Source organism: Harpia harpyja, chromosome 10, assembly GCF_026419915.1.
Source record: "Harpia harpyja isolate bHarHar1 chromosome 10, bHarHar1 primary haplotype, whole genome shotgun sequence".
Classification (NCBI taxonomy): domain Eukaryota; kingdom Metazoa; phylum Chordata; class Aves; order Accipitriformes; family Accipitridae; genus Harpia; species Harpia harpyja.
Window position 1 is genome coordinate 46351279 of NC_068949.1, and position 141596 is coordinate 46492874.

Below are 141596 nucleotides of genomic sequence, written 5' to 3' on the forward strand. Positions count from 1 at the left end.
GTGAGGCTGCTGGAAGGCTCGAGCAGGTGCTCGGAGGGTGCAGGTGCTTCTGTTTAGTCACTGAACAACGTGTGTTTACCTGTTTGGGCTTGGAGATGTTTCAGGGCCCTTTCGGGTAGCTTGAGGGTTTCCATTCCAGTCACCGCGAACGGAGGCCCTGCCCAGGCCAGCAGCTGCCCCGCGGTTCCCCATGTTCGGAGGCGGCGGGTCAGTCCGTCCCCGCCCCGGTTCTCCTCCCCGGACACCCCGCCGGCTGGGGGTACCGGGGGCCGCCCTCAGCTAGGCGCGGCAGCCCTGGAAACCCGCGCCGGGCGGCAGCCGTGCCCCGGGTGGGGGGGCGGGAGGCCGGGAGGCCGTCCGCCCGTTGCCGCGGAGACGCGGGCCCGGCCGAGCGGGCGCCTCCAACCGCCCGCGGCCCGGCCCGGCCCGCGGAGCCGATCGCGGGCTTCCTGCAGGCGGGGGGGCCGGGGCCGCGCCTGCGTGCGGGGCATCACGGAGCCGCGGAGAAGCCGCAGGCAGCGCGGCGGGAGCCGCCGCCGGGGCACCCCCGCGTCCCGGGGCGAGGGCCCGCGGCAGTTCCCGCCTCCCCTCTGGAGACCCGAGGCGCGGGCGAGGGTCACCGGAGCGGCGTGTGTCGGGCAGGCAGAGCCCTCTCGGGCCTGGAGGTAACGAGGAGTGTGGCTGAGCACCTCACTAGGACCCTAGCGCGGGCTAAAATCGGTAGAAAGACTGCAACCGAGAATGGTGTGGTTTTTGTTTTTTTTTTTTTTCCCTTGCGTTGGTTGGTTTGTGAGGTGGACAGAGCTGCACGCCGGGCCAGGGAGACCCTCCCGGGAGCACAGGCGGGTGCGGGTCGAGGAGCCGTAGGTTTGCTGGGCACTGGAGAACTGGGCGGCTGTCGTCCCTGTCAGCAAGTGCCACGAAGCCGCTGCCTGCCAGCGGCTCCGAGCCGAGCTCTGGGGAAAAGGAGGGCAGGGAAGGCCGCAGCGGCTGGGGAGGCCCGTGCTCCAAAGCAGCCGAGGCCCTTACGGCACCCGCGTCCTTCCCGAAGAGCTGGGAAGGCTCCCCAAAGCCTCGCTACGCCCCGTACCCCGACGAGGGACCGCGGTCAGTCACGAGTGCCCGTATCGGAGCTAGTAGAACGGGGGGAAGGAGGTGTTGATGAGGGGAGTCCGAGAGGGCAGGACAGTGTGCTGTCAGAAGGGAGGTTATTTAATGCACAGAGGTGCGTCAGTGTTTCTGCCGAGCGTATGTATGATGTGATGTGGGGGAAACGTAGCAGCAAGGGCCAGTCGGCAATTTTTCCTCTTTACTATGCCTTCAAATACGTATTGTGATAAATTGTATCGTTATTATAAGTGTGTATGTCTATAAAGAACACTCTGACTGTTTTGTGCCGTACAAAGAGTACATAGCACTGGGGATAACCTGCAAATTAATAATATAAAAAAAAAAGAAACTTGCATTACATATGCTCTTTCCAAAATACATTATTGTTTTTCTCAGCTCCTGACTTGCCTTCAGCTGATCGGTTTGAATTACTGAGCCGGTATTCCAGGCTTGCTGACAAATGGATGACAGCTGTTCTAAAGAGTTTAATGGCAGTGGCGATGATTTTGGAGCCAAACATCTCAAAAAGAGAAATTTGTCCAGTTCTAATTCATCAAAAGAGATCAGGAAAGCTGTTGAACAGTGTCTGTCGTCATCTTCAAGTACTCTTGATGTCAGCAGAAAAAATATTAAGCATCTTACTAAGGAAATAAATAGACTGCCCAGCATAAAGGTGAGTAACTTGTTATGAGTAGTTCTGATACCTTTGGCTTGAGTACAGCACAGAGCAGTTCAGGGCTCGTTGCTTTATCAGATGAGTGGAAAAGCTATGGATTCTTAGTTATGATCTTTAATCCCTGGTTTTGGGTTTGTTTGGGTTTTTTTTTTTTAAGAAAAAGTCTTTAAATAAATCACTTCCATGTGTAATTTACAGAGTTGTGTATCCTTTAATCCCCTTTAACAGTGTTCTTTCCATAAAAGCATAGAGCAGTTTACAGTTTACACAGTCAACATTTTGCATGCCAAGGAACAGCCCCTTTCTTTCTGGATTTAAAACATTTTTATGTTTTTCTCTGGTAGTACTTTCATCTGGAAGGAAATGTCATATCAACAATTCCTGAAGATTTATTTCAAAAGCTGCCACATCTTGTTTGGCTAGATCTCCGGTATAACAAGATTAAAGCTCTCCCCCCTGGAATCGGTTACCACAGGTAAGATCATTGGTCATACAGCTAATTTAATAACAATTGTATTTGTCTTCTATTTGCCTTTACTGTAATTTCATTGTAACAGCCAGACTTTTATATGCTTTTATTTGGCGTTGACCTCAGTGCAGGAGAGTGGTAAATAAGCTTAATTTTGTTTACCAAAACTCAGATGAACTGAAAGGTCCAATTAATATTACATAGTGAATTTCTAAACTCTTTTATCTTGAGAAATATAAGACCTGTTAGTCTTTTAATGAAAGTTTTGCAACACTTTCATTTTACGGACTGTAGGTGACTATTTTTACAGCGTGGTAGGGGAGGTGAAAACAGGGACCCACAGTTACAAACCTCGTGTCACTCCAGAGTGACAATCGAGGACAGTTTAGTCAAAGAACGTTACCCATTAATCTGGTTTTGATGGTTCTCTGACATGATATTAACTGTTGGAAGGATTAATTGGCTGTCACTGATTCAGATGGAGTGTGCGAGGAAGAAAGTCCACCATGTTGCTGTGACCCTGAAAAGTGCACTTGCTTCTACATTGCCATGATCACCAAAACTAACTTCTCGCCAGCGTTTTTTTTTTTATTGTCCTTGGACAATTCCTTGCTTCTCACTCCAGAAGCGGAAGACCACAAATCACAATATATGGTAATTAACAGGAACAAAGAAATTCTTTTGTTACTGGAAGGAAAAAAAAAAAAAGACCAACACAGGACAGTTTGCTTGCTGTTGTGGTTCTAAAAGAAACCTTTCTGTGAAGAGTGAGTAAGGAGGAAAAGGAGGCAACCCTTGAATAATATATGCTACAGAATTTAAAAAAAAAAAAAAATCATGGCATCTTGTGATTTGAAACAAGGTGCTTAAAGGTATTTTAACATCACTTGTTTGTGAATCATTATACATTCAACTTGTGATTAGAAAAATACAGTAAATGAAGGTTATGCCTCTAAAAGTAGCTGAAAAATGTCAAGTTTAATGATGTTTTCAAATCCTTTAAATACAGCTTTCATAAATTATTTTTAAATTGGACAGGACTTACAGTATTTTAACGTGGCTTGTGAATTTGTATGAGTGGTTGAAATCCTTTGAGACTAAGATGTTCTCTGTGTGCATCTTCCTTGAAAATAATGTCAGTCATTAGTCCCTACATGTATTATGCTTTATCTTGTTTGTATTTTTCCACTGACTTCAAACAGCAGCTTAGCTTTTAGAAAATGCCCGTCAGAAATATTCACTGAATATTACTTAGTTTCATTTTATCCTTATTACATGTTGAAGTGTAAGCTGTAGTTTAAGATGTTCTCTGGGTATCCTTTTCTAGAAGCAGCCAGAAGTGTAGTTTCCATTAAAAGCAGAGACTCGTTGAAACATTGTACTAGTTTGGGGCCTGATTGATTGACCATTCAAGTTGTTCGTGAATCTTTTCACTGATTTTAATAGATACTCTGATTAGAGTTTCTCAGGTCAAACAAAAACATTGCCTCAGTGGTGGAAATGGCATCTAGCCCGACATGCAGGGAGGGAAAGTACCACTCTAACACTTCTCTCTAGAAATCTCTGTGAGATCTGGATGTGCGGCTGGGCAGGGATCAGCCGAGGGCATGTTCCGCATCATCAGTGCCGCAGAGGTTGCATTCAGGCAAGAGCTGGCAAGAATGAGAGTTTGCTGTGCTGCAGGGCCTCAGCTCTCCCTGTGCAGGGCCATAAACTCTGAGGGGTTCTGAGGCAGCGGGATCACCCTAGCGTACTGTGGCACCTCAAACTGCAGCGGAATTCAGGTTTTGGAGTCTAGAAACTCCTGTGGCTTTCACTTAGTTCTTTGCTTTAAATGCAGTTGAATATTGCACTTCAAAAATGAGAACATTAAGACAGTGCTTTCATTTTCTGACTGAATTGGAATGTATTAAAATATTGCCACAAATGTTAATCTGGTGTTGAGCAGCTGCCAAAATGTTTGGTTTGTTTTTCTTTTCTTTACTAGAGGTAAAGAAATATTATGACAGAAACTACCAAGCTTTCTTCTTGTTTGTTTTGTTGAATTTTAACAGTAAACAAGTCAAATTGCAACACTAGTAAATAAAAACAGCACCTGGTCAATAGAATATCATTTGATCTGATATGTTGCTGGGTATTAAAAGCTATTTAAAAGAATGCTACCAAAATGGCAAAATGAAGCAGTCAAAAACTAGGAAATGGGTGAAGTATGGTTTCTGTATAGTCTCCATTTCACAGCTGCCTGGGGGTCAGCAGCTGCGTGCTACAAGGGGGAAAAAGGGACAACCTCCCCGCATTTGGTCAAAGTGTCCCTGTATCTTAAACATGCAGTACCCCAGAGGTTCCCATCAGAGCTGCTCCAAACAGCAGTGTACACAGCAACTCTGGGCATTTTACTTGCTAAGTGATACCAATTGCTTTCTGAACATGGGCATACTGACACTTTTCCAGAAGCATAGATTTGTCTAAATGTTAACAGATTTTCTGATTAAAAAAATATTATCTTGTGTGACATAAATGCCATAAATGTCGTATGTGACCCATGCCAAGCTTCTAGGCTGCTTCCAAGAATAGGAACACTAGAGCTTTTAAAAAAAAAAAAAAAGAAGTTGACAAAATTAAATACAAATAGGGCATCTTTTTTTCTAATCTCATTATCAAAAATGGCTGAGCAGTTTTAGCTCAAATTTAGCCTGAGGAACGCACTCGACAACCCAAACAGTTGAAGCTCAGCAAAATTATAAACAACTGAAAAGGATGTGTTTATAATTGGTACAGTCAGTATCAGACTTAAAAGCGATAAGCAGGCTTTGCAAAGAAAGATCAAATACTAAATAGTGAAGTAGTATATAATAAATGGGCATAAATGCAAAGTTCAGATTGTCATATGAGAAAGCTTTGGGGTGTGTTATTCTCCAGCATTGATGTTGGCAATGGAGAAGTGTGGATTTGCCTTGTGGAGTCCTTTCTGTAGTAGGAAACAACAGCAGGAAACAAAACTAAGGATGAAAAATATTCTTGTGTTTCTATTTAATTAAATGAGCTTTGCTCTTACAGTTGCTTCTGTTTTATTGAAAAGGCAATTGAAAACTCTGCTTTTAGAAGGGAATCCTATAAAACAGCTACCTGCAGAGCTTGGTAAGTATTCACTTCTTTTTTTAATATATCACAGACACTTTTTGGCTCTTAGTGTTTAATTCTGTGGTTAGACTTTAAAATACTTTGATATTTATCTAAAGAATGGTTTTAATTTACCACAAACACGTGCTATGAGAGGGGGAAAAGTTACTAATGTTATTTATAATGATTGCCTTCATTGAGAGGGGAAAATTTTATTAAAATGTCTCTAGTGTTCTGGTCAGAAGTGTTCAATACTGTTTCTCTGAGTAAGGCTGAAGTAAAAAACATGTCTTGGATCTCAGACATCTCGGATGTCTGCATAGTAAGACATAAATAACTAAATCTGATTACAGCTGAGAACTTCTATAGCAGTTTCTTACACTTAAGGATGTCTTTACAGTTTGTAACTTTATTTTACTGACTATTCTTGCATTAGCAGTTATTACTTGGGAATAACAAGTATTTCTAAACTAAGTGTCTGTAAGGAAAAGCGAGCAGGTTGCCTGGATTCCTGGGATGGTCTAGTTGGAACTCCTTGGGCTTTTGGAGTCCTCACAGCATAAGCTTTGGGGGGGGGGGGTTATCCCTATTTGATGTTGTCTGAGCTGGTAGCCCAGGCAGGGGAAAGATAGAAGGTGTCAGTTGTTCTATTCCTGCTTCACATGAGGCAGCCTGTTCCTGGAATAACTCTGCTCTTTCTACCCTGAGCTGAGCAGTGACTGAATGAAGAAGAAAAAAAAAAAAACAAAAAAAACCCCCACAAACCATTTCCTGATTTAAACATCCTTGTGTCTCTCAAAGTAGAATGGGCCACTGGTGTGCTGGCCTTTCTGTAGTAAAACTTGTTTCATATGATGCTGTTTTCTGGACAGATCCTAGATCAGGACTCTCTCTTCTGCTGCAGTACTTCAATCATTACAGGCTTCCCAGATTGGTATTGAGATGAGGGAATTCCTACCATATGCGACATTTATCCATTTCTCCTGGCTCTGTTGATGATAGGTACCTAAAAAAAGGATGCCAGCATTCCTGCTGTGTTGGAGGTTTTGCTGAGGCCACAGCAATTGGTAAAGAGCGCTGCAGGCTTTTCAGGGCAGGTTTTGTGCAGTGATGACAGATGGCTGGAGATATTTGTAGAGGCCGGCTGCAGCCAGGCTTCCCAAAGTCACGTATACGCTCATTAGCAAGTGGTGCAGTGACACCCTGACTGAGCAGGGGTGGCCCAAGCCAGGCTGGTCCACTCTGCCAGCTCTGCTAGCAGGACTTTCAGCATCATTTGTCTCAATCACTTGCACACATCCACTTCAGTATTTTTAAGTTGCAAGGATCCTGGATAAGGCTGGCAGGATTGTTGTGCTGGGGTGATGCTGTCCTACCACATGCCTTACTTTAGATGATCTGTTCCCTTGACAGAGCCTGTACATCCATGGCATTGCCACCTCGTAGTCATATATACCACAATTGCCACTGCGTAATACGTACAGATATATGTGTGTGTGCATGTATGTATACACACGTGATTTGCAGAATGATGCCTCCCTCTGCCCCACAGTAGCTGAGCTGCTTCAGACTTGACTCCTTATGTAGTGGACAATGTGAGACCTGGACCGGCACAGTGGTTTGAACACTAACTAGGTGATGGTAGTTACAATGCAAGGATTGCCTTAATCCAGGTTACTAAAGTCTTCTCATTTCCCTGTGGTGGAGCTGCGTGTGTCAGGACTCCAAGACCCTGCAGGTCCCAGGCAGTCTGCATTGCAGGCTTCTCCCGTCTTGGGGACCTGAGGAGATTACCAAGCAGTCCACCTGGTAAGCTGGGAGACAGCCTGGGAATTGTGCTGTGACATTGTGGGGGGTTGTCAAAAGCTAGTGTATTTTTACAAAACACTCATGTTTTGACAAGACAGCTTTTTCTGACAAAGTCATGTTTCATGAGCTAATTCCCAGCCCGCTCTTCCTCCTACCCTTCCCTATTGCTCTGCTGTCTGTACACTTGCCATCATATCCATCTATGTCAAGAAAGAGAGTAGGAGCTAATGCTGACAGCGTCAGTTACTGTCCTGCAGTGGCCCTTCTGTGATTCTTTGTATTCTCTTTTCATAGTAAGTAGAATACTAGTTTTATGATGCTGGTATCATCAATACCAAACAAAGTTTGTAATGTAAACTGAGATGAGTTTGGAGGATGATCTGTGATGATAACTGTATCTTGGCCATTAGTCTTCATTTTCTTGGGTGTGGTTTTCACTTAGATGTGGAATGAATTTGCAATGTTTGCCTTCATTCATTGAAAAATTTGTTTGGTTTGGTTTTTTGTTGGTTTTTTTTTTTTTTTTTGTTAAAAGCTACTTGTTCAGTGAATGAAAAATCTTTGGGAGGGGAGCAGAAGTCTGAATGGTAACAAAACAGTTTTGTTATTCACCTGTGGCTGTTCCTAGAGCATTTATACTGGTTCACCTGATTTGTGTAGAACTATCATGTGTTCTGAATTTAATTATCAAAGATGAAAAATTCATTGCCAGCCAACATGTTTCAAAAATGATCTCAAACTGCAGTGTACTGTGTGCTAGTTGGGCAGTATTGTGGGGCACTTGGGATGTGTGCCTTCTGTTTCCAGGACTGCCAGTGGCTTGCTGGAGAAGTCAGGAGAGTTACCTGGCTTTGGGTAAGTCACCAGACTGCCCATGCCTCAGTTTGCTGTAAAATGGGGATGACGATACTGTTACAAAGCTCTTCAAGCCTACTGAAGAAAGCATTGCGTAGGAGCTAGATAACTTTATTGCTGCATCTACCTAAGTGTTCTTTAGAATTATTTAGAAGCAATTCTAAAGCATGAAGAATCTCAGTAGGTGATGCAGTTTAAAACTTGAGTAAATGATTTTGAAAAGGATGCTGAAAGGTAGAGTACCAACTTGCCATCCTCCCAGGCGTGCAAGTGAAGTCAGTGCACCCTGCCACATCATGCAGCATGAGCTGTAGCTGCATGTCCTGTGTAACTCCCCCACTGCCTTCAGATCATGTTCAAACCTGAGTGGTTTTCAGCAAGATAAAAAAGAGATTTCATTTTTCCAATACTGAAGTAATTTGTGTGATTCATTTTGATCATTTCTGTTTAAAAATAGATTCAATTTCTTCATACTAAACTATTTTAAATCTAATTGTATTCCCAAATAATGCTTTAAAAGGTGCATTTTCAAAGCCATTTCTTCTTGTTAATAATGTAGCTCTTCCTTTGTGCGTTTATATTTTATGATTATTTGAAGTAATTTTCTAATTTGTGAATCATGACTGTATGAAAAAGCATTCTGGTAATTGTAGCTCACTGAGCAAACTTTTGGTTTTAGGTTGTTAGCATACAGTCAATTTGCTAAACTTCTGAACCTCAGTGTTCCTTATCATCAATGCCATATTGACAGCAAGTAATATGATTGTTTAGAGCATTAGGAATGCTTGCTTGTTTGACAGAGATACAGTCCTATGTGAACTCTATGGATATATTTCTTCACAAAGCCAACAGCAATAATTACACAACAGCATATTCAGTCTCTGTGCAATAAACATGGATTTTCAATTTTATGCACTTATGTGACTCTAACATAACTACGTATACAGCACTGCTGGTCTGTTGTGGTTTTAGTTTGTAGTCAAGTAATTCTTCCTTTGTGCTTGGTGGTTTTGGGTGTTTTTGGGGTGGTTTGGGGTTTTTGGGGGGCCAGTTTGTCTGCCTGGAGTATTTCCATTGATCTGTGGTACCCCATAATTCCTCTTTTCTGACCTCTCCTCAGAACTCTTGTCCTTTCGTGAGACATTGGCAGGCTGATTCTGCATTGTTCGCTCAAACTTAACTTACACTAAAACAACATGTCTGTTTTGCAGTCAGCATGTGGTACACATGCAGTGCAGTTCAATTTTCATCTAAATGTTTCCCCAGGGATCTCAACAAATAACTTTCAGTCCCATTCCTGTTCAATTTCTCTACATCACCTCAGTTGCAATTTGAGTGCAATTTCAGAATAATGATTCAGACAGTTGTGGTTTTCGTTGGTTTTCCATTTGAGTTCAACTTCAAAGTAATAATTCCAATTAAAATTTGAGAGTTCTAGCTATGGGGGGGGGGGAGTAAGTTTTAAACAGTTTTGAGATTTGAGCTGAGTGTTCCTTAAGTCTCAAGTAAGTAACTTTGTTGGTGTTGGGATGGCAAAGCTCCATTTTGCTTACGCTACTGATAAGTTACCAGTCAGCTCTTAACCCTTTGCTTATTAAAAAAACAGATAAGCAATGAAAAATTGGAAGGTAGTTGGAAAGAAATACATTTTAAGTGCATATGTTTGCCATTTCAGTGAAATTGGAAAAAATCTGCATTCCATGGCAGTAATAGGATGTCACAGTAAATTCTCTGCGTAGCTGTGGTATAGTTTTACATGTAGCAGGTTGTACATACTGTCTCCTTGATGTGAAGAATCCATTTGCCCTGGGATCTCGAGTCTCTTTTCCAAGAGAACGCACCCAGAAGGATGCAGCAGTTGTCCCCATTGTGATGCTTGGTAAACTCCTTTGCACTCCCCAGCTTCCCAGAGAACCCCAGTACCTACTTCAGCTGCTCATTGCCTTCAGTTGCTTTCATGCTGGTTTTTATTTTTTCTTTTTAAGTGTACTTTGTCAATGTTGCTGTAGTTGACATTTCTAGAGAAGTAACGTCAAATGGATTTGTTAATCACATTGTAAAATTTGTTTTGTAACATTCCTTTCAGCTTTAATTACCGGTAATTTAAAATCAAATAGCTGTGCCTTTAGTAATGTATTTGTCATTTCTGCAAGTAAGGTTTTACAAAAACATTTTAAAAGAGCAAATACACTATTTTATACTGTAATGAGTAAAGCAGATAGGCACAGTCAGAATTTTAAGCAGTCAACCTGTAGAAAATGAGGCAGATTTGACTGTACAGTCAAGCTGTGAATGGAGGTTTAAAGTGTGACTCCAGTAATACAGTATGAAAAATATATTCTGATTCACTAGATTGAGATTGTCGACGTGGCTTTCAGTGCTGCACTTCCTAAATACGTTATAAACCATAAATCAATCTAAAATATATGTCAGGACAAAGTATGATATTACCTTTCTTTTAGAGACTTGGTACATTTATCTTATGAAAGATTTAAGATTTCAGCTGTTGTGCTTTTGTTTGAATCAAAACTGACTGAAAGTATTATTTAATTTTGCAAATCTAGTTAGGAAAGGAAAATTGCTAATTTTATTTTAGTTCTATGAAACATAATTTATAAATAATCACCATAAATCTGATTTCTGAAATTGATTGTGCATATTCTGCACTTTGTTCCCATTTCACCAGACAGTAAGCAGAACATGACAGATGACTTCCACCCTGCTAGTCATCTTCTCTTTACGTGTGTAACCTGTGCGGCATATACTTTTGCTTATGAGATAAGTAGGAGGCTGCGGCAGGCCTGTGAAATGCATGAACTCATTAGTCCTTGGGAGGCTGAAGATTTATGTCCCTCTCTTGTTTGTCGTCAAGAGATGGTGGCCCTTTGTTTCCCTGGGCAAGAATAGCTAGCAGTGAGGCTGGGAGTGAGAAGCAATAGAGACCTAATGATTTCAGAAGTAGAAAATCAGAGTGATCAACTAGAAAGAAAAGAAGGAAAACTTGAATTAAAATCTTTATTTTCTGTCCTTTCATATGAAAAAATTTATGTAGGGTGAAAAACTGATTTATCAACACCACAAATTCCATTCGTTCATGAGTAAAAGCACAAGAACAGCAGCTGGGGGGTTGTACTGGTTAGCTAAGCTGTTGTGAGAAAGTTCATTTTGTCTAGACTAATCTTGAATGGGGTGAACAATTTGCTTAGAGAAAGAAATTAAATAGTTAAAAAATTTTTAAAAATAAAATTAAAAAAAACATTAAAAGATTGCAACGCTACTAAGCAACAGGAGAATATAAGGGGAAAAAAAAAAAAGGAAAAAAGAAAAAGCATGCAAACAATTACAACATGTCTGTTTTATACAAATTCATGTGAAATGCCTCAGAAACCACAATATAAAATGTCTGAAGTCATCAAGGGGCAGGGTACCTGCCAGCTGCATGCTACATCTCTGGCTCAGTTCAGAGAGGTGTTCCCATGCTGGGAAAAGGCAGAAGTGTTTGACAGAAGAGGTGATAGTTTTGAGTTTCAATTAAAAGTATGTGAAGTGATAAAATATGTGTGTGTTTGGTTCTTTATACATCTGCTGCAAACTCTGGAACTGGGTTTCAACTCTGACTTATTTTTCCACAGAAGCCTCAGTCTGAAGGTGGCCTTAGTTAAGCACAGCAAGTCAACAACTTTAATGTTCTGAGGAGTGACTTTCAAGGAGAAAGCAAACATTTCAATGTAATTCAGTCTAGTCTGTCCAGAATAGCCTGATATTTGAAAAGAGAAATAAAGCCCATCAGGAATTCGGTAATAATCTTAGGTATTACAGTATTAGTAATACTATGCATATATAAAAGTTATTTGTAGCTCTAAAAACAAAAAACTAAAAATCACTAGACTTGGCTAAATAAATAATTTAAGGTAGTATATAGTATCTGCATACGTAATAATGGTAACTATCACAGAAATCATAAACACAATAAATACCAGTCACTCACTTTGACTCAACTGCTATATATATCTGAAAACTTTCCCATCTTTCAAAACGTTGAAAGGTTGGGCCCAGTGATCTTTCATGGTTGCTTCCAGCCAGGGCTGTTCTATGATTCTGTGTTTGCAAATTATATTGTTTTCACAGGAGACTTAACTTCGTTGACAGCCTTGAATCTGAGACACTGTCCCCTTGAATTTCCACCTAAAGATATCATACAAAAGGGATTAAAATCCATCCTGTGCTTTCTTCAGGATTCTGGTAATGGAAAACTACTCTGTATGGAGCCAGCCGCTTTAGGTATGTTGGGGATATATTTGTGTGCATTTACTATAATTTGTTTTGAAAAAAGTGTGAAGCAAGGGATGCTTTCTTTATGGGCTCTTTCACTAATGGGTGTTGTCGAGCTTTGCATCTGAAAGGGATATTGCTGGCTAGGATAAATGAGTAAAAAGAAATGCTTCAATGCTGTGATAAAAAAATCAAACCGTGACTCTTAAGCCCCTAAGTGGAGAAGAGGAGGTTGTATTTGTATAAGAGGAAGTCTGGATTATGTGTGATGTGGTTAGAAAAACAGATGACAAAGTTTTCAGCAGAGGCTGTTCTTTAGAATTAGCAGAGAAGCATGAATGGAATGTTGGGCCATTTCATTAAGATGAAAAGTGGCTACTGTGCATGCCAGGCACTTCTTAAGAATAGTAGAGAGGATAAGTATACAGGTAGATGATATTTTACAGGGGATATAGGGGAAATTGAGGTATTAGGGAAATGAAAGAGGACACTTAATTAGCAGAAGACTGGGAAAAAATGGAAATATAGTACCTGGCTTAGAGAAAAAAGGTGGAGCCAAGAAAATTACAGATGGGTCAGTGTAGCTTCTGTTTCAGGACATGATCTGGTTCAGATACTTGGACTGCTGCAAATACTGAGGAGACTAGTGACAGCCTCCCGCGGATGTCAAACCCAAGAAGTCATGCTAATTGAATTGCCTCCAGTGACGCCGTCAGAGGCCTGGTGGGTAAAGGAGAAAGAGTTGATGCTGCTGCAGCGGGGCACAGAGGGCCATTGCAGGCGCTGGAGGCTGCTGAAGGCGCAGATAGTGGTCTCCTCTTAGTGTGTGTAGTGCCAATCTGTGTCTTCCTGTCATCTCCAGGTAGGAGGGCTGCAGTGATGAGGCACAGCTGGTCAGGCAGCTGCAGGCAGATTGCAGAACCAGCTTTCTGCTTATTCTGTGTCACCAGTCTGCTCGGCCTTTGGCACGAGGTTAAAGGAAAATAAAAATGCATGCAGAGGAAGTTCCTGCTGTCTGCCTGTGTGTCATAAGGAAGGTGGGGACGTAATTATCAAATCTGTATACAATCTGAAGCACAAACCTACTTCTTCTTGAAAATTTAGTGCACTATAAATACATCATAACTAATTTTTACAAGCTGCTTGATATTGTTCATCCACATACCAGAAGCCTGATAGTATTTTCTGTGTTTTCATATTGTGTTTGAGCTCACATTCTTCAAAGACAAGCACAATTTGCTCTTTATCGCACTTTCTCTTTTTTTTCCACAGAATTGCAGTTATAAATTTACATTAGGAGGGTAAAATTAAGAAGTTGTCAGCAGAGAAGAAAAGATGCAACATAATTTGCATTATTTATGGTCTGATAGATTCCAGAAGTCATTAATAATAGAAATAGTGGGCATATTCCCACAGAAGACCTCTTCTCATACTTCAGCTTTTCTGTAATGAAAGCTAATTGCTGTGGATACCATTAGTATCAGACTGGAATTAGGGGTGTTAAAATGTGATGTCATTAAAGGGAACGCAGTAAATTCAGGGTATGAATGAGCCACTTAAAATGCTAAGAAATATGGTGAAATATAAAAATATCAGCTCGAAATACCACAATACTGAAAATGAAGTCAAAATACTGATGTAAAGATAATGACTATATTTTTTTATTAATCTCAATTCCATGTATGGTGTTATTAAAGGAAACCATGCACATTTCCAGAACTTCACATGATGGTCTTTTGTGGTTTAAGACCTTGTCTCAAAACAAGAATTATAAACAAATTATATCGCAGTAGCATTGCTTAATTACCACTATTTACCTTCAATTGTCACCACATTTTAGCATGACTCGAGAGCAAGCAGTGCATTTTTCTATATAGCCCAGTTTTATCTGCATTACTGTGCTTAATGTTTCTATAATTTTTTCCGTATCAGTGGACATGTGTTTTAGCATACATAATATGTAAAAATTTGTTTACTTAACATTTTAAGTCATCAGGATCTCAAGTGATGTTATAGACTAAGATACCATCTGTATTATCCTCCTAGCTTGGCTTTTATACTTGTAAGAGAACTTCTTTCTATGCAATCTGCAGACAGATTCACATGACATATTAGAGAAGTTAAATAGCTCAGTGGGTTGGTAAGTTAAACTGTTTTCTCAGAAGACCTAAATCAAGGCTTGTTTCAGACCACAAATTCTGTTAGTTTCACACTGATTTTTGGTTCCCCCGCAAGCAAGGGTCATGCTAGGTGAGAACTATTGTAGGTCAAGAATGAAGTTAACTAGAAGTACTCAGAAGCAAGCCCAGCACCTGGCCGCACGAGGTATTCCTGATAGCTGCTTCAAGCCACATCATATCAGAATTAGTGTAAATTCATCATCTGGAAAAATTTATAGAGTCTTCCAGGAAGGAAACCAGTGGTATATTAAAATAGACCTTTTAAGATGAAAGATTGCTCTTTTAAATATATTTTACTGTTTTAGTAGTCCAGTCCTAGTTTAATTTTTAATGTAGTCATAATGATAGAGCTAGAACCCCAAAGTTCTGCATTTCACAGAATTGCCCATGCTACAGGAATCAGAACAGGCCATTGCTAAACATTCTGAAAAAAAATCGAGATGTCCTCTTCCTAGGAAGGTAATTAGTGGCCTGTGGAAGCAGGTGAGCTTCATAAAGTGTTTTGGGTTTGGGGTTGGCTTTTTTTGGTTTTGTTTTTTTTTTTTTGTTAAATACTAGCATTTTAATATAGGAACATAGACTAGTCATTTAACTTATTTTTTGCTGTACCTTCTGCAGAATCTGTCATGCTTACTGGTGCATTATGATACATTTGTTTACAAAGAGTACTACAATGAAAGGGAAAAAAACCTCTTAGTTTCATTTGTGCTTAATGTAGTGGAGGCTAATATTTGTTTTTCTAGACATGGGCCTAATGCCAAGTGTAGGTGTTTACTTGGTATTTCCATCAACAGCAGAATAATGTTTAGAAACGAAATAGGAAAACACTTGAGTGGGAATAAAATGCCTAACAATGACCATTAATTTTCAGTGAGAATAATGTGGCTCTTGGATATTCAAAATTATGCCTTTTATGGATTTTCAAAGTGTTTTAGTAACAAATCCTTATCATGGCTGAAGTACATTGGAATGCTTCAGTCCGATTAAACTAAGCTTTCTCTAGCATTCAAGTGGAGTTTTAGTAAGCAAATCATGCAAAACTTCAGCAAAACTTCTGTGAAGTAGAGTATACATTCTTACTGTACTTACTGATATGAATTCTCCCCTTTACAGTTAGGAAATTAATTTATCTTTGAGCATTTTTAATTGTTACCTAAAGTAAAAAATTCAGGGTAGTAGCAAAAGCGTGTCTCTTTTTTTTTTTTTTTTTTTATGTTAGACTAAAGAAGTAAAACCCCTGAACAGAAGAAAGTATTCATCTTGGGGACATCTGGCTAAGTGTATTTATGCACTGTACTCCTAACACTGGTGTAGTGTTGGGAGCTTCAGTCATGAGCTGAAAGAGGCTTTCTTGATTTTGTTTTTAAAGATGTGCTGACTGTGAAAACAGGCTGTCCACTATCTTTTTATCTATCTGTGTGAGGTGAACCAGTATTATTTTTCAGAGACTACTTTCTATACTCAGCAGTAACAATTTAGAATTAATTACAGCTGATCACTCTTCAAGTTACTATGCAAAGTGAGAGTTTTATGTGGAAATTAGCAGAGTAGTGCCTGACAGTAGTGTGGTGTTTGTATTGTAAAGTGAACTGTTGCAGCTGTTTTTCCAAGTTCCTTTACGCATTTGTTATACGCTTCCTTTCAAAATAAACATGTAATATACTTGAAACACTCCAGTTATTTTGGTTTTTAACTCCCCTTCAGTGGTACACAATCTTGAAAATTTTGAGGATTTGGTTAGTATTCTTCAAAATAGCAAATCAAAAGCATTTTTTCTGCTGATTTTTGTCTGCATAAGAATGTGGGATTGCATTCGGTTCTACTTGATTCAAACACAATAGATTAGAATGACAAAATTGTAAGTTATCCTCTGGAAGAGTGTTGTAACTTAATATGTTGTCATGTTTAATGTTAGTTTAGATAGTGGTATATTTAAAGAAAAATAATCCTATGGAGTTCAATATTTAGAATCTGTGGGCATGCCCATGAAGTTTGGGAACCTTCTGTAATATGCAAGAGTTTTTGCTCCCTCCCACGTGGCCCATCTGTTCATGTTGGATGAGAGCAGTGTGTAAGAAGTAGTATATACATACTTCATGCAGAGGATAACAGAATGTGCCTTGGAATAATGCTTTTTCTCTAAAATGGGAGAAGAAGAGGGAGATAAAATCTAGTGTGTTTCTTCTTTACGATTCAGGGAAACTCCTGAGTCTATAGTTTGTCCAGAACCAAACCTTTGTGTATCTTACGATCTCTCAACACTGCAGTCAAAGGTGACCTGTGATACATTTAGCTGTTCTGGTTATTGTTTGGGTGGCAGAAGGTCTAGGGTATGGACTTACCCAGAAAGGTGGATGAATTCTGTGGCAGTCAGCTATTGCTGAGCTTGGCACTTCTGGGGTACCCTGAGAACTTAAGGTAACTGTAGTTTGTGTACTTTGGAGTGCAGTGTAGACATACCCCAGAATTAGTCATTGTCATGTAAATATGAAAGTGCAGTTGTGTGTGAAGATTAATACCTATAAAGGTGTAATTTGAGATAATGCTAAATTTGTTTAACCTGAGATGCCAGGTGGGATGAAATGCAAGGTGTTCTAAAGCTTTCATCAGTACTTTGGTTTTTGTCATTACATTACATTACATACTTAAATTGATTATGTTAAAAGATCTTTCTTGTTTTGACTCACAGATTGCATTTGGGCACTTGTAGTATGTTAATGATTATTGTATCTGTTTGCTTTGCCTTTTTACTTCCTCTGATACATGGAATGTATTTTTAACTTCTATTCATCATGCAGAGAACTCTAGTTCAGTCATACGCAGTTCATGCAGTACTTATTTATACCTAAATCTACATTGGCGGGCTATAAATGCTGCAGAAAAATGAAGTGAGAGAAAAAGTTAGGGTTATATACAGCCTTACATATATATAAGTCAATCCTTATATGTACATGCATTATGTGAGTCTTAATTTCTACTCTTTTTTTCCTGAAAGGAGAGATCTCAGTACAAAGCTGGGATTTTCCACTTTTGTGTCCTACTCTGTTTCAGAATTGACTGTCGTTTATACAGTATATTTGACACAGCCATATTTAAACCTTGCCGCTGTCTGTGGTAGACTCTCTGTTCCATTGCATGGGTCTTGGGTCAGCAGTGGAGGAGGCAGGGGCTCCGGCGGTGATACGGAGCCATGCTCTTTGGGTCACACGTGTCCATGGTAAAGGCAACAATGGACCTTCAGGGAGTAAGGCTATGGATGCTACTCCGAGAACTTGATTTCTGCAGGGTGTCGAGGACATGTGGCTCTTAAACTTGGTGTAAGTCAGAATTATTCAGCACGTAACAAAAATGATTGGAAGTTGGATTGGCTTCTGCATGGTGGAATTGATAAAAAGCTGAGTGAAGAGTTTACCAAATCACAAGATACATAAATTATCAATCAAAAGGAAGCTACTCTTCTGCTCACATCCATCACTAGATTGTTGTTTTTTTTCCAGAACACAGGTTGCTTTAAACTTGTGAAAAATCTTGGAGAATAAAATATGTATTAAAAGAAAAAAAGACCAATGAATCCCACTTCTGTTAGTCATTGACTGACACTATCTAAATGCTGTGTTTTTCTTAAAAAACAATGAATTTAATTGATACATAGGATTACAGTAATCTCCCTTTAATTCCCATAGAAATGCCACCTGTTGAGAAGCTAAACTTAAGTGAACTGTTGCAGTCCAGTTTGGATTTGTCAGATGAGTGGCCTAATGAAGAGGAAAAGCTAAGACTTCAGAAGCTGAAAGAAGAAATTATAAAAGATGAAAAAGAAGAACTTCTTGCTGATGAACATGTAGGTGCAACTCATGATTTTACTGAAGCAGGGAAAAGCCACAGAAAGCAAGAACACCTCTACTCTGAGTCAGCTACTCTTTGCAGGTGACTAAGCTTCACGCAATGGTGTATGATAAGGATCTTGCAAGTGCTGGAAAACTCTGCATTTCTACTGGAAAACATAAAAGCAGTTTAATATGTGTCATTGTACTCACTGTCAAATATGTATTCGATGAATAAATGATATTTCTGACAAGTATATAGAATACAAAACAACTCTTATATTTTCTATTTTAAACTATTTTTTCTCCAAAATTAAAAACTACTATCAATCTTTTATATTTTCTCATCTACTTCCTTTTTTGTTCCTATTTTGATAATTGTACTCTTGAATGTCCAGATTCATTCTACTGAAAAACAATAGAATTTTATAATACAGAATAACAAAGAACTGTAGAATCCTGCAGGTAGCTTAGATTTTCATTTCTAGTATATGCAATATGATAAATAACTATGTATAAATACAAGATAATACATTAAATTCCTTTACATTTGCATACAAAGCATTTAATAAATGCTTTATTTGTCATATTTCACAATATGCAAATAATGCAAACCCTATTTGGGAGAATTTGTTGGTGAATCCTTTCTGAAAAAGGAAAGTACCTTTTTGTGTATAGGATAGAATAAACACAGTGGAAGTGTTCTTAATTTTATTTTTTTGTCAATATTTACCATGATAGTGATGATTCCCCCCACCATGAACATTTTTATTGTTACTTAAAAATTATTTCTCAACACTAGTGTTTAATAAACTAGAGCTGACTGATTTTTTTTTTTTTAAATATTGACCATTTGAATAGGTTTCACATTTCAAAAAAAACAGGAAAGGGATTTTTATATTTACTGTGAATTTTCTTTCTTGCCTTCTTTCTTTCACTCCTCACCCTTTCGCGTTTGCCTCCCTCCATCTCTCTGATGTCGCTCCCAGAAAACGTAAAATACTGTAAGTCAATAGCAAAAATCCATGTGCTTAATTAGCGTGGAAGGGATAGAGGGAAATCTCCAATAATTGGCAATTTATTGATGTGGGAGATTGACAGACTTCCCCGTGCATTCTGTGTTCACTGTTAGGCCTACGGCTTTTCTTATGTGACAGGAACCTGGGGGTGGCCATCTGTCCTATGGTGTGCCTCAACGCCAGATCTCAAACCTTGCATTGCCCCACTTCTCACTATTCTCTGCGTTTTATGGTGTATATTTTACATACTGTTCGGTAGTGATACTCTCACGTTTTAGGGGGTTTTGTTTTTGAAGTATCAACGGTATGGAAAAAAATGTTGCAGAATTCACAGTTTATACTTACTTTTTTCCCTCACCATAAAAATCCCTGCAAGGCCAAGGTTGTATTAGGTAATTCATTTGGTGAATTACTTAAAAACATGTTTTTTACTTTAAATATTTTAATGGTTATATGGAAATAAAACAGACTGCTCATATGTAGGATTGCTAGCAGGTAAAAAACTGCATTTTGTGTATATCCCATCATTAAATGTGCTTAGTTTTCTATGTAGTATTTAGTTAACAATATCAAACTGTCCATTTTAAAAGGAGGATGTCCACACAGAGAAATACATTTATTGAGTTTCTATTCTATGATAGGACAATTCAAGCAAAGCAACCTGAAAAGTGCAGATTGGCAGCAGAAAAGGAGCTGAAAGAAGAACAAGCTTTATTTGAACAAAGGAAAAAGCAAGTATTACGTTATTGTCTTTTAAAAGTTGTTACTTAGCTTCTTAATAGATTGCTTTGTTGACTATTTAAAAGGAAAGAAGTAATTTCAAATATTTTGCATTACAAGTGGAAATATAGAGAGTGCTTTTTACAAAATATGGTCCTCCAAGGCAACAAGAAAAGTGACTTACCAAGCTTCTTACCAACTCAGCCATGGAACTCCATGAATTCCTATTCCAGTTGAGCAGAAACTAAATCCATTTTAGTTGATTCCTATGTTGCATTACATGTAAACTTAAAGTTAACTTTATCTTGGCTGTCAGAAGGCTACAGCTAGAGGGCAAACTCTGCATATGATAATGTGATACATCTAGGGTATAAAAAGTATATGTATTGAACAAATTTTGCTGAAAGAACTTGTTTATATTTCAGCATTTTTCCACTATATGCATACACTTGGACTGCTGTTCAGAAATCAATCCACTTACTACAGATTAGACCCAAGAAATGAGACAATGTTGGTCCTAATTTGTATCTTAAATACCTTTTTTTCTTTTACAACTGGAGTTATAAAAGTCATGTTACAGAACAAATGCATCTCCATGGCACTCCTGGAAGCACATGATGGTTGTGTTCTGACAGGGAAATGCCCTGGATTTGTGGGGTGCACACGGTGGAGCTCTGTGTTCCAGCGGTTTGGGTTACATCTGGTGTGCTTTGGTGCTCCCTGGGCCTCCCTGCACCAGGAGAGAGGGAAAAACCAGGAGGAGAGAAGTGGGGCCAGGGAATTCTTGTCTCCCCTTCCCTTCCTGTCAGGCAGGGAACGCTGTCGGTTGAGCAGGATTCCCCGCTCCTAAGAAACACGTATCTAGGTGCTCGTGATTTGGGCAGTGAGCAATCATTTGGGCCAGGGCCAGTAAAAGTGAGCCTGCTTCTATTGCGAGTTACTTAACCAGTTGTGTGCACAGCAGTAGTGTGACCACTGGGAACAAGGCTGAGCTCTCACGTGTCATGACCTGCCCTATCTTTGAATTGTGGTTGTCTTTTTTTTTCTTTTCTTTTCTTTTCTTTTTTTTCTTTTTTTTTCTGACCCCCATTCATTCTCAGGTGAGAAGCTGACACAAAGGAGGCATTTGCTTAGCTTCTTGTTGGACTTTGATGGGAGTGTTCCTTAGCTTTATGAATGGTTACAGATAGAATATAGAGGTCAAGAGGAAAACGCTGGGAAGGCTTCAGGAAAGCATCCGTAACAAGAGACTGGGGACAATGTCTTGTTTATTAAAGTATTAATTTATTAGGCATTATTATAGTTGACAAGTATTTTTTAAAGAAACAGAGGAAATGAAGAGGGTTACTCTGTTTATGTGCCAGGCAATGGCAGTACAAGAAGATGTAGCCTGAAACTTAGGACTGAAACAGAGAAGAGCTGGAGAATCACTGTGGACATTCAGAATCAGAGTAGGTAGCATGTTAATCAGACCTTTGTTGATGAACCTTAAAAACACGATGGGTCAGATTACGTTATCCGGTAGAACTTTTTGTGGTACAACTGTCTACTTCTTTATGTTTACTTAGATTTACTCAGTATCTAAACTTACCGAGTTTAACCTATAGTCCAGAGATGAACCATGTAGCTTGTTACCAGTTCTCTGAGCAGTTTCATTGCTCTGCTTGGCTTTTGTTTGAATCTACATCCTGCTCTTTGCTGCTATATTCCTCCACTAAACTGAGAAGTGCAGGTGGGTCTTTGCAGTTCTCATCTTCCTTTGGTAAGTTAACGTTTCATGAAGAGGCCCCTGGTATTTTGTTTATCTTTGTTAGGAATCGGTATGTCTAATAAATATCGTATGTTGTTCAGCTGTAAATGGCTAAGCATGCAAACAAAAGCAGTAACATTCACCTCTTAAATTATGGCTTTAAGAGTTTGACATAAATTAACTTTTTCAGCAATAAAGAAATGCTTCAGGAATGGCACAGCCGAGCGAAGTTGATGAAAGAAAAAAAAGAAACGTTTAGATTTTCACCTACAAGTGCAGCTATGGTATGTAACAGAAAATAGTAAGGTAGGACACTGGAAAAAACAATCCGTTAATGATACCCTTTGATTTATTTTCTTTACAGCCCATATATTTCAAAACTTAAAAAGAGAAAACCAGGACTTTAAATGCCAGCACTTTGGCAATGGCTTTGCAGACCCTTTCTCAAATACCCATGTGGACTATGGCTGCTGTGTGAAGTGCTGCAGCCCCATGTGCAGTGTAGGAGTTGCCAGATCCTTCAAACTGCTATTCAAAATCTGTAGTGGCTCCAATAATCAGGCTACTTGGAGGCGTTAAAACAGAAGTGCGTATGTTGAAATATGATTTTTTTAAATTATTGAACGCCTCCAATATGAGATGTTGCCTCTGCCAAACTGAATTTGAAGTCGGCTGGATTTTCTGGTTCCCCCAGGAATTTGTGAATGCTGGCATATGAAAGGAGGGGACCTCGCTTCTGGTTCCTTTCTGAGCATATTTCAAAGGCCTGAGAAGTTTTTTCCCCAAAGTAACAAACATTAAAACAAAAAATCTCAAAAAAAAATTATCCCGTTCATTTTGCCATTAGATTCTCATTCCTTAAAATACAGCACTGGAAAAGATGAGATGCTGAAAATGAATACACATGATTTTTTCCAGTGCTGTGGTGTGAAAATGAACTGTAACACAGACACTGAGTAAGGCAGTTAGAGATGATCACTGAAGGAACTTGAAATGCTGTGAGAGTTCTTCTCTTGCTGTGATGAATTCTTTCATCTCAGTTTCATGATTGCTGGGCATACTACTTCTAACCTTGGAAGTGTAGAAATATATCCAAATTTTTCTGACATGTCAGGCGGTTTTAAATTAAAATTACTTACATCCCTCAGTGATAAAAAAGGGGATTTGTACAGGTTTAGTGTTACATTTTATTGATACCTGCTTAGCAATACCTGGTGCTCAAACAATAAAAAAAGGACCCTTGTATAACAGATTACAACTTTTCTAGAAATGTAGGAAAACTTGCAACTCAACATCTGACACAACCAAACAATTTTTAATATATGTTTTAAAAGGAAAACCAAAGCAGCCCCATATCCAGCTTACAAGGTTTTTTATTGTTTTGTTTTGTTTTTTTTAAACTCATTTTTGAAACTAAGCCAAATTATGTTGCTAAATGCATTGGTGCTTGGAGAAATGTCTTTCTGAACTGCAGTTTATCAAATAGGAGATTACATAGGTTTACCATCTAACTATAGGTATCTAACATAGGTGCCAACTTTAGGAGCCTTGGCTCCCAGCGCGCAGGTAAAGGCAGGCACCTGACAGTAGTGAGCCTAGTCGTCTGCCATTTTCTCTGACTCTGCAGGAACCTGGGCTTCTGACTCAGGCAGTTTATTGATGTTAATACAACCCTTTTTCACCTTTCTACTCACCCATAGCGTGACATTTTCCACCAATTAAGCAGTATTTCTTAATCCTGGCAGCAGAACTTTACTTAACGTGCAGAGCCATGGGAATATACCAGAGGCAACCTGCTGGCAAGGCAGCAGTCTGTCGACAGTCCCCCTCGCTCTTGCCGAGCGGCAGTGCTAAAGATCATATTCGGTTACTTTAGCAAAACAGAAATTTTGATTTAAACAGATTTTTTTCTATAGGATACTATATACAATACAATGCTAAAACATTTTGCAACTGATGGCTGGAAAAGTGGTATGAGCAGGATTTTATTCCACTTCATCCATCTTCAACAAAGTTGTTACCAAGTTTCAGTTACCAGACTTTTTAACCTGATTTTCTTAGACTGTGATTATTCATTGCTGCCTTTTGTTGTCTGGAAGTTAAATAAATACATACATGTAATGCTCCTATCTCTGATAATGTCTTTGGCCAGCCTTACCACAGAAATAAAGCAAAAGCAAAGTAGGCTTGCTGTGGTGCCAAAACAGGTTTCCAGGACAGTTTCTGTGCGTGCAGGCGACGTGGGCTGCAGGGCAAGGATGGCCATGTGTTCTGAAGGGTCACTTGCAGCTGAGTCATCCCGAAGTAAGTAGCAGTACTTTAACTGTGACTTTACTGGCACCAGTAGCTCATTCCGATTACTGGGTGGGATTAATAATATTTACTTATGCTTAACTAATTTAACACAGGCCTTCCTGTGAAAAATTATCCTGCTTGTGTATATGGATCAAACTAATGGGGGTCACTTATTTCCTGCTTTATCTGTGCTTTAAGCTGATAACGTGAGTGCGACAGTTCTGGAAACTGGTTTGTTGTGTAGCAATATTCAACATAAAGGGTGATTTCACAATACTCAAAGCAGGAGCATGACCAGAAGCAGGTTATGTGAGAAAAATGCATCTTTCTGCTATGAACAGTAGGGGTCAGATCTGAACACGCAGATTGTTTTTTGCTGAAAACTTCCTCGCTGAATTCCTGCTGAAGCCCTGAGAACTTTACTGATGGATAACAGCTCCCAGGGGTTCCGCTTACCTTGTTGAAGCTGTGTGGTCTGCTTTCTCTGGTACGAAGGTCTTGGTTCTGGCCAAACTGACAGCTGGTTTTAGGACTACAGAAATTTGGTTAGCATAGAATGGAATTGAATTTTGAAGGACACGAGAAGGAATAAGTATATTGTTACATGATACATTTAAATATTCCTCATTTTTTCTCTTCCATGTTCCTACATAAATAAATGGGGAGAGTAATGTGTTCACTCACAGAAAACAGTTCTTGAATTTCTCCTGTAAAAGCTTTTTCTTCTTTTAAAAAAACCAAACCAAAACAAACCTATTTAGGTACTTACAATGATACAAGTGATACAGATACACAGGGAGAACAAAGGATGGGTTTAAAATGGCATAAGCGATATAGGACATAAAGGCTGTATGTATGAGTTGAAGCATTCTGGAAGGTGGGTACCTGCCTGTGCACGCACTGAACACGGGATGGCACCACAGGACCACACACAAACCGGTGTACCTACCCTGGCTGTAGTTTACATCAACACCTAATAAATACTGAAATTAATGAGAGCTTTGCAACACGTTCGCATATTTTTATGTTAACAATCCCTAATTTTTGCTCGCAAGTTTAATGTATTTTTGTTCTCTGATCATCTTGTTAGAAGCAGTTTTCATATTCCTTGCATGTTACAGAGAATATTCTTTACCTAATGGGGTGGGGGGGGGAACACAAGGCAGCTACCCTTACTTAATAAAATGTAAAATATTTTTCCTAAGATCATGGGATCATCTTGGATTTAGAATCCTAGTTTTCAGTAATTATGATGAAGGCACGGATAGCTGAGTAATGGTTGCTTGTGGCTGCCATTGCATACCTTGACTTTCCCAAAAGTAAGTACTTGTTTTGTGCGTATGTGTCAGATCAGCATGAGCATGCTGTGTTATTTCTGCTCTGTCTTCACCTTAATTGATAATGTCATAAGGGACAGTTCTGGAAACAGATTTGTTCTGTAGCATTCTCCTATTAGCTGATTGACTTTCTTTGCAGCAGCCTGGTTACAGAAGCATAGTCATAGGCAATACTATTAAAATATAACTGGCAGTTTTATTGTAAGCCAGTTTGGAGGTAAGCTTTTGCACTGAGAAAAACGAAGTGCCTATAAAATATTTCAAATCCACCTCAGTAATTTTTCTCAGTGCAAAACCTTGGGAATTTATTAACTTGGAAGTATAGGTAAGGTGGTTTGTCTGGGAATAATTTGGCTTCACAGAATAGTTTCGAGTTTTTAAAGGTGTTCAACCTGGCAGAACGAAACCAAAATTTTTTTGTAGCTTTATTTGGAAAATCCTAAAGGAAGGGCCTAACCCTACAACCAAGTGCTAAGGACCAGGTTTCAGGGAATGTGAGAAGTTGAATGTGGAGGTAGGGCATTGACTTAGCTCTTCCACAAGTGACTCCACAAGGCTATTGAGTCAGTATCTGTCAGTATTTCCCATTAGAGCTGCATTTATAAATAACTGAATATTCTCTGATATGAAGAGAGAGACTGTGCAGCCCAGTGTTCAGAACATCTGGCAGAAGGCTGTAAGGGCAGGGTGCCAGCTGCTTCTTCACTGGGGCAGAGGAGGACATTGAAGCTGCCCTTCTTTTGTATCCCAAGCGCAAGATGTCGGCTCTTCTGAACCTCTTCCCACCCTCTCTCCTGGAACTACTGTTTTCTTACCAAATGGCCCTATTGTCTTACCTACTTTTGCTCCCCAGATTTGGCTAACAATTAGAAAACAGGCAGTTGCCCTCCCTGTTCCCAGGCTCTGGTGATCTGTTACTTGCGTTGCAGACAAGGGTTGGACTTGCAGGGTGTTGCCACCATACACAGCCAGTACATTAAGTATGCTTTCTCGGTAATGTGTTTTTAAGACTGATACTTTTCCACAAAATTGACTTTATATTTTAGTTAAATGGAAGACATATTGCTGAAACATCTTCAGTTGTTTCTAGTTATCAGTTCAGGTAATCCCCAAGGGCCATGCTGCCATGTTGGTGAAGGTTTTGGGTTAACAGTCCCAGAATGGGATGATGGCAGTTTTATGAACTTGCCCACCACAAGCTACTTCTTAACTTCTTTGATAACTCAGGCGGCAATTCTGTGCCATTGAGCTGTGTTCCTGAAGCTCAGGTATCATTATGAAGTACAGCTGTGCCATTAGGATAGCTGTCTCTAGTGGGCTACTAAACATGTAGCTACTGAACATGGCTACTGAAGTTACGGGTGAAAGTCCTTTTCCTGTTCTTCAGTAATAAGAGGTCAAGCAAATACCTCTTTCAGCTATAATTAAAGGTAAATGCATATCTACCTGGAAAAAAGTAAGATCTTATTGAAAAAACAAACCACGCAGACCGAAGTTGAGAGTTTCTGAAAGACCGTCAGTGCAGCAAGTTTTACAAGATCTGAGGAGCATAAGATGTAACTGGCACAGTTACTGACCCCTCGCAGGAGGGTGGAAGCCACTTTGGTCTGCATGGTTTGTTCTGAAGTCATTAAATAGTATTTTTAAGTTTTTCAGTTTATGGTAGGAGGTTATGTAAAGCATCAGCATTAATCTGAATTTAAATACTTTAAATGGATTTGGTTTGTCTGTTTTTTTTCCCTCCAGATCTTGGGGAAATAAGACTCTTGTAAGTAAATACAAAATAAATATTGCATTTCATCTGTGAATTTTACCACTTAATTGAAGGCAATAAAAACATAAGAGTACAAAATGCAGAATTCAATTATAGGACTCTGACTTCAGCTGTTGTAGCCATAGCAGAACTCCTGAGCATAGTCATTATGCAACTCCCATTGGCCTCCACAGCATCATTATTATTTCACTTAAAAACAAACAAACAAAAAAAAGGTGTTCAAGCCTTCTTACAGCTTTGATTTTTGACTTACTGGACTCTGTGTTAAGCCCCCTTACAGAAATGGAAGCATGTTCATGCTGTGTGGCAAGTGGGGAAAACATATGGAAAGTGTCTCCCAAAGAGGGTGTCCCCAGTGGGTTTTACAGCCTGCTGTGGTGCTCACTGGTGCCTGCCCCAGCCACCCTGGCCGTGGGTGCTGCCTGGGAGGCTCAGCCACCCACCACCAGCCTCAGCATTTCCCCAGCAGTCCATGGGCACTAGCCATGGCTTCGAAGAACTACAGCCTTTACATTTTTAATTTCAGTATGAAACCAGTCTTTAATAGCTATTATTTCCATACAATGCGTTAGCATTCTGTTTTGCTGTAGATACCAAAACATGCATCGTACGCTACTGATAACATCAGTTACTACACCATGAAAGAGGGAGCTGAGAAACAGGACCATACACCTGAAATAATAGAAGAGAGATTGCAGAAAGCAAAAGATGAAGCTACAAGGCGAGTGCTAAAAAGATAAGATTATAAACACTTCCTACGTAACGCTACTGATGACTTACCTTTCATTTTGTTAGTATGAAAGTATTAATTTCTTTTTTGCTGTCCTGTGAAGTAAAAAAATCTTGCACCCTAATCAAAAACTGTGACTAAAAGAGAAATAAATAATCAAGTTAATTCTAGGCTTACTTTAGAAAGAAATAAAAATTTAATAGATAATCACTAGCGCTTCGAGACTTGCACCTGAGCTATATGCATTTTCTCCTTCATGTACAATGCAATACCAAGACAAGAAGCATGCTGTTAAAGCAATTCCTATTTTATTATAGTAATAATTTATTTTAATAATAAACCAACTATTTTATAGTATCTCTATATCATCTTAATACAGTGAGTGTGAGCCAGAGGGCTGAACAGAAATTGAGTATCTCTGGTCCTTTTTGCAAAATGAACTAAACAAATCTCAACTGATTGATGGCCTCACTTTGACAGGCTTGTCCTGGAGTATAAATTTACATGCTTGTCTTGGTTGTTCTAGTCTGTCAGCTGGGCTGGAAAATACTTGAAATCATTCTTCTTTTTGAGGGTTTAAAAAAAAAAAAAAGAAGAAAAGAGAGGGGAGAAGTATGAACATGTCCCAAATTCTTAAGAGCCTGTAAAATGTTTGATGCTATTTTTAGAAAGTATTCAAATTAAGTTTCAGGGTTGTTTTTTTTTTTCTATGTGGTTTTAACATATATGGGGAAAGCTTGAAATGTTCTGTTTGTTTTTCTGATTACAGAATGTGTTGGTTTGCTCCATTTTGCACTTCTAAAAATTAGTGTACCTTTATATGGGGCTGTAACTTGACTAACTGTACAAGCATGTTCTAGTTGATAATCTCAGGACATAACTACTAAACAGATGTCTGTAAATCAAGGAAAATTTTAATCAGCTTTAAGGAAAAATACATTATATTTATTGTAATATGGAAGAGAGGTGGTTACAGATACCATGGCTATGGCCAGACAGGTCTGATGAGCACATAAAGTACAGTAAATACATCTGTTTAGCAGTCATTGATATTTCCTGTTCTTGTACTGACTTTTGTACCTGCATGAATATCGCTAGTGCATTGGGAAGGGCTGTTCTGTAGTATAGAATCATAGATTCATTTCGGTTGGAAAAGACCTTCAAGATCATCGAGTCCAACCATTAACCATGCCCCCTAAACCATGCCCTGGAGTACCCTGTCCACTCGCTTTTTGAATACCTCCAGGGATGGTGACTCAACCACTTCCCTGGGCAGCCCATTCCAATGTTTGACAATCCTCTCAGTAAAAAAATTTTTCCTAATATCTAACCTAAATCTCCCTTGCCTCAACTTGAGGCCATTTCCTCTTGTCCTATCTCCAGACACCCGACAGAAGAGACCAACCCCCACCTCACTACAACCCCCTTCCAGGTAGTTGTAGAGAGCGATAAGGTCTCCCCTCAGCCTCCTCTTTTCTAGACTGAACAACCCCAGTTCCCTCAGCCGCTCCTCATAAGACTTGTGCTCAAGGCCCCTCACCAACTTGGTTGCCCTTCTCTGGACACGCTCAAGCAGCTCAATGTCTTTCCTATAGTGAGGGGCCCAAAACTGAACACAGGACTCGAGGTGCGGCCTCACCAGTGCCGAGTACAGGGGAACAACCACCTCCCTGCTCCTGCTGGCCACACTGTTTCTGATACTCTTTTTTGTATGTCTGCTGCCCAACATGATTTTAAATTTACAGGCAAGACAGTTGGGAAGTGGTTGGCAAGTGCTGTAGGTGGCTCAGCCGCTTGCGCTGGGTCCCTTCAAATTCTTGTTTTGTTAGCCACCTTCTACAGCGTTTTGTTTAGTTTCACCTGCTGCTTGTGCTGAACTCCCCATTGGTGTTTCCTGCCTTGAATTACAGGATCTCATTCAGCTTCCCTGACCGTACGCCTCTCCTTTTTTTTTTTTTTTTTTTTTTTTTTTATTCCACTGCCTTGTTCACTGAAAGTCTTCCAGCTTCTACAGCAGCCATGCAAAGGACTCGCCAAAACCACTCTGCATCACTGCCAAACTCGGACCTATCCCCAGAACACCATCGAGCTTATGCACTGAGCGAGGCCAGGGGTTGATTTACGTAACTAACTAACTAAATAAATCCCTGCAAGTGTAAAAGCCAATGTAAGATACAGCAGTGCAAGGCCACCACGTGGTGCATACACCACAAAGTGCTTATTAACAAAGGCAAAGCCACAGCATTTGTTTGTTTTGCTCCCTGTGTCTGTATTTATGTTTTTGGCACAAATGTGTTAAAATATGTGAAACTGAAAACAGAAAGGTCAATGAATATAAAACAACTGAAATAATAGTTTTACCATGTTTACTTAGATCCCTCAGAGATAAGAAACTGGAACAGCACATCAAACAGCACACACAAATGATGAAAGCAAGAGGAGAAAAATTAAAAGGAACATCCCAAGTGGAAATGAAGAAAGCAAAACAAGATTTTGAGACAGTAAGTATCTTCTCTTTTTCTGGAAGTACAGTGAACACAGTGCTCTGTGCTGATGAACAGTTGCTAATTTGACACTTCGTTAATTTCACAAAAAACTGAGGTACCAAATATTTTAAAATTAAAATTGTTAAAAATTAAACAATGTATTTTTGCTCATGCTAAAACTCTCTGTATGTATGTGTACATGTACACAAAATGCACATATATAAACAGACTTAAACATCTGTACCGCTTTGAGTCTTTCAAAAGCAAAGCCAAAATTCTAAGATAGAAGACAAAAACCAAGAAAAGCATAAGAGATGGCAAAAGATTACTGTAAAACTCAGTAGACATAGATGATGATTTTTATCACGTGCTGTACAAGCCATTCAATGCAAGTGGTTAATACGGCAAAAAGTTGAAATTCAAAATTATCCATTTACAATTGGAAAGAGGACTCATAAATCTATACCTTGAGACATCAGTAAGTGTCCCGATTGGGAAGAGAAAATTGAGAGCTGTTATTAAAGTTGGTGTAGCTGTAAAGTTTATTTGCGTATTGCAACATTATTAGGAATTACTTTGTCTTGACTGAAAGTATTACTTCAGTTTTCCAAACTGCATAGCTAGTCACAATTAAGTTATATATCTTTCAATAAAATGAGTCAGTGCTTTGCATTTAGTTTGTTTGCTGTGCATAATCCAGACACTCAGCTCAATCCGTTTTGCCTCAAGAGCCCGGGCTGATGTTTGATTCCCGTGGATAGGAGGTTACTACTGATACTGACTGGCTTCCGCAGGGCTGGGTGGTGATTGCGGGGCAGCTCCCCAGGGACCAGCCAGCCCGCAGCGGGGCCGCTCGCTCCGCTGGCCCCTCTCCTTTCTCTTCTGCCTGCCAGGGCCGTTCCCTCCATGTCATGCACCCAACTGATGGTTTTGTCAGATTCAAAAAAGCAAACTGTCTTAGAAATATGTTTCCTGAGGGCAGAGCAAGTACAAATGCTCTATGTGATTCTTTGAATGCCATGGCACATTGTGTACATATCATGCATTCTAATCAAGCAAGAAATCACTTTCATTAATATGTAGAGGTAGTATCGGTGGTACTAAATTTGGCAAAGCCTTTTCCCAGTAAAGAATTACATTGTAGGAATAAATAAAACTCTTTTATAATGCAGAAGGAATATGAAGTGGCTCCAAAACTGTTTACTTACTCCAAAGATGAGCAGGAGTCCATCAAAAGACCATCCCATTGCAGCTCCTTCTCACACAATAGTGAGAACTTGTGCCTGCTGGGAGCCACCTATGTTTGAACCTTTCACTTAACGTGCAGGCTTCCAGGTCCTGGGGAGTCCCAGCAGTCACCGAGTAGAAATACTGGAAATGCACATGTGGCTGTAGCTCTGTGAACTGATCGCGAAAAGGCCATGGATTTCATAGCCTCATTTTTGCAGTGACTTTACGGTACGTGTACTTTTGGAAAAAAGAAACTCTGATTTTATTCAAAGCATCTTTCGGCCTTAAAACCAAAGCTATCTAATGTGCTGAAAGCACAGCCTCCCTGCTATACATAACAGGGCAAACAAGTCATACATAGTGCAAAGCGTCTGTCCCTATGCCAGGAAATCGTGACACTGTTCTAAAATTACCCTCGTCCCTCGCGTTGCACGACGTCACGCACAGCACAACGCAAGCTGCCCGCTCCCAAAATGGAACTCGTTCCTCGAGATAGGCATAAGAGTCACGTATGACAACATCACCCTGGCATTTAGGAGTGGACTCCGTAGAGGCTCTGCGTGACCTGTGCCGTGGGCTCCTGGTGCCCTGGGAGGGTCTCTCTGCTCTCACGGGGCAGCACGTGGCTGCAGCTCAGGATGGGCTTCATTGCCTTTGTGGCTTCCATTAGTAATCTGCCCTTTGGTTTCCCAAGTACACATTTGAGAGTCTTGGTGCTACTCAGGAGATCCCATTCCTTAACAATATCCCCAGGAGCTCAGCAGCGTGGTGGTTGGCTTGCAAAATGTCTTCTGCTTAGCTGCAGCGTCAAGTATGTCCACACAAACTACAAGCCTGGCAGAGCAGGGGAACTGCTCTGTCTGTAATGGCCTACTAGTATTTTAAAAGTGGTAATTACCACCCAAAAAGGAACGCATTATGATGGCAATTGGGGAACTGTGGGATTTGAGGAGCTTGAGTTCATTCACTTATTCTGAGTGACTTTCAGCTTCACAGCATGCCATTAATACCAGGTGCGTCATGCTGGCACAAAGGAGCATGTTTTATGGAGTGCATGCTTCAAACAGTGGAAAGATGTAATTGTATTAGCTTAATTGTTTTCATTTTTTTTAAAGTTCTTTTAAAAAAAGATATGTGGAATGGACCGTCGGGGGCCAAAGCCTGCAAAGATCTACTCATGGACTTCACTGTGAGCTTTTGTGTATGAAACGTGTGTAAACTTGGCATGATAATTTTAAAGTATTTTGGAACCCCCAAGGTTATGGTACTTTGAATATGACTGTACTGTATTCTATAGTACTCATAACATACAGAGTAGGAAAAGAAATAACATTTTAAAATCTGCAGTTGTATTTTTAAAAAGCAGAATATTTTCATGAAGACTTTTTTAAGAGCTTTACTGAATTTCCATCAACTTTCAAGTTTATTACAATTTTGTGAAATATCTAAGTGAATGAATATGAATCTTAATCTGGTAAAAAATATATTTACATACCAATATTGAGTTGAGACTATTCACAAATATATTTATTAGTAATAAGTTTAGTGGTACATGTAGTTACTGTTTATTACTTTCAAAATCTGTTGAGCTTTAATGCTTCCAGCTCTTTTATAATCGATAGCTTCTTTATTCCTACAAACTGACCTATGCATGTATTTGCACTAATGAGACTAAAACCCACTGTTGTCATTTCAGCTATTTTAAAACGTGCACATATTTGAATGTTAAATTTAAACGTGCATGGGACTGGAGATGTAAATCCTAGCACATTCTTATGCTTGCACAGTTAACACATGGTGTTGGACATAGTGGATGGACAAGGCAATTCAAGTGTGTACTCTAGTTATAGTTTGTGTACGGCTTCATGTGTATACAAATGGAGGCTGCAGAAGGAGCAGGTAAAAATCTGGCCCATTAGACATAAGCATTACTTTCTGTTCTTAATTACATATACTTCTATATCCATTCTTTATTTTTTGTTTGTTTGTTTGGTTTTAAATCCAAGGTTGAAGATCTGCAGACCAAGCTAGCAAAAACAAAAGGGGGACTCCCTCTCCAGGAGTATTGTCTCACAGCCTTCCTGGGAGAGTTTCCACCTGACTCACCAAGAATGCAAACTCAAAAGATCTTTTCCAGTAGCAAATTCTGATCGCCTGGAATTGTTAAAGCGTGAAATGTTTACGTCACAAGAATGAGAATTACAAAAGCCTCCTCTTCTCACTTAGTCTTCCCGACTGCATTTGACAATGTTAAACCTATAATGATAATCAATCTGCTTTAACTGACTGTAAAATGTGTTTATTTTAGAAGATTTGTGGCACAGTGTTGTAGTGTTTTCTTCAGCCTCTCTGCGCATTCTTCTTAAGCACGCTTCTATAGGCTGTGGAAATCCTATGAAAATAAAAATTCCAAAGTTGTCTCTAAGATTTGAAGCAGCCATTTGTAATTTTGCTAAAACGACGAACTGTGTACTCTTAGTTAACTAATTTCATGAATAACACATCTCTGGCCTTGCACTGTATGTCCTAGTCAAATCAGACCAGTCTGTGTTTTCAACACAAACACTGTGTTTAATGTTAAATCGTAACATTAGTTTTAAAGGTAGTCTTCAAATATAGAATAACGTTGTTTGCATTTTACTGTCATGACAGCTGCATCCTCCTCCTGGACAAGAGGAAGCAGGCAGGAGCCCTTCTCAGGGTGTCTGTACTTTGGTTGGGAGCCCTGCTGACGTTTGGGAGCAGCAGAGCTGCCCCTTTGACACCTCGGTGCCTTTCCTGGGGCTCCTTGGATGCTGGCTGCAGGGAGAGCAGGGGATCAGAGAGCACAGGCAAACAAGATGTGATAACAACTGAGCCTGAATCCCAGCAGAGTTGCTCCTTTGAGGTACGTGGAGCTATGCAGCGCTGAGACTGCAGTTACCAGGATGAGGTATGAGGAGCTTTTACCTTCTACTCCCCCAAAAGAGCAGCAGTACTTTGGAGAGGGCTTTATTACAGAAAAGCATTACAGGAGCTGAACCAGCGCCAGTGGTTTTCCAGTACCACAAGAGCCCTGGGAAGGGGGTCATGGTACGGAATTTAAAAAATAGCAAAGGTATTCCTCCCTCCCACGCTTTCTGTGTTCTCCCTCCGTCCCCACTGTCTCTGTTGTCCCCTGCCATCATCCTGTCACTTATCCTCCTGGGATAGCAGAGGTACCTCAGGTGGGTCTTGCCTCCACTTTCTGCAAAGCGTACATGCCTTAAAATGTTGGAAATAAACAGTAACACCACCGAACTGCTCTGTAGGGACAAAAGTGGCAGTGGTTGGCTGCCATCAGACCTGTCCCAGGGCTTCCTGTAATCCATGCCCACCTCGCTGGCTCCGCCACCCAGAATTACACATCTTTGTGCTTCCTCGTCTCATATGGGTTATTAACGAGGCTCGCTCGGCCAGTTCTGCTGCCACACAGATGGAAAGCTCAGAGCAGCTCCTTTAGGTTTGGTGCGCTTTTTCTGAATGAATACTATTACAGTGATGTTACTTTGATCCACTTTTGACAGTTTCCTTTGAATGTCTGTAATACGTGTGTCCCCACTGTTTCCATACTGGTAATTGTGCATTGATTTATTCTGTGTATTCCGAAATGGTCTGCATCTGGCCCAAGTTACGTTCAGAGTCACTGGACTTAAAGAGTGCATGTGACAGTAGAAACTGCCTTAATTTCTGAACGGTTTTGGAGGTAGACTTTCTGTAAAAGTGTATCACCGTGTTTTGGAGGATGTTTCAGAAAAATCCTTTTCCTTCTGAAAATCAGTACAGATATCTCTGATGACATTAGAACTTTCCTCTCTGCTTGCATGTTGCTCTCAAAGTATTTTCAAGGTTTTGCGGAAAGTCAAGGCTGCCTCAGAAACTACAGCTTGTCCTGTCCTCTAGATACTGCAATTGCAACATTAAAAAGTTTCCGTAATAAATAATACCAATTCAGCTGAGGTTTTTTGGTTTTCTTATGCCTTTTAGATTAACAGAGAACATAATGCATAGTACTGTTCATGTGAGTAAACATTTATTAGCCCTTTTTGGCAAGTCTCTACTTGAAACCTACATTAAGCTTCAACGGTTCACGTTAGGGTCTCGGTCATTTGTGTACAATGACAATTCAGCTTTAGTCAACAGCAGAGACACTTTATTAATTCCATATGAATCTAGCGTAGTTGAGTCTGCAATTCAGATAAACTGGCTTCTTCCATAAAAGATTAGTAAAAATACATGTTATTTGTAAAGGATGGTTATAAAAGTAAGTTAGTGGATGCAGCTTACCAAAATGTTGAGTTTCAGAGATGCCTGGAGATGAGCGTGAGAGTTCTCAGGGAACTGAACCAAAGGCAGAGCTGGAGAGGCATGGGTTCACATGCGCGGGAAACAGGGTAAGGGTGAGGACGTAGAACGTGTCTTGCTCCTGGTTCCAGCTCGTACTCTCTGTAGTTATCAGTAAAAGCATTAATGTATGTACAGCAATCCTGTTTGGCCTGTGTATAAACCCTAAGGCAACCCTGAAGGAAATACTACTAGCAGGTGTTACAGAGCTACATTGTTTAAATAATTAGCAAATGCAAGGTTACAAAAAGGATTTTTTTCTACTTTTTTTTTTTTTTTCCAAAAAGTCACATATAAGAAGGACTTGACTTTTGTTTTTCATGGTTTTGACTTTCATGTCTCTGAAGTCCTAAGTGGAAATCATCCATTAAGGCTGAACTGGTGGATCCCAGGGGATCGGTTTCTTGCATTTGTAGGTTTGTGGCCATTCCTTAAGCATCTGTCTTGCATTCTCTGTGAGGTGTTGTTGAATACACTTCCAAATATATGAGAGATTTGTCTTGCATATGTCTGGATCAACAACTGATTAATGAGAGGCAATGACTGAACAGGGTGTTTCAATTAGTTTTGTACAAATATGGTGATTGATTTCTGTGGTGGTTTTATTGGTACTTGCTCATGGAAAATTGGGAACGGACACTTCCAGTCCAACAGGAGGGCTGAAATTAAACCATACTCATTTGTTCCATTTTCAGAAGTGCCAGGCCTCTGAGAGGAGAGGAGAAGAGGAAGGGTCACCAAACACAAAACCTAATTGCTTTATCCTTTTGTTTTGGCATGCTTTACAGGCAGAGCACAGCAGGTCTGTCAGTGACAGTGCCCAGCATGGTGCAGTTTGACTGTACCAATAACCCCTCTGGTTCTCGAGTCAGTCCCACAAGTAATGCGAATTTGTGCAGGTATCAGCGAGTATTTAACAAGCCAGGTAACGCTTACATCTGCAACCAAATGTTGCTTTGAGACTGCAGGTGAATCGGCTGCTCCTGGGTGTTTGTTAAGGCTCATGGCTTGGAGCTTTTCCCAACCAGTTTCGGTTCTGTGGCGACATGCAGGCAGCTGCTGGTGGCCAGGATCGTGGCGTGGTGGTGACACCCAGGCAGTGGGAAGGCCTGGCTGCGGTTGCTCCGTCGGAGTCCCACGAGGAGCGGCAGAGGCCGGGCGCAGCCGGCCTGGCGGGTCAGTCCGGGGGCTCCAGGCTGGCAGAGGGGCGAGTGCGGGGGCTGCGCCTGGGTCAGCGTCGTGGCTGGAGGTCCATGGGTTTGCTGCGCCTGTGGCTGCACCAATGAGTGGTCCTGGCACCGCATGCTCTGCAGGGAGCAACGCGGGCATCCCCGGCGGGCTGTCGGGGAACAGCCTGGGTCCCCATGTTCGTTAGCCCAGCGCCAGCCCAGCTGAGTTCAGGCTGCTGCGCGCAGCCCCCACCCTGGGAGACGTTTCTCCCCCGCTGCCAGTGACACGGGGGGCACGCACGCAACCCCCAGCGCTCGCGGCTGCGCCGGCTTGGGCTCTGCGGCACCCGCGAGATGCTTGGCCCTTCCCAAACGCCATGTGGTCCTGGAAGCTGTGCGGCAGGGCTGGCTCAGCACCGCGCCTGCACCGATGCACTGGACCTGCATCCCTGGCCTGCTTCATCTACGACCCGGACAAACCAATCCCAGACAGCGAGTACGACCGTACCGCTCCTCCCGCAGGAGCATTACTACTTCTGGATCCCCAAGTCCAGATTTCTCCGTGTCTCTTCCATACTGTGAACGGCTGAAGCTTTCATTTAACGCTCACTCGCCAAAGTCCACATGGGAAACCCAGCGTTTTGGTTTCAAAGAAACCAGTTTCTGTGATGCTACCAAGACAGTGAGAGGCTTGATAGGTGTGTCTCTGCTAGGAAGGGATAATATTATCCCCATTTGGCAAATGGTTAACTGAGGCAGAGAGGGGGTTAAGCCATGGCTAATGAAATCGTTTATTTTCAGGGATGTCTAACCAATGCAGCCAAGACCAATGGCCTTGAAGCAAACACCCAGAAAGAAAAAACTTGGCGCAAACCATTATGTTTGGCAAAGTTAACAGAAAGAAGGCTTACACTGGAAAGTGTTGGGTGACCCTAATTTTGAAGGATTTCAAAGCCACAAAACAAGGTAGGAAAACGCTACTACATTTTGTATACAAAGGAATAGAGACATCATCTGAACCTGCTGTGCAGCCTCACAAAACACGCTTAATAACATTTCCTTTATAAAGGGGGGAAAAAAATGCAAAACTTAAGCGTTAGCAGAAATGTTTTCTCGACTCCCTTATATTTCAAAAGCAATGAAAATGGCATTTCACTGCTTGAGTCTTGAGTATTTGTCAGAGGATGTGCAAGCTTGTTGCAGGGTCATTGCAGTGAATAAGAGCAGAAAATCTAACCAGAAGCAAAAGTGGAATTAGTTGAATTACTTCACAGTGGTGAAGTGACAGAAGTAAACGTCGGAGACAGGTAAAGCAAATTAAGATTTAAATTGCTATCTATCCTTAAAATCTGAAGTATGTTTTAGCAACTTGGGAGAAGTGATGTTACAGATGTAATCTGACTCTGTTGAAGTCACCTGAAGTTTTCTCAATGATTTTAAGTGGCCAAAATTTCTCTCCACGTTTCCATAATCCATAGAATAATCGTGTCTTAGAGCCATCGTTACGCTTCTGCTGTGTGCAAAGCAGATGGGGAAAGATACCGTGGGTTGGCACAGAAGATCACCAAAGAGTATTTTGTATGTTGCCGACATACTTGCGATACGCCTATTTCTTGCTTTGGGCTCGTGGCACAGCTGGCACAAAGGCCGGTACAGGATTTCCAGTGAGTCTGTCTGCAGACCAGTTTCCGAGGTCGGTCTATTGCTGACGAAACTCCGAGCTGGTACTGACAGAGGAACAACTGGGAGCTATCTACCTCTAGGGTGAGAGCGTGGGAGTGGCTCTGAGCAGTTGTTGCCGCTCCATCGTTTGGATCCAAAACATACCGCAGCCGAGTCAGACCCGAGGATTTCGGCTTTCGTTCGTACCGTAGCACATCTCAGAAAGCAAAAAGGATGTTTCAGAGGTACCTGGGTTTGGCAGAGGAGGCCCTTCGGGGGGCTTTGGTAGTGCTGGGCGAGCACTCGTGTAAATTGGCGTTTGAGTAGCCGAGGGGCGAATCGTGGGAGCAGGGGCAGGCAGGCTCCGCTTCTGGGGCGTCTGGCCGCAGGGCAGGTGGGTTCCCACTGGTACCAGTGGCCGTGTGCTGGGGTCCTCAGGCAGCCGCAGGGCCCACGACCGAGTTGTCCGCGCGCCCTGTAGCTCGCTTTCCTACGCACACGCTGTCATTGTGACCCCCCGGGTGGGTCTAGCGGCTGTGTTTTGATCGCTGTGCTAAAACACAAAAATGCAATGGCACACAGCTGGATGCGCAGTCCATTTCACCTTGACAGAGGCTGCTTGTTTTCCTAACTGCAGCGTCGGCACAAGGCTCCTGGAGTCACGCTCCCAAACAGTAAAAATCCACCTCGGAGGTGCCTTAACACGTACGTTTTAGATTTTTCGGACTTTCTACAAGCCTCGAAATTCACATACAGGCGTTTCCTTAGAGGCGTGAAAAGCCGCAGAGCAGCTGGCCTTCCGCCGTGCCTCCCACCCGCCATCACGCTGTCCTCCAAAGACGGACATGCCCGGGCGAGCCCTTCGGGGTTCCCAAGGGGGGTGGCGGAAGCCGCCTCCGGACCCCGACTCTCAGCCCCTCTGCTCGCCCTCGCGGTCTCTCCGCCGTGCCCCGCGTGGGGTCACCCGCTGCTGCCTTCCCAAATCTGGCGTTTCTTGCGCCGGCGGTGGGGCGTCGCGAGTCTTGCCACCGAAGCGTTGCCAGCGTGTTTCCCCCCCCCGGGCCGCGGACCACCGGGCTGCCCGGCGCCGGCTCGTCCCTCCGCGGTGCGGGGGCTGCGGGCCACGACCCCCGCCCTGCACCCCGCGGCCTTGTGTCCCGCCAGCCCGCCCCGCCCTGTGCGATGACGTAGCCTGTCACGACGGTATCGCGTCATTCTGATGACAAACGACCCGAGCGGGTTCTCCCTGCCTCGGGGGACGACGACGGGACGCCGGTCCACCGAAGGGCAGACCGGGGGCGGGCGCGAAAGCCGCCGTTGGGGCCCGGCCGGACGGCAAAGGCGGAGGGTCCGCCCCGCTCCCCGCGGCCGCCAGGGGGCGGGCGGGGCCGGCCCGCTGCGCCCGGCCCCGCCCCTCCCGGGCCGGCCCCGCCCCTCCCGGGCCGGCACACGTGCGCGGCGGCCCCGCCCCGCGGCGCGGCAGGGCCCCGTCCGTCCGGCGGAGCGGGGGGGACGGGGGGGGGCGCTGGGCCGCCCGCAGGCGCGGGGGCGGCGCCCTGACGTCACGCACCTACGGCAGCGGCGGCCGCGGGGCGCCCGCACCGTGAGGTCATCGCGCGGCGCGGCCCGGCCCGGCCCGGCCCGGCCCCAGCGGCCGCCGCCGGCGGGGGAGGGGAGCGGCAGCGGCAGCAGCATGGCCGAGGCGGCGGCGGTGGAGGAGGAGGCGGCGGCGGAGGCGCCGCCGTCGCCGCGGGTGGGCGCGTGGCTGCCGGTGCTGGTGGAGCAGATGGTGAACGACACGCTGGTGGTCACGCTGAGCTGCGGGGAGCGCCGCTTCACCGGCGTCCTGCTCGACTGCACCAAGAAGTACGGGCGGGGGGCGGGCGGGGGGGGTGGCTGACGCCGGTCCGGGACTGCGGGGGAGCGGGGCCTGCACCGGGCCGGGCCGGGGGGAGCGGGGCTGGCCCGGGGCGCGGCGGCCCGGCCGGGGTCGGAGGCCCCGCGCTGCCCCCGCCGCCGGCGGCGCTCGCCCTTTGTTCGCCCGGGGCGGCCCGGTACGGCGGGAACAAAGCGGCCCGGAGCGGGGCCCGGAGCGGCGGGGGGGGGGGGGGGGGCGGCGAGACCGAGACCGGGACCGGGACCGGGACCGTCTCGCCGGCGGGGCCCACGGCGAGGGCCGGTGCGCGGTGCGGGCGGCCCCGGAGCCCCGCGTGGGTAGCTGGGCCGCCCGTCGCCGGCGGGCCCTTCCGCGGCGAGCGGCGAGGCTTCGCTACGGCCCCCGCCGGCTCTCCGAGGGGCCGCTGTCCTCGCCCACGGCCTGGGGGGAGCGCGTCCCTGTCCCCGGCCCCGCTCCCGCTCCCCCGCAGCGCCGCGTCCCGGCCGGTACCGGGGTGACCGCTCCCCCCCCCCCCCCCCCCGGCGCTGCGGGAACCCGCCGACCTGGCGCTGCGACCGCCCCCGCGCCGCCCGGTCGCCCTCGGGAGGAGGCTGCAGCCCGGCGGCTTTCGTCCGCTTTCTTCCCCGAGCTCCCCTCCTCCGGGCCGGCACGGCGGGCCCAGCCCTGCCCGCGGCTCCCCGGTGGCCGGTGGCCGCCGTCCTGCCCTCCATTAGAGCTAACCCGACGGCTCTGCCGCTCCGGTTGGCCGCGGCGATGATGGTTTTCCGGGGGGAACCTGGGGGTATGTCCCCTTCCTCCGGTTCTCGCTTTGGTCTGCCGCAGACCCCGCGGCCCCCGTTCTCTGCGGCGGCCGGGCTGCGGGGCCGTGTCGCAGCGGCTCCGGAGAGGTCGAGGTCCCCTCTGGCACGGAGAGGGGCATCGCTCGAAACGAGGCGCGCGAGAGGCCCGTTCTTCCGAAGGACGGGAACCGTCGCGCGGCGGAGGCTTTATTTCGAAACGGTGCTAACTTTTAGGGCGTTTTTAAACGCACTGATGGTAGGTACAGCCGTCCCAAGGACTGGCGTGCCAAAGGCGGCCAGCTTTTCTCTGTGCTGTGCTGGAGTTGAGAAGAGGGGTTTGGTTTCTGTCTGCTCAATAAAGGAATTGTCAGGTTAGTGCTGGGTAGGAGTACAGCCAGCTTCACCTCTGCAGTTCTTCTTGGAAGATGTATGAAGCAAGACTTCTGAACTTAATTTTCATGGTTTATTTAGTTTCACATGGCTATCCCGGAAAATTGGAGCCAGATTTTCAAAAGTATTCAGGCATCTAACTCTATTAAGAGTCTATAAACCCTGCTTGGTGTCTAGTTCCAGCCAAAACAGTGAGCGGTAGGCATCTCTTCAGTCAGTTCAAAAAGCCGGCTGTCTCTGTCTTTTCACATTCCAGTTGTCTTCCTCCTCTGTGACAATGTGCACTTCTTTACCTATTTTGTTTTTCCCTAACCTTTCTCCGTGATTTTTTTCTCTTCTCCCTCTGTCCCCGGTGGATCCAAGAAAGAACCAGAGGGGTGTTTCTTCCCGGGCCTTAAGGTGCTACTGGAGCCCGTCGCTGGTAATGCTGATCTCTGCTGGGGTGGGAGGGTGGCAGGTGTCCCACGGTCCCCTCAGCAGTGGAGTTGTCTCTGAGGGCTGGTGCTCGTTCTGCTGCTGTCCCATCAACCGGGAGACCTGCGGCTCGGCCGGGGGCTGCCTGGACCTGCAGTGGGGATGCTGGAGCAGCATCCTCCTTTCTGACTTGAAGTAGAATGGGGAGGGCAGAAAGAAGGGGTTTTGTTGGTGTGTTTCATCTCATGAGTAGGATAGCTGCCCGCATCTCCTCCCACCCATGCCAGTAATTATCATCTCTAATGATCAGACTTGGTGAAAGGTGAGCTTTTGGATGGGCCCACCTGACCCCAAGATTACGGAGGGATGGGATTGCTGCTCCCCCTCGTCGCCTTAAAAGAAGCTAAAATCCTTGAGCGAACCAGTTTTGTAGCCCATCGGTACGGTAGTGCTGCTTCAGGTAGTGAGATGGGAGGAAAAGCAGTCTGGCTTCTGGGTGCCACTGGCACTGCGTTTTAACCATCGCTGCAGGGCTGCGATGGAGCGGGAGCTCATCCTGCCTGGCGCTCTGGGAGCCCTGGGTGGAGATCTTCTCAGCTTCCACGAGTCTCTTGCAGCGCTGGGAGGAGACCCTCTCCCCGTGGGGCCGGGGCCCAGGCAGCGGGCCGGGAGGTCCCCCCGCTTCGGGTGTTGCGCAGAACTTGACAGCAGAGCAGCTGCTGGGGCCGCATCCCATCCGCGGTGGTCCCTAGAGCTGGCTGGCCTGTGGTGGCAGCAGGAATCCCGTGACGTGTACTGGCCAACGCGTGGCTGGGGAGCCGTGGCCTCTGGTTGTGGCTGGTCAGCAGGAAGGAAGCGTCGTGTGCGAGGCGAGCGCCTGGCTCCTGGTGGACCTTAGTGACTTCGGGTGCACGTGGGGAGCAGGCTGAAAGCACCTTCTCCACTGCAGCGACCCTAAATTTGGGATGTGGAGGGAAGAAGAGATATTGCTCATCACGTTAACAGCAGAATACAGGAGTCGGTCTGCCGGTGGTTGGAAGGTAAAAATCGAGATGTGTCCCAAAGGCAGCAGGAATTTGTCAGCTTGGTGCTGAACTTCGAAGGCCCCCAAACAAGTCCAAAACAGAGACGTGGCAGAGATGTTTTCCCTCCTCTTGCCTGTTGCCCTGCTGATGGAGCAGTGTCTCTCACTGCCCTGCACGGGGGTTACCGCGTGCTCTGCCTGTACCTCCCGGGCAGCAGTCGATGCCGGGCGGGCAGTGCTGCTCCACCGGAGAGAGGGGGCTGTGCGGGCGGTGGGACAGGACTGGCAGGAGAGGAGCAACCGGAGTGGGTTGTACAAAAAGAGGGGAGAACCCCAAAAGAGAGGGAAAGCCTGTGTGGTGGCTCTTTGGCTTTCTTTTGTGCTTTAAACTGTTCTTAGCATTACAGAGGGGATGAGTCTGTTTTATTTCTCCTAAAATGTAGCGAGTGACATGGGGAGCTGAGCGGGAGGCAGGCCTGCAAGCCCGAGCGCCCAGACAGCCAGGAGATCCCTTTCCGTCCAGGTCCTGGCTGTCGGACTCCCGTTATTTTAGCCACAAAGAAGCAGGCGCAGGTTTGAACCCGCAACCGCCTGCCCGGGTGTGCGGGGGCTCGGCCTGCAGGCAGCTTGCGTGGGAAGCAGGAGCGGCTGTGGGCAGGAGCCTGCCTGCCTGCTTCCTGCCTGCCTGCAGCCTGCCTTCTCCCCTGTGCCTTTGGGAACAGTGGGATGTAGTTAAAAACGCATGCTTGACTTCTCCAATAGCTGTGGAACTGTTTGAAGAAAGAATGGTTATTGCCTTCCTACAGGCATCCCTTTTTGACCGCAGCCTAGATAGTGCGTGCAGCAAGCACCAGTGCTTATTATCGAGTGACTGGCCGTTACGCACTTCTAGTAAGCGCGCTCTTCTAGACAGTAAGCTACCTAGCATCTGTGCTCATGAGGAGGTTTAAATGCATTCTGACTGCAGTTAGAGTGGTTTTGATAACAAGACTTGGCAATTTTGTTGCAACTGAACTTACAATTAGTTTTTTTTTTTTAATTATGCATGCGTATAAATCGGAGGATGGTGTCCTCTGTTCCAAGCAGAGGTTGGATTGAGGTAACTTAGTTCGTTTGGCTACAACTGCCCCAGAAAGGGGGATTCCAAACAGGGTGAAGTCACATCCCGCAGTATTTCCTGCTGCTTGTAATACCTGCACGTGTACTCGTGCCCCTAGCCCACAAATTCAGGCACCTTCATCTTAGTTGGATGGGTTTAGATACGCAGAATCAATAGTGACAGTAAGTAGATAGAAGAGATACATTAACTACATCCAGATTTGTGCAGAAAAAGTCTGGGGGACGTAGGGAAAGCTAGTGAAATTGCTATTTTTCCTTGTGGTAAAAAGTGAGCTTCTCCTGGAGAGTGAGTGAAGTGTGTCAGATGAAACCTTTCTTGTTCTGCAGTGGGTGGAAAGGCACTGGAGCTAAATCCTCTTACAAGGATCTGTGCCCGCGTGGAAGGCGGCTTCAGGCTGGGTGCGGGGGGTGGCAGCGGGGGGAGCGCCGGAGGCTGCGGGCATGGCAGCTGGCTAACGCTCTCCAAGGGTAGGACTTGCTCGCTTTTAGTTGGACTTCCCACGGCGGAAGGAGCTGAGTCTTTCAGTGCATCCCCATCAGGAGCGCCTGGTGTGGAGGGATAGAGAAACCGAAAGCAGCCTTGGGTGATGGCGGTTGTTCGCTCGTGCTGAACAGGCACTGCTGGCGCCTGGCGATACGGTGACAAGATAAGAGATATCTGTGCATGGCTTCTCTGGAGCTGTTTTCCCTCCCCCTGTGCCTGAGAAGTAGGGCTGGGTTGCACGTAGTCTTGTGGGGAGGCGGGCAGGTGGGCGAGACGGCAGAACTTTTCTTACCCCTGCCCAGAGCTGGCACAGTAGGCAGGCTGGAAACGGGACAATTCCTCAGCAAAACTGCTTTCTTGGCCTTCGGAGACACTTCCAGTATGAAGGAAAAGAACTAGAGGCCCCTCGGGAGCAAGCGCATCCATCACCCGTGCGCCCTGGCTGTGGTGGCGTGCCGGGGCACCCGTGCGGTTACCTTGCGGCGGGGGGGCACACGCAGGTTGCTGGTGTCCTGGCTGGAGCCAGAGGTGCCGCTGGAGGAGCTGCAGGGGCTGTAATTGACCACGGCTGCCCTCGCTGTCTGCCTGTAAGAGCTCCCAGTCCAGGGAGCGTGGCTGTGGCGGGAGGTGCTGGGTGCCCTGCGGAAGGTCCCCGAGGTGGGGACCCTTGTGAGCGCTGGCAGGGGGAGGAGGGAGCCTGTGAGCTCCCTCCGTGCCGCCGGGTCCCAAGCCCAGAACCAGGTAGGAAGGACTTAAGCCACGAAGTGAGCACACCTGGCTGCGTTTCGTACAATGCCCGGCACCCCGTGGTATGGCCGTGCAAAGCGCGGCTGTCCCCGCTGCTGTTGGGAGCAGTCCTGCCGCACCAGCGTGCCGCAGCAGGATTTTCGTCTGCCCCTGGCCAGCCGCGGCCCTCCCTGACAGAGCCGATACCTGGCCGTGTGGAAGCCGCTGCCGTCGAAAACGAATCTTCAGCTGCCTTGCTGTTCAGCGTGGCAGTTTGTGCGATCCCTCGGACAAGGCAGGTGGTGTATTTTCTCTCAGACCGCTGGTGCTACTGCATCTTTGGACTGAAGAGCTGCTGAGCTGGTGCCCTGGGACAGGGTGACGACTGAGTCTGGGTGAGGAGTCCCTGCCCCGGGGGGCTCATCCTGATCGTCTGGGGCTTTTTCCTTGTATTTTTGTAGCAAGTCTAAAACGGCAGGATTCCAGCCCAAAAGGCTTCTGGTTAAAACGGCTTAACAGCCGCTGCGCTTCTCCGCAGCCCTGGTCACGAGCTGCCCCCGCGGTGCCGGCGCGCGCCCTGGCGTCCCCACCGGCCGGCGGCCCCTCGCCGGGCAGAGCGGGAGGGCTGCCGAGGGCCCGCGGCTGCTGCCGGCCCCGCGGCGGTTTGGGCTAGCCTTAGTCCGGGGCCGTGCGACGGCAGCGGGGCACGGGTACCCGAGCGCGGGCACGCTCGTTTCTTGCCCCGCTGCGCTCCCCAGGGAGGGCATCGACCCGCACGCTGCCGTGGGGCCGGGGTCTGCGGGAGCGCGTTCCTGTGGCCAGGTGGGCCGTTTCAAACCTAGCGGGGTTACGACTTGCTCCTACGTTAACTTTAGGAGCGTAAATCATCCCGTGAGGTTAACCTTTGAGTGCTTCGCTTCTGCCAAGCAAGAAGCTTCGTGCCACGCCAGATCCTCGGGAAGGAGGTGGATTTGGTGGACCTGCCTGCTCGTTTGCCTGCTCGGAGCCAGGCTGAGGAGAGCAGACAGGATCCGGGCTTGCCTGCAGGAGCAGAGGGAGCTGGGCTTGTGTCCATGCGAGGAACAGAAGACTTGTACAGTTTTCTGGTGTGACCAAATTGTACGATCTCATTGCACAAAACAACCAAAATTTATAGCCAAAGCTTCGGAAATGATATCACTTTCAATTGTTTTATGAGTGATGCTGACATCTTTGGCTGTACAAACTGTACTTGTGTTCTTGGTTATCATTTGAAAGACACCTACATTCTCAGTCGTCTCTGTTTAAAAAAAAACTCTTGGAACAAAAACACTGTGTTCCAAATTATGTGGTTTCAACAGCTTAATCCTCTTGACTTGCTAGCATTCGAACTAGGAGCTTCCCAGTTAAACTAAACTGTCGTCTAAACAGCAAGTTCTTGCACTCTTATTCTTTGAATAATAGGAAAGGACTTTTCAGAGTCCAGATAACTCCGTGGTTCTTTTTATTTCAGAGAAGGGTAGTGACTTGGTACTGGAATCAGATTAATTCCTGCTTGCTTGGTTTATGCAAGCTTTATTTTTAAACTTGGTGGGAGTCTTCATGGAAATCAGGTGAGAGAGAGAGAGACAGTCTGTAGTTGTCTGAGAGAAGGATAATGAAGCCAGTGAATTAGAGCCATATTAAATGGGATCCGTGTTCCCCATTCTCCTGTGATCTGCTTAAAAAGCCCTGCTCTTTTTTGTCTCTGATCTCGGATGGTTCATGGCCTTTGGTAACGCTGCTTTCTGCTGATGCTCCTGGGAAGGAGACACCTCCTTGCCTGTGCCTGCTGAGGGGAAGGGACGTTTTTAGGGTCCTTCCCGCAGCAAAGCAATGCAGCCCGAGGGCAGAGCTGGGGACGGTGCTGGGAGCCAGGGTGCCTGGGTGGAAGGAGGAGGCTCCTCTCCATCGGCAAACCCGCGGCGGTGACTTTGTGCTTCTCTTGATGAGGGGATGTGTGGCTGAGTGGGTGCCTTCAGCTTGTCTTCGGTGCCCTTCTGCATAATGGTTGCCAAAGTCCTTCTCCCTGTAACACCACTAAGAAACTCCTCCCTTGCTAGTGGTTGGAAGGAGAATGATGGCTAGCGAGGAGGAGAATGGGAAACGTAGCATCCTAAACTAAAACTAGTGTTTGGTCTGTAACTGTTCTCCATCTCTTTGTGGCTTCTTGGTGGCTCACCTATGCAGCATTTTGTTGTTGCTGTAACACTTCATTGATGGTGTACTCTCTACAGAAGTTCTCTGGAAAGCCGAGACAGTGACCATTGGCGGTTCTGAGTCAGTGTTTCAGGGCAAATATTTGTCCAAGTGCTGTGTTAGCATAATATTTCTAATATCAGGCCAAGGGCATAAATTCTGGTGCAGAAACCCAGTGATGTGAATCACATTTGTGAGTTTCAGTGTTTCAGAGGATTTGCATTTGCCAATATGCGTGCAAGATATTGTATCCAGACTTTGGTTGCCTGTAATGAGACTTGGCATTGAACAATAGTACATCATCATTCTTAATCTTGCTATTCTGAAGTAGTAGTGTATTCCGTATTATAACAAATAAAGTCATATATGGAAGAGAACGGGGGCAGAGGAACAGAGCTGTGTACTGGTGAACCTGTGGCTTGAAAGTGCAAGTTATCCATCCAAGTCAAGATGCTCAGATTTTGAAAGAGAAGCTGAAAAATCAGCTGTGCAAGTACTGTGTGAAGAAAGGAAGTTTAATAGCTCCCAGAAGGCTTGCATAATCTGTATCACAGTGCTCCTCGTGGCTTTACCAGCCTGCTGATAAAATAAACTGCTTTGCGTGATAAAACCTAAAACTTCTTAGAGTAAAACTTTTTGCAAAGAGTTCATGGAAATAGAGATTTTGATCTCGGTGCCTTTTCTGGCAGAAGAGTAGGACACCTTTCCTAAATTTTGAAATGCTGTTATTTTTTTCAGTGGCAGAATTGGCTGCCTTGTCTTAAAAGTCAAGGGGAAATTTTGTGTTCTTAGTATGTTGAAGCTGTGGGAGCAGTTGGCTTTTTTTTCGGTTGTGTTTTTTTGTTGTGGTTTTTTTTGTTTTTGTTTTTTTAAGAAACTAGCATGTTTGTTATGCGTAGTTTTCCCAGAGAAGCACCTTTCAAACATCCTGACTCTTTGTCTCTTTCCCTCCCTGTCCTTCTCACCCCATTTTAGGTCCGGATTGTTTTGTCTCCCATCCTCCTTTCCCAAGCATGAGGACCCTCCCACTGACGCTTGCGCTAACGGAGTTGCTGATGGCGGAGATGCCGTGCAGGGCGAGACAGAGCTGCAGTCTGCTGGTGAAAAGCCTCCCAAAGGAAACGGTGATGAGCAAGTACCCCCCCTCCTGCCTCCCCCACCGCCTGGCAGCCTTCCTCCTTACCCCCCCTACTTCGAGGGCGCTCCCTTTCCCCGTCCGCTATGGCTACGGCACACGTACAACCAGTGGGTTCCTCAGCCACCGCCACGGACTATAAAGAGGACGAGGAGGCGTTTATCACGGAATAGAGACCCGGGAAGGCTTATCATGAGCACTATCAGGCTACGGCCAAGACAGGTGCTCTGTGAGAAGTGTAAAAACACTCTGAACCCCGAGGATGCAAACACAGCTAGGCAGAATGCTAAAACCAGGAGGAAGCTGAGCATTCAGGACAAAGAGCAGAAAAAGCACAGTGAGTCCGACTACATGGAGAAAAGGAACAAAAGAGAAAAGAGAGAGGATGACAAGTTTTCTGGGGAGCTAGTACATCGAACGCCAGTTATAAAAATATCCTACAGTACTCCGCAAGGGAAAGGCGAAGTTGTAAAAATCCCTTCCCGGGTTCACGGCTCAGTCAAACCGTTTTGTCCAGAGCGAATATTGCAGAACGGAGGAGAGGACCAAGAGGAGACCAGAGACTCTGAACGGTGTCGAGAAACCAAATGTTTAATGGACAAGTCAGCAGGCAGCCAGCTTGCTTCCATTCCAAAACTGAAGCTTACGCGGCCGGTGCATTCCAGTGCGGATGTCCCACCCCCAAAGATACGGCTGAAGCCCCATCGCATAAATGATGGTCAGAGTGTTTCAATTTATAAGGCAGAACTTATTGACGAAATAAATGTCCTTCAGAGCAGCAGGGAGTCCAATCCTGGCGCATTTTACAATGATGAAGCCACAGACAGAAGTTTAGCTGAGATATCTTCAGGGAGTTCAGGTGAAGATGATGACTTTAAAAGATTTCCCCAGGGTAAAGATGGGCATGAAAACCTGGCTTTCCTTATGAATTATCGTAAAAGAAAAGCCGATTCTTCTAGTTTATCGGTGTGTAGTAATGACAGTCTAGACGAATCCAAGTCTTCTAGTTCAGAAGTAACATCACCAGAAATGTGTGACTTTTTGCCTGGTGATGATGCATCCGTCTCTTCATCTTCAAAAGATGAGCGTAAAATTGTGCCACCACTAACAGTTAGACTGCATACCCAAAGTGTGTCTAAATGTGTCACAGAAGATGGAAGAACTGTTTCAGTGGGGGATATTGTTTGGGGTAAAATTCATGGTTTTCCATGGTGGCCAGCACGTGTTCTTGACATAAACCTTAGTCAGAAGGAAAACGGAGAACCTTCGTGGCGAGAAGCTAAAGTATCATGGTTTGGTTCTCCAACGACTTCATTCTTATCTGTTTCAAAACTCTCTCCTTTCTCTGAATTTTTCAAACTGAGATTTAATCGCAAGAAGAAAGGGATGTATCGGAAAGCTATCACAGAAGCTGCAAAGGCAGTAGAGCATCTGACTCCAGAAATAAGAGATCTCTTAACACAGTTTGAGACATAACTTTGCCTCCAGTATCAGGTGAGTGCTTGCTGGACTAATGCTTCCTATGAAAAACCTCCTTGTGTTTTTTAATCTACATTCCACTGTTTGTTTGCATTTGTTTTCCCATAAAAACTGAGGTTGGCAATTGTTAAACCTAAGTGCTTGGCTGTTAGTTGGTGGTGGTAATTTCAGAGGTGATAAGAACCTTTAGTTCCAAACCTTTGGGGGGACCGTGGGAATTGGAGCCCCTACTCCCAGAGGGGAGTACAAAGCAGCTGACATCGTGAGGAAGCAAGCATCGCTTGTTCAAAGAGCTAATAAAATGGTAGTCATGTATTAGCACTGTTTACAGCTAGGATGTGGCAAGTATTGAGGATACTTCATTTGCGTCAAAACTCATCCTGTGTGGCTGGAGGGCTAATAGGTCTGAGACTTTACGTTTCTTTGAAATATCTTTTGGTTCAAAGAACTAAAACTCTTCTTGGAATTGAGATTATATTTATCATACCTAGGTACTGATGCCCAGCAGTTACCCATAACAATTAAGGGCCCTTGGAGGCCCTTTGCTGCCCTATGGTTTCTCCGACCCCTCTGGTATGGATTTCTTATGAAGGCACTTTCTTTATGGCTCTTCAAAATGATTGTACTAAAAGCTGTCTTTAACTGGGAAACAGTATTTCAATATTTCTCACAGCACTTGAGGTTTGGCTTCTGTCTGAAATGTCAATGCATTGCTGGGGAATGGCCTGGATCATCAGATTAAATCATTTTGGGCTGCACCTGCAACCTCTTTGTTTGAGGACATAATGTGGGAACATAAACGTGGGAGCTGATTCTTTGTAATGCCTCCACATTTTGCTTTTACTGGAGGGGGATAGTACTCCCTTTCTCATCAAACAGCCAAAACCTTGCCCAGGATCAAAATTTGGTACCTAAAAATACAGGATGCGGTATGACTGGGATTAGAAATACCATCTGTAATTCCAGTTGATGCTGCCTACTACACTGCCCTCAGTGAAGTCCATGGGAAAAATCCAGCAACTTGAATAAGATCTAGAATCATTTCACAACCTTCCAGTCGTCACTATCTGGACAAGACCTCATCTGTGATACTGTTAAACATGGGGAGGGATTAACTTTTTGTCTGAAAACCATGACTAATCATGAGGAAGAGTCTTGTAGTCAAAGCTCTTGCTTTATACAGTGTGGTTCATTATGTTGTCCCCTGAATTTTTCTGCTCTTTTTCATGCTAGAAGGACTGTGTGTATGCAGGCCGGTACTACTCCTGCTGTAGATTGTCTATTCTTCTCTAAGCTACTGTAATGCAGTGGGACTAGGATGGTCAGTGGTCATGTAATCCTGAGGGGGGAAGAAGGATTTTTTTTTTTTTTTCGTGCCCTCTGTCATGCTTGAGCATGATGAAGGACTTGCTTTGCTTGAGTTATTCCATCTCAGCAAGCCTGGCTGCAGTAAATAATCAGAGCGTGGCATATTCATCCTGTGTGCTCAAGGTGTCTGGATGACTGGACGCTCGAGCAAGTAAAGATGTATAACTGCAGCAGCAGCATTTAAGCTTCATCCTTGATCTTGCCCCTTCAAATGCTGCTCAACTCTGGCTAAAGACTTTATTATATCAAGAGCATTTGGATTGGACCCAAATTCCTATTAGCTAGATCTGGAGTATAAATAAATCTGATGCCCAGAATACACTGTCCTCGCCAGTGAAAGAACCATGGTCAAAATCCATCGCTCCTGTACGAATAGTGCTCTATTTAAAGGAGCAGGAAAGCTTCATCCTTCTTCTGAACTGTCTTCACTATGTTTGTATGTGCAGTTTCGGACAGCTTTAGCAGAATGTATGTCGTCACTGTTACTGACAGCTCTCGTTGCTGTTGTGAGCTCTGGGTGGGCTGGTATGCCATATCTGGTGGCTTCTGGGCAGGAGAAGGGGCAGGGTGAAGAAGAACCTAATGCTTCAGATCAGTCAGACTGGCCATGCCAGTCAGTCCATGTGGAGTAGGAAAGTGTGTGGCCAAGAGGAGCTCAAAGTCCAGACCTGGAAGTCAAAATGGGAGGATGTTTGCCCAATGACACGTTAGCCTAAGGAAAATGCTGCCTGTTCTTACCAGTAGGACCACTGCAGGTGTGGTGCTAATGGTAAGACCTGGCCACAAGATGCAGGGTGAAAGGCTGTAGGGCAAGGCGTCAAGAAGGAAAAGCAGCACTTGCTCCAGAGGAGACCTGGGTTATTGCAGACACGGTGGGTATCTGAGCTGTAGGTACGGAGCAGAAGGGGTGGAGCGGGTCTGTAAACTGGGGGAAAGAAGAACATGTTGAGAATGATAAGAAGAAAATGATGGGATGGGCTGGATTAGACCAGACCCTTCCCTCCCTCTGTATTCTTTGGCCAAACCTCTGCGTGTATATATGGGTATATAGATATATTTAACGCATATAGCCATTTCATTGGCCTCCTTCAGCTGGCTTTCCACAGATGATTTTCTATCTTACATGTGTCTTAAGCTGAGCTGCCAACACCATCTGCCAGTCTGGAGATGACATGATAGTTGGATAAACAACTGCAGTTGCTCAAAACTAGAAAAGCAGAACAAAACAACTTCCAGTGTTCTGCATGTCACGTTTACTTAGATTCCTGATTAGACCAGCATGTCTAGTGTTTTGATACATCACTTCTAAAACAACACCTTATTTCAGAGACTTGCTCTGCACCTAATTCTCTCCGTTCAGGAGGACTGCATTTTATTGTTTTCCTTGAATTTCCCTAAAGTAGAACTGAAATGTTTCCATCAGTTGCTCATCAACTGTTCTTTCCTGAAGGGTGTAACTTAAGTTTTCACTAATGTCTGCAATTCCTGAGTCTTGGGACCACAATGACGCTTGAGCTACAGTTAATATCTGAAAGCTTTGAGGACTTTTCAAGGCAGTACAACGTGGTATCTGTTGAAGTAGTTTCTAAGAGCAGGCATCTGACTGGTTACATTGCATGTTGCCACTGTACAATCCGTTGTGCTGACGCTTCACTGTCAGCTGCACGGGGGCTTGTTATCGTTAGCACCGAACAAGAACAAGAGTCCAGGAGGTGCCTTCAGCAGCAGCACTTAGCTAACGTCGCTTGTGCTAATCCTGGTCACAGCAGAAGTGTGTGACTGTTGATACTTTCTGTTGTGAAACTTCCCGTCTTCTGGCATGTGATGCCGTTCTGCAAAGCATGGAGGGTAATTACTGGAAAAAACGTACAAACAGTTCAGGTAATTTGTGGATGCATATGAAACTGGAAGCAATTGGATTTTTTTTTTTAAACTTGGTTTCCTTGTACTTTTTTTGCAAAGAATATACTTTATTAAAACCCTGTCATTAACTGACTAGTAAAACAAGGTTTCTGGGAAAACAACAGGCAGACTAGCAGCCCTTAGAACTCAAATTTGTAAGACACTCTGGGTTTAGAGTAGTGCCGGGAGAAAAGTGCCCACTCAGCATCTTCTCATGCTGCTTTGTAGCTTCTACTTGTGTGTCACCTACAGAGAGCCGCTGTGCACGCTGCCCGTGCCACGGAGATGTCTGCGCCGTAGCTGGGCGCTTGGCGAGTTATTCGTCTCTGGTTCTAAAGCACCAGGCGCCGGCTCACCGCCGCTCGTCGTGCTTCTGTGACCGCAGAGCTCTGTTGGCAGCAGGCGGCTGCGACCAGACCCAAGGCCCTGGTAGTGCCAGGGTGACGGACGGTGTTACTTCCCCGCCGAGCCTGACCGGCCGGTACGCCAGGTCCCCGCGCCGTCTCGGCAGCCTTATCCCGCAGGGTGGGAGCCGGGACGCGGCCCGATCCCTCGCCGTGGCTGCCCTGAGCGCAAAGCGTGAGGAAGGCAGTCGCCCCTATCCCAGAGCGAAGGATGTTTGCCTTTCTCTTAAGGAAGGCCCGTCCGAGGGCCGGCGCGTCGGAGCAGCGCTCGCTGGGGTTGCGCCGCCGCGTGTGCTGCTCCTTGGGATCGCCGCGGCTGCTGGCCGCCCTGCCCTGCTGCCCGTGGCTGAGAGCCGAAGAGGTGGCCCGCTGAAGAGGGGTCCTGGCGCGGCAGAGATGGGGCAGGGGGGCACGGCTCGGCACGCTGCCGCGTGCGCCGGGAGAAGGCCAGAAGAGCCTGATGTTCGGGGAGTGGCGACGGTGTCACCGGGGGTGGACGTCTCCGAGCCGTTTTCTGTTCCCGGTGGGAAGCGGTGGCTGCAGTGGCGGCTGCCCGCGCAGCTGAGCTCCCGGCGGGCGAGGGGCAGCCCTCCTTCCAGTCCGTCCTCGTGGAGGGGGCTTTGCTTCCCCCGCGTTCCTGCGGCTTCCCGCCCCGCTTCCCTGTGGAACTGCCCGTGAGGCTGTGCTGCGGGCCTGGTTGCGTGCTCATCATCCATCACCCGTTTCAGCTGCAGGACTCGTGTCTCCGGAGTTGTTTCAGACGGTCGGAAAGTCTTCTGAGAAATGGAGGTGTTGCCCGCGGCGTGCCGAGCACGTGTGTCTCAGCAGGGGCAGTAGGTCCCTGTGCGGGACCTGCTCCGAGAGCCAGTCCTGCGGGCTTCGGCACTCCGGCCTTGACTGTTTTCTTGGGAATAAGAAAATCTCTTGTGCTTTTGCATTTTGTTTGCTGTTGACTTCCATGATAATGTCATATTTAAACTTGCAGCTGCGTAAACTTCAAATTCCTTGAGCCAAAGGACTGTTCTTCCCTTGTCTTTCACAGTGATGAGCACCCCAGCTGATTTCTGGTTTTATAACAGTAGGTTTGCTGGCATACCCAGGGCGTTGCGTTCAGCCACCGGAGGAGAGATGCGATCGAAGGGCGTGCGATGCAGTGTGCCGAGCACGCTTCTGGTCTGGAGGGGAACCCCCGCACGGGGCAGGGACGGACCCTCGGGGCTGGTGTCACACGCGTGGCCTTGGGGACAAGCAGCGGATGGGGCCGCGGCTCCGGCTCTGCCGCGGGCTGGGGCACAGGAGGGAAGGAGCCCGTGTTTCCTAAGGCTGCCCTGTCCCTGCTCCAGGGAGCGCATCGTGTGGTGGGATTCAGGGGCTTTTCAAGGAGTGTGGGTTGCTCCAGCCCCGCTGGGTGGTAAGGGCATTGGTCCGTGCAGGTTCAGGGCGCTCGGCAGGCTGAGCAAGTCCTGCAGTGCGCCGAGGCTGGGTCTCTCCTTCTGCTCTGTGATCCTTCTGAATGGCTCCTCATGACAGATCTCCCCTCCCTGCCCACAGCCCTTTCATGCAGTAAAACCTTTTATAAAAAAAACCGCTTGTAGATTTTCGTATACATCTCTGCATGTAACAAGTTTACAGTATGTATATTCATTTGCTTTTTCAGTCTGGAAAATCCTTTATTCTTCCTCCCTCTCTTTCTCCCCTCTACCCCCAAGCTGTGGCTGCGGGACCATTAAACTTGAAAATACTGGCTTTTGAAGGTTTTAATTTTACTGCTATTAGCTTAATAGACCCTCAGTATCAGTATACTTGGCCATTCATCACAAAAAGCACACTGCTACTATGTGCAGCAAAATCAAAGCTTATTGCATACTTGCTATATATAGTAAGCTCTAACGTAAAATTTGGAACATTGGGTTATGACTTCACCTTCAAAGATGTTCAGGGCTTTGTATGTGCATGTAGCCAGTACTGCTTGCCAGCAGTTTATGAAGCAACATAAATCACTCTTCTTTTTCCTTTTACCTCTTCTCTTCTGCTCTACCAGTGGCACAAAAAGGTTATATAACTTTATATAAAAAGTCGTGGTGGTGATTGCTGCGATAGCTAAATTTTTAAAAACACCTGCCTGGTCACGTGAAATATTTCAGCCCAGAAGATGAATGCTTGAGATTTTTCTTGGCCTGGTTTCTAGATGGTTCAGTCAACTAAAACCAAGCATCCAACTTAATTACTGTTTCTCAGTCTTCCTTCAAACAGCTTGGAGTCAGCGTCTCTGCATACTAATATGAAGTAGGAGAACAAGTCTATTTTAGACTGCATTGCATGTTTGTGTGCCCCAGCGCTGGATGTCTGGAGCTGCGTGTCTGGTGGCATCCCACTGATTTCCCTGTTCCTGAAAGCGCTTGCACATTTGGCTTGTGACCACTGCGACTGCCTTTGGAGACATCTAGATCCGTGCTGCTTCTCCTTGTTTGTGCCATCTGTTGCCCCTCTTTCCCTCCACTCTCTGCTCCCAGGCGTATTTTTTGGAAATGCCAGCAGGCCATACATTGTGCTATTTCTAACTGCACACGAGCTGCACAGATGCCTAAGAATGCGATCTGCTTACGTGAGCTGTAACTTCAGCTGCCGAAGGAGATTTGTATCAACCGAAGGGCTTAACAACTCTCTTGGAAGCAGAGCAAGCTGCCCTCTGGACTGAGGGTCTCCAAGCCCCATCTGGAGCTTTAGGCATCTGCTAGTTGTGCTGCCCAAGCGTGCCCACGGTGAGCACAGAGGGGGGGTGTCCCTCTGGGGTGTCACTAGCCTGCTGTGGGCTCGGTGCTGGTTGGATCTGCGCAGGAGCAGGGTCTGTGCCGGGGGCTCGGGGCGACGGGTGCTTTCAGCGGAGTGTGCCGGGGGCCGGGCTCTGCAGAGCAGCCCCATCTGCACCGCTGCTTACTGGGGCGAGAGACCGGCTGCGTCTACGTGGTGAGGAGAGATGTCTGGACAAAGAGCCTGGAAACTTGTTTCCTTGAAAACTTTTACAAATAACGTAAAAATGAGATTTCTCTAGCTTTTTCTGGATTGCATTTATTTACTGGTTTGGTTTTTAAAGTCAAATGGAGGTGTCTAAAGCTGTGGCTACAATTCACCTTTTCACACCAAGCACAGTGAGTCTGGCAGGGTGGGACCTCAGGCAGAGGCTGACATGCGGTTTGGAGTGAGCAGCGCTGGTCAGCCGAAGGGGTAAAGCCCTTACTGAGGGAGTCCTCTTGCCTCTCTGGGTAAGGCTCAAAAGTTCATCCTACTTCTGTTCGGGTTGAGCAGATGTTTGCAAAGTATTGAGCACCTCCAAGTTGCATGTACAGAAGAGCTACTTTGGGCCAAGAAGGAATAGGGTTTTGGTTTTTTTTTTCAGAAACTTGGGGATAGCTCTCTGTAGAGAAGGGTGCTTGTTACTCTGAAGGAGAGGAATGAATAAGATCTTCATGGAATAGCCATGCATTGTTAATGCCACATGCAGCTGCTTGGCTTGTGAGGCCTGGTGACACAATAGGGTGAAACAGATATTTCCCATTTTAATGTTTAGGTGTGAAAGGTAGGACTTTGAACCCCCAAATCAATGTGAAGATTCTTGAATGTTGAAAAACCTGCAAACTGTTGTTTTTCAGCCTTGATACGTGTTTTGTTTTTTCCCTAAGTACCCATTGCTGACACTGGGATCAAGGTGAATAGGAGTGTGTGGGCTGAGTGACAAACTCTGACTTCTGCCTAATAAAAGACTCAAGGAAGCTACTGGCCTGTATCCTGCAAACTAGATGAGGATGAGCTGGTGCCTGGTTTATTTTTTTTTTTAAATCTGCTTGATGCATCTGTTTTGCACCCTATGTGTACCTTTACAGAATAAGTGGGCTTTGCATTAGCTGGTTTATGAACTGTCGCACATCCTGAGATTACGTACATCTGAAATAGGCTTCTCGTGTCTGGCAGTGATGACAGAGATGGGGCTTAATACCTTGACTTGTGGAGTGCTTGTGCTCTTCATACCTACAGTCCCTGCACCCCAAATCTCCAGCTCTTCAATCAGTTGGAAAGTGCTCTCTCGCTTCTCCTGGTGCCGCCTCTGCCCCGGAGCCGGAGCAGCGTGGGATCCTGCCGCGCACACCGACGGCGATGTCCATCTGGTGTGTGAGGGCGAGGGCTGCGCCGCCCGCCCGTCTTTGTGCTCCGGTCCCTACGGATGTAGCACGGAGCGAAGGTCCACCTGTGGCTCCTCTGCCTGTGGAAGCGAACGTGACTCATCTCATCTTAGCAAGAGGGTCACAAACGCTCTCTGGCGTGTTGTGCCTGAGCCTTTCCCACACAAACTCCATCAGCTGCCCTGCATTAATCGTATAATCATCTCTTGGTCACTGGGGATGCATGTCTCTCTGGAAGGGAGGAGCAGGGCATTTTTTTAATGAAGGCTTTTTTCATTAAGTTGATTAATTTCTGAAGGAGTGAATGCTTTTAACTGACATACCAGTTCCTGTTTAATCTGCACGAGGTTCTTGCTATTGTAGGATCAGACAGACTTGTTTTCTTTATAAAGCATATTTCCTGTGTGCTCTCTGCAGTTGAAGAAATGAATTGTAGCAAAATTACTGGCTTAACTTCCTTTATGAATGATGACTTGCTCTATTTTGATTCAAGCCAATAACTTAAGCCTTTTCTTCATGCAGAAAGCAACCTTTTCCAAAAGCAGAAAACCCCCGAACCCCATACAGGATTTTTCATAGAGATGCTTGGATGATAGAGTTTAATATTGGAGAACATAGCTGCCAGCCTGTTCACGTCAGCTGGATACTGATGCCTTGGGAGTTGGAGACGGTTCTAAAACCCTGTCCAGCAGGTCGGGGACGGGGCTCCCAGCTGCAACCCAGTAACCCCCACCAACCCCAGCCCTCGTCCCGCAGTAGGAAAGCATGGGAAAGAAGGACTTTTCCTGGACCGCTGCCAGCAGTGCCCTTTCTGCCCTTCCCCTCGCCTTCTGCTGGTGACTCTGGCTGTTAAGCAGGTACTGTCTTTAGAAACGAAGCCCTGTGGGAGCCACTTAGCTGCCCGTCAGAGGTCTTCTGGGTCCCCTGGCCCCCGTCCCTCCTCCTCAGGGCTGCGGGAAGATACGACCACTTGATCCTTCTGAGCTTGAGCCAGGGCTGCCTTGCTGCCCTTCCCCCAAGGGGACATGTCTGGAAGAAGACTGACTGGCGATGCTTAATTACGGCCTGCTGTTAATTGCATTATGATTAGAAAATATTCCTCAGAATAAGCTGCTTGGGTGGAGAACACGAGCAGGCTTCTTGCTGCCGTTGCTTCCCAACCCGCCAGGATGAGCAGGGTAACGGGGGCTTGTGCCGCTCGCAGGGCTGCGACAGCAGAGGGTTTCAGCGCTGCAGCACGCTGGGGCTTTCCAGAGAAACCGTCTGGAGGAGATGGTTCCGAACTCCAGCTCGGGCACGCACGCGTGTCTCTTGGTCTTCCCCCGGAGCCAGTCTGTGAGTGTCTGCTGGGGGTGGCGGTGCAGCCCCGGACGGACGGCAGCACGCCCGTACACGCAGGAACCCCTTGGGTGCCGCTCCTGGTACTCTCGCGAAGGCAAAAGGTGCGGGGCCCGGGGTGCTCCCCGTGCCGCAGAGGGGGTGCTAGGGGTATCCAGTACTTGTCTCACCTGAAGGGTCAAGGCACGAGTCCCCTGAGCGGGGCTGTGGGCAGAGCTGGCGTGAGCAGGGTCCCCACGCACCGGCACACTCGAGACGCGGTGTTCTCGGAAGGTAAACCAGCTTTCCGCACTCTGCGGCAACAGTTAAATCTGAATTTGTGAATGGCTTTATTTGATCCAAAACTTCATTATTTTTGTAATGAATAAGCACTTGGCTTCAGGAGAGCTTTGTTGGCTTTCCTTTTGACATGCAGCTTAGCATGCAGGCTGCTAGATCGTGCCGTTGTCCTGACTCAGTCAGTCTGTTATGTATTCATTACTCATACGTGTATCAAGGCTACAGCAATGTCCAGAATGTAGCGTTTAAGCTGGTGCTCCATCTCGAAGGTTGTTTTTTTTAACAGAAATCTGAAGTTTTCCAGCGACAGAGCGAGAAAGTATGAGTGACTGTTGCTGTGTTGCTCCTCCTGAACGCATGTTGAAAACTCCTGGGTCAGCTCAGGAGGTTGCTTAAAACAGACACCTGAGCTCTCATGGGGGGTGGCCTCTGCCCCCTTGCCGAGCCTGGGCTGCGGAGCTCTGTGTTTCCAGGCCGGGGACAAGCGCCCATCTGTCTGCAGGCACTCGGAGCTGAGCAGGGTGGTGAGGTTTTGACATTTCACGACATGGAGCATCAGCTGTTTTAAAGCAGTTCGCTGTTTTGCTGGTAGCACCAACTTTCTGCTCCCAGAGGAGAGAATCCCTGATCTTTGCCCCCCAGGTAGTCTCAGTGAGCAGCTGCAGTTTGGCCTCATCCCTGTCCCTACGATGGGGCAGCCTCTGCCTTTGCACTGGCCTTCACTGGGAGGTTGTTTGACTTCGGGCTTCTGTTGTGATGCTTCCTTCCTCCAAGTGTGAAAATTGCAAAGAATAAAACCGGCCTGAGGGCTTGCTGTTACCTCCTCAACAAGGAAATGCATTTTTTTTCTGTTTAGACCAAATATTCTCAATCTGTAATCTGTCTCTAAAGGGTCAGGTTTTTGCAAAAACCATTTGAGGGATATTCTGCCAAGTCTGTAGACCTCACTAAGGCTCTGGTAGGTGTAAGATAGTAAGCCCGCAAGTGAGTTTGTCGTGTGCTTTTGAAAATCTCACCATACATCAGAAGGCAAATGAATAGATTCTCCTGCAAGATTAAGTATAAATGTATACTCTGTCGACTATAGGTAATAGAGCCTTGTTGTGAGACATCCAAGTTTCTTAGGAGCAGAACGATTCTGCTAAATGCTAAAGGAGTTTATGAAAGCTGATTGCAGTCCTCTGGAATATAGGGTTTAGGGCAGATGTTCGTGGTGTGTTGAATCAGCTCTTTGATGTCTCAATTGTATGGGCAATACAGAAGATCATTCTGGATGCTGAGTCTGGGCAAATCAGTGTCGCTTTTGGTTCCATGCCTGCAGAAGAGGTGCTGCTGCGTTTTTAGCAGCATTGGAAATGTGATAATCTTCCTGTGTTTGGTGTTGGTGTTCTCGGTTTATTGTGCTCTGTATTTGTAAGTCACGAACCTCAACTGTGAGGGGGTTTTTAAAGGTCTTTGATCTTTTGCTTCATAGCATTAATCCTGTTTGTCAGGAACACGGATTTGAGCCTGTGTGTCCTGCGGTTCTGACTCGGCCACGTTAGTTGATTTGGCACGGACGTGTGGTGGGGCTGGTCAGACTTTTGAACCGGCTCAAACTGAATTGCGTTTGAAGTGTGGTGCAGTGATGCTTTTGCAGTTGAAAAGTCTAAGTGCAGATCTCCATGCCATTTTTTCATTCATTTCTGTATCGCTGTTTCACGTGTCTTCGTTTCTTCACTTGATCTTGAAGACAAATCGATCCTCCGTCTGAACTCTTTCAAGGCCTCCACTCCATAAACCTGACTTACAGGGCCAGTGCAAGTACCTCTGGCATGCAGGGGTACAGATGAGGGCTTTTCTCTTCTGTAGTTTTTTGTTTTGATGGGCACATCCCTCTCCAGTAGATGCATCTTTTCAAGCCTGTCATCTTCCCTTAGTCTGGCTGGTATCTGTCAAGAAGGCCAGATGACAGCAGTCTAACACATCAGGCGTGGGCAGCTTCGTTACCTTTTGGTAGCTGCGATTTGGAGCGTGTGGTTTTGCACTTCCGAATTCAGAACAAGCGTCTCGCGTGCTCTTCTTGCCTGAAGGCTGGTCAGTCGTGCTCTGGCGTCTCGGCTGCGTCCGCCTTCGGACGGCTGCGTGGGAGGGGAGCCGCGCGCGGTCCTTCGAGAGACGCCGGCCGTCCCGAGGGCTCCGCAGCGCTGCCGCGGCACACACGTGCTTCTGCAGCATGAGACGAGCCGTGGGCCGGGGTGGGAAGGGGAGCCCGTGGAGGGTGGGGGGTCCGAGGGGAAGCGGGGCTGCCTTTTCCCTCTGGAGGCAGAGCGAGAAGGCGGCGTGGCTGGGGCACTGCGGCAGCAGTCGACGTCTTGAGCAGTTGCAGGTACTTAGAAGAGCTTCTGTACGGCTTGCTCTCGAGGGGAAAATAATCCTATTTTATAGATTGTGTTTGAAAAGTGGAGGCAGATGTTCTTCACGTGGCACTCTCTGTGGGGACTTGTGGCAGATTAACCTACAGTAACCCACCCTGAATGGGGACTTAGAAGTCTTTAAGCCAGAGACTGAAGATTTATTATCATCACTGATATTCATATCATGTCTATCTTGGAGAAAATTCCTGCTCTTACTTTGGGTTTGTTAACTTGATGAGTTTCTTCCAAAGCTGTAGCTGCTGCTGGTTTTGCCTGCCGGGCCAGCTGGGAGCAGGAGAATTCCTGGCTATATTTAGAGGACACCCGGAGCGTGTGCCTCGCCACTAATGCTGGTCCGTTCTGTGCTGCCTGCAGTAACCTCTCCCTCTTTCACTTTCTTCAAGGTAACAGAAGATAAGAGCACAGCTGTTCTCCTAGAGGGTCACGAAGTCTGTAAACATCCTGACACGCTCCCCAGGAGAATCTGGAGGTTGCCGTGCGCATGGCAGGAGGACGAGTTTCCTTGTCAGATTGCACTGCTTTTCATCTGGGACAGGTGACAGGCACCGGGACTTGGAGTTAGGTGGCTCTTCTGGTGTGAGGCTGGCAGGAAAGTGTTAAGGATATCTTACCCTAGAATGAAAATTTGACAAGTCATACGGCAATGAACTAGGAGAACAGCAAAAACCACAACTTGGAATGTATTTATTACTTAAAAGTTAGCTATTCTTGATAAAATCCCAAAAATTATTGCTGCTGCTTATTTTACTTACAGATTTCACACACTTGTTAATTTTAAAGCTACCAAACTTTTACTCAATACTGTACTCTGAGAAATGTAATTGGAGCAGGACATGCAATAGAATGAAATCATTGTAGTGTCTTAAGTACAATGGACTCACTTTTGTGTCTATTAAAACTTGGAAAATGTGCAACACGTAACTATGTGGCTGTCATTGCATATGGTAAAGCTTTTTCTTGTCATCTACTGCAGAGCTGAGAGAATCAATGTTTTGAAAAGCAGTCACCTGGTAACTTGGATGGGTTTGTGTCCTAAATGCGTGCTTTCTTAAGTCACCTGAAACAGCAGGCAGCACAGCCTTGGCTTGCTCATGCTGCATGCGTAGAGGTAGGTAGTTAGCCTGATGGCTCCAGCTGGAGAATGAGTTAACGTTTTGAACTAACTTTTGTGTTCTCACCTAGTCAACGAGTGTAATTTAAGGGCCCTTGAACACACCTTGTTGGATAGAAAGGATCTTCATCCTTACACATGACCGGGAATGATTAGCAGTCTTTAAAAAACAGAAAACAAACAGCCTATAACTTTTGTACCAAATTTAGAGTACAAATGGTTTACAAACTGAAGTGGCCTATAAACAAGCTTTTGAAACTGCATCGGTTATTTTTTTTGGTTTTGCATTAGTCTAGCTTTCTCTTGGATTCTGTCAGTCTAGAAACATTGATTTGTGGTAATCTGTTGCTTCTGATGCTGGAGAAAACGGTTCCCTCCTAGGTGAAATGTTGTCTGCATGTAGAAGATTGCCTTTGAGCTACTGGATCGTTGCACAGATTCTGCTTCCTGTTTGTTCTTAATCCGTTGCCGCAAACACTGTGATGAACTATTGTCGAATTAGAAGAACAAGCGGATTGGAAAACATACAAGCTCGTGTTTTCCTGGTTCATGCCAGTTCATATTGTGGTCTTTTGAATGTCAGCAAGAGAGGTCAGAGCTTCCCTCTTCTGTTTAACAACAGCAGAGTTTGACAAGAAGAGTTCAACACCAAAAAACCCCTTCTGCTGAGTCTCAGTAAGAGCATACAATGAGTCAAATATGTTTCCCTTAAAACAGTTGGAAGACTGCGGTATAAAACATGCAAACTAAAATGCAGTGCTGAAATAGGACATCTGTGTCCCAAGACCGATTTTGGCCACCTCTGCAAACAAATCAGTAAGCTTCCTGTTTTCCAAAAATAAGTGTAAAAAGGACAGCAGTATATAGCGAAGGAATGTGTTCCTGCACCTTGTGTAAAGCCTTTATGAAGCAGTTGTTTACCTGGGCATCCGCTTTGCCCATCTCCAGAGCAGACTACTTGGCTGGCAAAGATGCTCTTGTGCAGTGAGTACTCCCACTCATGGAGAAAACAGTTCTACCTTTCTTAGCCCCTGTCTGTCTGTCTTCAGGAGTTTCTTTGTGGGTTTTTTCTAGCAACTTCTCGAGCTAGGCCTAGGGTTAGCTGATGGCTATGTGAGATAGTTTTTGTGTTTTCTGCTCACACAGTTCTTTATTGTACGAAATCCCTGCCAAAAAGTGTTGCCAAGCCTTTTGGCTGTAGCATTACAGCAGTTAGCTGAAGGGAGTTACAAGCAGCCTTCTGTTCATTTAAAAAATAAAATTTAAAAAAAGGCAAAACAAAAATAACTAAGTCCCCACTCCCCCACGCTTTCAGGAAGAGCGCTTGTCTACTCCCATCTCTAGTGAAGGGCTGCTCCTGCCTGCGTGTGGAAAGGCTGCTCTGTGGTTGAAGGAGATGCCAAGAACAACAGGTAAGTCCCGGCCGCTTTCCTGAGAAGGCTCGCAGATGTCACTCAAGTCCCGTGAACAGGCAGAAATGTCCTTAAGACCAGGCATTCAGTCTCTGCTGGGTGTGAGAGAGAGTTACGATACCTCACACTTGGGGCCACTGATTTTCTCTAGGCTTAGGACATGAAACGGATTGAGAAAGTAAGCTCAAGTCCAGCGTCCGTCCTCTAATGCTGGATGTGGTCCCCGGGATGGAGTTGTTTAAGAGGGGATGTCTGAGAGTTTTTTTCCCCATGATAATTTTGCTCTGCAGGAAAACCCCTGGTGCACATAAGCGTCCTCTGCCAGATGTTTAACTGTACGGTGGAACCCTGTCTGCCTTCTGCTTCTGCCTTGGCAATCACTGTCGTCTCGTGCCCTCGGAGCAGCGGTTGTGCTCCTCACTGCTGATGGAGGAGTACCTGGTATCCCTGCAAGAAACCTTCCCGGTCTTCCCTTGCCGGTTGCTGTGTCCTGCTAGTCCCCTGTCACCAAGGGCGCAGCTCCTGCTGTCCTTACACCTGGATGCATGGTGACATTCCTGACATTGCTGGGCCCTTTAGAAAGCAAACAACGGGCTTTTACTGCCTGAAAGTCCTTGCCGATGCAGAGGTAAAGGAAAAAGTGTCAGCGTTACAATCTCGCCAGGTCCTGTGTCAGCAGCAGGAAGGTTAGAGAACAGGTTTGCTGCCATTTTCTGCCAGGAGGGCTGGGGAGGGACCCTCCTCCAAAAAGGACTGGAAGGTTGCATGTGCTGGGACTCCTTTTTTTTGTCTTTTACCCTTGTGATGCCAGGTGGCCTGACACACGCGTGTCTGCGTTAGCACCAGCTTAATGAAGCAGACGAGTGAAGCTTAAGCACTGCAGGTGAGTCACCGAATTTTTGCCACTTTTACTAAGAACTGCGACAGAGAGTTTCAGTAAAAACACGGTAACGGAGAAAATAGTGCTTAGGAGGCATGCAAGTGGATTGGACACCGGGGTCCTTCTCTGAATCAGTGGCTCAGTGCCAGAGGTGGGTTTAAACAGCAGCCTTAAACAGTATCCCAACAAAAAGCACAACTTTGGACCTGCATATGGGAGCTAAAGAAGTTGGCTCACTTCTTCAGTGAAAAGATGATTCTTCAGTTTTGGCAAGGCTTAAAGCAAAAATCTTGTAACAAATTGCTTTTTTTGCCTTGGCCATTATGCAGGTAAATGAAAATAATTTCTCAGCAAATGCAAAAGCATAAACCAAGAGCACGGTGACGTTTCATTTCTTAACTGATTTTAAAAAGCTAATGTTGAAGTTTCTAAATGTCATTTTTAATAATGTGAAGTTTGAATGGCTTACTTTAGTCTTCTATTATGTCAGAGGAAAAGCTCCATTGGGTTAAAACCTAAATGGGAATGTTCAGGAATAGTAAGTGGTCTTTAGTATTCTCTGTAATAGGTTCTGTGCTGCCCATTGAACATCATTAGCAGATCCCTATGTGCTGTGAAATTTCACTTTTTGTTCCATTTTTAAGGTTTTCCTCCTTATATTTTTAAAACTCGAGCATGGCTTTAGGAAATTGTGGGCTTTTTTCAGTTCATTTCAATTCTTGTTACACTAAAGGCCTATTATAGTCTCCGCTGCTCCGCACTGTGGTTTTGGGGGTTTCCTCCTGAACCCTACAGCTGTGCTTCAGCTCGCACAGCTGATTTCCTAAATGCAAGCCCTGCAGAATCTGAGTATGGTTTTCAGTGGAGGGGGGCTCAGTATTTTATTCTAACATTATTCAAACCAGTACTAAACCTGTCAGTACTTTTTGTAATAGGACTTTTGCTAATATTCTGAATCTATAGATTAAATTTTGTGTGCATAGTCCACATTCCTCTTACTTGGCCTCGTGTCTGACATGCCTTGAGCAGGTTTTCAGGTCCCGAAAGCCCCCTCAGCGTCCCGCTGTACCCGGGCTCTCCCTGTCCTGGGCGGGCGCTGCCTGCTGGCACTCCTACTCTCCCAAGAGAAATAGTATTTTCTGCAACTGGAGAGTGAGTCTGGTTATTTCTGTTCAACACCATGATTTCTTACCGAATTTTTGTATCCTCTCTTTTCTGACTTACTAAATTTATTTAAAGGAGCTAGCTGTGTAGGTGGCCTAACTTAATAGTTTCTGTTGCTTCGTGAGCTGTAGGCTGACTCAGAAGAGCTGTGGGTGAGGGCTGGTGACAGCACTACAATGCCCGTTTGGGAACCCGGCCAGAGTTTTGACAGTGGTGGTTTCTCCCGGGGCTGGGGGCCAGGCAGCACCGGGGAGAGGGCGAGCAGGGAGCCGCAGTCTCCCCGTGACTGGCGTGCTTAATTACCGTGGTTTTCCACTAGTCCCTTTGGTGGGTACAACTGTATGGTCGGGGCGGGTGCCCCTGCGCCTGGCGTCCTGCGAGAAGCATGACGTGGACAGAGGTGACCTGGCCACGCTGCGGAGCAGCAGTGGTGCATAGCATGCTGCCCCAGGGCAGGGTCCCTTGCAGGCTGGGTTAGCTGAGGGGAAGGGTATGTTGCTGGAATTGTGGCACTTAATGATGCGCTATTTAAAAAACCTTTTGTTCTATGATAATGAAGCCGTCCAAGTGACTTACAGAATAAAAACCCACACGGTTTTGATTCCATCAGGGATCCTAAGGCATAGATGAGATTTTTACCGGGTGCTTTATTGTGGCTTATAGTTAGCATACTGCCTATTTCACGCCGATAAGGGCTAGCAGAGCTGCCAGAGCTGTTGTACGGCTGCCCTGGCAGCGTCTCCAGCAGAACGGCTTTTGCCTGCGCCGGGCAGCCGGGGCTGTGCCATGCCGGCTGATGGCAGGAGCGGGGCCGCGTCCACTCTGTTTTCTGCTTTTCCCGGGTGCGTGGCGGTGGCGGGGCTGCCTTCCCGGCCCCGACTTGCCTCGGTACCTGTGCTCTTCAGGTCCTGCCACACTCGCCACGGCCCCGTCTAAACACAAATCCCCGTTGAGCACTTGTGCCTGGTACCGGTGGCAGCAGGGATAAAGGAGACTATCCTGGGATGATGGTGGCCAAACATCGCAGCACCTACTTCTGTCTAAATACCATCTGCAATGTTTTCCTAAAGCTTCTCCTTTAGTCTCCCTTCAAGTTTCACGCTTTTCTGTGCTCAGTTCTCTATTCGCGCACTTCCCAGGTGTCCTCCCCGCTCCGCCGGGCTGTCGGACCGGGCAGGGGAAGCCGAGCTCTGCTGAGGGGCTCCCGGCGAGGGGCTGCCGGTGCCCTGACACCCCTCCTCTCGCCCACCAAGGTGCCTCTTGCTGTAGCCTGGGAAGTCCCCGTGTCTCCCTAAAACGCCTTGTCCAGCAGAATGGCCTTAAAATTAAGAAAAAGTGGTCTTTGGAGGAGGGGGCTCTGGGTCTCCAGCTGTGCAGGCAGCGCTGCGGGTGGAACTGGGCACCCACCGGCTGCACAGTGCTGCCTGCAGGAAAAGTTCCTGCTGACCTTTGCTTTTGTGGTGTCAACTTAGGAGTTTCTCAAACTTTTCCACAGACCTGAAGTAAACGTTTCTGATAATTTGACTTTGTGAAATTTCAACTTTCTTCCTGATCTAGTGTTGAATAGGGGAAAAGGCATTTTAAAGTGAATGGAATGAAAATCCATTTCCCAAACAACTTTGCCTTTGTCATTCGTGATGGGCCCGTGAGACTGGGCTCAGGGAGAGCATTCTCAACAGCTGGTAGCAGTATCTTCAAGTTTGTAATTTTTGACTGTTTCTTCTCGTTTCTTCTTTCCTGATTAAGCTATAGCCAGTAAGAATATCAGCATCTCAACACATTTTAACCATATTGATGCTGGTGTGCTGGTTTTAGAGGCTGTGATAATGTTAATTGGAGCAGCAGCAGCACCGACTGAATAAACAAGCTCTCGGCAAGCACAGCTGTTGGGGGGAGCTGGAGGGAGGAGAAGACCAGACCCAGACCTGCCCCAAAGCACCAGCAGTGCTACTTGCCCAGATGGAAGGTGCAGGAGCGAGTGGCTGGAGAGCCAGCCGAACCCTGCAGGTCCTGTGTGTTGGCTGCCAAGTGTCAGAACAAGCTGGTGAAATATTAAGCTGAGAGCCTAATGAAAAACAGGGAGCATAGCTACTTTTTTTTTTTTTTTTTTCCTTCTTGAAATGAGTGTTTTGTTGGACTCTGAATTCTTTGGAGCCAGGCGGGATCCCATGGGGGCTGCAGTGAACATGCATGCCTTGTGGAGTAGTCACATCTCTCCGGCACAGCAGGGGCCATGCTGGGCCAGCGTGGCCACTGGTCCCCTTGTGCTCGGAGCCCGTGATAAGTGGGCGCGTGGGCTTTGCCAGCAGGTTCCGTGCCTCTGCTTTGTGAGAGGACTTCAGCCAGGAGAAGGGACCTGCCCTCAAACTGTGAACCTCAAAGTGCATCCTTTGCTGCTGGTGCAAGGACAGACTGGTTGTGTAAGGACGGGCGATGCCGAGCAAGTCCCTGCTGGGCAGGACGGCAGCCCTGGCGCTGGGGGACTGAAGAAAGGCAGAACAGCTCCGTTGGGTTGTCCCAGAGAATGCGAGTCGATCAAAGCTCCTTCTCCAGTCAGGCGCAGCCTGGGATGGCAGCATCACCATTTGTCACTCTTAATGCGTTTGAGTCACTGTTGGCACCAGTCTGGTTTTCATGGGGTTTTCAATCACTCCCTGTGGAAAAAAACTGTCCTTATGGCCGAACGTGCTGGATTTTAGCAATAGTTTTATGTTTATCTATCCTCCTGGCTTGGCTGCAACCTTACAACAGTAATCCTTCCTGGGGCTACAGTATCCCTTAATAGGTAGGAGAAAATGGGAAGTTGAACAGTTGCTTTTAAAGATGAAAGTAGCTTTATGCTGCCAAAAGAAATATCTACTATTCTGGTATGTAGTAATTTTCTTATTTTGCTAGATCTTAAGATTATTACTACTATCCTTTTTTTATTACTGCTTGTAGCAGAGGACTCCTAAGCAGCCTTGATGCGTGTTTTTCTGTGTCTATGGATTAATGGCTCTGCTGTGAGACCCCAGGCATCGGTAGCTGGCTGGGACCTGGGCTCCCCCTGCCCCACGCCTGCCCCATTGCTTGGCAGGGACCCCCAAGGCCGGGGCACCCCATGCATTGCTCTGACTGCCACCGCTCCTCGCAGCCCAGCGTGTCCGTCCCTGCCTGCATCCCAGCAGGGAGGTCGCAGCTGAAGGCTGCCGCGAGCCCCGGCCGGGGAGCAGCCCAGCTCTTGCTCCGTGTCGGTCCGAGTTTCCGTGCTTCCCGCCTGAGCTCCGGTTTGCGCAGGAGGGACCAGCCTGAGCGCAGGCAGTGGGGGTCATCTGAGCTGATGGGCATCACAGGGAATTAGACACAGGCGCCTGACTCTCCAGTGGTGCTCCAGCGAGCCTAATTAAAAGGGAAGCTTGCTTTAATCCAATCAAATGTCTGTCTTGTATGGAAAATATTTTCTTTCCCCTAAACTTGAATTTATTTTTTTTTAAGTGCATATTATAAAACACAAAGTTCGGCAAGTTGTTTTTAAAGCTAATTTCTCAGGAAAAACACATAAATTATAAGCTGTTTTCCATTAGACACCAAAACCTGAAGCATTTGGCTTTGATAACCAAAGCCTAATGTGGCTTGAAACAGAATATGGTTGAAATAGAGAATCTTAAGTGCAGCTGAACTGAGTACGGAGCAACCCCCACCGATGGGCTTGGGGGGGAGGGAAAGGGGTGTTTGTTTTCCTTTGCTGAAAGTCCTCGGTGTCAGTGGTGTCACACTAAGGGCGTGTGAGGATGAAGCGCTGGCCCCGAGGGGCGCAGGGGGTCCGGTTTTGGAGGAGGCGTGGGGCCCTGCCATGCCGGGCGCTGGGGCTGCTGCTTGGGGCTCGACCCCGCACCGCCGATCCCCCCCCCCCGTGCCGGGCAGCGGGATTCCCATTGCCCAGCCTGGCACGGGTAAACAATCTGGGGCCAAATCCCCCGAAACGCAGCATCTTTCCTGCATGCTTATGCCACCCGTTCGGAGGAGGAGGGTGCCCAAGGGGCTCCCACCACCCTCGCAGAAAGGAGCCAGGCACCCTGCTCTGCTCGTAAGAGCAAGCTGTTGTAAGGAACTGTACGCGGTCTGGCCCCGGCATGGCAGCTAATTAACCCTAAGGCGCTGATGAGCCCTCGACGGAGCTGCGCGGGGGTCTCTGGTGAGCGGTGCGGGAGGTGCGGCGGGCGCAGCCGCCGGCGGCAGCAGCCTCTCCCGGCGCACCGATGGACGTGGGGACGGCTGGGATGGGGCCGAGCTGTTGCTGGCAAACCCGGGCTGGGGACGGTAACGCCAGGTCGCTCGGCCCCCGTGGAATGGCTGCAGAAAGGTGAAGGTGGTTCTGGGGCCGGTGGAGAAGCTCGGGCTGGGCAGCGGCGGGGGCTCGTGGGGAGGAGAGCGGAGGGGCCGGGCAGGGGGACGCCGGCCACATGGGGGGCTGGGGGGTGGCGGGGGGTCCCAACGCCACGGGCGCACGCAGACGCGTGGGACCCGGGTCCGGAGCACGCGTTTACTCTGGGATTGAAATTTGGTCTTGTTTTGCATCTTGTTGCTGGTGTGGGGGTGGGGATCCTCTCTGCTTTGATTCTGTTTATGACTTTCCTCCACCCCATCAATTTGCTCAGCAACATCGTTTGCAGAAGCCTGTAATGATTCTGCATGGTTTTAATTTGCTTATGGGTGTGAGCTAATGAGTGGTTTGAAATCAGGCTTTGCTGGTTGGTGCCTTGTCACTGCGTGCTCCTGCTCGGCTGGACCCTCTCCCGCTCGGCACCGCAGGTTTGCCGCTCGGGAAGCCACGGCTTTGCCGCAGAAAGTCCCGGACGTGATCCTGCACTATTGCAAGTGATCAGTGATGTTACAAGGGCATCATAGGCACAAATATCTGTATCAATGAGTTTTAAATAAGGATCCTCATGTTACTGTAGCCTCTCCAAACCGTATTTATTTATAATTTCCACAGCTGAAGCTCTGTTGCTAAAGAAAAATTGAATTTTCCCAGCGGCACAGAGGCTTGGCTGATGAGTCACTGCACTTCGTTAGCTAATCTTAGATCTGCTGTGAATTACTCAGTGACTGCTGATACAAAGTGGGCTGAGAAAATGCTCGTTTTGAGAAGGTAATTTTAGAATTCGGGTCTCTTCCCTGGTACGGGAGGGTGCGAGCGTGCGGGGGTTGAGAGCCACTTGTGTAGGTGCGTGCCACTCTCCCGAGTGTATCTTAAAACATAAAGACAAACTTAAGAGCCTGTGCTACTTTCTCGAGTTAGATCCATGTGTAAATTTCAGTTATGTGAAGATGCTTTTAAATTCAGGAATAACTCAGTGTAAGTATGTATTGAATTAGACAGATTATGTAGTTGGGGTAATGGCCCTAGTGAGAGGGAGTTGGGGAGAACGGGGCTTATATTAGCAACGTTAAGTGTTGAAGTCTGTAATAGGGGAGCACAAAAGTGTTTTTTTGGAGAATTCAGTGGTTTTCAGCTTTTACTCCGCAGATGATGAGGTTGTTTTCTTCTGAAGTCCCTCGAAAGGTGACTGAGACTGCGAGATCATACGTGTTCTCTGTGAAATGTCTATGTTTCCGCTGGAAAACGCAAAGGGATCGCGAGCCCAAAAAACCTGAAAGCTCCCTGGCCAGGAACGCGTCCGTCCCCGCTGGGACCCCGGCGCGGCGCGGCAGCACCGCCGGCCTTCCATCGCCAGAGCTCCGGCTGCCGCGGGCGATGCCCGTCGGCGGCTGCCGCGCCGCAGGACCTCGCGCCGTGCCGCCGCGGAGCGCTCCGTGAAGGGCCCCGCCAGGCGCCGTGCCACCGCGCGCGCTGCCACGGGACGCCGCGTCACCGGCACCGTGCTGCCAGAAGTCATCCCGTGTCGGACTGAAGAGCTTTTTGGCTCGGCATCCGGCTCCTCCTGAAGGAGAATGCAGAGAATGTTCTTAAGGACTGTTACAGAGCGGCCTGGCTACCAAGGAGGTTGCCCAAACACTTCATGGCTAATTTACAGTCTGGAGTGCAAGGAGCGGTACGGTGTTTTGTGCGATGTTTGCTGGTTTTAGCCATGGGAGTGTTTGTTCTGTTTTCTGAAAGCTGACTCTTCAACATAGTATCTTGTGATTTGGAGTTCTGTGGCACTAAACCGATTTGAGAATCGTTTTATTGGCTGTTTCCTCTGATTTTCATATTTAAATAAGTATTGCACTTCCATTATTAACCTTTTTTCTGCATAAAAATGGAGTTACTTTAATTCTTTGTTGTCTCTTGGCTGGTTTCTAATCTTAGTTGCTCAGTAGGTTCATGTGAGGGACTTTGTAAGGAGATGTTGTTGCCATACAAATCGTGTCGGCAGGTCCTCCTTTACCCATGGTTTCACTGGTGTATCGGGGGCCTCCCAGGCTTCCCCCTAAACCCCCCTCCCCGGGAGCCCTGCCGGTTCCCCGCGGATGCGCCCGGAGCAGCAGCAGCAGCCGTGCCGTGGAGGGTCCCCGTCCCGCACCCACGGGTGTCTTGGGGAGGAGGGACAGGGGCCACTGGTGGCCGGTGCTGTGCCGGCGCTGTGCCACGGCGTGGGGGCTCCTCCTCGCGGGAGCTTTTGGGGCAGTGGGAAGCATTTCCTGGGGGAGCAGAGGCGTTCCTGGTTTTTATCTTCCTTTTTATTACAGCTTGTGTGCGCACCAAAAACTGCATCAGCAGTTTCCCAAGTGGCAGTTTCCACTGTGGCTTGAACTAGTGAAGTTTTTTGTAATATACAGGTAATTTTTTCTTCCTGGTGCTAGACGTTGTCAGCTGCTAATAAATGCTGCCTGGCTCAGCCCCAGTGGTTTGTCCCTGACATATGAAACACTTCTTGGTATGATAATTGCAGCAATTTCAAGAAATAGGAGTAGGGGTCTGGACAGGAATTGCCTTTGGAAACATCTGTTTCGCCACTCTATCTATGACCTCTTTCTGAAAAAATCTTTTAAATTAAAAAAAAGATTGTTCACTATAATACAGTCCCTGGAGTGACTGACAAATGCCTGTAAAAGCTACACTAATGCAACTTCACCCTTACAAATTGATACCCAGTGGGAAGAAAACTCCACGGCCTCCATCTGCAAACCTCTCCTCACAGAGAATCGAATTTGTAACGCCAGTTTTTCTGAGCTTCACCTTCTCCGATGCTGCCTTTCCCTCCAGTTCAGTTTGTCCCTCCTGTGACATACCCCGGGCATGGGCTGCAGGGGCGTGCGAGGGGGTTTGCAGGTCAGGCACACACGTGCCGAGCGAGGTCGGGGTACGCGGCGAGTGCCGTGTGCCGGCAGCTCTTCCGCACCTTAGACCAGGGCGATGCTGTAGACGACAGGAGGGGTGGCCCCAGAGGTCCACGCTAACCTGAAAGCCCTTCTGCGGGCAACGTCTGGTCTCGGATGACCCTGGCAGGACAAAGGGCTGTCGGACAAAGCGGAGCGTTTGCTCGCTGCCGGTCGGCGTGTCGGCATCCTGCGGGCAGAGCCTCCGGCAGCGCTGTGTGGATGGGGACCGGTGTGGGTATTGCCCCTCCGCTGACCGTCCCCTGTTCGGTGGCGCGGAGGTCACCGGAGGCTGGGATGGCGTGAGACGTGTCCCTCTCCACATCTGGCTGGGTGCAGGTGCCGCAGCTGCAGGGCGGCCGGGAGGGGATGGGGGGGGACGTGCTGACGGCTCCCACAGCCCCCCGAGGCGCCGAGATGGGGTTTTGGTGGGAGCACGTCCAGTGCTGGCGGGTGACGGCACAGCCACGGGTGGGTTGTGCCCGCCGGCCTTCGGGGGCTGGATGGGGCTGGGGACGGGGGGGCATTTGCAGGCAGGGTGGGCTGGAGAATAGGTTATCTGTCAGGTAGAGCACTGTGTGGTGAAGCTTCTTTCCTTCTAACAGCCTGGGGAGCAGGACAGGGGGGTGCCGTCCCCCGAGGGCAATCCGAGGGAGCGGTATGCCAAGCCAGCGCCGGGTCACCCGAGCCGCAGGTGGGAATGGGGACTCTCGCTGGGGGAGAACTGCGCAGCCGGGAAAAGTCTGGCTTTGGTGCCAGGCTGCACAAGCTTTGGTACGTTCAGAGACTTGAAAAATGCAACTTCCCACAAGAGAAGGCTGTTGCTGAATGGGAAAGGCCTCGGACCCTCTGCTCTGTCTGCGAACTTCAGCTGGCTCTGCATCAGACTGACATGCCAGGCAGAATCAGCACAGAATTTTCTAAAGGAGCTAAATTTGGCTGCGTAGCACAGTAGAGAGGGGCAGTGAGACACGGGAAGCCCCCTGCACCCCCTGTGCAGCCCCTGCGAGGGGACAGCCGTCCTGCCATGCGCAAGGCTCGGGCCACGGGCTGCAGAGCTGCTGCAGGAGCTGCCGGCTCCAGTGGCACGGCGTCTGCCCTGCGTGATGCTGAACACGTAAAGCACAGAAAACCAGCAGCTCGCTGACAGGCAAATTGTATCTCCTCCTCTGTACAGGCGGCAGAAGGCTTTGGAGGAAAGCTAACGCTTGCTTGCTTGGCTTAATTAAACCTGTTCGATAATGTTGTTATCTTTGCTGTTTGCTATGCCTGGTCCCAACCCCACCTTCTCGGAAGGGTCTGTGATAGGGTCCTGCTGCTGCTCTCGCCCGGGGCAGCTTTGCACCTAAACGTAATTCGTCCTTATTTCAAGGTTAAACCGTTCTTCCCATCACAGATATTAATTATGAGCTGTAATTAATGGTTTTTTCCCCCCTCCCTTTACAGATACCGGGGATTAGTTATGATCAGCCAGTTAGGATCAGTTGCTTGCACAACAGTGATGGATGCTCTTTTTGGGTAGTATCACTAGCGTTTCCCTTATTATGAACCACTGATGTCTCTCTGGGAAGCATGGAAAAGCATTCTGTTTAGAAAAGCATTTTTTGTGCAGGGCTTTGGGTTTTTCCCTTTACTACAAGTCAGCAAACAAAATTGTTGTTTACCAGTGCTGCCTGTACACATCATCTGTCACTGCAATGTGGGACCTGTAATTCTCTACATGAGGGAATGAGTGGCCATGGCCAGAAGTCAGGACTTCCATCCTTTGGGAATTTATGCGTACAATAATCATTCATTTTAGAAGTACTTTGCATCTGCTGCAGAAGAAAAAACCAGGCATGTTTCACCCTGAAATAGGTCACCCAGACTTCTGTTCCTGATGGTCTCGATTGAAGTTGGACCTGGAAGGCACTGCTGGGAAGTGCTCCCAGGCAGAGCTTGCCAGGGCAGCCCACATATGACCATATCCCCCTTCTCTAGCTCAGATAAACCTTACCAACCCTGCCACCCGCTATTCAGTGTTAAGGGGAAAAAAACGTAATGGCTGATGGATGGAGGAGAGCCCAGCGAGGAAGGGATGCAGCTTCGCAGGGACAAAGTACGGGCTGAAAAGTTAAGCAGCCGACTTTACCAGAAAGGGGAAGGGCTGTTGACCTACAGTAACCGAAGGTGCAGACTGGTCTGGAGAAACCAAAAATAAAGAGAAGTGAGGTCATGCAGTGGGAACAAAATAAGAAACACATTCCTGTCCAATTGTGTTGTTTTCCTGTCTAGAAAACATGTTCTTAATGCTCACATCCGCTATTCAGGCTGGAAGGAGCGTTGTCTCTGGTGCCAGCGAAGGTCCCGGCCGTGCCCTCCGTGCCCGTGCTGGCAGGACGCCTCGGCACGGCGCTCGCAGGGAGCGCTGGGGAGCTCGGCTCCGCGCCTCTGCTCCTCTTACCGGAGAGTCCAAAGCAGCTTCTTCGGTGGGGCTCTGTTGTGTTCACACCTACAGCAAAGCGCTGCCAAACTTTGTAAGGGATCTCTTAATAAATTACTTGTCCCGATGAGATTTGAAAGCAATTCTGCAGTCTCGCAAAAATTGTATTAGTGTCTCCTGTAGCAACTTACCACTCATCTCACTCAATTGACTTAAAATACAGCACTGAGTAATCCAATCACTAACGCACTGCTGCAGAAATGCTTAAAGAAGGAAGTGCCACTTATGTCAATAAATGTTTTTTTGCAGCAGAACTTAAAGGCCAGACAAACATAGGGAGCCTGTTATTCCAGTAATTCAGATCTGCTTAAAGGAGATACATGAATTGTTTATCTAGTAGAAATTTGGGATTTCAGGCATTTTGTGTTGGGTTTTTAATGCGTTTGTTAGGTCTTGCTAACTTAATTGCAAGCACTGGCAATAACTTTATCGCTGTTATTTGCAATTGTCTTGGGCAGAGCGTTCCAGACGGGGCTGGTTCGAACGCTCCAGCCGGGTCCAGCTGCGGAGGTGGCGCAGCCCCGGGCTGCGGGCAGACGCTCCCTGAGGAAGCCCCTGCACCACCGTGTTGCAGTGGAGTTCGGCATTTTCGGTTTGATACCTGTAACATAAAGGCAAAGCTGGCCGTGGTGACTTGCCTCGGGGCTTTGCTATGTGCCCTGTTCTCACTAGCCTTCCCAGGCGGCACACCGGGAATCGGTCTCGCTGTGCCCGGGCGAAGCCGCCCTTTTCTTGGCTTCGCTCGTTTGCTGCCGAAGCCTCAGCAGAGTAAGTCCGATGGCGGTGAGATTTAGGAGGTGGTGGAGGAGCAGATCAGACCTGTGCCCCCCGGGCACCTCTGCGGGGAAGAGCGCAGCAAGAGCTGACCCCGCCGCAGCAGGCGGCCGCGCGCTGGCAGGAGCCGGGCTGGCTTTGCAGGACCGGTGGGTTTGCAGCAGTCGCCGCTTCGCCTGGTGCATCCCTGCGGGTGCTGAGCATCCCAAGAGGAGATCCCAGCAGGTGAAGGGGAGGAAAAAGGGAGATGGAGGGGCTGGGTGGGGGTGGCGAGGGAAAGAGTCTGTGCTTCTCCGGGGAGGAAACTAAAAAGTGGAGTGTCCTCAAAGCCGCCACGGAAGAGTGCTCTCTGCTCCCGTTGTCACCTAGGGCTTTTGAAGCGCAGAGCCTGGCTCGCGCGCCGTGGGAGGCGGCGGCGGTGCGAGGAGGGTGGCAGGTCTCGGCAGGCCATCCAGCAGCACCGCGCGGCACCCTCGGGCAGAGGCTGGACGGGTTCATGCTTTTCATGGCGACGATCGGCTCCTGACCCCGTGAGACCGAAATTCAGTGTGCGGCTGGGGGAGAAGCTCCGTTTTGCCTTTTTCATTGAGCTTATGGATTTTTCTGTGCCTGACGCAATGCAGATGCAGCAGCCCAGGGATGGCGGGAGGCATCTTCGCTGCGTTTTTCTCAGCCTGGGTGACGGCAGTGTGATTTGGGGTGCCTTTCGCCTTGCTGCGTCTGACGTACCAGCCCAGGCCAGGATCCGCACTACTGTTGCTTGTTTGTTTGTTAGCTGCTGATAATTACATATATATATATATTTGTTGGGCAGCTATTTGTAATACATTCAAGGCTCCTTATGTAATAAAGACAGCAGACTTGACGTCAGAACAGCAAATTGATGCATTCTACTGAAGACCTTTCAATATAAATCAAGTTCTCAGGCCCAACCCTCTCAGAAGAGCCCTTCAGAAGCTGGTGGAAATTCACCCTCTCCGTGGGTGGGTGAGCCAGGCTGGCCATGTGAAGAGCTGCTTTGCTCACAAGGCAGGGGATGGTGCCTTTGCTTTTCTAGTTTGAATAAACATAAAGGCATTAGAGACGGAGGCCAAACCCAGAAATCGCTTGGGTTCTGTTCCTCCATACCTTTAATAACGTATAGCTTTGATTTGCAGTGCAGGCAGTGCTGCAGAGCGAGACCTGCGGATGAAAGCCCCCCAAGCCCTGCAGCCGTGCTCCTGGTTCCTTTCCAGCACCAACTCCAAGACGGTCCCGGCGGGACCCCTCTGGCAGGCCGTGGCCACCGTGCCCTGCGTCAAACCCCTCGCTCCAGGAGCCGCAGGTTTCTGCCGAAGGGCAAACCGAGCCCAGGCGGTGCGGGAGGAGACCCTGCAGAGCACCGACCCCCCCGGCTGCTGCAGACCCGGGATTTTAATGGGATGCCCATTTAGCCTCTCCTGTGGGAGAGCCCGTGCGTTTGGCCGGTCTTGGTCCCAGCAGGGTTGCTGACAAATTAAGCTCCTCGTCTCCTCTGCTGAGTTAATCTAGCAACCTCACCCCTCAGACAGCCCGACTGCTAGCTGTGATTCAGTTAGTCAAGATCACAGTAAAGGAAAAAGAAATTGTCTGTTACTCCCTACAAAGCAATGACCTCATTTATTCATGGTAGGAATAAATCACTCCTTGATCAACTCCTAATTACACCAGCCAGCGTAACCTTGTGCATATTTACAGCCAATATTCCAGAAGTGGGAGGGATGTAATCCGGCACTACACTGGTCACAGTAGTAAAGCCTTTGTGTGCCCTCTCCTCTTCTTGTAGTTCTGGGTCAGCCCTGCCCGGCTGAAATCCATGAGGATTTCTGTGTGGTCCTCGTGACTGGAAGCCGAGTGGCGTGCGGAGCCCTGCCTTTATGGATGCCCCAAATACTAGCGATGGGAGAGGCTCGGGTGGCACTTTCATTGCTACCTGCCACTCTGGGTGTGATTCAAGGTGCTTTTATTTTTTAAGTCCTCAGCGCGAGTAAGATCCGTGAAACGCCATTTGTGCCTCTGAGGGTGGCTGGCGTGGGGACGAGCGAGGGCTCCGGTGGCTGCCGCACACGGTGGCTAATTGGCCACAGAAGCAACAGCACAGCAAGCTCCGCTGCGTGCGAACTCCTCGACCGTCAGCGTTTTGTCTCCACGGGCACGCTGGCTGCGTGTTCACGGAGAGAGAAGAGCCCGAGGAGCGACGAAGGGACGGGGCAGGGAGGGACGTGGAGGCACCGTGGGCAGGAGGCGGCTGCGGGAGGTGGTGGCCAGCGCCGGCTGGTGTGGTGGGGGCAAACAGCCTGAAAGCAAAATTGTCTGTGCAGTGAAAGGATGGTGGAGAAAAAGTTAAAAGGAGAAAAACGTGGAGGGGGGAGAGAAACTGGAGCTAGTGAATGGAAATCGCCCCTCCAACCGGGCAGTCCGTGGGGGAGCTGCGCACAGGTCACCGCAGCAGCTCTCCGGGCTGAACGCTGCGTTGCCCAGGGCAAATGGCACAGAGGAGACCAGAAATGTCCCGAATGTGGGAAATGACTGCCGTAGGCACCGGTAAAGCCGCTCACTGCCTTCGTAGCAAGTGCTACGTCTATGCAGTTTGCTTGAGCTATAATGGAAATTTCCTAACTGCAGTGAAGCATGCTGCTTCCCTCCCAAAGCCTGACCCATCTCCTCCCGGTCCCTTCCTCCCTGAACAAACCGCCCCGACTGCCAAGACGTGCTCTTCCCATGGGATGCGGCTGTCGGCCCCGAGGAGCCAACCCGTGGGGCCTGCACGGCCAGAGCTCCCGAACTGCAGTGGTCTGCTCCCTGCAGAAACAGCCATCCCAGCGTTTTTTTTTTTTTCCAGCCAATTAGGAAGAAAAAGAACGTCACCAGGAAATTATTTACAATGCTTTCTCTGAAATTAAGTTTAAAGATTTGCCAATCCTCCTGCCGCGTGGTGAGTCAATGAAGTAACAGGGCTGACTTAGAGAAGAACCGGCAAATGCCAGGGGATGGTGGGGTGCTTTAGGTTTGTGCTTCCCTTCCTCTACACGGGAGACATGCTGCCAGGTATTGCCAGCTTTTTTTTTTTTTTTTTTAATTTAGCCACGCAGTTGGAGTGAGTACCGAATGGAGTTAATCTATTCTGAAATCATGAATTTTTTGAGTGACGTTTTATATAACGTAGTGCTAATGGGACACACGCTCCTGCGCAGCTGCACGGCAGCTCTGTCCTGCAGTACCCGGCCTGGGAACTGCTCCGCGGCCGAAACCCCCGGCACGGGGGGCTGACACTCATCCTTGCTCCTGAGGAGACAGCTGACGTCGGGGTACGGTTGCATGAGCTTTTTCAGACTTGCATCACCAAACCCCACTCTCAGCTTGCACTGTTTTAAAGGCACAGAAAATTAGTTTCCTTCAAGTAACTTAAAAATAAAAGCAAATAACCCTCGTCTCTTAAAACCTAACCCTAGCCTAAACAGTTACAGGACTCTCCTTAATTAAAACATTTGTTAAACAGTTTTGCGCGGAAGAAAATGTTCTAACTTTGACCACTGTGGAAAAACTAAGTGATTTTTTTTTTTTTACAGCAGTAAAAGGCCATTAGGAAGAGACAGGATCGCCAACCTCAAACATTTGCAAGGCACCGATGAGCCTCCCCAGAATTTAAAAATAAAAAAGTGGTTTTGCTTCTTTGTCATGTGGGCTTGGAGCCGTGACTCGTTTTAGATGTTGAGATTTTATTTCATACCTATGAGGGCTATAAAGCTTTCGTGAAGGCAGAGGTGCCTGGGAGCTGAGATAGCCCCATAGTCCTGAGAAATCTAAGAGGAAAACATTGGAGTGCAGAAAACCGGAGGTACCAGCGGTGGGACCAGCGACGAGCGGGCACACCTCGGTTATTTAAAGTTTCAGCAGCTGGAGGATCTGTCTTGCAGGGAGATCGTGCCCGTCCCCGGTGCCCGGGGCTCCTTCCCGCCCCGGCTGCCCCGCGCAGGGCTGCGAGAGGCTCTGCTGGGAGCCGGTGACCGGGGCTGCCCCGCGGTGAGCTGCTCCCCCGGCAGCCCCGCTCCCCAGACCTGCCTCCTGCGGTGGCTCGTGCTGGGGTCGGCAGCTCTGGCTCCACGGTCTGCTCTCGGGCAATGCCGGGCTGAGCAGGTTCGGGTAAAGCCGCGTCCTATGGGGATGCACCTGCAGACATTTTGGGATTCGCGGCGTTGCACGGAGAACTGCCGGCCTCATTATCTTGGGAAGCTAAAATGGGTTGAAGAGTGGATGCCCCAGCTGGGGCTGCCGTGGCTGCCCGCCTCGGCTCCGTGCCCGGCGGCGGGCGCTGGCGGCTCGGTCCCACCTCTTAACGAAACGTCCTCTCGCAGCGGCCGAGAGGTGAAGCGTTCTCCGGGGCTGCGACCCTGCCGTTTCAGCATGGCCGTCCTCAGCTGTGCTGCCGAAAGACGAGCGAGCCTAAAAACCACAAGCTTGTGGGATTCGTTGACTAAATAACGTGCGTTTGGCTTTTATGTGCCCTTTGAGTTTCTCTTTGATGGGCTTGAGTCTCTTTTCCTCCTCCTCAGATAGGAAGATTAGAAGTTAACAGCTCTTTTTGAGGCAGACATTTTTGCTAAGTGGTTTTGCTCTGGGTGCTGGGACTGGGGGGAAAAATAGGGCAAGATGTTGAAATTACAAGCGTTAGCAACAGCAATGCTGTTCTCCTGGCTGCGTTTTGGGAGGGGTGAGTAGAGAGGGAGCTCCCCCCATAGCACACGCAATACAAAAATAAGCTATGCTGCAGAAATCCCTGTCTGCGTTTTGCTGTTAAAGCTTCTCTGCAGGAAGAGCGTTTCTCAGTGCTCTGAGGTGGGCTCTCATTGCACCTCTGATTTTTTGGTGATATCTAAGCAACTGCACCAACAAACCCTTCTTACCAGAGGGCTGTAGATGGGACATGGCAAAACACGGAGTGCTTGTGCTGGGGGGGTCAGTTAATTGCGGTCAGTCACCGAGTGAGCAGTCAGCCCGCTGGCAACCTGCGGCCAGTGGAAAATTGACACTTCCTCCAAAGAGGGTATTAGATGGAGAACTAAATTTAGATGCTGTTGCTCAGCGAGCACGGTAAATGGACGGCTGTAAGCTGCTGCTCCACGTGCACGCCGGTCCCGGATCCTCCCTGGGGCAGCTCTCACACCGCCGGCAGCGTGCAGGCTCTTGTGCGGGGCTGGGGACGGCAGCCAGTGGCAGGGAAACCCTGCTGGAAGCCATCCGTGGGTAACAAGAGCAAGAGCACATATGGAGTTTTCATAAATCACAGGTTTTCAAGTCACGGTTCCTGAAAAGAACAGTCGTCTTCAATAAATCACTAGAAGAAATGAGCTGGAAGCCTTCTGCTTCCCGGTGCAGGGCAGCTGCCAAGCCATCCCAAATGTCAGGCTCGCACATGGTTATTGACGGTGATTCATGGGTGCCTCTGCGGGCAGCAGCTTCTGACCAGGGAGGGATGGCATGGCGACTTTGGGGTTTAGGGTGATTTTCCAGTAACCTGGAAAATACACTTGAACAATACATACAGGTGTAGTTTCAGGAGTTAAAAAATGAGGCTGTGGCAGCTGGCTGTCCACCAGGCCAGCCAGAAGCTTTACCTTAGTCTCAAAACTTTCAGACGTCCCAATCAGAAAACTTTGTTACCTCGAGCAAAATGTTCCCTGCCCTTCTTCTTGGGCTTCTATTTCTTTTGCCCCATCTGTTTCCTCTGCCCTTCCCCATCCCCTCCCTCCCACCACACGCAAGTGCACGCGTGCGTGCACACACGCTTCCTCGTCTGCGCAGGCAATGTGGTGCCTGGCACATCCCAAAACCCTGTCCCTGGCAGAGTAACGTCAGTGGAAGCCGATCCTGTAAATCTGCCTGTGCGTGCCATAGCTCTCAGCCGCTCTCTCCAGGACCGGCTGGTCTCCGCGCACCCCCGGACCGAGGATGCCTGGGAGATGAGCCGACTCGCAGGCTGTTGCTCACTGGAAAGGCTGATCTCAGCTGGACTGGGTTGGGGGTTTGTCAATCAAACAGTAAGTCAGCTGAAGCATATGCAAGATTTGTTTTCGTGACCAGGTCGTCTTTTATAGTTTGCTTTCTGGACGTGAGGGCCACACTGCAGCCGGCAGTGCTGGGGGTGCAGTGGTGTGGCTCTCCTGTAGTAATTTGTGTAATATCTCTAGCTGGAATGCCCCAAAATACTGTTGTAACTGCACTGTCTGTGATGGAGTCAGCAACTACAGGTGGTACAGGTTAATGCAAAGGTGTTGCATTTTAGCAGAAAAGAAAACGTCCTCTTCCAGCCCCAGCCCACCTCGGGATTGCCCTGATTGTAATTAGGTGGGGCATGCTGACGAGCTAGGCAGATTAGAGGCACATAAGCTGCTGGAAGGACATCCTTCATGATGGGCCTTGATTGGAAATCCTCTTGCTTCGGTATAATCTGGCTTTGCGACCTCCCAAGGGCTCCTCTGAGACCCGCTGAAGCAGCTCTGCAAACAAGCGATGGGGATGGCCTGGGAACTTGTACCTGGGACGGTCCCAGGTGTTACTCTGCCGTTTACTGGAGTTTGGTCTTTGCTTTACTTTAAAGATTTGTGTTGGTTTTACCTTGCTGTAAGTACTTTATGGCCCTGCTCTTGGCCATCAGTGGAAAACAACCACTGGGTAAACAGGCAGGCTCTGCAGGAGGCGGCTCGGTGGTTCAGAGCAGCAGCTTTCACCTGCGGCCGGCGGCAGCAGCAGCAGTAAATCCGCTGCCTGCGCCCGGCAGCGCTCCGGAGGGAGCGGGCAGGCAGAGCGCTTCTCGCCCACGTGTGTTTGCTGTGGGCAGCTCGCGGGGCGAGATCGCCGTCGCTCGTGGCACTGCCTGTGCCGACGCAGCGCGGAGGTGCCCGCCGCACGTCCCCCGCGCGCCTGCCCCGCTCCCGGGCTGCTGGTGGTCCGTGTGTGCTCCGTGTGCCCACGGCCTGCGCCCTGCTGTGCTGCGGGCAGCTGCGCCGTAAGGTTTTTCTCACGGTTTTGGTCTTGCTTTGGCACTGACAGACAATGCGAGGGGGCTGCCCTCGGGGCGGGTGACCGGTGCCGTTACCTGGCTGCTCTCAGCTGGAGCGGGCACAGCGTGGAGAGCTGGGAAGCAGAGCCGGGCAGGAAGCACAAGGGCAGTTCTTCCCCTGGGAATGCCCACGCTGGCTCCGTGGCTCCGTGGGGCGGATGCCCCCGCGCCCCTTATGCGGTGTCCAGGGATGCTCAGCACATCCCAGGACAGGTTAGCATCGCCCTGCAGCCATCCCTGCGACAGATTAGCATCGCCCTGCAGCCACGCGTGCTCTCTGTGCAGCAACCGGGGGCACGTGCGCTCCTTAATGAGCTCTGGTAGCAGTGTTTAATGAGCACATAGTTACTGGGCTGAATGTAGCTGAGAAATTAGCTATTCATGGGGTTTACAAACTGGCAGGGTGACAGAAGAGCGATTCCAAGCAGCTCAGCGTGGCTCATGGTACTGGCACTGCCGTGTGCTGGCTGCAGGGCCATCCCCCCAAGCAAGAGTGTGGTGGAGGGCCAGGGTTTCTGATACTGGCCTTGGTTTTCAGCCTGAATACTAATGAAATGAGTGTGGTTTCTCCTATCAGTTAGAGTTGCCCATCCATCGCATGTCTGCATGACACCACGGTAGCTGGCTCTTTGGGCACACTTCTTGTCTCTCGTCAATCCGAGCCCCTCGGGGCCGACAGTTGGTGGGCAACCCAGGACATCTGCGTGTTTTAAAACACCCCCTGCGGCATGTGGGGCTACACGTGAGGATGGAGCAGCCGTGCTCGTGCTCAGCCTGCGCGGCTGTGCTGCCTTGCAGCGATGCAGGGAGGCTCCGCTGAATCAGACGAGGTGCAGCACTGGGATCCGCCTGGGACCTCACCCCTCCCAAAGCAATCAAACCTCACCCTGATAGGGAGCAGAGTTCCTCTCCCTCTGGCTTTAACCTCTTCAAGTATTCCAAAAGTGCAGACAAGTCTTATCACCCTGATCTGAGTGAGGCTGAGTAAATTAAAGATGGGAAGGGGAAGGGGTGATCGGCTGGTGGAAGTCGAGTGGTGCCCGTGGGAGCGGCGGATTGGGGGTGCTTGCCTCAGTCTGGGTGGGAAGATGCATCCCGGGGGCTGTGGCAGAGATGCTCTGGCTGTGGGTCTGGGGCGCAGGTGGCCGCAGGACACCACGGGGCTGCGGGAGGTGTTGTACATAGCGGGGAGCCCCGGGAGCTCAGCCTGTGCTGCCCGCTTTGGGTTACTGCAGGTTTTGTGCAAAGACTGTGGATGTTGGGCTACAGTAGGCAGCGGTCCAGGAACCAGCGTGGTGGCACACCCTGCACCTTCATGTTGGTGGTGCTTGTTGGCCCCAGCCCCGAGCCATTGCAGTGACCATCCGAGTGGGGGACAAAGGTCTGCAGCAATTTTTAAATCACGGGAACTTTTCTCAAACTTTTCTTTGCCAGCACTTTCTGAGTTACCAAATATTTAGGTAGCGAGTTCCCAGAACGAATAGGAGTCAAAATTTACCGGAGATAGGTTCAGACGTGATCGTTCAGGCAGCCGCTGGCAATGCAGCGTTAGGAGGCAAGCCCTTGTCCCCCCAAGCTCTGGCCCGTGCTGCAGCCTGGGTGACCTGTGCCCATGCGCACAGAAAGGTTTCGTTCCAAAGCAAGGGCAGCCTACGGGATCCAGTTTGTGGCTGATGCTCTGGCCACATCCTCTTCTGCTGTCCAAACAGTGGGCGCACCGGGCTGAGAGGCAGTCTGCTCCGCAGCCGGTCTGCCTGCGGGTTACCTGTGTGTGAGGGTTTTGTAAATGCTTGGTTCGCGTTGCGGTTTTACTTGTGTGAGAATGTGAGGCAAGGGGACACACATGGGAGAGCCTGTCCTGCCTGCCCGGTGAAGGCTTTTTAAACATCCCCCACCCACCCCACCCCCCCGCTCTTGAATGTGCTATTTAGGCTTACCAGTTACAGGTGATTCGGATACTTCAGCACACTTAGTGCAAAAAAAAAGATAAAGATAAAAGGTTGCAGAGCTTTCTAGATATGCAAAGAGCATTTTTTTTATTAGCAGGGCTTGTGTTTTAAAAAGCCGCTTACACTTCCAGCAGAACAAAATCTCCTGACCACAGAGTTTTAAAAATGCATTTTAAACTCTGGACAGACCAAATAAACTCCTTCTCCAGCTTGCTTTTCTTAATTGTTTCATGTTTTATGTTCATACAGGATGATAAAGAAGAAAACGGACACCGTCTGAGTCAAGCCACTTCTCACACAAGCCTTGGCATGCATCAACCCAAAGTCTCTTATTCGGCTAAAGGAGCTGAGGTGCTTTATGGCTTGAGGTGAAGAGAGGGAGAGAGATGTTTCCTTACACAAACATTTGACATTTTAATAATGAATTGACCAGTGCAGAAGTTAGCCTCCAACAGAAACCCTTGTCCTTCCTCTGTAGTACAACTAACGTGAAACAAATGGAGCACAATCTGAGTCTGCTTGCAGCACTTGTGCTTAAACCATGAAAAGTTGATTATCATCTCCAAAGAGTAGGCGGTTTACTAGGCATTTGTTTGTAAACAAAGTGAACTAGCACAATTGAGTTAATACAGTATTCAGTAGAGATATACATCACATATAGAAAAGGAAATAATGTTTAAAAATATGATAGTTATTTATGGCTAACATTTAAAAACATAGATTGTGTTTGACGTGAAATTCAGTGATGAGTCAACTACGTTAAATGCTTCCTTAAAGCAGTAGTCAAGAACACGTTATCTACCAAGGTCTGTGCTTCTACTTTGGACTTGACCCTGGAAATCTGGAAGTCTTTGCCAGGATGTTTCCAAGGGGAGGAGTTACACTCTCTTTAGTTCTTTGAGTCAATAAAGGATAATTTCATAAAGTTTAGGACCGCATGTAAGGATTGGTCTCTACGGGAGCTGAATGTGATGGGTGATGCATGCCTGGCAATTAATGCATTGTATGTCTATGTTATCCTCCCTGTCAGCACTGATAAGCACATTTCTTAGGCTTAAAAAAAGGAACTGTGGAGAGGAAAAAAAAAAAAAAGACACATCTATGCATCAACAACCCAAAGATTTACTTTGAAAGTATCCAAGCAGTGGCTTATGGTCTGCTTTGAAAGGAAAGTACTCTTCTTCAGGCAAGCAATGGCTCACATAATGCCAACTGCCCTCCCCAAAGGCAGCACGCTGTTTCTGTGCTGGCTGGGGCTCTCGGCCGTCGCAGCAGCCGCCGGCATCGCCTGCTCGCCCCTCGCCATGGTGGCCGCACTGCTGTGCCCAGGCAGGGTCCCCACGTCCCCAGGATTTACCCTCTCACAAATGCAGTGGGCTGTTGGAACAGGAAGCCCTTCTCTGCTTTTATTTATTTGCCTGGTATTCTTATCTTGGGGCTGTCTCACGGCATTGTGTGTGCTTTGGGCTGACTCATTGTTGCATTTAAATAGACAAAGGAATTAAAAGACATAGGACAAGCTGGAGGTGGAAACCCATCGGGTGAGTGGCAGAGAGGAGAGCGTTGCTTGGACTTGAGCAATTCGCTGACAGGGCAGGGTGACTTGCCAGGGTGATGAAAATGGGCATACGCTTGTTTTGCTTCTCGATGATGCATCTCAAGAATTCAAGGATTTTTTTACTTTCCACTGCCTTTTTTCCCCCCCCTGCTTGTTTTTTTCCATTAGACGTTGATGTTTCATCTGTCCAGGAACTCAGTGTAGAAAAATATAAATAATTATGACAGGGGATGAAAGCTGAGCAATTGAAAGCAGAAGAGATTTACAGCCAGATTGTTTAAACACTTTGCTTTTTGTTAGCCTCTATTATACTGCAGTGCCTTAAAACCATTTGGGAGGAGCAAGCATTTTGTGCAAGATTTGACAGCTCTAAAAGTGCAGTCCAGAGAGAAAACAACCCGCCTGTATTCGAGGCTTGCTCAATCTCCACTCAGGAAAAGGTGGGTGACAACCCACCTTTCTCAATACTTTTATTCTAAAAATCAGAGGGCAGAAGTAGGCTTTGCCACCTCTTTTTTGCCCTTTGGCAACGAATAAACTTTTTCCATGTCCAGGCTGCTTCCTTCCAGTGGGAAGTACCGGAGTGGCAGCAGCGTGGCCGGGGCACTGGACAGACGGACGGCAGCAGCGTGGCCGGGGCGCCGCACAGACAGATGCTGCCCCCCCCGCTGTGGGTCCCCCTGTTTTTCGGCTTTGTCTGGGGGTCCTGCTCTGGCTCAGGCTCCTCTGCCAGCGCAGCCGCAGGAGTCTGCATTTCTCTGAGCCCGAGTGTTTGCCTGGTGCTTGACAAGCCATGAACCAAGCCCAGCCCTACCCTGGCGAGCTCGCTGCCTGCTGCAGGCAGGTCCTGCCTGTTTGGGAAGAGGATCGGCCGGCGCGAGCAGAGGGATGCTGACGGCACGTATCTCCTGGGATGGACGGGGAAAGAGGTGCACGGGGCTCTCTCTGTACACACGTCCTCTTGGTGCACACCTGGTGTTAGTGCGAGGAAAGGCTGCTTTCGGCCGTGTCAGACAGCTCTGCACGTGCACGTGTGCTCAGGCAGGACGCGGGGCCATCCCACGGCGTGATTCGGTTCCCAAGAACCTGTGCTTTGGGCAGGGCCTGTGTTCTGTGCTGCCTGAGTTTGTGCAGAGTCCGATGGAGGGAGCGTCCAAGCCAAAAATAGCTTCACCTTTGCACTGTCCAGTGTCCCTGAAAATGCAGAAAGCTGTCCTGCCAAGGACACTTCTCACTGCTCGCCTCCTCTAGCAGACGGAGTTCACACGTTCCCCAGCAGATTTCCTTGCTCTCTCTCCATGGTGGTGGAGCTCACCTGCAGCCCGATGTGCAGGGCTGTCCCCTCTCAGCTTGCAGCCCACCTTCATTTTACAGCGAACCCGAAAAGCAGCGAAAGCCCATTTGTACATGGGACGGTTTGCTCCCGTGAGATGCCTGCCAAATCCTGTAGCTGCTTTTCTGGTACGGAGAAGGCTCTGGAGAGTTTTCCAGATGCCTAAAAGCAGGGCAGGATTGGGGTGGGGGGAGGAGCTGTGAAGGGCTGGAGGCAGCGCAGAGGGGCTGGAGGAGGAGAAGGAGTGGATCTCCAGGGGCTGAGGGAGGGATGGAGGATGCTCTTTGCCAGCCGGAGGTCATTGCTCCACGGCAGCATTCCCTGGGGAAGCACCAGCTCCTCGGCGCACACAGCAGCTGCTGCGGCTGGCGTGCACCGCTCTTCCCCCAGATACTCGTCACAAGCCTGCCTATGATTAGGAGAGAGAAACTAGGACAGGGAAAGCGATTACTTCTTAGAAATTGTCTTTCTTCCAAAAACCAGCCCCCATCCATTCCCATATGCAGCAACTGAGTGTGTGTAATATACAAAAACAGGTATTAGGGTGGGTTATTTTCCTCGGATGCTTTACACATAGTGTGGCGTTTCACCTCCTTCCAGACGTGACCCGAGATCATCCGAGTGGAGCAGTTTGAGTGCTGCACAAAGTTGTGCTCCCTGTATTTTGAGAGCTACAACATAAAAGTTTGACAGCCGATGCCTGTACAAATCATTATCAGGCCTGGTCAACATTTTTCTTTCAAAACTTATTGTTCAGATCCCTGGCCTAAAAATGTTTTGCCCGGGGCCGCACAGCGGGGCACCACACATGCCCCGTGTCCAGCTCTGTGGGGTCCCAGGCAGAGGATGGTGGCTGAAGGACAGACCCGAGGTAGCTGGAGCATCTCGGGCTACTTGTCCTGACACCGGTCCCATCTGCTCCTCTGGGGAATCGCTTGCGCAGGCTGAGTGTTGATGCCCACCAAAGGGACGGTGATGACCACCCGTCCCACCCCGTGCAGAGCGAAAGGGGTGCTGGGGCTTTGGGTGCACGGCGTCCCCAGGGACGCCCACTGCAGAGTGCCTGGTTTCCTAAGGAGCTGAGACATCCTCCCTGCAGCCAGACTCTTCACTTCAAAACTCAGTCTTCAGAGACAAACCCACCGCTCTCCCTCCTGCAGTATTGGTCACCTGCGTGCTGGGAGCAACACCGTTCGTGACTCACGGCGTCCGGGGAAGGCAGACACTGGTGCCACCCCGCCGGCCCCACTGCCACCGCCGGGCATCGCAGCAAGGCAAACCTGGGCACAGCGTGGCGGGGGGCACGACACAGTCAGAGAAGCCTTTGCCCTGCAGGGAGTTAAAAACAGGTTTGGGGAGCACAGAAGGCTTTTTACTAAACCTCTCCTTTTGCGGGCTGCAGTGGCCTAATTCAGGTTACAAACATCACTGTGAGAAACACAGGCAAAAATCTTGCCGGACCAGCTCTGGGGAGCGAGGGAGTGCTCGGGATCTTGCAGCAGCGCCTGCTGGTTCGGGGTGAGTCAGGCTGCAGAGCCAGCCCCGTTGAGCAGAGCACTGGGGTACGGCTGGAGGGGAGCGCTGGGTCCCAGCGTGGGCCCGAGGGATCGAGCCCCTGCCCCGCTGCTGGGGTGATGGCACAGGGAGAGCCCCGAGCTCCCACGGCAGCAGAGAGCACCTGCAATGGCTGGGTGTGTGCACGTGTGTGTGCACATGTGTGTGCATGCTCCTGTGCAGATGTGTGCACACCCTTGCGGGGCTGCCGGCGGTGTTGCAGCAGCAGCAGCAGCGAGGCCAGAGGCAGGGGTCCCAGCTGCAGGTTCAGGGCGGGCTCTCACAGGGATGCTGGCGCCTGGGTTTGGTAAAACACCCTGATGGCAGAAGAAGAGCAAGGTGTGGGCTGTGAGACCCCCTGAATTTGTGCCTTGGGGTACGCCTGATGCTGTTAATGCCGCATAAGGAAGCTGAGCACAAAGCAGCAGCTCCTGCGAGAGCTGCAAGGTCCCGTCTGCCTCTGCAATTTAACATTTCTGTGCTTGTTAGAGGAGCACTTCAAAAAGAATTGGGAAAGACCTCCTTGATACAGCATATAGGTGACATATATGGCACAGAAGTGGCTTGAAAATTTACTCAGGGGAAAGTTTGCAGTGAAAAGGGCATTCAGAGCACTCGCCTATGCTTTACCATCGCTGGAGTCCTGAACTAACGCATAATAGCCCCTCTAAAAATACTGGCAGCATCTGACTGCCATCAGATGACTCCTTCGGCCGATTTGGAGGGAGGGTGATGGGGAAGCTTTCAGCCTCCAGAGACATGCACAGCTTTGTTTCCCAGGACCCTTTCTAGTTTTTTTCATTCATCTGAGGGTATTTCTGAAATGAGGATAGGCTGCGGGGGGGCACCAGGGGGGACAAGGAAACCTAAAGCTTGGCTGTGACTCTTTGCACAGCTGGTTTCTTCTTCCATGGATGTGAGCTGCCTGAGGTGGATGCTTGTTTGTGTGAAGTTTTGTGGTTATTTTGTGTGTGTGTATGTGTGCGTGCTTGTGTGCTATACTTGTGATATTTATATACCACATCCAGCTGGCAGAGCTTCCCACATGCCATTGCAAACCCTCCTAATGAGCACTAATGAAACAAGAGGAGATGGTTGGTTTGTTGGTGTAGGTTTTCTGGCTGGTGCTCAGAGCTCCAGGCAGGGACCAGGTGCTGCGATATTTGGTGACAGATACTCTGTAAGTGCCACCAACAGCTTTTAGCTTCTGATGCCGACGGTGTCTGAATGTCCCCGTGCCTCAACTGCCCCCTGCAAAATGGAGATGGGATCAGGTGAGCAAGGGTGCTGGGCTCCAAGCCCCTCCCACCACAGAGGAGATAGATAGATACTCAAAAACGCTGACTTTGAGCTTGCTGTGAATACTGTCCACAACAGGTGAGCTTAAAATAGGCTCCCCCATAACAGAAAATGCATGTCACCGATGAGCAAGACGTGCAGCAGCAGCTGGGCTCCGCGTGCCCCTGCTGCAGCGGGGTGCTGGGCGTGCGGCACACGGGGGGCCAGCGGCGACGTGAGCGGGGCTGCCAGCCCCCTCCCCGGACCTGGCTCGTGCCCTGCGCGGGGGAGGCCGAGCATCGCTCGTGATTGCTCAGAGACCCTCGAAGGCTGCTCCGTCAGCTGCTGGCAGGTGTTTCCCCCAGAGCAGGAGACTGAGGTTAGAAATTGCGTCTGTGCAGGCACGACTGCAAGCATAAATGTCAGCTCTGGCAACTGCTTCCAGCACCGGGAATGTTTCTGGTGCCTAATGCAGCCCAAGTTCAAAGGCTATCGCAGGAAAAATACTCCCACTGTAAGAGGGAGGAGCAAACTGTGGCTCTGCAGCAGTGAAGAAATTAGTTGCACTGTCTTTTTGTAAGAAGATAAACCCAGTTTTCAGCTCCAGACTAATGCTCAACATGTTGTTGTTACTGCTCACTCTCACTCAGACTCCTGCTCAGGAACCAGGTCCCAAAGGAAAAGCTTCCCCCAGCGTCCGTGGAGGTGGGTGCTGGTCCTGCCCCAGTGTCCCTGCTCCTGCCCTCGGCTGAGCAGAACGTCGTTACGCTCCCGGCCCCAAAATTGTATTATCTGACCGCAGCTGGCCGCATCGGTCAAGTGCTTGGCTGCTGCTCGGGGGCTGCGGCAGAGGTGGAAACTACGTTGAACTCCGAAGCTCTCAGGAAGACCTCCGCTTCTGGCCGATAAGGAGAAGAGCCCTCCACCCTCGCTCTGCTCCAGCTGCCCCGGCGTGGGTCTGCCGCCACGCAGCGAGCAAGAGGCACGGCTGGGCAGCTCCTAACCCGCGCCGGGCACCGGGGATGAGCCCCGCAGCTGGGACAAGGGGTCGGGCGTCTCTTCCCGCAGGGTCCCCAGCAGCGTGGCACCAGCGGTCCCCAACGCCCCGGCCGACGTCCTGCTACCGTGTCCTGGAGATCCCGGCCGGGGAGCGGGACGCCGGGGAGCACGGTGCACCAGCAACCGCGCGCCGGGTGCTGCGGGAACACGCGTGGCACCGGCCGGGTCTCTGCTCCCGCGGGCTCTCCAGCCCGCTGCGCGCACAGTGATTTATTTCCCCGAGCGAGACAGCGGCAGCGGGAGGGTGGCGGGGGCCCTGAGTGCCCGTGGGGCACATGGGGACCCCGGGGTCCTCCTCGTGCCCGGGCACGGCTCTCGAGGTTCGGGCCAGACAGCCGCCCCACGGTCCGCTTTCTACACCTTTGCTTTCCCTGCCAGCAAACCTGAAGTGATGGAGATGAGAGAAGCTGTGTGTGATGGTGAAGCATGGCTGGAGAGCTCGGACGTGGCTTACCCCTACCTCCATATAATAGGTGGCTAAAAATCTTTTTTATTTTCTCTGCAAATTCTGCAGTCACACACAGAAATGCCTATTTTGAAATAGTCTGTGGGAACTTGGAAAATGAAAGTGACTACTTTTTATTTACTTGTTTGTTTATTTATGGATAAGGTTTATTTGTCTCTTGGTTTTATCCCATGCCATAACCACCTTGTTTGTTGCTGTTTTCCATCAGGTGTTATATTTAGCCATGTGTATGTGATGGCCAAATACGCTGTGGGTTTTATTTTCGGTGGCAGCGACAACTATTTCTAAATATTGCAGATCTGCTGAGAGGTATGAGAGTATTGAAAGCTTCGGGGGAAAATTGCAGCTCTTGATTTTTACTAGATAGTTTCCAGGTATCTCTTGCTTAAAGGACATCAATTTGCAATGAAAGTTTCCCTTGCAGCCTGAAATTAAATCTCACATTTCTCAGCTGTTGGGAGTGTGATCCGACCAGTAGTGTTAGCGAAAATACTGTAGTTCAAAGGACATACTTTCAAAGGACATCAAAAGAAAGATTTTTCTAGCAATAAAAGCCAGAGTAACCATCACACTCAGCAGTGCGGGGAATGTGAGGCTGGAGTGTTTGCTTTCCTTATGATTAATTTTCTATACTGGTAATATGTGTAAACAAACCTAAAAGGCACCTGGTCCCATATGCTGCAGGTGTACGTGATCGTCCCCCCCCGCTCTGTTTAGCGCACGTGTGTTTGTACATGCTCAGCGTGGGAGCCTCTTAGTGCCAAGCTACAAATATACATAAAATTTAAGAATAATCCAAAATGAATGGAAAGTTGATACTTTTGAGCCTTGAACCCGCTCACCCACATGCGACACTCTGGCTGCGTCGCAGAGTTTGTGGATGGTGCTTGCCCGGTGGTGGACCCTCCTGCCTGGGCAGAGACCCTGTTCCTGCGGCAGGAGCAGCCCGCGGCAGCGCAGCCGCCCGTACCGCGTGGCTGTGCCAGCGCGGCCGCCCGTACCGCACGGCTGTGCCAGCGCGGCCGCCCGTACCGTGTGGCTGTGCCAGCGCGGCCGCCTGCCGTGCACCGCGATCGGCCGGTCCCGAGCCCTCAGCCGTGTCCAACCTTCCTCCCAGGCCGCCCAGGTGCAGGCGTGCAGAGCGCAGTGGACAGCAGCGATCTGGCCGAGTGATTGCCAAGGAGCTTCCATGTTGCTTCACCTCCCTCAGGGGCCATTACTTTTTCGGCTTTTTCTTTCCTCTTTTTGCTCTAGAGCGGCAGTGGAAGGTGCGGCATTGCGTCCCGGATCTCGAGGATCCTGGCAGAGGTCAGCTCTGGTCTCCTCTCAGGGAAGTCTCCAGGTCAGTTGTCTCCTTCCAGCTCTCCGGGTCTCAGGTCTTCACCTTGGCGCTGCTCCACCTGGGCTCCCGTTCGCCTCAAACTTCAACACCATCGGCCTCGCAATTTCAATACAAGACCCGCGCTCAAAGCCCGCCCCGGGCACCGCTGCTCTCACTTGTGGTCAGAGTAGTCAGCATGATTTGGGGAGGTTTTAGTGGGTTTTGTTTGGTTGGGTTTTTAGTGGTACCGAAAGTACCTGTGCTGTCAAACATTCCTTGATGATAGATCCCAAGGGCAGGTTTCATTATTGGGCTGTAAATGCAATATAGGCAAAGAATGTGGTTTGTGTCAGTGAAGTCAGCACACCATTGCTCTGCCGAGGGGGCAATTACACCAGCGGTGCCTTTGATAGTTCTCTTGCACATGATTCCACCACTGAAGAGGATTAAACATATCAGAGGTGAATTTCTCATATATCTGAATGTGTCTGATACTCCAGCTTTCACTGCAGAGATAAAATGAACAGAATTTTCCACCTGGCTGGTGGTCTTGGTAATTATTTTCATTCACAGATTCTGCATTAGAGGTGGAAAATACAACTGTGCTTTCTTTGTAGTGTATTGATTTCCAAGGACAAGCCAATTGAATGAAAAGATCAAAACAAGCTAAGAGAGTATGATGTGGTTTTAAGTAGATTTTTTGAATAAGTCTTGAAGAGTCACGCTAGAGATCCATGTAATTTTCCAAGGGCTTGAGTTACTCTTCTTTCTCAGTTAAATTTAATGGTTAGATTTCAAGACTTTTTCTATGATCCAATAATAATAATAATAATTAACAGCAGTATTTTTCAAGAGGCCAAGTACAAATGGAAAGGTCGGTACATTTAGAACCATTAGAAGAAATGTTCTCCTCGCAGAGTATTGTATCTCTCTGGAATTCACTTATGCAGAAGATTTAAACAAATAAGTTGGCTAGAATAAAAAGAAAAACTTTGGCTGGATCATTTTGTGTCCATTTATAACATCTGTGGCTATGCAAGCTCTGGCCAATTATATCTGAGTAATCAAATAGCCTGCGCCAGGACAGAAGAGGCTGCACAGCCAGCCAGCAGCATCGTGCCTTGTTTGCGGCCGGTCTCTGGAGTGCAGGGAACCGGAGCGGGTTTGCTCCTCCATAGCCACCGCGCTGCTGGTTTACGACAGGGAAATTCCTGCAAAGGAATGAAGGATTCCCAGGAGAACCTGGATATCAGTGCAAAATTTTCAGAAGCCCCCAGTCATAGTAGAATGAAATCTCAGTGCCCCGGCAGCGCCAGCGCGTCGGCAGCTCGCCGGGTGCCTGGAGGAGAAGTGCCGCTCCTCCCGAATGGAGTGGGAGACTTCATCCACCCTTACCTGTCCATCTGCATTCGAACGGGAATAACAGAGCAGCCGGGTGAGCATTCCCTTCAGCCAGAACAAGCACATTCACCCAGGCTGGCTTCTGCAATTTCCCCATTTTATCTTAATTGCTGGCCCCAGAGCTTGAGTGCTATCAGCTAGAGGGTGAGCTCAAGCATTGAGTTGTAACAGAAGGAATTATTATTATTATTATTATTAATACCAACTATTAACAAAGCTAAGAGTCTATTTGAAAATGCTAACAACCTTTTTCTTACTGCAAAGTGAAAACTAGAAGTTTTTTGTAATGAAGCTGAATTGGAGCTTACTGAAAATTTTTTCCTGTGAAAGATTAGGCTGGGCTTTTCGGAAAAATGCAGCTTCATTTAAATGCATTTTTGTGAATTTTTTTCTTTTAATTCATTGCAATGAATAGGATGGGAGCAGCATGGGCAGGGAATGGGAGCAGCACGGGCAGGGGAGCCGAGGAGGAACGGGTCGACTCCTCTCACTTGGGCAGCTCAGATCGCTGGCTCACTTGGAAAACGCAGCTGATCCTTTGTGAAGGCATAGGTTAAAGACCAGGGAAAATAGTTGGGATGCTGCTTTTGGATCTGAGTGAAATGAGAAAAAAGAAAAAAAAAAACTAACTTAGTTATTTCTGGTTGCTCACCTCCACGGTATTTACTGGCTGGGAACAGTTGTGCTGCCGAGCGCATCCCGGAGTAGCCTCTGCACCCATCCGGAGGAAACATCCTCCTCCCTCCCTCCTGAGCCTGCTCCTGTGCTGGGCACGGTTATTTTCGCTTACTTGGGAAGTAGCTGGAGTCTAAATGGTACTTTCCCAACTTTTAGTGAAGTCATTGTTTTTGTTACAAAAAAAGAATGAATTTGCTCTCTGTTTTTGTCTGCAGTGCATCCTATTCCCTACACAGCTATAGAAATTTCCAATTTGTATATAGGAAATTATAGCTTAGTATGTCCAAAACTCTGTGACACATCAAACCACCTTTTGGGACAGGAGGTTGAGGTGAAACCAAAGCAAATGTGCATTTCTGGTCCATGGTGCTGCTGCTGCTTTTCTTCTAATTAACCAAGTGTGGAGAAGGCCACCCCAGAGGAGAGGACTGTGCTCAGCGCAGGTGTGCACCGCAGCATCAGTGCAGGGCAGTGCTGGCGGGGGGTCACCCATGGGTGTGCTGGCAGAATACAGGGCAAAGCTATTGGAGCAAAATATTTCTGGGACTAAAGCAGAGACGTTAAGCTGCAGAACTGCTTTAGTGAGTGCTCTTACCCCAAGCAAACGAGGTTGCTAGCTTTGTATTGCCTCTTTGCAGTGTCCCCAGCTGTCGCCGCTCTTTTTCGCCCGCTTTTTTGAGGGCGGCATTGCCTTTCCCTTGGTGAATGACACTGATGCTCAGCCGTGGCTGGCCTGGTTGCTCCAACAACTTGAGGCTGTTCCTGATGCTGGGGCAGAGGTTTGGAGCCAGATAGTCGATCCTTAACGAACCAGCTTTCTGTTTCCCTAGGAAATGCCTTCCCAGCAGTCAGTTAATTGTGGCAGGGCTCGCTCAGAGCTCAGCCCGCGCAGGCACAAAGTCGAGCTGCAGCTGCAGGAGGGAAACCCATCCTCCTTGCAGCTCCTGGGGACGCAGCCGGGGCCGGGGCCCCGGCACAGCGCAGCGAGGGGCTGGGTGGGCTAGCGGGACCGGGAGCGGGGGCTGCTGCAGCCTGGCGGCTGTGACCCACCACCGCAGCCCGGCCCCGGTGCAAGACGACCACAGCTGCCCATGGATGGCAAACCCAGAGCTAATGATTTCCAGGCTTCTCTTGGATTCATGTGGGTTTTTTTTTTCTTTTTCTGCCTTTTGCCCGCTCTGCCCCTGCGCTTGCCCACGACCACCCTCCCATGCCCAGGGCAGAAGGGGCTGAAGACGAGGCAGCTTTGGAGGTCCCAGGCACACCATCAGACCCAGCAGGGAAGGGTTTGTTAGCACAGCCTCGTCACCTCGATGGAGACACTCGCTTTTAAAGCAGCAGTTTAAGAGGAGGGTGATTGAAGGGCATCTCAGAACCCTGTCAGGTCTTTGGCTTCTTGGGTTTTTTTAGCACTGTGCTGTTATTATCCGGTGTGACGGGTGAGAGACATCCAGGAGACACCAGGGAAGTTCCAGCGCACGTATCATTCGGAGAAATTTTGGTAAATAAAAGGGAGGCTTGGGAATTCAGCAACCTCCCCAGCATGGCTGGCAGCCATCTCAGCCCTGCCCTAACTGCCAGCCTAAAATAAACAGGACTAAACTCATGCTACCACCTGGACGCCTGGCTCCTTACACCTGGGTGACATCCCAAACACATTACCTAGGGCTGCAATTGCTGCAGATTAGGACGAGTGTCATGAAACTTCCTAAATTAAACATACTTTGGGCTTCAAACTGTGAAATGCTCCTTGTGCCTCCAGCCAGGAGCTCTGGCCGGCACTCAGCGACTGCGGAGGGGACGGAGCATGGAAGTCCCAGCAGGGTCCCTGGTGCCCTGCTCCTGCTGCTGCCTTTGCTCCATTGCATGGACAGACCCTGCACCCAGGGCCTGGCCCCGAGCCTGCTGCCACCCACCCTCAGCAAAAGCCTGGGGGTGCTGAGATTCTTTTTAGGCCTTCAGATTTATGCTGGGAGTGTCCTGCGATGTTTCCAATTTGCAGGATTTCTTGTGTAATTATTTTCTTAGCCACCCCTCACTGTTAACAGTTTTTCTTATGAGTCACTAAATAATGTGTAATTTATACAGCTGTATTTTGTGTTTGGAATAAGCATTCAGCTTAGCAAGGGTTGCAAAGAAAGTTTAGGATTTTTGTAGAAATCGGTCCTGAAGCCCATTGAAAGCAACAGAGATGATATTGCTGTAAAATAAGCAGAAATGAATGTCACCTTTTTGTAATTATCTACACAGCGCTATGCAGATGAATCTCCTGCTTTGGAAACATTTTCTTTGTCTATTAAATTCGATGCGACTTTCTGTAAGAATCGTCCCCTTGTCCTCCTGTGTTTTAGACTATAAGCAACTCCAGCATCCACTGAAGCAGCACTGCTGTCAGAGTGTGGTTAAACGAAAACGACCAGGCATCCCAACAGGCAGCTCAGTTGTTTCCAGCAGATCGTGGCAGCGTCTCCAAGCTCGCACCGTTTTTGGACTGCACTGCCAACAGCACCTTTCTACCCACTGATTTAAATTCGGTGGCCCTAATTTAATCTTTGAAAATTGACGTCATAAAAGAAGAGGTAAATTTTATGTCCTCACACCTCTGGCTGGAAATAATGGTGCTGCCATCAACTGCTGTGCAGTAGATGAATTAGCCTGGAGATTCACTGCCGTGCCTCAGGGATGCGGCTGCAGGAACGATTGCCATCCCCATGGTGGGTGGCTGTTGGCCAGCGCTGCGTCACGCCAGCGGCAGCGGTGGGGGCCAGCCTGCCCGTGTGCCCACCCCAGCGCAGTAGCACTGGGAGAGCCTGGGGCTGTGCAGAGCTGGGAGGAGGAGAGGCAGCGGCTGGTGCCGAGGATGTGGGTGAGAACCCGCGCAGAGGGAAAGGTGGAACCAAGCAGTGGGCACAGGGAAAGCAGCTCGAGATGACTTTTGGGAACAGTCAGGAGTGATGTACAGTCAGCGTTCACGCTGTGCTGGGGACCACCAGATCTCTCTTGGGCTGTGCATGGCCACCTCCCCCCAGTAAAAGCCGGCAGCCACCGGAGCTGGCTGGGCGGTCCTGGAAGGCACGGGTCCAGGGGAAAAGTCCAGTTTGTAGCTGTCGCAGGCATTTGTGCAAGGCTAAAATGTGCCCCAGCAGCTTTCAGACCGTGGCAGCTCCTGCAGCACCCAGAAGTCATTGACCACTGCTCCAAGGACCCTGCAACCTGCCAAAATACATACCAAGGGAAAAACTGCAGCTGGTGGAAGGGCTGGAGGCAGCAGCCTGGCACGCAGGGATGCCAGGTCTCGCCGGCTGACGAAGTGTTGGTGTCACGGCTTTTCCCCGGCCAGCGGCTGGCACGTCCACGTGCCGCTCCACGGAGCAGCCTCTGCCCGGCGGCTGGGGCAGGGGACCGGCATCCCCAGACGGCCACAGCCCTGTGCCTGTCAGTGCCCAAACGCACCGGGGCTGTCTCGTCAGCAGGCCAGCTTTTGAAGCAGCAGTGGCTTTTGAAATGGATAGGATAAAACCCGAGGATAGAAAACACTGCAGAAAACTGTGGAAAATGGGCTCGTTCTGACCTCTAGAAAATGGAACCAGATTTGATGTTTTTTACTGCTTTGTGCCATGACCAGCTGGGGAAGGAGTAATGGTAGTGCTGCTCCAGCATCCTCCTTGGCTCCTGTGCAGACTTAATATGGTAATGAGTCGCTTGGCCTCACTTCTTCTGTCCTCGGACAGGCCCCAAGGCTTTTTTTTGTCTTTACTGTGGCTATGATGAGAGCTTTAGTTGGTGCTAAAATTCAGGTTTTGGACTACATCTGAAATATTCTGGCAGTCCCTGGAGTTCAACAACAAGTAGCTGGACTACTATGTCCATAGCAAGAGGCAGATGTTTGTTAGCAGGGAAAGATTCTTGTAGACATCTACTATATACACTTTTTTATCATTGTTGATATAATTAAGTTGCCATTTCCACTGAAGACTTCTCTGTCCAACACTTTGCTGTGTACTGCAGGCTGGCTTTTGTGTACAATGATGGGATCCTGGGGGTCTAAACTTGGATTTCTTTGGAGTTAAGGAGTCCAAAATATGTTCACAGGCCATGTAGAAACTGCAGGACTGACTCAGTGCTCAGGAGATTTAATTTAAGGGTTGGCTTTCTCTCTTCACGAGCACTTTGTCTCTTCCTGGCTTCCTTTCTCCTCTTCCAATCAATAATGTAAAATATTTTGAAAAAGGAAAAGATGTTCCAGTTCACCTCATCTCATTGATGTTCTCATTTATAGGTACAGAGAACAAGACTACTACACGGAAGGGTCCCAAAGCTCTGTTTCTTTGCAATAAAAATAGATTTTAGGGGACTCGCTCTTTAAAGTTGTTTTTCATAGCTATAAAAAAATATGGAAATGTTTCCCTTTGGTATGTCTACATCCTTCCCACTAAATAAGTGATTTCCTTTTCTCTTTGCTGATTAGGAAGTTCTCCTCTGGAGGTTCTGCTTTGATGTCTCAGGAAAAGAAAAATCAAATTAGCAAATCTACAGGAAAGAATTAGCACAGCCCTCTTCCATGTGCCTGAAATTCAGGGATTAACCCTCTGACTTGATTCATGCTGGCTTCAAGCAGGCTAAGAAAATGGGAATGCAGTTGGCTTATTTTCAGCTAGAACCGTGTTCCCTGCCCGGAGCTCCTGATGAGCAGAACAAACCAGGCGACCAGGACAGATGTTGCAGGCGGTGTTTTGGGAAGTCTGGAGAGCATCACACACCGCGACGGCTGCGGCAGGACAGGCGCGGGACATCCCACCATCCCCACAGCTGGCCCCAACCCTGCACCGCCCTGGGCCCTGCTGGTGTGGGGTACCCCGGGGAGCCACGGTGGTGCCGTGCCGTGCCGTGCCATGCCATGGGGTTGCCTGGGGCTGCCCTCCCCACGGCCCCCGCTTGGCAGACCCTGCTCCACCACAGCAGCTGGGCCTCTGATGCAAAACTGGGGATAAAATAAAACCCCTGAACTCCAAAAGTCTGAGGGCACAGAAGCTGAGGGAAACCCCGGGCTGAGACCTATTTGCCGTGTATTCCATCTCCCTGGAAAACTCAGCTGGATTAGTTCTACTTAATGCATTTAGGGTTGTTCAAAGTTAATGCGACACAGATCTGTGCTCTGTGTGTTTTACTTCCTGAATAAATACCTTTGTTCCTGCTAGTCTGGCCAAACAGTGCCCCAAGCATCCTCCCTCTAGTCCCTGCCGAAAGCAGATGACAGCCCTTCTGTCCCTGTGAGTCACACAGTGGCAATCCTCTGCAGGCTGGGGCAGGACGTCGTTCTCTCCTCCCATCCATCTTTTAGGGCAGAAACAAAATCCCCACTCTGCATTTGTGTGAAACCAGAAATGCCCTCGAGACCCGAGGCCCTGGCTGGTGCCCAGCGGTGGCTAAAGCATCCGCGTCCCCATCCCTGTCCCCAGCCACGCTGCGAGGACCAGGTCCCCGTCCCCATCCCCAACCCTGTGGGCTGGCAGGGACAGCGGGAACCTGCCAGCCTTCCTGAGCCCAGGCAAGGGCAACGTGTTCAAGGTCTATGTCTGAGCACTATTTTTCCATTTCCTTTCGTTAAGCAAAACCTCTGCGTTGTTTATCTGCGCTATAAATAGTTTCCTCTGTGTCTGCGTTTGCTCTTGCTGTGGTCAATAACAGGCAGTGTTGGGGTTTGGGGATGGGGTTTTTTAAAACTAATTTTTTTTTTGCCTATCACTAGTGTCAGAACAGAGCCCAAAACCAGATTAAACAAGGAGAGATTAAAATGAGAGATATATAAATGGGTCTAAAAATAAACCCTGGGCTCCTTAAGCCAACACAGGTCTGTTGCACACAGTGCAGCTCAGTGCCTTTAAAAGTAATGAGTCCCTTGATTTCTGTTGATGATAACAGGAACATGTATAAATCCTCTGATGAAAGCAGAGTTCAGCTCTGTGTGTGTGTCTGTGTGTGTAGGGCTGGGGAAGGGGGTGAATAAGCTGTTCCAGTGGCTTTTACCAGTTCTGACTGAGCTCGTTTCCAGGCTGCTCACAGAGCACAGAACATTTTTTGGGACTACCTCTGAGTTCAGTTGCACTGACTTTGTTTATTTGTTCAAATGACCAGTAACACACAGACAGAAATGAATTTTTTTACCATCTCAGCGCACGTTTTCCCAGCACCACTCCTGCGCTCGAGCAGCGCCGGCCCTGCGCGTGGCCGGGAGCTTGCAGGAGGCGAGCGAGCCCTCGGTGCCGGCGTGCCTCAGCTGCCTGCCGAGCGGAGCAGGTCTGGCCTGTGCCCGCCAAAATCTGCTGCCAAACGCGGAGTGATGCTGTGCTCAGAAATTGCTTTACCGAGGAGCCTGCTCTGTCCCCCATCACACTGTGGCTTGGTGCCTTATCCGAGCTGCCAGCTCCTGGTGCTTTTCCAGCGATGGCTGCCTCAGCCCCCGGCACACCTCGTCTGAGCTAGGGGGTCAGTAAAGCAAGGACAGACACCGACTCTGTCACCCGTTTTGCAGCGGCTCGTCTCGGCTGGAGCAGGGAGAAACTGCCCCCTGCAATGCCATGTATAACCTTGGGCTCCAGACCATTCTGGAGACCTTGCTTAACACCCCTCCGAGACAGCCCCGTGGGGTGCCCTTTGGTCAGGAGGTGCGGGGAAACAACCGAGACCGGGATCGTGAACAGCAGCTGAGCAAAAGGTGGAGCAGGGCTCCCTGCTTTCCTCCCTGCCTGCTGCATGCTTCTTCTCTTAACAGAGAGCGAAAGGGTTGACACCTTTGCGTTTGCTTCTTTCCCCCTCTTAGCGTGCAAAAGTGCACCCAAACCCCTGGAAAAGTGCAAAGCATGCGAGTATAATATCCCTAATATTGCCATGCACAGCATCCCTCCGTGCGCAGCGCAGGCACGTGGGGAGGCGTGCAGATGTCTGGGGAACCCGCCGGTGCCCCCGGACGGGCGCCGGGTGAGCTCCCAGGCGCACGGAGGGCGGGGGCAGAACTGCCACCTTTGCCGAAAAGATTTCAACCCAGTGTCCGCTTCTTAAATCGCACTCGGTCTTTGTCACGGTGACACGAAACCTGGTTCCTTCAGAGCCGGGTGCTGCCCGGCTGTTGGGCACCATCTGGCACTGCAGCCTCCCGCAGCCACCGGCTTTCCCGGGAGGTCCCGGCCGGGCAGGGACCCTCGCACCGGCATGGGACTGGCTGGTCCGCCAGCTGCAGGGCTTGCTGTGCACCCCGACACACAGGTTTAGGGACAGCGCTGGTCACTGGCAATTGTGCAGTGCAAAATTCAAACCTGTTTTTAACTCCCCTCTCACGCAAGAGACGTAAGAGAGATGCCAAACCCCTATCAGCAGGGGCTTCGGCAGCTGGCGCCCGTAAGAGATCCAGGTGCCGTGGCTTTCATGGTTTCTGATCTGTTTTCTGCCTTCCTGGCCCAGGAGGCCGGGGCTGAGGCAGGACCTCGTGCTGGGGATGCCACCGCCGGTGTCCTGCCCTGCAGGAACGGCTCCGGTCCTGGGGACGCCGGCCGCCCCTGGCGCGGTGGGAGAGGATGCTCGGCTCCAAGGGCTGTCTGCGTTTGCCTCTGAGCACCTGGAAGGGCTTGGACGGTGCCAACGCCATCGCGAAGACAGAGCCGCTGCTGGGTCGTTGTGCAAGCTGCTCCGGGACGAAATGGAAAATCACAGATCGGGGGAGACTAAAGTTGATTTCTGAACAGGGAAGTCATGCCTGAATAACACAGAGGAATTTTCGCTGATGCTCTGCTGCTTATGCAGCCTGGCAGGGTGGGGGGAGCCGCGCAGACAGGCCCGGCGTGCCGTAATTAGAGTGTGTGTAATTTCCTATCGGAGGCATTAGCAATACGTAAGGTGTGGAGTAATGGAAAATGTGGAAAGCTGGCACACTGGCTTGAAAACTAGCTAAACAAGAAATAACCTTGTGCTTCTGTAGGTGTATAATTGAGAAGTGTCAATTATATACAGTTGGTGCATAAGAGGATTACTGCACTACAGAAAAGACTTCTTTGTCTGGAAAAATTACTAGTTGATAATGGAGATATTCCCCTCCCTTCTCTATTGTGTAAACAGTATTGGTGTATTTGCATTGCCTTGTCTCTCGTGAAAATAGAAATGCATTTGCTCGGCATGTGTGTCCCAGCACTGCCAGTACTTTAACTGCTTCGCTGCTGGCCCCTGGCTGCTTCTGCTTCTGGAATTCAAAAACTATTTTTGCAAATCCCAGCAGCAGAAGGAAGGAGAAAACCACAGAGCCCACATATCCATATATGTTTCATTTAACATGCAGCGTCAAGCATACTTACCATTAGTCACCGTGAAAAGCTTTCAATTCCCACTTTTATTTACAGAAAAAAAAAGGTGATTGGTTCAGCTATAGGCTTTGCAGAAATTTTTCACATAAAGGCTATTAGTATTTATAGACATTCAGGAGTTTGTTCAGGGACAAAATGTATGACATTTGGGAAAATGAAGACTTTTAAATATAGTGAGTCTTAGGAAAACTAAGAAAGTGTTTCCTGAATGAATTTTCAGATTGCTAAGCCCAAACCAGCATGTGTCAATTGAATCACTGCCCTTCGCTACAAGCTTTTACACAAATTAGAAATTCTGGTCAGAAGTCATCTGAACTGCAGAACACCAATGTACCTATATGCTGTACCTCTAGTACCAGCTATCAGCTCGGGTGAGTGGCCTAGAAGGGGAATTGCAGATTTTTGTGACAGAAATTGTGTCTAACTTGTAAAACCTAACTCTGTGTGAACTATAAGCTAAAAGAGTGAGGTGTTTTCCCTAACTCCGGTTTGAAACCCTCCCAGCATTCTCCATGATGTCTGTTTTTTTCACTGTAGATGGATTGACTTGGCTTTACGCTGTTATTAGTACCCTTTTGGGGTGATGCCATACATTACTTTAAGGAAAAAGCCAAGGGAAGACTATGTATTAATTCCCATTAAAAGCAAAACCAGCCGCCCCCTCTGTCGCCAAAATGAGGCCCCTTTGTTTACTGAATTTTGAGCAACTGGTTGGTGGACGGTGCCGGTGCAGCTCCGGGGGCTGCTGCCTGCCCGCTGCCTGCCCGCTGCCTGCCCGCTGCCTGCCCGCTGCCTGCCCGCTGCCTGCCCGCTGCCTGCCCGCTGCCTTCACCCGGGCATGGGGACTCGGGGGTGTTTTGCTCCCAGCTGGCAGAGCCACGGTGGTGAAGGCAGAACCGGGCGTATCAGAGAGATTCTGCCTCTGGCCCTGCAGTGTGCTCTCGGGCTGCTGCTGGCAAGGAGCACTGATGGGCGAGATTATTCGCTGCAGCACTTCTGAGAGCAGAGCGACTGCAGCAGAGAGGTGGTGGAGGTTCAACGTGGCCCTCAGGACAATTGGGGAAAGTCCTTACCAAATCTGAGGCTTTTCTGAGACCTTTGTTGTGAACTTGGCCGTGTGGGGGGCAGCTCAGGGCAGGGAGCCTGGGAGGGACGATGCTGGAACAGTGATTACTCTGGGGCTTGGGGCCGGGAGGTGTTATTCGTGAGCAGGTAGGCTTGGCTGGGTTGCATTAGCGGGGACAATCAGACCACCCCCCAGCAGGGACCCCCACCCCTCTCCTGAGCTGGGATACCCCAACTTCAGCAACTCCACGGATTGCAGCGCCGGCGGGAGCTCCCTGGGAAAAAGCAATGCTGCGAAAAGTGCTGCTCATCTGTGTGTCAGGGCTTGTCTCACCAGAAAAACATCCCTAAAACTTGCACCTCTCTGTTTGTGGCGTCATGCTGGCCAGGTCTCTAGCAGAGGTGGGGTGAGATGCTCTGGAGACACGGAGTCTCATGGCTGCCCCGGGGGACCGTCCCTCGCCCCAGGACGTGGCTGTACCTGATGGTGTAGGAGAAGAAAGAAAAAGAGGCAGAAAGCAAGCGTCACTGGACCCTGCGGGGACAGACTCCCTTACGGGGCCAGGGGTGCCGCTCACCCCAAGTGACGGCCGTTCACTGAAGCCCCATGTGAATGTTCTCAGCTCTCAAATTTTCCATTCTAGCACGTTTTTTATATGAGTCTATCTTTCCACATCAGATAACAGCTTAATAACAAAACCTAATTAGAAGTAGACTATGACTTCTCTCGTTTAAATAGTTAGGACTAAAATACTCCTCAAATTCTTTCTCCTCCACCGCATGTTGTGAGGGATTAGATCAAGCACTGCCACATGTGAGGCAGCTGGGTTTCCTCCCTGAAGAAGTCTTTGATGGCTGTTGCCCTCTGCCTGTACCTTGGGCCGTCTAACACTCACCTGCAAGGGCATTTGTCACATATGGTAGCACCATGGCCATATGATAACAGCCCCACAGACACCTTCACCTGCAAGTGTTGCATTTTAAATTCATTACTCTAATTTGGATCTTGGTGTCTGGTCTGGGGTGAATCTCTGACTCACATTGTCTGGTGACACCTTGAGTTTTTCTTTAATAATTGAATTTGTAACTTCAGATTTGCCAAATTTCTGCTCACAACCAACCAGGTTTTCTCAGATACCCTCTACTTCAAAGTGTGGATTATCTCTGGCATTGCTCCCTGTGTAGCCAAAGAACAGATTAGATCACTCTGAACACTGCAACTTTCCGTAAAGCACGCTGAATCGTAACGGCAGTGTCACATTTCTGCATGGCAAAGGAACATACGCCGGGCTTTTATGCCAGGGGTATTATTAGTGAAATGTCATTATCGGATATTAACCCTCTGAATACGACTGGGACTGGTGGGCATCAGGAGTGGCAGCCGGTGTTCCCGAGTGCTCGAATGCTGCTGCGGGGGTTGGCGAGCACCGACGTCTTCCCTGATTCCTGGTGTCCCTGGTGCTGACTGAGGGAATTGTGATGTGCATTTGCAAAATACTTACTCTTTAGTTTAAACGTCTTTGATGCATATTCTTTAGAACTTTATATTAAATCAAGCTGACTCTGAATGTTACCTTTTCTCTGATTTAATTTAATCCCAGCATTTACATTTGTGTTTTGTAGTGATCTTAAATGCAGTAAAAAGGCTGGGCGAGTGCAATGCCTGGAGGAAACATGCAACGTCCGGCAGCAGGAGCCACGTCTCTGCCCTGCCAGAGCGTCGCAGCAAGGGCCACAGTGCCTTGGGACAGATGAGAAAGTCACCCCCAAGTCTCAGGTTCTTCTGCTAGCTAAAACCAGATAGAGATTAACATCATCTTCTCTCTCTCCCTCTGAAAAAAAGGAGCTCCATAAGTCATATGTGTAATTAAGGGATGACGTTTCAAAGTCTGGATTTAGAAGTGAAAGCCAAAGGCTTTGAGAGGTTAATCTGTTGCTGAAACCATGCCGGTGACTAACTAAAAAGGTCTGCCCCAAAAATGCAAAACTCATGAATCATTCCTGAAAGTCAGAAAATGTGTCGTAACTTTCATGACTTCAGATAAACTCCCAGCATCCTGTTTGCTGCCGGCCTTTGTTCTAGGGCTTTGACTTACTCATCCATTAGGGAGGTTTACCCGGAAAGCATGTAGGCTTGAAAATTATCTTTGAAAAAACTGGATAGAGACACATGCAATTTTGACCAAAATGTATGTGTATATGTGTATTGATGCTTCTCTGCCACTCATCTGTGAGAAGGAGGAATGTCTATATTCACTTATGTCCCAGGGCCCCAGCACACGGCTGTTTATGTTTGCACAGCACCGGTGCGGAGCAGCAGATAGACCTGAACACGAGATGCCCGCTGCCGGTCGCTAACCCGCGGGGCCATGCCCGGAGCGGGACGCGCGGTGCCGCCGGCACATGGGCATCGCAGGCGGGGAAGGGACCGGTCCCTGCTGCTGGAGAGGACTCGTCCGCGGAGCCCTGCCTGCTCCCTGCGGTGGGGGCCGGACCCGCGGCTGCCCTGGGTGCTCTGCGGCTGCCGGGCACGCCGGGGGCTCTGCCCAGCCCGGCCCTGGCAAGCGGCGACTCGGCCAGGAGAGGATGCGGCGTGGCCGAATGGTGGTCCGAGAGGGAAAATAGCACCCAGGACGACTGCCTTTCCATCAGTCCACGTCCTGTGCATGAAGGACGTTTTGTGAAACGCTGACAGAGAGCACACACTGCACAATAGTAGCAGACATCATTTAAAAAAAAAGGGTTGTGTGTGTGTGTGCATATATCTATATATTTACACATATATAGCTTGCTGTGGTTTTACAGAGCAATATAGTATGAGAGTTTCAGGCCATGGTTAGTTTGCAGTTTTAAATATACCTATTCAGAGACTTGAGGAAATAACTTATGGCTAATTTGATGGCAGTAGAATGCAGGACTTCTGGTAGTTAGCCATTGCTCAGTGGATCTTTTCTACCTCCAGCTGTGGCCCACCTCAATGATTCAGACCTGGGAAAGAGAAATCACTAGTGGGAACTTCTGCACCAACCCCATTTCTCTCCCCTTCCCAAGGCAATGGTCTGCAGCATCAAATAACCCTTAAAGCAAAGGCACCACCTCTTGTGTTGGTTTTTAGTATTTCTTTCCTTGTGCAGATCCCTAGAAGTCAGAGTCAAGTGAATTCCAGGCTGCTGAGAACAGTCCTGCCTTTTTTGGTTGCATTTTGTGGACCCCTTGGACCTGCATGGGTCTGGGGAATCCCAGGCCAAAATCCAGTAGCTACTCATCTGTTGGGTAGAAACTCTTGTATTGTGCATGATCCCAGCTCGAGGGGAACCTTGGGCTGCTCTGGGTTCCCCATTTTCAGATGCCATTATTTTACAGATGCTGAAGAGCAAATACTAATTGTTGAATTATGCTTTAGGAGAGACATTAGGGGATGCAATTACTGTCTTGCCTTTCAGTCTGAGAAATAATTGCTTTACGTAATAGATCCTCCCCTGGGATTCCCTTATGCATTTCCATTTGCTGCAGTTGTAGGAAAATTACCGGCTTCACAGCAGGGCCATTTGTCTTGACGGTGTCGTACAGCCGCCGCACGTGTAAATCGACACGCGGGGAGCTCTTATTGCAGTGGCTGGCGTGCAGCCCTCAATGGCAGAGCATGCTGTGTTAATTTGCTTTCCTTGGCCCCAAAATGATCATTTCCTCCTGCTCCCCTCCAAGACCCTGCCTTGCCCAGTTTTCTTAGATAAAATCCATGGACCCCCTATCCTTCTCCTACGGGTGACTCAAGGGATCGGTTGGTATTGCTTATGTGATCACGCCTGCTAGTTCGGGGTGTAAGATGATAATAAAAGCCCCGGTGTGCGATGGGAGAACAGGTACAGAGCCCTTAAGTGCAAAGCTATATATGTGTATGTAAAATGCCCGATCCCCTGCACTGCTGCCTGCGCGGGGGCAGGGGCAGCCGCCCATGGAGGCAGCCACCACTGGGTACATGCCGTGTCCTGACGGGGGATGAGAGCCTTGTGCTATGATAAATATTAACAAAATTTATTATTATACAGCACTGCAGGGGGAAGTGTCTTTCTGGGGAATTAATTAGAGGAAATGTGGAGGCAGTGACCATGATATGCAAATCAGGATGAATCACGGTTACTGAAAAGAGATGAGTTTCTGTGCCGCTGTGGTGTGGGGAGAGGTGGGTCGGGGTGTTGGGGCCAGGAAACATGCTCGGGGCAGGACGGAGTGAGTCAGGGTCACAAAAAGTGTTGTTTTATCAGCCCCATAAACAGGCTCGGCCGCACAATCCAAAGCGTCCTTTGTGTCAGAAATGGGTGTTTCTTGCCTTCACATCAGGTTTTGTCACATGTTTTATTGTCATGCAAGGTGCCATTTCACAAAGTGGATTTCCACACCGAAAAATGCAAATTTCATTTCTTGTGGAAGACAGTTAATGAACGCTCTTCAATAGTTACCCTTGTTAATAGCTCTTTAATTCTCTAATGAATATTTATGAGTGGTTGCCTGAAAGTGGTGAACCTCAGACGGTATGGACCAATATTTCCTATTGATTGTGTTTGAAATTAAAAGAATGGTAATTTTTTTTTTTTTTTGGTGAAAAGCACAGTGAAACAACTGAACAAGATGAGGATAGCTACCAATTCAGGGAGTTTTTTTTAAATTTATGGCAGTTAATGAATTACTCAAAAATCCCTTTTCAGAAGAAGTACATTTGGGAGGGTAACCTGATGGCGTATCAGCAGTGTCTGCCCATTTCGGGGCTCCGGTTGTGTCCCTGCCCATCGCACTATGGGTCACCCCCATGCAGCCCTGCTCCCCCCCACCCCCGGACAGAAGCCCCTCTCATGTCAAAGCACCAGCCTTCTGCTGGGCTGCTCCACGGCTGCTGCCACCATTGCTTCCAGGTTATCTTGTGACAGGCAATAAAAAATGAGGGTTCAGGCACCTGCGCCCCATTTTTGGCTCATTGGTTGTGATTTCTTACACGGAGCTCTAGTATTCTCATAGCACTGTGTTTCTAGATGGGTTGTGTTCTTGTCGTACTGTATATCTACTGGACTGTGGAAATCTCCTTCTTAGTATTATAGTCGTATATCATAATAGTTTTAATTCCTGTCTGCTAGCCATTGTATGAGTGCAGACTGCAAAGACCATTTCTGACCCAAAGAACAAAAAACCTGCAGGGAAACGCCATCTCTCTGTGGAGACCAATGAGTAGCATTCCTCAGGGGTCGGCATTGAGACCAGTGGTGTTTTAACATCTTTGTCAGCGACATGGACAGTGGGATTGAGTGCACCCTCAGCAAGTTTGCCGATGACGCCAAGCGGTCGACACGCTGGAGGAAAGGGATGCCATCCAGAGGGACCTTGACAGGCTTGAGAGGTGGGCCTGTGTGAACCTCATGAAGTTCAACAAGGCCAAGCGCAAGGTCCTGCACCTGGGTCGGGCCAATCCCAAGCACAAATACAGGCTGGGCAGAGAATGGATTGAGAGCAGCTCTGTGGATAAAGACTTGGGGGTGTTGGTTGATGAGAAGCTCAACATGACCCGGCAATGTGCGTTTGCAGCCCAGAAAGCCAACCGTACCCTGGGCTGCATCCAAAGAAGCGTGACCAGCAGGTCGAGGGAGGGGATTCTCCCCCTCTACTCTGCTCTGGTGAGACCCCACCTGCAGTACTGCGTTCAGCTCTGGGCCCCCAACATAAGAAGGACATGGACCTGTTGGAGCGAGTCCAGAGGAGGGCCACCAAGATGATCGGAGGGCTGGAGCACCTCTCCTATGAAGTTAGGCTGAGAGAGTTGGGGTTGTTCAGCCTGGAGAAGAAAAGGCTCTGGGGAGACCCTATAGCAGCCTGCCAGTACTTAAAGGGGACCTACAGGAAAGCTGGGGAGGGACTTTTTACAAGGGCATGTAGTGATAGGACAAGGGGTAATGGCTTTAAACTGAAAGAGGATAGATTTAGATTAGATGTGAGGAAGTTCTTCACTGTGAGGGTGGTGAGGCACTGGAACGGGTTGCCCAGAGACGTTGTGGATGCCCCATCCCTGGAAGGGTTCAAGGCCAGGTTGGATGGGGCTTTGGGCAACCTGGTCTAGTGGAAGGTGTCCCTGCCCATGGCAGGGGGGTTGGAACGAGATGATCTTTAAGGTCCCTTCCAACCCAAACCATTCTATGATTCTATGATTCTGTGTCTTTTACATTTGTAGCGACATAATAAATGGCAATATAAAGCAGAGTATTATGCAGAAATTCCTTGTGTTCAATGACATTTTCGGTGTCTTCCCCCCTCCCCTCTGTTGCTCTGTGTACAGCAATAAAATGCCATTTAGTAGAGGTAGCTGCTTGTCTCTCCCTGCATGGAACCTTTTTTAATTTAAGGTGCTGCGGTCTGAGGGGTGAAGCTGGTGTCTGCACCGAGAGCTGCCAGATGCTTTGAACTGGGACATGTTTTGCTGTGCAGACTGTGTTCAGTCGCCTTAAAATCAAAGAGACAGTTTTTGCTAATTACCTCCCAGCTTCACTCCAGGGAGCTGCCTGGGACCTGCAGCCACCGCCAGACTGCCAGGGGTTGGGGACAGCATTGGGGTGGCGTTGGTGCCCTTCTGACCCTCTGGAGATGGACTCCAGCTCCCATCCAGCTTACCCTCCTGCCACCTCCATCGTAGGAACCTGCCCGGCAGGGTGGAAAGGTACCATTTAATGGAGCAAACAAGCAAGAAATAGATCAAAGGTTTCATGCTTAAAATGTAAAAAAATTGTATCTTTGTTAATTCTGCTTTAAATCTGCTGCTGATGATACTAACCTTACTATACCATTCTGCTTATTTTTACAATAGCTTTTGGTATATACATCATGAGAATGTGCATGTTTGTAGAATACGGGACACATTTATCCTCAGAAAAGTCCTGTTTCAGGGCAGTGCTTGGATATGCCCATCTCCATGAGTTACGCGTTCGCCCTTGCGCACGCGGGGGTTTGAACTCCCCCCGTTCCCGAGCCCGGTGAGCCTGAGGTCACCGCTCGGGTGACACGCTCAGGACAGTGCCAGCCTGGTTGAAGTGCCAGCTGATGACAACCTTTGCTCAGTGCCAAGGCTTTATCCACCCTTGGGATAACCATCCCAGCTTCACCACAGCGAAGGAGCGACTAATCCCCTTGTGGAGCAGAGGTTCGGTTTCTTTGGGAGGACATGCACTCAGAGGAGAAAAAGCCCCGAGATGCTGGGCGCAGCGCACGCAGTGAGAGCAGATGCTCCCCGGGGATGGCGGGGCGCGGACGTGGGCACGCTGTCTCCTCACTCCGCTCGAGTTGCCAGCGGAGCCTCTCGCTGGATCAAAGTTGTCTCTTCAGGCCTTTAATCTCTGTTTGACTCATATCTTCAGCAGGGAACCGAGCCCGTGGATGAGGTTTCCCACACTGGTAGGAAGGCTCCCAGAGGGGTTTTCCTGCCAGGGAATTTGCATCTGTGCTCCCCAGAGGGTTTCGGCAAACACCGAGGTACGCACAGCCCCTGCTGCCCTGGCACGCCGGCCCCCGCGTCGCACCTCCCCGCGGCACCCGGCGCAGCCCGTGGAGTCGGCCTCTGAACGCCCGTGTTTTGCGGGTCCTGTGCCTGCGACAGACGCTCCCGTGACGTTTCCCGCACACTCCCGAATCCCAAAGGTCCTTCTGCCTTCTGAGGAAGGGCCGGAGTGGGTCTCGAGCAAAGCTTCACCTTTTTCCTTTGGAAAGTCTCGCGCTGGTACTCAAGAGTAAGGGTAAGGGCAGCGTGCCAGGTAGTGACCGTGAGCCACAGGCATGGCAAATGTGACCTGTCTCCGTCAGAGCAGACAGCAGCGCTGCAGACGAATGTCCTTCCCCAGCCAGAGCTGTCCCTGGGGCCCCCCCTGCTCCCCCCGGCCGTCCCTCACCCCTGCCACGGCCCCCAACCTGCTGAGGAGCTGCCGGTGGCTGCGGCCGCAGGGCAAACGCTCCCAGTGCCAGATGGAGCTCACGGCCCCATCAATGGCAGCTCTGGGGGAAATGCGCTCCCTGTCTATGAGGTTTGCAGGGAGGTGGGTGTTCGTGGTATGAAGATGTTTAAATCCGCAGGTGCTTTTCAAGCAAGTAGAAGACAATTTGTCTTTTATTTGTCTAGAAATGATGCCTTCTTATCCGATGTATAGCCAGTAAGAAAAAGAGTGCAACATAAAGGCTTTCTGTTGAAAACCATGGAATGACTATTAACAGTTTTGTCAAACTTGGCCTCAAAAAAAAAAAGAAAATTGCAAAATGAGAAGGAAAAGTGATGAACAGCTCCATCCCCAGTGTGTCTAGGTCTGATCTAAAATGACCGTACTACTTTATCAACACCATCACACCCATCCGCAGGGTGATGGCTTCACTTTCACTGTATGAGGCAGCGCACCATACAAAGCAGTGCAGGGGAAACGTTGCCCCGTGCCCTGTTCTGGTAGATGTAAAACATCGCTGGTGGCCCTCACACCGGGGCATGCCTACGGCATGGGCTGTGCCTGCAGCCCAAATCCCTCAGCTGGGTGGTCGCACCAGCTGTAGGCAGCCCCACGCCAGGCGAGGAGCTGGCCTGACGCTGGCCGTGGGGCTGACAGAGGCGGCTTTCTGCCTCCTCCATCCCGCCGTGTTCCAGGTTTGAGACCTCGCTGCAAGCACAGGGCTGGAAGGACAGTGCTTCTGCTCAGGAAAAATGATTCAGTTCCAGCAACGTGTCCATGGATTGGGGTCTGGCAAAGGCTACTCCCCCTCCCCGAGATACCCCCTACAGAGAGACAGCTGAAGGCGATGGGCTCTGATCATCGCTATGAACACGGCACAGATTGTGGAGATTGGTTTGTCTGGGCACTTTTTTGCTCCAATTTTCTTGTTTCTTCTGGGTTTGAACATAAGGAAAGCAAATAATAGAGTATTTGGGAAGAGAAAACATCAAACACATTTAATACTGTTTATCCAAGGGACGCCAGATGACCTCATTTGGAGGAAGACTGTTAAGCAACTCGCCGTGCTGGTTGCAAACCAGTCGGGTGGGGAGAGCCAGGCCCCTGCTTGCCCGAGAGCGGCTGCAGCAGCTCGACGCTGCCGGGGGACGTGGGCACCCTGGGGGGCAGCAGTCCCCCCCCTCCCCGGGGCAGGGGCCAGCCTGCGCAGCCCCCCACAGCCCCGTGCCCTGCCGTGGGCATCACCCCAGACACTCGGCCGTCAGCCTGCCCGCCCCGGTGTGCTCCGGACGTTTCCAACACTCTCTTCTTCAGGGGTTATGTTATCTGCTGGATGTCCTCCGGCTGACATGGAGAAGATCCTAAGGCAGAGTTTTCTCACCAGAGTTTTTATAAAATGGTAGAAAAGCTTAGGCGAGGGGGTTATTGGCTTCCTTGCTGTATTAGCTTTAAAAAAATAGTAATTTAAAACACTAGTAAATGCCATTTTTGGTACTTGCTAGGAAAGCAAGCCAGGAGGGATGCAGGGAGGACAGGAATAGCGGGCAAGGGGGAGGAAAAACAAGTAGAAAACCTAAACTGGAAACCACAGAAAAGCTTACCTGAGCGTGAGCTGGGAGGAGAGAGTGTGGCCACAGCAGAGACCTCGCGCCGGGGGGGACACGCGTCCTGGCCACCCGCAGAGGTGGGTGCTTGGGTGTGCGAAACGCTGTTGCTTTAGCTGCAAACCCACCGCCCTCCTGCAATTTTGGCAGAAAAGTTTTAACGCTTGCAATAAACAGCTTATTAAAATGTCATGAAGGGTACGTGCATCCGAGCCCTTTGCTGAACGCTTCAGGCATGCCATCCCCTCCGCACGAGGCTGTCACTGCAGGCACACAAACCCTGTCTGACAGGCAGAGCCCCCCCAGCCTGCCATTCCTCCCACTGCTCTCCCTGCCCTTCTAACGAGCTGCATCATAAGCAAGCCAGAAACAGGCTACAGCCTATTTGCTCCAGTACTTTATTCCAGAATATTCTGGAATATCCCATATATCAGAATACTTTATTCCCAAATATTTTTTTACCCTTGAGGACATGAAAATCCACCAATTTGTAAGTGAAAAGCAGCTGTTTGCAAACAAGTTCAGCACAGTTTGTAGTCACTGGCTGATATTAATCTCCAGCTTTAGAAGTTCATGATCAATACAAATTAAGTTTGCAATAGGAGTTGATTAAAAAGGACATATTTGGTGTTTGTGAGCATTCATTTGAATTTCAGATTGGGTTTCTCTGGTAGCATCCATCCACATTTCTCTGCAATTTACTTATTCTACGCAGGACTTTATGGAAGAGAGATAAGAAATAGCTGCTCTTCAGATGCAGAACAGCACACTTGTGCATAGGCAAATTGGTTATTACATATTTAGCTCCTACACATTCAGTATTAAAGTTGGTTGAAACATTTCTCCCTGGAATTTTTTCAGCGGGAGGGTACAGCTTTCCCTAAATTGTGCTTCTAAAATGGTATTTTGAAATGAAAGATTTCAAATTAGAGTTTTTCGCTGAGATTTCAGAATGCTGGGACAGCTCATTTAGCTGTTGTCTGAGCTGAAATCTTGTGAAACTACTCAGTGTCTCCACTTCTCACCCTAATTTTGGATAAAATCAAATGTCAAAATGACAGCATTTCCCACAGCAAATTCCTCTTTCTGGCTGGCTGAATTAATTCCTTGCCATGCGTTAGCTGGTGCCGAAGGCAGGTCACCACATGCCAGCAGAGAAAATTACAGTAATTCTTCCCGCGCTGATGCAGCCGCAGAGGGGAAACCGAGGTGGGAACAGCGCAGCACTGTTAGGGCATCGTGCTGGCCGTGGCAGTGCCCACCCTCGCTCCACACCTCCAGCACCTCCAGGACCTTCAGTGCCTCCAACGTCTCCAGTGCCTCCAGCACCTCCAGCAATTCCAGTGCCTCCAATGCCTCCAGTGCCTCCAGCACTTCCAGTGCCTCCAGCACCTCCTGCACGGGGGCTGGCTCAATGACTTGCGAGGCGCTGAAGTCAGACGCACAGTCACCCTGCTCACCCTCCACCTGGGTTAGGGGAGGAGAAGCTTTTCTAGGAGCAAGTCAGGGCTTAGGTATGCTGAGCCTGGTTTTGAAAGCACCTTTCTGTTCAGTAAAGATGGAGAGAGCAAAGGGACTGGCCTGGGCTTGCAAGCAGCTAATCAGTCTGTGACCAGGGTCCTCTAACAGAAGGGGGGACGGGAGAGGCAGAAATACAGCACAGGTTCCTCCCCTCCCCGTGCCCATGCCGTGGGTCCAAAAGCATCTCCGTGATCTCAGCAGTGAGCTGATCCCAGGTGCTGCAAATGACAGCAGCAGCCAGCAAAGGGAGCTGGAAGGTGTGAAAGCTTCCCCTTGCCTGCCATTTTTCCTAAATATTGAATAATATACACCCATGGGACTGCTCTGCAGAATGACCCATGGAAAGGAGTTCATCTGCAGCTTGAATGATTTGCGATGCATAACCTGAGTAGCTCTGGGGCTGCTAAACTATCTCTGCAAGAAGAAACTTTTCCCTAGAATATTAGCAAACTTGTTAATGTTAGTGATGGAAATGGAAGATAATGATGGGATTTTAAATGGACTCAGCTTACCCTAGTGCTTTACACAGAGAAGAATGGCACCTGTGGTTGCAGTAGCTAAAGTAATGATTATTAACACATAATAACAACGGTGGATCTTCCTGATTTGGGCTGATACTGCTCACCAAGTCTGAGACAGCTTGACAAGGCACAGGTAAAGAACTTGTACAAAATACGATTTTTTATAAAGTGTTATAAACTTCATGCATAACCTTTAGCATTCAGACGTTGTTTTGCCAGCCTCTGATTTTGTGCCCGGAGCCGGGCAGGACACTCAGGGCTGCGCACTGCGGAGCTGCGGGCCTGGGCACACCGAGGAGATGGGATCGGGGCTCCGGTGAGCCCCTCGCCTGCCTTGCCCGTCAGCCCTTAGCTGCTGCAGCGTGCAGGAAACTCTCTCCCGCGGGCTGATTTATGCTGGGTGCGAAAGCTGCCGGGAATGGAAAGGTCTCTTCCCTGGAATCGGCCGGGCCGGACGCCGTTTTCCAGCCCGGGGAAGGATGGTTTATGGGTGTGCGGCTGCGAGGCGTGCGCGGGGCAGGGAGCAGGCAGGCCAGCAGCACGCCGGCCGCAGGAGGACGGACGGTGCGGAGCTGCGGCGCTGGTAACGTTATTGCTGCGGCGGTTGTTGGCCGCACCTTGCGATTTATGGAGGCCACGTTTCTAAGAATAACAGCTGATAATGTCAGCAACAATGCCTGGCACCATGTCGCCGGTGATGGAAATGCCAGACGGTGTCACGATGGCACGTGACAGCGGTTATCTGCCCGCCCGAGCGGGGACAGGCAGTGCCGCTGGGGTACAGCTGAGCACCTAGCTGCTCCTCCGAGGGAATGAACTTCTCCTCCAGCCCCAAACGCGCGGAGCAGGCAGCGGCGTGGTCAGAATAGTGATTAGTCCGCACGTTAATAACGGCCCAGCCGCACTCGTCATGCGGCTAACGCATTGCAGCGTGGCACAGCGGCTCTGGGGAAGCACGGGGGGTCGGTGCCAGCGGCTCCCAGCCCCCCCTCCAGCCGCTGCAGCAGGTAGATGAGCGCTCCTGAGAGTGGAAACCACCATCCTGTTCTGAAATCATCTTTGTCTGCATTTATTGTATTTGCTTGTTCCAGGGGAGGCCTGCTTCCTCTGCTGCCCGGTGGAGAGGATTTCCTTGTTGAAATGCCACCATAATAAACACCTGCATAGTATTTACTGTTGCCTTGCTGTGTTTTTAACCCTGTATGGCTTCTTTCGTTTCAAACAGGAACTGACCCACACTTCCCGTTCTTTATCCATCCCACAATATTCGAGTCAAAACTTAATGTGGAGACCTGACAGGGTGATGGCCATCTGTTACGCTTTTGTTTTCTAGTCCCAGCTATCGAGGCTTTGTCAGAAATGACAAGGTCTGTTCTCGCAAAAAAGTCTGAAATACTGTGACACTCAGAAGCATTTTCCCACGTGATCCCCAAAAGTGCGGGCTGAGATCATTTACATCGAGGAGGCACCTGCTCTAAATGCTTTGAGAGTTTTAGGTCAAACTGCTGACGTTCAGAGGCGTGTTTCTGACGGTGAGCTGCGCCTGCCGCGGGCTGGCTCCGCAGCGTGTGCCTGCTGCCGGCCACCGCTGCGGGACCGTGCGGGGACCGTGCCGGGCTCTTCTCCTCCCGCTCCTCGGCAGGACCGAGGGCACTCAGGCCAGGAGCGCGAGCGGCATCCGCTTGGCTATTTCTGCAGGTATGGGCATGCAGGCCACGCTGAAGGTGCTTTCAAAATCCTAGCTGTATGTGCATTCGTGTCACATCACTTGTCTTTTTGTGTATGCTCAGGGCTTGAGAAATAAGCTTTGACGTTCAGGAAAAAACCAAACCCAAAAAGAAATCAAAGAAGAGATTACGGATAAAAAGGAGCAAGCAGAGACAGAGGAGCAGCTGTCAGGATGGACAATGAATGCTGCACAAAAGAAAGGACAAATCTGCTGAAAATAATGCCCAGGAAGCTAAAGCTGCATTGCTAGTATGTGGGTAGAATTGGGTAGAGTTGTATTTTCTGAAGCAAATGTAGAAGCTGTTTGGAAATGTCCAATATTTAAAAACAGGAGAGGTAAATACTATTTCATCGAGCTCTTTGGACATGCTGCATTTACATTTTAGGTTTCCCACATAAAATGGGGACTTCTTCATGTGTTCTGCAGGACCGCACGTTTGTACCATTTATTTTCTCAGAAGAAGGTGCTGCTGTCCGTGAAGGTGCCAAGGTGTGCCATTCCCCCGGACTTGCTGTTTTGCAGAACGGTGCTTTCGCCCTCGGCCAGAAAGGAGCAATGCTTTGGAGAGAGCTGTGAAAATGGGGAAGCCCGGCGTGCCCACCTGATGAGGAGGAAGACCGAGAGGTCCCGCGCTGCAGCACAGAGCAGGGGAGCGAGGGGGCAGCGGGGCCGGGGGAGGCTGCACAGAGCACGACGCAGGGCACCCACGCAGGGCACCCACGCAGGGCACCCGCCCTGCCGCGCTCCCGGCCAGCCCCTCGCCGCTCTGCTTGTCGAGCGAGCGCGGCAGCAAGCGTGCGGCGCAGCAGAGCTCCCTTCGCCCCTTACCTGGGTGCGGGGAGGCCGGGGAGACCCCGGCAGCCCCCAGCCTCACCCGCATGGTTGCACTGACTTCAGTAGCCCTGTGCCAGCGCACATCGGCTGTGATAACTTCTGCTGTTACAACGTGTAGGAGAACCACGTTTCTCTATCCAGTTAGTACTAAGGCACAGCTCTCACTGAAAACTAACTTTACGAAAATAAATAGGAAGTAAAACAATCTATCACAGATGTCTGACTTTGGAAGCGTGCTTTGTCAGCACCTTGAGGGCACTGCTCAGCCCTAATGGCCCTGACCAGCCCCACCTGGACCCCCCCCCTCCGCCCATGCCCAGGACCCCATTTCAGCCCAGCCCAGGGCTGCTGCAGGATGCTGGCCTCCAGTCCTGCCTGATGCCCATGGGAGATGTGACTGAGCCAGCTCGGTAACCTCAGTTGTGGAGGGGTTTCTGCGAGGAGTTGTGTACATCTAGTTTTCATCTAGGTAAGTCGAACACGATGCTGCTGAACTGCAGGGTTTGTAGTCTGTGTCCTGCCATTCTCACGTGGGGATCTAAATGTTTCCAAGCTGGTTTGTCCTGTGCTATTGCAGTACGTGCTGTTATATGCGTAAAAGTCAGATTTTGCTGCTGGGAGAATGGCTACTTGCTTTAAAATGTAGGTCACCGCATGTTAGACCTACTGTACTCAGAGCGCTGTTGAATCCATGTGCTGTAGTTCTATAAATCTGGTTTTAAGTGCTTTCAGAAAATTGAACTGCAGAAGGCAATGCTCCTAGCAGATTCTCTTTTGCCTATTACTGAGTTAACTATACAACAATAATAATAAAAACAACAAATTGAAAATACAAAGTGTAGGAGTTGTGTGTTCTGCGAAACCTTACAAGGAAAATCTCCTTTTGCTTTCAGGACATGATGGAATCAAGTACCTTTTGTAAGGCCTTAAGATTATAAGGGAGACCTTATGCAGCATGTTTGTGCTTCAGAAATTGTGAAGGCTTTCCAGTGATGCATCTCAGGGGAATCCTAGTAATTGAGGCCACCTCTTAAAACAAGGCTCAGACTTAAATTATAAAGTGCATGTGTTCCATGATTTAGATGAAATGCTTTAACTTGTGAGCTCTACTGTAGATTAATTTATGACACGGAGAAGGCTTGTTACTGGGTTTCCTCTGTCTGGCTTATTTATTAACATCCTGAACCTTCATATGAATGGTCGTACTGATTTCTGAAAATTACTTAATAAAACTGAAGCTATTTCCTAAAAATAGGAGAGCAAATAGGCAGGATGCTGGGATCCGCATAGGCAGGCTTTGATATAGGTGCTAGGCAGCTTTTGCAAATGTGTTCATGACATTTTACTTTGTTTCTACGCTTGCTGCTTTCTGCTGGAAGACTGAATTTACCTAATAAATATTTTTCTTTTCTTAAGTTCCAACAAGGCAGTCTTAACAGTTTTCAGTATCACTGCTCAGTGTCAGCTCTTCCAAGGACAAGCTGGATCCCCTTTGCACCCTGTCTGTTCTGCGTTGGCTTTCCCTGCCTTGCAGAATTAACACCCCTGGGAGGTGTCGAAGAGCAGCCATGCTGCACCGGAGACTGGGCACAGGACTCTGCAGATGGAAACAGGGCTGGAGAGCTGATCTACCAGATGCAAGCTGCTGAGGAAGAGGTTAGTGATCTGCAAAGCTTGTCCCAGGCACTGTGCCACCCTTGCGTCAGTGGTGACGTACGGTCATGACTGTCCCCTAGAACAGATGAGCACAGCTCTACGGAGCATCCCTCGTCCTCATCTCCATCGAGTCAGAGTCCAAACTGCAAAGTCTCGGTGAGATTTGCCCCGTGGGGACGGATCCAGCCAGCTGAGACTGGCATGTTTTGCTCTGTTGGACTGGCCCTATTGCCTGGGGAGAGTAGCTCAGGGCATGGCTTGAAGCAGTACGCAGGCTGGCTTTAAAACTGAGTTTGTGGTCTAAAACTATCTGAAGCTGTCCTGTGCAGTGTCCCGGGCAGAGGAAGCCAGCTGCTGTTGCCTGTCCCTTAGCAATACCTTGTTTCTGTCACTGTGCGCGGCACACAGGAGTGGTGCGCGCCCCATCTGCATCCCCAGCGTCTCTACCGCAGCTGCACCGTCCGCAGCAGTCGGTGCTGGCACTGCTTCCTCTGCCCAACGTGCAGCTCGTGTTGCAGCAACGCTTTGGCTGAAGTGCTGCAGTCTGCACATCCTTCCTATCAGAGAAAAAAACAAAATGTGCTGATGAACTGGAAAGTACTGGATCAGATCTGGCCAGTTTCCCAGTGAGTGGCTATGTGCCTCTGTGTGACCCGTGGGACTCAGATGTCCCCTGCTCAGCTCCTACCTTGTGAACAGCAACACTGTCTCCCCTTTGCACGGGGATGACTCCGCTTTACTGCGAAATACTGACAATGACTGCCCATGGATAAAATGTTTCCTGGATTTCAGGGGTACCTTTCTGAAGCACATAGTGGTTTGGGCACGTAGCTCCTATTCTCACCAGTAGCCAACTGCATCTGCCTGTGCCCTGACCATGGATGGGGTCCTGGCATTTTAGCTCCCATCAGGGTATGGAGACACACTGGAGTGAGGAAAACAAAACAGCAAAAAACCAACACCCCAACCCCCCCAAATTTATCAGGAGCTGTTGGTAAATTAGTGCTAGTATTTTACCTGCTAGATTCTGTAAAGGGAATAAGGAAACTATACCAAGCTGTATTTCTATAGCAGTGTGAGGAATTCTGCCTCTTTACTATGTTTTCTGCTGGTATTCATCTTTTGAAGACATCTGAAATCATGTAACTAAGGAATGAGGCTAATACAGGACTTTCATCACTACCAAAAAAATCTGTAGACGGAGAAGTTGTCTTGCTAAATTCCCTGCACTATTTCTTGGGGGTAGGAAGGGTCAGACCTCAGGGTGAAAGCCTAGATCAAAATGTGCTCCATCTGCATTTTGGCTTAGTAAAATACTAAATATATAAACAGGCCCTTTATCATGAAATACATTACAGACTCCTTCAGTCCCATCAGTCACTCCATCGCTGTCACGATTTCCCAGAGCTGATTTGGGTCAGCAAGAGATTCCTGGTGCAGGAAAACATCCTGTTTTTCCTTGCAGCCTGATCATTAGAGGGTTTCCAGCCTGGGAGCTGGACGGGGTGTGAAAAGGTGGGTTTATGCAGCTTTGGCTCTTCCAAGGTGCTAGAGCCAGGGGGAGGCTGATCAGCTCCAGGTTTAATTCAGTATGTCCTGAAGGCTTAAATCAAAGCATTGCAGGTGCCTAGCTGCTGAAATGGCCCATCAGGCTTGCAGATAACCTGCCTGACTCCACTTTCCCCAGGGCTGAGTGAGAAGGGGTATAAAGCTGCCACAGAAGCATTGTAGTTCTTGCAGAGACTCTTCAGTGGTCCCTGAAATTTCAGCTTTGATTCCTCTGCAAGCACTGGGCATACGTTCCCTGTTGGGCTGGGGCTGCGTTGCACCCTGTAACAGCTGGTAAAACACTGTTCTGCTACGAAATCTTGTTAGACCATCAACTTCTTGCAGTTTGCTTCTGAAATTTTCTCTGTGCTCAAAAAATGTACTATGCTGAGAGTCACAGTTCCTCCCAGGGTGATTATAAAACACCTCAAATCCACACGCTGAAGTGACCCCAACAGTTAATGGGAATGACAAATATTTTGGCTTAAGGGCTGTTTCAGTTGCAATGGTTTCAGTGCCAGTGCAGCTGGAAGTGGATGCGGGAATAGCACAGACAGGACAAATAATCCTGCACTACAATGAGCCTGCGATCCTTAAAATGTCCTGGGATCTGTTCATGTGAACTCTGGGATAAGTGCTTTTGCACAGGAAGTGTTTTGGAACAACGTTAGCATGACCTTGTAGCAAGACAGCAGCTGTCCCAAGCACAAGCTGGCAGGGTCAAGGCACGGAGGCAAATCACAGTACCTAGTCTGCACACCGGGTTTCCCTCCCCAGCCCTACAAACCCTCGTTTTTGCCCAGCAAGAGGAGCCGTGCAGCCGGAGGGGCTCTGGCAGCATGGCTGTTGGGGTTAGCAAGCTGCAGGACAAATCTTCTGCTTTCACCCCCAAAACAGGTCCCCCTTCCCAACGTGTGCCGGGGCTGTGTCAGCAGAGCGGAGCCGGGGTGCAGCAGAGGAGAGGGGGGGCCGGCGGAGGGAGGTCTGCAAGGGGAACCGGGACCTGCTCTGCTGGATGGTGACTCCGCTGGGATGAGTCGGGGCTGCAGCTGCAGCCCAGGCTGCTGGGAGGAAACCATTGCATCTGGAAACATCTGTCACAGGGACGGGGGAGTTGGCGTGCTGTGCAACCTCCTCCTGGGCTGGGGGCTGCGGGGGTCGTGTAGCTCTGGGCCGGGGGCCAACCAGGGCTGGGTGAGCATGGAGTAAGTACTGGATGGTCAGCAGAGAAACTCCAGGCTCGGAATAAAGTGTCCAAGGCTTTGAGGCTGACTTCAGAGCCCAGGGCTGGGGGTGTGAAGGAGTTGTGGTGTGTTGGGGAAGACGGCTGGTTTCTGAGAGCGGGAGGGAGGGATGGTGATGCCTCTGCAAGGCTCAGCTCTGGCCTGGGGACCAGAGAGCTGTCCTCAGGGGTGGCACTTTAGATTAAAAAAAAAACCAACCAAACCCACCAGAAAGTCTCTGGGGATGTGACCCCAGGGCAGCTTCTCAAATGCGAGGGGGGAGGCTAAAAAGCCCCCAGGCCCCTGGGTCGGGGTGAAGCACTGTGGGCGGGGGGGAGGAGCAGAGAGGGACAGTTGGGACCATCCTCACCACTGCCCCAAGCACCAAGGGTGGCTGCGGAGGGTGGTTAATCACTGCAGTTGTTTTTCTAGCTGACCCAATAATAACTTGTGGCTTGGAGCATCCCCCGGACACGAAGGCAGGAGAAGGTTGGGTGTCCCTGTGGGACACCCTGCAGGGACGGGCGCTGGTGATGCGCCACCGAGGCCGTGTTCCCTTCCCCTGGTCCTCGCTGCGCTGCAGGAGTTGGGCTTTCCCATGCTCCAGCAGAATTAAGTTATCCAAAGAATTTTTGTTTAACCTTGTCGACGTTCAGTATTTTTTCCCTCAGTCCCACCAGCACCAACGTTCTCACCAATCCACACTGCTGCAGCCAGCCGCCGTGCTGCCCTGCAGGGCTGGGTCTGTCAGACCATCCCCGGGACCAATCCTCACCTGCAGCCCCCCCGGCTGCTCTGGGCTGGGGATGGAGCCGGGGCGGCAAAGTCTCCTCTGTGTCATCCCCGGCTTCTCCCCGCACCAGGTCATTTTCCCTGGGACATCAATCACTGCTTTCAGGCCTGGTTTTGTTGCTGCTTCAGTGCGTAGTGATGAATCAAGCCCAGGCAGACAAAGCCTGTATTAATTTTGCTGCAGTCTGGTGCATTAATACACTAATTATTAACTATTATAAATCCTTTTTATGAGATTCTGAGCAATAACATCCCCTGTTCTAAAAATATACCAGGAAGGTAAGGAGGCACAAAAACATAAGTGCCAAAGAAGCTATTTTAATTTCCTAACATATTTCATGCTATTAATTTATGAGAAAACTGCTTGCTGTGGGTATTAAGCAATTAAATTACAGCTGCGGGCTGAAAATTTCAAATTAGGTAACATTTTCCCCCAAATGGCCACTCCATATTTGGAGCACAACCTGTGCTGGCTATTTTGGGGTTTGTATTTCACTTGTAAAATTTAAACATATATGCAAAGAGGAGCATTTTCAGTCCTGGCTATGTTGCAGCTGTGTCATTAAAACACAAATAGTCAGATTTACGTCTATGGCTGAACTGAACAAGTCCAAGTGACAGTCAGGAGCAGGGACCGGGGGGTCAGGGAGCCTTGGTGTGGGGAAGCGGGGAGTCCTGGGGGGGTTTGCAGTGACACCGTGCCGTGCAGAGTGCTGTGCAGCTCCTCGGAAGCCGCGGTGTGTGAGCCTGCAGCGCTGCTTCTGAGCTGATGGGCAGGAACTGCTTCATGATGGACAGGGGTTTCATCTAGAACCTGAAATAATACCAGCAAGCTGTTGAAAGGAGCGGGTGATCAGGCAGTGACAGAAACTTGGAGGAGCTTTTTTAAAAGCCCTAAAAAGAAATTTCTCAGGGTGTCGGACAGGGTTAGCGTTAGAGCTGTTGCATGCAATCCCTGAAAAATTGTTGTTTTTTCACCGGTAACTGAAACTGACTCCTAACAAACAAGTGTTTGAAACCCCTGGGTACTGTTAAAGATGAGGATCTGCTTTCACAATAAAGCTCAACTTCATTCTCAGCATTACTCCAACAAGTCACTAATTCAAGCAACGAAGAGGAAAACCGCTGCACGTTGCTTGGCTGGATGCTGAGGGTCGTCAACCTCCCTCACAGCCCGGCCGGGATTCGCGCAGCGGGCCGGGGGGGCCGGGGGGTCCCCCGGGAAGAGCTCCCCGCGGGCCTTGGCAGCCCTGCACCGCGCTGTACGGTCCCATCTTCTGGCAGAACCTGGGAACAGCAGGCAGGAAAGCTGCAGGAAAGCAGAGTCTGCTTTTTTTTTTCTTTTCTTTTTTTTTTTTTCCCCCTTGTATTTGCACAGAATTTTATTCCTTTGGAAAATGTCAGTTTCTCAAAACTGAAATTTTGCAGAGAGGAAAGGGCAGCTTTGCTTCATCTTCTGGCTCAAAGATTTTGAGGAAGAACTTGGGAGCTGTAAAAACATTTCGTTCTGGCCTTTTCTGCGTTGAAAAGCTCAGCCAATGCGTTTCACAATGATTTCTGGTTTGGGGAATTACTCACAATAAACCAAACTGCAGCTGAAGTCCAAGCGTGGGACCCATCTCCGCACAGTGAGCAGTGGGGAAACCAGCCGCAGACTGAAACATCTCCTGTGGAGGGGCTCAGGGACTTCAGGGGGGGCGAGGGTACCTCTGCCTCGCCAGCACCGCCAGGGACCAGCGCTCTTCTTCCATCACAGCTTTGCTACCCGTCCGAGTTGTCAGCTGTAGGCACGCGGCAGGCGGCTGTGGCCGGGAGGTGACACGTGGCCGGTGGCCGCACAGGCGCCCGCTGTCACGCCGTGCCATCCCGGAGCTGCTGCCACTCGCCCACCAGCCTGCGGAAGGTGCCCGGTGGCTGCGGTGCCACCCCCCGCTCTGGCTCTCGCAGAGGACGGGGAGCAGGACCCCGGGGGGCACATCAGACGTGGGTGTAGTGGTGGGCAGAAACTGGGTCTGGTTGGTTTTTAACGTACCACCCCACTCCTACGCGCCTGTGCGCAAGACAGTGGCCTTTTCATTCCCTAGATGCTGTGGCCTGTAGGGAGAAGATGTATATATTTTTGTTGCTCCGTTCAGCATGAAACACAAATAGGTGTTTTAGGGAGTGTTCCTGCTCCTGGTGTTTTGAGGGCCCACCAGCAGGAACGCAGACTGCCGACCTGCAGTGAAGCACAAGGCGCCTTCTTCCTGCCCATCTCAACACTGTGCTATTTCCAAGGAAACTCCCCCCCAAGATTTCCCTGTATTCCCTCCAGTTATATCGGGTGAGGACGTTTTAGGGGATGCATCTGCTTTCATTCAGAAAACACAGAGGCAAAGAGGGCATCTGGAGGATTTTATTGTGCCTTGTAGGAGGGACCAGACTCGTTAACGTACCACCTTGCTCACCAGCACAGCATGTTTCTGGACTTCTGTCCCCATCTCTGTGGGTAGCTGCCCCCCAGCATGTGGAGGAGGGCAATGGGGAGACCCCCTCCTGCCTCCATCCCTCCCTGCCCGGTCTCCTGGGAGGAGACACACAAAGCCGGGAAGCTGACGACAGCAAACCATGGAGTTAGTAAGACCAAGCATCACTAGGTGGTCCTTCCTGCAGGAGGAATGGGGGCCAAAGACCCCACAAGCAAATGGGGTGCAGTGCCCAGTAAGCAAACAGGATGGGCTGACAGACCATGCTTCATCTGCCCCAGGCCTCCCACCTCATACTGGAGCGACAGACCCCAAGCGGTGAAGGCATGTCCTGGCTCAAGGGAAATTTTATGTTCAGGCAAAATTTTGGAAGAGAGTTTTAACATTTGGTGAGTTTCCAAGTAGGAAATACAGACTGCATTTCATCTTGTCCTAAGAGGAGAGTCTCACAGGACTCCCACCCTCAGGGCTGTTAGTATTATACTTGAGTATAACAGGAAATATTGCATCTATCCATAAAGACAGAGGCCAACCATACAGCTGTCAAACACAGAGTACCAGGGCACTGTCAAATGACATCGTTTGAGCTATTCAATTGGTGTGATTTCCCATGCATCAACCAGAGGCTGGCAGTGCAGTGCTGTCTCTTGTTGACATCAGTTGGCACTTTTACACCTTATCAAACATCATATGCAATCTGTTGAATTAAAAAAAAAATCATGGACAAACATAGGAGCCTGCTTGGGACATGAGTGATTCTGCCACAGAGACCTACAGAAGCACTAATTCACTGATGGCTCAGTACCTGCAGTTTTGATTGAGAGGTCGTTTTGAGACCCACTGTTCCAAAACAAAGCTCTCTGGCTGTCATTCTTTGGCATGTACTAACTGGTGGCTTCTCTACAGCACACAGGGTCAACTATTCAAAGCCTTCAGGTTTGGTGAGTAACACGCCAGAAGGGTGGTGAGGCACTGGAGCAGGTCGCCCAGAGAGGTTGTGGCTGCCCCATCCCTGGAAGTGTTCAAGGCCAGGTTGGATGGGGCTTGGAGCAACCTGGTCTAGTGGAAGGTGTCCCTGCCCATGGCAGGGGGGTTGGAATGAGATGATCTTCAAGGTCCCTTCCAACCCAAACCATTCTGTGATTCTATGACTGAACTAAACAGAGATGATACATTCTTTTTTAAAAGCAATTGTCCCGCCTGTAGCAGTTCTTGGTATGCGAAGCCAACAAACTTTTCTATCAATCAGAAGGAAAAAGTTGGGTAGAGGACATCAGCAAGCAGCCGCTCCCCAGCGAGAGGCACGAAGTGTGCTGCTGCCCGTGCTGCCTGGATGCGAACACACAACGTACAATGCTACATTTGCATAGTCTAGGGTAATGCAGAAGAGCTTTTAAAAGCACAGAAGAACGTGTACACAAGGGGAAGTCATGCTATTTAGATAAGCACACCTTGACCTTTACAGCTGCTGGCAAAGCAGCCCGTTTTCCTCTGCTCGCCAGCTCTGCAGGCGGTGCTGAGCCCTCCAGGCTGGCAGCCCAGTAACGCCTGCCCGTGTTGCGGGCACGGCGGGGGGCTTGTGCTGGCTGGCTCCTCAACCTCCAAAACACATGTTAAATATTGGGGCAGACTGTGCTCCACCCATGCACCGGCTGCTTTTGCATGGGGACATGTATGCGAACGATGGGGCTGCTCCCCACAGCACAGGGTGGTGGGATGGGGCTGCTCCCCACAGCAGGTAGTGGTTGGACGGGGCTTGCTCTGGGGCTGCTGAACAGCTCTGCTGGCTGAGCAGATCCATCTTTTCCAGCAGAGAGATGCTGAAAGAGAAGAGCACAAGGTATTCTGGGCTTTTAATATTTTAAGGCCTGTTTTCATAGTCCTAAAATAGCCTTTTTCCTTGTAATAAAACAGAACAATTGCTTGACAGCTCCCAGAATAATACATTTCCTACTCCACATCCTAGAACTATGTGAGCAACTGAGCCACAGAGGGATCAAGCCTGCCGTGCACGACATGACAGACTCAGGATACTGGTGCTCACCTGCACACCTGGGCACCTTTGCACACCTCTGACCAGGGAAGCCCTCACAGCGAACAGGTTCACCTGAATTACTGTGAATTGCCTTCAAGGTTCTGCATTCCAGATGGCACCATGAAAACCGGTTTCGGAAAACTTGCTTTGTGGGCAGCGCACCCTGGGTAGCGCCTGCTCTTCCGTTCTGAATGCAGGGTGTTTCGGAGCGGTCACGGTGGTGTTTCGGAGCGGTCACGGTGGTGTTTCGGGGCAGTCACTGCGGTGTTTCGGAGCAGTCGCTGCCCATACAGCAGCCCCTGGAGCAGTTTGCTCTGCAGATGCTGTACCAAGCCAAGGCCTGCTGGCTGGGCAAATGCTTCTCACTGCTGCTTGGCTTGGTATTCGTTTGCTGATCTGTTTTAGGAGAGCCATAAAAATCACCTGTAACCCTCAATAATTATTTTAGTTATTTCTTCTCAAGAGTTAGCACTATCAAACATGCATGGCCAATTTTTTTTATTATCAAGCATTTGAGAGAAAGAGAGTGTTTTGTGGTTGAAATGAATCACTGGAGTTATTCACAGAGCACGGATGTTACGAGCAGAATCATTTCATTAACAAGCATGGCTGGTAAAACATAATTGCTGCTTAAATTCTTAATAACTAAGTAAATCAAATATTTACCCCTTAAAAGTGAATGTTGATAAGTCCCACAGCAATGCACTGATTTACAAGGCCAATACAAACATGATTTATTTGCACCATAGTCTTTTATGAAGAGTTACAATGGCATTAACTTCAGGCAAATAGCTTTTCAGAAATTGGGACATACTTACTTGTGACCTTTAAAATACAAGTTCCAGACTGTGGCTCATCCACCAGTCTTAAAACCACCATGTTCCTCTCTCAGAGCACAACCAGAGGGCGGAGAGCGGAAACAAGGGAGTGAAAGATTCCCCGTGTACACAGCCTGAGCCAAAGGGAATCTCGTCAGTGGACTTTGACGTTTTTATCTGGGAACCTTTCAAATTATCTGCAAGGCTGTATGACTCCAAACTCCTCTTCTGCAAATCAGCTTCCACAAATTGCAAATCCTTGCCTGTTTGTGGCAGGAGCGGGGATGCTAACAGGGAAGGTGGGAGCGGTGCACCCAACCCTTGGCCGGTTTTGCCACCCGAGGGAAGCATTTCTCGTTTTTCCAGTAAGAAAAAGCCAAGGGCACGCCGTTTTTCCAGTAAGAAAAAGCCAAGGGCACGCCATTTTTCCAGTAAGAAAAAGCCAAGGTCATGCCAAGGGAAAGCCCGGCTGCCCCGAGGCAGAGGCAGGGCTGCAGTCCCAGCAGAGGACCCGTTCCAACCCCCCCCGGCGCCCAGGCTGGCCTTGCAGCCGGGACCCCGAGTCCTTCGGCAGCCCCGCTCCTGGAAAGGGCCAGCAGCATCTGCAGCAAATGTCGGGAGACTTGTGGGACTGGTCCGGGGCTGTGTGCCGGGAGGAGCTGGGCAGAGGTGCCTGGCTCGGCTTCTGACTGCTGTTCTAAAAGGAGAAAAAAGTAATGAAGATGCTCAGGAGAACTTTTAACAAAAGGAAAAGCACCAGTGGATGTATAACACAGAAGGGGTGGTTTTCTGTAAGACACTTTGCTCACAAGTAGGAATTTAAAAACCACGCAGTTACATTTTTCACCCCAAGAGGTTTTTCTACCAAGGACTCAGAAAACGCATGTAAGGGGGTGGCCTCATGTAGCGTCTCAGCACGTTGCTGTGAATGCCATGCAGTCCTCGTGCAGGACAGCCTGTCGCAGGAGCAGAGTTAAGCCCAGGAAGGAAAAGCTTTTTTTTTTTTCTCCCAAATTGATCTCCTTGGCTTTGGTGTTGGCCAGCTGAAACCTGCTGTTAAAGCTGTGGGCTGGAAGAAGGTGGGGATGCCAAGAAGGTTTGCCCTCTTGATTTTGTTATACACAGATTGTCATTTCTGAGCTGCAGGATAGCTGCAAAATTTGGGTAGGAAATTTAGGGTTTTTTTAACGGCTACTTGTGTTGTTTTGCTACTGTAAATTCTTTCCAGCATGCTGCGCTAAGGACTGTCAGGATGTAAAAATACTCTTTTATCAGGAGCTAATTCTGGGCAGGGCCCTGGCACCCGTGACTTGCATGGCAGCGCCGCGGGCAGGACCGAACATGGCGAGAGGCACCAGAGCTGGGTGCTGCCCTGGCCGGGCACGTCTCCCGGCCGACGGTGCGGGGCCACGCTGGCACCCGCCGGCACCCGCACCCACAGGGAACAGCTCCCACCCCGGGTGGGCTGCAGCCTAGCGGGGGCGAGTGAGCTCCCTCTCTACCGACAGCTTGAAACTGGTGGGTGAGAAGGAGAAGCTCTTCCCCGATGGTGAATTGTTGCCTCTCCGCACATCCCGGGCTCCCCGTCCCACCCAGCCCCCAGCACCCGTGGAGCAGAGGGATGAGCCATCGCTGCTACACGGGTGTCATCCTCGGAAGCAGGGACCGGTTGCATGGTCTGCTTTGAAATTGTATCAGCGTAAAAGGCAGTGTGGATTCTGCTGCAGGGTCATTTCTGTCTGAGGACTAAATAAAGGCTTCTAAAAATACAAAGGGAATTTGCAAAATGAGAAAATGGTTTATACAATGAGGCATATCACTCTGAAGCAAGAGAAAACATCAGCTTTGGAGCTGAAAACATTTTGTTCCTGGAGTCTAAACACTGTCAATGTATGGTACTCAGAGGGAGGCAAGATCAAGCTGCTGGGATGCAAGGAAAATGAAAAAAAAAAAAATCACTTTTCTTTCTTTTGCTTTGTGTGCTTACACAGCTGCTGCTCCAGGCTCATAAAGGCTGTCCTGTCCTTCTGGTACCTCTCCCCCAGCATTTACCTGGGCTCTTGCTGCATCTTTCAGAGGAAGAATTAATACAGTTCTAAAATACATCTTCTCTACCCCTTCTGTTGAAATTTTGGCCTGCGCTTTGGCCACTTCTGCTCCGAGCACTCGCAGGCTCCAGCCTGCAGGATGTCTGTGCCCGGATCCGGATCCGTGGCTGTCCGTGTGCCTCCACCCTGCGCTGGGCTCCCCGTCTCTGCCGCATCTGGGGGGTCCCACGGGCCAGCGGTGGGCTCACGGCACGCCAGGCACCTCCCGGCGAGGAGCAGCTATGGGCAAAAGAGAGTCGAGAGCATCCTGGAGGAAACGCTCCGGAGGCAGCGCAGCGGGAGGTGAGGGGGTGAAGCGAGGAGGGTGACTTCATTCCTCGCTGTTCGCAGGGGGAGCAGCGGGTGTGCGCTGCCCGTGCCATGGCGGGTGCCATGGGGTCAGGGTCCCGCTCCCCCGGGAGCACGGCGCAGGCTGCCCATAAGCCGCACGCCCGGCAACTTGTAGCGGCAAGAGCGAAACCCCTTCCCAGATGGAGAGCGGGCTGCGGCAGGGACCAGCCAAGCTCCTGCTCTCCCTGGGTGCTCCTGCCCCGGCGCTTTTCCCATCTGCCTTTCTGCACCTCTCTGCTGGCACTGGTGCGTTCTGCCAGCGCAGCCTGCAGCTCTGGCCCCACGTGCCCAAAGAAAACCTGTGCTGCTGGCTGATAAACTCAGTTCTCCCTAGATGCTGGCCAGGGCTGGATGCTTATGGAAGGCCTGGTTTGTGAACTATAGATCAGTTCATTCCCTTTGGCAGAGCAATGCCTAAATCCCTTAGAAAAGCAAAGCTCCCAACATCTTTTCCCTGTCTATTCGTATTTTTTCATTTCTAAATTGCTGGTAACACATTCCACAGCAGCTGAGGGCGACTGGCCAGACAAGAGATGGTTCATTGCATCAGAGTATAGTTCCCTGCAGTCTGTTTCTACTGGCCTCCAGAGAGCATGCAATGAAGCAAGATGCTTCTGAAGTCAAAGCAGCAAAATGCTGCTTCTGTCTCCCAGCAGACTAAATTTAGTGATGCCGCAGGCAGCAAACATCCTCCTGCTTGAATAACAAATGGCTATTAGCACTGGGCAGAAGGGAATAGGAGAAATCTGCAAGGGGACTGAGGCAGTGCTGGCAGCACCGTGCTACCCATCGCATCCACGGGAAACTCTCCCCAACGAGGGAAGGCTCCGCTCAAGGCGTGGAGATGCTCCACCCGCTAGGAGCAAGGGTCAGCTGGGACTCCAGGTGAATCAGTCAGCAGCAATAATCTGTTAATCATTCAGCAGGCTTTAATAACTGTAATTACCTTTGGCACACTTTGCTGAAGGCTGGAGTTAATGAAGCTTCCAGAGAAAGAGAGCATAAACTTTTCAATAAACAAACACCTGCCCATGGCTGCACTGCAGGGCTCTGTCTCGGGAGGAGAGGGGTCTGGGTCACCTTCAGTGGGGCTCAGGGGTGGGATGAGCTCACGGAATGCACGGAGAGAGATGCTCGAGGGCCCAGCACAGGGAGCAGGCAGGGGGGCCGGTGGCGATGGCTCCGGTGCTCGCTCCGCTCACCGCTCCACGGGAAGAGGGAGAGCGAGGCGCGGATGAGCCCCTGGCTGGGATGTGCCTCGGCTCTGCCTGAAGTTGTTTTGCTCAACACTGTAAGGCGGTTACCAACGTTTGAAAAATGCTGAGACTGAAAGTGGTGCTTATAGCTGCATTTACCAGCTCGACACTTTCTCCGTGCAAAAGTTCATCAACAGTTCTGGAGGCTGCATATAGTCTGGAGTATCTATTCTGGGCCTACAGGTAAAATTGGGTTTTACATGGGTGTCTTCATCACCATTATTTTGTTTGCTCTGGTCTATGAAGCAGGAGCAGGAATAAGTCCCTCAGGAGAGCTCCCTTTTCTCTTCTTCAGGCATGAGTCTAGTAGCCACAGGGTAGAGCAGATAATTAAAAATGAGCTTCTGCAGGAGAATGAGAGACTGAAAAGCCTGCTAATTATATATGTCCACCCCCCCACCCCCCCCCAGCCTGAAGCCAAATTATGCTGTGCAGCTCAGGACAACCACTCTGTGCTGTATGGACCCCTTCCCTGCCCAGATACCCACAGCTATGGTTATAATTGGTGTGTCATATTTTGGGAAACCCAGAGAAACAAAAATAAACTTCAAAGGGTTTGAGAGCTGGAATGGTGAGGTTTAAATCCATAGCGGTTTCTGCTGCAAGGATACTTCTGGGAAGGAGGCTCGCCTGTTGCATGGGTCACTTGTCCGTGAGTGGCACGGCATGGGATCCCTCACTTTCTGATCATTGTGCCTTTGATTTTAAAAACGTGCGTGTTACGTTCCTCTGACATGCAGGACTACAGAGCTTTAGTGAAATTCCATATAGTATTTCAAATGAAAACAAGAAATGCAGCTGCATGCTTATATCCAAAGTTTGGAAGTTAGCAAAGGACTTCTTCAGCTGTAATCGCGGGCTCTAGTTTCGACAGTTAGACTCATGCTGGTTTCAAAGAGAAGCTCGCTGAGCACACCAGCAGCGCAGACGCTGGCACCAGCAGCTCCCGGGTGGCCGGAGAGACCCCCGCGTGCAGCCGGCTGGGGGTCACCGAGCCTCCCGGCGCCCGGCTGGCCAGGGCACGGCGTTTGGCAGCGCAAGCCCCCCAGCCCCTGCCTGCCCCTGCCCTCCCCTCCTGCAGGCTTTCTGCTGCCTACGGCGGTCCTGGCCCGTGGGGGGGGACGTGGGGCCACCGCTGCTGGGGGGACCCTGAGCCAGGCGGAGAGCTCGACCTGCCGCCCGCGTGGGAGAGCTCATCGTCTGCTGGGGCTGTGGGTGCTGCCTTGTCCTCCAGAAAGCTGAGTCCCAGGACCAGCTCCTGCCTCTGACCTTCATTCTAGCTTGATGGGGAATTTCTTTTTTTTTTCAGATAAAAATCATGTTCATCAAGTGCAAATTAAAATACCATTTCCACCCTCTCCAGTGGCCCCACAACTGCCAGCCGTATCTCAAATGTCTCCAAAATGCCTTCTTTGCAAGCTGCTGTTACACAATGTTGGAAAGACGACCTCGTGCAAGGTCTGGAGCTAATTTTAACAACTCAAACCGCAGGAACGACCTCGCGCCCAGAGAGGGTGAGCGGGTTTGTGAGTTGGAGTGTCTGAACTGGGGCAGCTTTTTCTTCCTTCACTGTGGCAGCACATGACAGGCTCTTCGCTCCGAGGGCACGCCTCGACTCATGTAACTGGGATTCCTGTAATACCATTAATGATGCAAAAGATGTAAATGGTCAATAACGTGAGCAGGCTGCGCCGTGCTGATCAGGGCACAGCCTTCCAGGAAGGTCTACTTGCACAAAAATGTAATTTATTGAAATAACACTGCCCATTAGAGACCAATAGAGCAAGGAAATATTCAGATGCTGGTTGGCAATGGCGCATATGCTGCCTGCCCACAGGTAGAAACAACCAACGTGTTACTCAGTGCTTCTGCCAAACAAACCGAGCAGCCAGGGGTAAGGAACACAAGCTCCTGGGGAAGGATGCGGGGAGGCTTGTTCCAGTGGCTCAGTAGATTTGAAAGAGAAGCAGCAGAAATCAGGGTTTGCTGGCCTGCTAGTTTGTCCGTATTTCAGGAGCTGGAGCATTTCTGATGACGGAAAATCCCTCCCTGTAAAGCAGTGCCAATCAACTTTCTCCAGTTCCTGCTCACTTCTTCAGAATAATCCCTTGTGGTGCTTCCTAGCAGCCCACAGCGATGTGCTGTGGGGGCAGGAGCTGCTACCCGAAGCCAGCATCTGTTCACCAAGTAAACTGAAGAATAATCACTGCTTGTGTTAATTGTGAATACTAAAAAGGGCTCTACATGTGGTGAAAGCCTTCCTCATAGAAATAGCTCCATCTCGCATGAGACAAAATTATCTAGTATTAAAATATTAGGCTTGGGACTCAAAGTACCTGGACTAAATTGTTTTGCCAAAACCCTCCCCTGTAATTTTAGATTACACACTTATTTAATTACCTCTGTTTCTCACGTATAAAATGGGAAGAAGACAATTTCCCCGGCTGCCGTGCAGTGCTGGCTCCAGCACCCCCAAGGACTTGCAGGAGTTTCAGCTGTGAGCTTGGTGGGGCCAGGGTGCATTTGCTGCACACTGCTGTAACACAGTGCCAAACCTTGACTTTTGCTTCCCACTAATATAGCTCATACTCAGCAAAAAACAGCTGCAACTTGACCCTTCAAAGTCCCCCAGTTTCTTCTCTCTACCGTAGTATTCAGCACTGAGTCAACCAGCTCCGAGCCAACTGCTGGCTCTTGGATCCCTCCCATTCATCAAAATGGGACTTTCTTGTGGCTAACATTGCAATTGTGTCCACATCAGAAAACAATTTTGGGCTGGAGCTATGTGCTTTTAAGCCATGTTTTACATCATCATTGTTGACTCTCCTCATTTTAGAAAATAATGTATCGTGCTGTTGCGTTGGCTTTTCCTTTAATCTCCTTTCACAACCAATCAATCTGGAAACATCTGTCTAAGAAAAATCACCTCCAGTCTCTAGTAGATGTGATCTCTTCCATTTGTTATCATGTTATTTCTCACTTATATGATTACAAAACACAGATGTTTATCAGTAGCATATGGTAAAGAAGATGTGAATCTAAATTTCTCAGAATCTTTCTATGAAACACGATCCTGTTCAAAACTGGTTTCTGGATGAGATGCAGAATGATGGCAGGAATGCAGATTTCTCACAAATGCATAGAGCACGCATATTTCAGGGCTGCCGCACCATGCTGCAAGTTTAATACACCATGTACTGAAATAGCTGCAAATACGGCTGGAAAAAATAGACTCGCCAGTGCCTGTGAATAACCTGCTGAATCAGGAGTAAACTAGCTACTTCCCCAACTGTGATGATGTGATGTGTGTATGTGTATATATATATATATATAGTTTTATATACATAGCACTATAAGAGTCCGTTGTGATTTATCAACACGGACTAATAAAACCTGTTTCTTTGGCCACCAGAGCATGCGGGGCAGTTAGGGAAGCTATAAAAGTGACTCCCATGAAATGAGACCCCATAAAGTACGTTCCCCGAGTGAGCACGGAGCCGTTTCCTGGGGAAGCGCGCGTAACGGTTATGGAGAGCCCGCGCGGGGTCAGCCGTGCCGCCGGCCGCTGCGGCTGGGGAGGCGCAGGGCGACTGGGCTCAGGGGGGCGAGGGCTCTGCCGGGGGACAAGGGGGGAAAGCGGGCAGGGGCGGGTGGAAACTGGCCGTGGCGGGGGGAGACGTGGGGTGGGAGGGGGCGGTGGGAGAAGGGCAGTCCCCTTCTTCAGGGGTCAGGTGCCCACTAAACCCCAGCTTTGGCCTCTTTAGCAAAGACGTGGAGCTTGTGCAGGAGAAGGGGGAAGGGGCAGCCAAGCCCCCGCTGGGTCAGCAACGGGGGCCGCAGCTCGGGGCTCGGGGCGGCGTGTGCAGGAGCCAGCCAGCGGGTCAGTGCCCCGCTGTGACCGTGTTCCATTGACTCACGATGGTGTCATTTTTTTCTTTAAAATTTCCAGTAACATTGCAACACATTCCACGGCATGCTATTTGAGGTCATATCCTCTGCTGTTTGGTACTAAAACCTCCCAATTGTAATTTTCCACTACTATCAAAACTATTTCGGAAAGGCTTTGATGCAAATGGGGAAAAGATGAGGAGCATGAAGAAGTTATGTTTCAACGTAGAAAGTATTGTTTAAAACACACACAGGTATGATTTTGTGATGGTGCGTACTAAGCACGTTCACAGGTAAGCCAGTATCGGAGCAGGACATTTTCAGTACCTAAATAAAACTTTGGAAAAGGCTTCTGCCTTGAGAAGTAACTCCAAATGGTGAAAATTTAAAATTGTTTGCTTCTTAATAATGTTTTTCTAAAATCCGTGTGAAAGTGGGACTGGTACTCTGACTTCAGCAGAAAAAAGATCAAAGGAATAAGCAGTTATTGTATTCTGCACAAACTAGCCCCAAATAAATCAGAATTGTTAATAAGACCCTTTCCTACAAACACTTTGGTTTTGACATTCTTGAGAGTAGGAATTTGTCCCCAGTTGCACATTCTCCTTTTCTTTTATAGCTGTAATATTTAGTTTTCCCCAAAACTAAAATCCTCAGTCAAAAGCAAAATCTCCCTTTCCATTCGGTCTCGCTGCAGATGTGCTGCTGGACATGCTCCTGCCCCGGCGAAGGAGCGGAGGAGATCCCAGCCATCCTCCACAATAACGCGGGTGTGATTGCTTGCTTTCAACCGCTGCTGCTGCTGTCGTCCTAAAACCCTGTTTAACCTGCAGCAGGGGGAGATATTTTATTCTTGTGAGCAACGATGTCTTTAGTTTTGTTTCATTTTCTTTTGGAGACAGAAAGGAGACTAGAATGTACTCAGAATATTCTAAAAGGCTTTTTAAAAGAAAGTGATCAAGAAATTGAACCTCTCGGGTAGTTTTGGATTTTAGAGTTGGAAAAAAAAGGAAACTAATGCCATCTGAAGGATGTTCATGAACTCATGACATGAAAAAGGATCTTTCCACATGTGTGGATGTTAAGGAAGAAGCAGTCGTCAGACTGGGAAGCGGTGGTCCAGCTCATCAGTCTTCTCCTGCAGCTCCTTCCCCAAAGGCAGTGTTGGAGATGGGTCAAACTCGCCCATCTGTGGCATCTGACAGGCTGACTCATTGAAGGGGAGGAACTGTGAAAGAGGAGATTCCTGTAATTTTTTCTGCCGCTTTATTGCCTTGCCCCCGTGGGACAGGGCAGGGACCGCGGTACCCATCCCCTCGCCCCCGCTCCCCAGGGACGGGTGTCAGTCGCTGCTCGGAAACCCGCGCACGTCTGTGTGCACAGTACCCGCGGGCTCCCTCCCCACCTGCGAACAGCCGCCGTATTGCCAGCAGCGTAAGCTTCCCCTCTCTCGAAAGCAAGCAAGAGCGACGCAAGTCCTCCTCGGTGTGCCGGCAGCCCGTGCCGTGGGTGCCGGTGCTCCCGGGGGCAGCACACAGGGGCTGCCGGGCGCTCCGTGGCACTCCCCATCTCGGTACCTGCTTCCAAACCGATGACAAACGCTCATTGTTATTTTTCAGTGTCTCTTGCTGCCTCGGGTTTCTTTTTGCTTTTTAACTTTACCTTACAAGCCAAAGGAAGCCTTTCAGAAGCTGAATCCGGACCCCAGTCCTGCTTTAAACGTTGTAAAAAATTTCATGACGCTTTCCTGGAAAAACGATGAATGACTAAATACCAGTCACCCCACACTTTCAGCTTCACGGTTTAGACCATTCATCGTTCGACCAGGAGCACCTCAGCCCTGGAGCCGGGCGGGTGGCACCCACGGTGTTGGCATCGCCTCCGACAAGAGGGTCTGGTCTCCAGGCAGGCGTTTTGCACCAGCCGCCGCAAGCTTCAGGAGGACGTTCCAAGATGTCACTGGGACTGAGGACATCTCCGCACGTTCCTGCAGCCCGTGACGTTGTGGCAGTGACACCGCGCGCCACCTGCGTGTACGGGTGCACGGACTGGTTGGAAAGAGATGACTTGGACGGGTTTGGTGTGGTTTGTTTCTGTTGCCACATCAGTCCGTTTTGAGTTCCATAAACTTTGTCTGCTTTTAACTCTGCAAAAGATACCACAGCTTGTATTTTATATATAATTTCTAATATCACATGAAGCTGATTTTCTGATATTAGGAAAATGAAATATATGGTATTTCCGACTCCCTTTTGCTAAAGCTAAAGCAGTGATAGTATGTGTGACGTGACAAAAACTCAACGTTCCTAATCTAACCTTGTAGTTGGACATTATTAATAGTAAATGCATACCAGGTGGTCTCATGATGACCTTGAAAATGAGTAAGAAGTCTTGTCTGCCAGGTCACAGTTCTCCAAGCATTTTTGAAATGGAAATCCATATTTTTACTAATTGTTTGAAAAATATTTTTTGCTATTCTGCACACACAGAATTTTATCCAGTGTCATAAAAAGACTTACACAAAACCTCCCAATGATCTTGGTTCTTTATGTGTAAGTACTCTATATTTACTATGGGCAAATGAAGAAGAAATAAAATCCAACTTCAACCTCATTTCAATTTGCAAGTTATGAAAAATGTTTCTGGAAGGTAGCTAATAAATGTGATGGATGCGCCCAGAGGTAATTGATCA

General features: G+C 48.9%; 2 protein-coding genes and 1 long non-coding RNA gene across 4 annotated transcripts; all 3 read left to right on the forward strand.

Moving 5' to 3' along the window:
- The first annotated feature begins 349 nt into the window (after nucleotides 1-349).
- Nucleotides 350-34081, forward strand: LRRC27 (leucine rich repeat containing 27). Its single transcript, XM_052800087.1, has 11 exons — nucleotides 350-665; nucleotides 1507-1783; nucleotides 2131-2261; nucleotides 5335-5393; nucleotides 12168-12320; nucleotides 18175-18418; nucleotides 19976-20065; nucleotides 21995-22088; nucleotides 27801-27931; nucleotides 30315-30441; nucleotides 33663-34081. The coding sequence occupies exons 2-11, from the start codon at nucleotides 1571-1573 to the stop codon at nucleotides 33804-33806; spliced, it is 1386 nt and encodes a 461-aa protein (XP_052656047.1). The 5' UTR covers nucleotides 350-665; nucleotides 1507-1570; the 3' UTR covers nucleotides 33807-34081.
- A 6418-nt stretch (nucleotides 34082-40499) lies between these two features.
- PWWP2B (PWWP domain containing 2B) lies at nucleotides 40500-87481 on the forward strand. Of its 2 annotated transcripts, none has more exons than XM_052799049.1 (3): nucleotides 40500-40715; nucleotides 48875-50528; nucleotides 86801-87481. In XM_052799049.1, the coding sequence occupies exons 1-2, from the start codon at nucleotides 40543-40545 to the stop codon at nucleotides 50508-50510; spliced, it is 1809 nt and encodes a 602-aa protein (XP_052655009.1). In that variant the 5' UTR covers nucleotides 40500-40542; the 3' UTR covers nucleotides 50511-50528; nucleotides 86801-87481. The 2 variants fall into 2 exon arrangements, with proteins under 2 accessions (XP_052655009.1, XP_052655008.1); XM_052799048.1 differs by lacking the exon at nucleotides 86801-87481 and adding an exon at nucleotides 62783-63320 and having other exon boundaries at nucleotides 40502-40715.
- A 31262-nt stretch (nucleotides 87482-118743) lies between these two features.
- On the forward strand, nucleotides 118744-132609 carry LOC128147465 (uncharacterized). The gene is made up of 4 exons (XR_008237026.1): nucleotides 118744-119920; nucleotides 120013-121254; nucleotides 122202-122441; nucleotides 130436-132609. It is a non-coding gene; the product is annotated as an uncharacterized LOC128147465 (long non-coding RNA).
- The last annotated feature ends 8987 nt before the right edge of the window (nucleotides 132610-141596 follow it).

What these genes read in the sequence shown, in the direction of transcription:
- LRRC27 (XM_052800087.1), top strand. Translation starts at nt 1,571, where the DNA reads ATGGATGACAGCTGTTCTAAAGAGTTTAATGGCAGTGGCGATGATTTT. An exon ending in ATAGACTGCCCAGCATAAAG is followed by an intron (nt 1,784 to 2,130) that starts GTGAGTAACTTG and finishes TTTCTCTGGTAG; the next exon opens with TACTTTCATCTGGAAGGAAA. An exon ending in TTATTTGAACAAAGGAAAAA is followed by an intron (nt 20,066 to 21,994) that starts GCAAGTATTACG and finishes TAACTTTTTCAG; the next exon opens with CAATAAAGAAATGCTTCAGG.
- PWWP2B (XM_052799049.1), top strand. Translation starts at nt 40,543, where the DNA reads ATGGCCGAGGCGGCGGCGGTGGAGGAGGAGGCGGCGGCGGAGGCGCCG. An exon ending in CTGCTCGACTGCACCAAGAA is followed by an intron (nt 40,716 to 48,874) that starts GTACGGGCGGGG and finishes ACCCCATTTTAG; the next exon opens with GTCCGGATTGTTTTGTCTCC.